Below are 118386 nucleotides of genomic sequence, written 5' to 3'. Positions count from 1 at the left end.
ATGGTTGTTCCAGTGGTCATGTATGGATGTGAGAGTTGGACTGTGAAGAAAGCTGAACGCCAAAGAATTGATGCTTTTGAACTGCGGTGTTGGAGAAGACTCCTTAGAGTCCTTTGGACTGCAAGGAGATCCAACCAGTCCATTCTAAAGGAGATCAGCCCTGCGATTTCTTTGGAAGGAATGATGCTAAAGCTGAAACTCCAGTACTTTGGCCACCTCATGCAAAGAGCTGAGGCATTGGAAAAGACTCTGATGCTGGGAGGGATTGAGGGCAGGAGGAAAAGGGGGTGACAGAGATGAGATGGCTGGATGGGATCACCATCTCTATGGATGAGAGTTTAAGCGAACTCTGGGAGTTGGTGATGGACAGGGAGGCCTGGCATGCTTTGATTCATGGGGTCGCAAACAGTCAGACATGACTCAGCGACTCAAGTGAACTGAACTGAACTGAATCTTCAGTAACAAGGTCAGCTTGTTCCCATTTTCTTGAGATCAGTTCTCAGAACCGGGGCAGCTGTTGTCATGGCTACACTCTGGTCATCGGTTAGTTAACTTCTTCCAGCTGGTGGAAATGTCCATATCTACATGCTCTCAGAATAATGTCTGTAGCCCTTGAGAAGGAACTAAAGGTCTTTGACTATGCTTATCACTATATTATTATTATTATGAGTTCTCCTTTGACTGTTTTCCTTTGTTTCTGCATGCTTTCACTTCTTGGATTAAATTTAGTTTTTAGATAAGCTTTTACCACAGACAGAAGGCAGGCAGAGGACATGGGCTCAACGACCGGCCCCATTTCCATGTTAAGTACATTCACATTTCGTGCAACCCCAGGATTTTTTTCTCTGGCAAAACAGAAACTCTGTACACATTCAACAACAATTCCCCCTTTCTCCTTCCCCATTTCCTGGCAACAGCATTCTACTTTCTCCCTATGTGTCTGACCACTCTGACCACTTCATTTCAGTGGAACCATCCAATGTCTGTCCTCTCTTGTCAGCCTTATTCTACTTCGTATAATGTCCACTAGGTGTATCTATGTTGTAGTATGTATTCTATTCTATTCTATTCTTTTTAAATGCTGAATATACCGTGTTATTGGTACCTACCACATCGGCTTAACCATGCTTTGGTCAATAGGCACTTGGGTTGCTTTCATGTCTTAGTTACTGTGAATAATGGTGCTATGAACATGAGTGTACACATGTCTCTTCCCGTGTGATTTCAACTCTTCTGGGTTTATCCTCAGAGGCAGAATTGCAGGATCATATATTTCTAAGATAATTTATATTCTGTGATGCAGAAAATGTTCATATACTGAGATATGGGGAAGTCAGTTTGGCTTATCTGTGATTCAGCCTGAACTTTGTGTAAACAAAGACAGCCTGTCAGACCCTCAAAGCACATCTACTTTAACCTTGAGGTGAAGAAAACTGTTTCAAAATATTAAAAGCAGAAAGGGGAAAAGAACAAATAACGCACAAGGGGATTCCCATAAGAATAACAGCTGATCTTTCAATAGAAACTCTTCAGGCCAGAAGGGAATGACAGGACATACTTAAACTTATGAAAGAGCAAAACCTACAACCCAGATGACTGTACCCAGCAAGAATCTCATTCAAATATGAAGGAGAAATCAAAAGCGTTACAGACAAGCAAAAGCTGAGAAATTCAGCACCACCAAACCTGCTTTTCAACAAATGCTAAAGGATCTTCTCTAGACAGGAAACACAGAAATGGTTCATAAACTTGAACTCAAAACAACAAAGTAAATGGCAACAGATTCATACTTATCAATAATTACCTTTAATATAAATGGGTTGAATGACCCAGCCAAAAGACAAAGACTGGCTGAATGGATACAAAAACAAGATCCCTATACATGCTGTATACAAGAGACCCACCTCAAAACAAGGGACACAAACAGACTGAAAATAAAGAGCTGGAAAAAGATATTTCACACAAATGGAGACCAAAAGAGAGCAGGAGTAGTGATACTCATATGAGATAAAATAGACTTTGAAATAAAGGCTGTGAAAGAGTCAAAGAAGGACACTACATAATGATTAAAGGGTCAATCCAAGAAGAAGGTATAACAATTAAAAATGTACATGCACCCAACATAGGAGCACCACAATATGTAAGGCAAATGCTAACAAGTATGAAAGGGGAAATTAACAGTAACACAATAATAGTGGGAGACTTTAATACCCCACTCACACCTATGGATAGATCAATTGAACAGAAAATTTCAAGGAAACACAAGCTTTAAATGACACAATGGACCAGTTAGACCTAATTGCTGTCTATAGGACATTTTACCCCAACAATGAATTTCACTCTTTTCTCAAGTGCATATAGTACCTTCCCAAGGATAGATCACATCCTGGGCCATATATCTAGTCTTGGTAAATTCAAAAAAATTGAAATCATTCCAAGCATTTTTTCTGATCACAATGCAGTAGGACTACAGGAAAAAAAATTGTTAATAATACAAACATATGGAGGCTAAACAACACACTTCTGAAAAACCAACAAATCACAGAAGAAATAAAAAAAAGAGACCAAAATATGCATAGGAACCAATGATAATGAAAACACAACAACCCAAAACCTGTGGGACTCAGTGCTAAGGAGAACATTCATGACAATACAAGCTTACCTCAAGAAACAAGAGAAAACCCAAATAAATAACCTAGCTCTACACCTCAAGTAACTAGAAAAGGAAGGAATGAAGAACCCCAGGGTTAGTAGAAGGAAAGAAATCAGAAAAAGTAGGGCAGAAAGAATGAAAAAGAAACAAAGGAGATCATAGCCAAAATCAACAAAGCTAAAAGATGGTTCTTTGAGAAGATAAATAAAATAGACAAATCATTAGCCAGATTCATCAAGAAACAAAGGGAGAAGAATCAAATCAACACAATTAGAAATGAAAATGGAAAAATCACAGCAGACAACACAGAAATACAAAGGATCATAAGAGACTACTATCAGCAACTATATGCCAATAAAATGGACAGCTTGGAAGAAATGGGAAAATTCTTAAAAAAGTATAACCCTCCAAAACTGAACCAGGAAGAAATAGAAAATCTTAACAGACCCATCACAAGCACAGGAAACTGTAATCAGATATCTTCCAGCACACAAAAGCCCAGGACCAGACGGCTTCACAGCTGAATTCTACCAAAAATTTAAAGAAGAGCTAACCCCTATCCTACTCAAACTCTTCCAGAAAATTACAGGAAAGTAAACTTCCAAAGTCATTCAATGAGGCCACCATCACCCTAATATCAAAACCAGACAAAGATGCCACAAAAAAAGAAAACTACAGGCCAATATCACTGATCAACATAGATGCAAAAATCCTTAACAAAATTCAGCAAACAGAATCCAACAACATATTGAAAAGATTATACATCATGACCAAGTGGGCTTTATCCCAAGGTTGCAAGGATTCTTTAATATCCACAAATCAATCAATGTGATACACCATGTTAATAAATTAGAAGATAAAAACCATATGATTATCTCAATAGATGTAGAGAAAGCCCTTGATACATTTCAACATCCATTTCTGATAAAAATCCTCCAGAAAGCAGGAGTAGAAGGAACATACCTCAACATAATAAAAGCTATATATTATAAAGCCACAGCAAACATTATCCTCAATGGGGAAAAAATTGAAAGCATTTCTCCTAAAGTCAGGAACAAGACAAGTGCCCACTCTCACCACTACTATTCAACATAGTTTTGGAAGTTTTAGCCACAACAACCAGAGAAGAAAAAGAAATAAAAGGAATCCAAATTGGTAAAGGAGAAGTAAAACTCTCACTGTTTGCAGATGACATGATCCTCTACATAGAAAACCCTAAAGACTCCACCAGAAAATTACTAGAGCTAATCAATGACTATAGTAAAGTTGCAGGATATAAAATTAACACACAGAAATCCCTTGCATTTCTATATACTAACAATGAGAAAACAGAAAGAGAAATTAAGGAAAAAATTCCATTCACCATTGCAACAAAAAGAATAAAATACTTAGGAATAAGTCTACCTATAGAAACAAAAGACCTATATATAGCAAACTATAAAACACTGATGAAAAAAATCAAAGATGACACAAATAGATGGAGAAATATACCATGTTCATGGATTGGAAGAATCAATATACTGAAAATGAGTATACTATCCAAAGCAATCTATACATTCAATGCAATCCTTATCAAGCTACCAATGGTATTTTTCAGAGACCTAGAACAAATGATTTCACAATTTGTATAGAAATACAAAAAACCTCGAATAGCCAAAGCAATCTTAAGAAAGAAGAATGGAACTGGAGGAATCAACCTGCTTGACTCCAGACTATACTACAAAGCTACAGTCATCAAGACAGTATGGTACTGGCACAAAGACAGAAATATAGATTAGTGGAACAAAATGGAAAGCCCAGAGATAAATCCACGACCTATGGACACCTTATTTTTAACAAAGAAGGCAAGAATATACAATGGAGAAAAGACGATCTCTTTAACAACTGGTGCTGGGAAAACTGGTCGACTACTTGGTAAAGAATGAAACTAGAGCACTTTCTAAGACCATACACAAAAATAAACTCAAAATGGATTAAAGATCTAAATGTAAGACTGAAACTATAAAACTCAGAGAGGAAAACATAGGCAAAACACTTTCTGACATAAATCACAGGAGGATCCTCTATGACTCACCTCCTGGAGTAATGGAAATAAAAGCAAAGATAAACACATGGGACCTAATTAAACTGAAAAGCTTTTGCACAGTGAAGGAAACCATAAGCAAGGTGAAAAAAACAGCCTTCAGAATGGGAGAAAAGAGTAGCAAACAAAGCAACTGACAAAGAATTAATCTCAAAAATGTACAAGCAGCTCCTGCAGCTCAATTCCAGAAAAATAAACGACACAATCAAAAAGTGGGCCAAAGAACAAAACAGACATTTCTCCAAAGAAGACATACTGATGGCTAACACAAGAAAAGATGCTCAAGACCACTAATTATCAGAGAAATTCAAATCAAAACCACAATGAGGTACCATCTCACGCTGGTCAGAATGTCTGCTATCCAAAAGTCTACAAACAGTAAATGCTAGAGAGGGTGCAGAGAAAAGGGAAGCCTCTTACACTGTTTGTGGGAATGCAAACTCGTACAGCCATTATGGAGAACAGTGTGGAGATTCCTTAAAACACTGAAAATAAAACTGCAATATGACCCAGCAATCCCACTGCTGGGCATACACACAGAGGAAACCAGAATTGAAAGAGACATGTGTACCCCGATGTTCATTGCAGCACTGTTTATAATAGCCAAGGCATACAAGCAACCTAGGTGTCCATCAGCAGATGAATGGATAAGAAAGCTGTGGTACATATACACAATGGAATATTACTCAGCCATTAAAAGAATGCATTTGAATCAGTGCTAATGAGGTGGATGAAACTGGAGCCTATTATACAGAGTGAAGTAAGCCAGAAAGAAAAATACCAATACAGTATACTAACGCATATATATGGAATTTAGGAAGATGGTAACGATGACCCTAAATGAGAAACAGCAAAAGAGACACAGATGTAAAGAACAGTCGTTTAGATTCTGTGGGAGAAGGTGAGGGTGGGATAATTTGACAGGATAGCATTGAAATGTGTATATTATCATATATGAAGCCTATCGCCGGTCCAGGTTTGATGAATGAGACAGGGTGCTCAGGGCTCATGCACTGGGATGACCCTGGGGGATGGGATAGGGAGGGAGGTGGGAGGAGGGGTTCTGGATGGGGAATACATTTGCGATTGTGACTGATTTATGTCAATGTTTGGCAAAAACCACTACAATATTGTAAAGTAAATAGCCTCCAATTAAAATAATTAAACTAATTTAAAAAAAAAGAAAATCTGTTTTGAAGATAAGGATGAGCAACTGTCTTCTCACAGGTCCATGCCCTGGAAGGTAAAGTTCCCTTCCTAGACACCAGGGTCCTGTCGTCTCACTGTCTGTGTACTAGTTTGTCTCTTGAAACCTTGAAGGTGTGCACCCTGTCATGCGTGATGTTTACTCTTTGGTCAGACAAGGTATGAGACTGTATTGAAAAAGGTGCTTCAGGAAAGCAATTCCTCAGAGTTATCTGAGCATCTGTCTCTAGAGTATAATCCTCAATTTGGCTCAAACAAAATGCTTCCCTATTCCCATTATAGATTGTTTATTGATTATTTCTTTGGCTGCTTAAGTTTTTGATCACCAAGGACCCTGCGAAGTATGGGCTGTGAAACTGGGGGCCCCACTCAGACCCTGCTCCCTCCCAGTCCTCTTACACTTCTCAACTCCCCACAGTCCGCACATGACCTGAGACACTCCAGTGTGGGTGCACCCCAAGCCCAGCTGGACCCCAGCCAGGAGACGGGGAATTTAACATCTGATGCTAATTCAAGCAGCACAGCATTGAATAAGCATCGCAATTGCGTCCAGCCTTGCACAAAGGGGTGGAAGAGGGTAAATGGGAAAGTGTCCTCCTTGTCTTCTTCTTCAAGGAGTTCTGTTTGCTGAGCACACAAGCAAGGAGGGAAATAGGATGTAAGAGGTAAGGAGTGCTAGTCTTCAGAAAGGACAACCATGGAGCGGGAAGTGGAGTGGTGAAGGCAGTTGGGTGGGGTACTGGTGAAGGGTTGACTAGATTCTGAAATCTGTCAAGTAACTCCTAAGATAAGACTCTGGACACAGACCATCAAAAGAGAACTTAAATGTAGTAGTTGACTCTTACATCAACTTCTTTTTTTTTTTTAATTGAAGTATAGTTGACTCATAATACTGTAAAAAAATTTTTTTTCCAAAATCCAACTACACAGGGTGGAATAAAGTGGTTTAAGGTTTTCCAGTGGTCACGTATGGATGTGAGAGTTGGACTGTGAAGAAGGCTGAGCGCTGAAGAATTGATGCTTTTGAACTGTGGTGCTGGAGAAGACTCTTGAGAGTCCCTTGGACTGCAAGGAGATCCAACCCGTTTATTCTGAAGGAGATCAACCCTGGGATTTCTTTGGAAGGAATGATGCTAAAGCTGAAACTCCAGTAGTTTGGCCACCTCATGTGAAGTGTTGACTCATTGGAAAAGACTCTGAAGCTGGGAGGGATTGGGGGCAGGAGGAGAAGGGGACGACAGAGGATGAGATGGCTGGATGTCATCACTGACTTGACGGACGTGAGTCTGAGTGAACTCTGGGAGTTGGTGATGGACAAGGAGGCCTGGCGTGCTGCGATTCATGGGGTCATAAAGAGTTGGACACTACTGAGAGACTGAACTGAACTGAACTGAACTGAACTGAAAGTGTTGAGAGTTTAGACGCTGTCCAACTGTCACAGCAATTAGCCTCTAGGGGGCATAATGCCTCCAAAGAGAAATTGCAATTCTGCTCACCAGTTTTAAAATACTACAGTTCAGTTGCTCAGCCGTGTTTGACTCTTTACGACCCCAATGGCTCAACATCTCTGAGATATGCCCATATTGGCTCTTCACTTTGGGTCATATTGTTTATTTATTTATCTGTATTTAAATTTATTTATTTTTAATTGGAAGATAATTGCTTTACAATATTATGTTGGTTTCTGCCATACATCGCTATGAATCAGCCATAGGTACATATATGTCCCCTCCCTCTTGGGCCACCTCTCCCACCTCCCACCCCATCCACCCCTCTAAGTTGTCACAGAGCACTGGGTCTGAGCTCCCTGGGTTATAGAGCAACTTCCCATTAGCTATCTGTTTTACACCTGGTAATGGAAATGTTTCAATGCTCTTCTCCCTATTCGTCCCACCCTCTCCTTCCCCCACTGTGCCCACAAGTCTGTTCTCTATGTCTGCGTCTCTACTGCTACCCTACAGATAGGTTCATCAGTACCACCATCTTTCTAGATTCCATACATATGTGTTAATATATAATATCTATTCTCTTTCTGACTTACTTCACTCTGTATTAAAAGCTCTAGGTCCATCCACCTCATTAGAACTGAGTCAAATGCATTCCTTTTTATAGCTGTGGGTCATATTTAATCAATATAAAAAGTGGACCATTTTTCTGCCCTGGAGAATTGTCAACATTCTGGTTTTTGTTGATTGTGTTTTCACTCGAAATGTCAATCTATCCCTTATGTTCATGATGAGATGTGGTTGATCTAGAGGCTTGAGGACTTTCTGATTCAGCTTTTCATCAGGACTGTATTCCGGGCGGTGTTCTGTGTTGCCTGTTACAGCACACTGGGTAGCATGGGATATCTGGTTGTCCCCCAGCGGTAAGGGAAAAATAGCAATCAGGTGATGTCAGCCTCCTCCATCAGAGTTTCATCTGACAAAATCAGTCACATTAATTGTGTCCTAAATCTGATTTCATTAGAACTTGCAAGACAGTGACTTTGCCTAATTCTGTTCATCCTCCTCCATCTATTTTTAAATTAATTTAATAACTTCGGTTTGTTTTAATGACAATACTTTGGCCACCTGATGCGAAGAGCTGACTCATTTGAAAAGACCCTGATGCTGGGAAAGATTGAAGGCAGGAGGGGAAAGGGATAACAAAGGATGAGATGGTTGGATGGCATCACCAACTCGATGGATATGAGTTTGAGTAAACTCTGGGAGTTGGTGATGGACAGGGAGGCCTGGCATGCTGCAGTCCATGGGGTTGCAAAGAGTCGGACACGACTGAGCAACGGAACTGAAATGAATAACTTTGCTACTCAATATCTTGACCTCCAGCTCTCCTTCACTGCACTTCAGTTGCTCGTTCCCACAAACAGTCCTCCACTTCATTATTACCAACATCTTCAATGTCTATAATCTCAATTTCAAGCATTCTATTTGCAACACCACCTTTTTATTTTGACTTCCCCGTTTCTCATCCCATCTTTTAGTTCCACTCAACTGTAACCATTTATCAATCGACCACTACTTCCCATCCCCTTCACCCGCCTCTGGCAATGCAGGAGGTTTGGTGTTGTTGTTTTCAATTAAGAACTTTTCCTCACCAGCTCTACTGTGTAACTCTTAGGGTCTGTGACAGAAGAGTAAAGTGCTTATTACACAGTGTGATTCTATATCTCAGTGAAGCTGGAGGAAAAGATGAAAATGACCGATTGTCTTTCTCACTGTAAAATAACCCACTTTATCTGTTATTTCGCTCTTTTTCTTAAAATCTACTTTGTCTGATATTAATACTGCTATGCTAGCTTTCTATGTTACTGTTTGCATGATGTATCTGTCCCTTTCCTTCTACTTCCAACCTATCTCTTTTCTCATGTTTAAATTGCAGCTCTTTTTTCTAAAGAAATATTTGAGTTGCCAGATAACAGGAACATGAATTTGTAATTACAAATCCTCCCACAAAGCAAAGCTCAGGCTCAGATGACTTCTCTGCTTAAATTCTATCAAATAGTTAAAGAAAAAGTAATATGGACACTTTATAAGCCCTGTCAGAAAAAAAAAGGAGTATGAGAACATGTTTAAAGTCATGAGTTGTTCAATAAAGCAGATTCGATTTTCAATTTTTAAAAAAAAGTGAAATTCTTTCTTTTAAATTCTTTTTAAATCTCTTTTTCTTGTTTTTTGGCCACATTGCACAGTTTTTAGAATCTTAATTCCCCGAGTGGGGACTGAACCCTGGCCATGGCAGTGAAAGTGCCGAGTCCTAACTCCTGGACCTCCAGGGATACCGTAAGTGTAACGCCTTTTCTTTTGTTTTTAATATATATGTTTTTTTATGTGGACCATTTTTAAAGTTTTTATTGCTTCCAGTTTATGTTCTGGTTTTTTGGCTATGAGGCATGTGGGATCTTATTTCCACAACCAGGGATCAAACAGGCACCCCCTGCATAGGAAGGCCAGGTCTTAACCACTGGACGGCCAGGAAAGCCCCCTAAAGTGCAACTCTTGTCAAAATATGGGCTTCCCTAGTAGCTCAGTTGGTAAAGAATCTGCCTGCAATGCAGGAGACCCCAGTTCGATACCTGGCTCAGGAAGATTCGCTGGAGAAGGGACAGGCTACCCACTCTAGTGTCTTGGGCTTCCCTGGTAGCTCAACTGGTAAAGAATCCACCTGCAATGTGGGAGACCTGGGCTCAATCCCTGGACTGGGAAGATCCCCTGGAGAAGGGAAAGGCTGACCACTCCAGTATTCTGGCCTGGAGAGTTTCATGGACTGTATAGTCCATAGGGTCACAAAGAGTCGGAAACAACTGAGCAACTTTCACTTTCTTGTCACAATACATGGTTACCTGTGTTTCCTTCCCATGTGACAGCTTATGTGTTTTCACTGGAAACAGGCACAAGGAGGCATTGCTTATGTTCAAGTTAATATTTTATTTCTTCCTCTGTTTCCTGGTTACATTTTTGTACATTTTTCATGAAAATTCACTTTTCTGGATGTGTATTATGCTTTTAAATGTTTCCGTCAGCATTTACAGCATTAAAGTCACTTCGTCCACTAGCAATAAATACGCAGCCGTAAATGCATTCCGCCTTCACAGTCCATAGAGGCTCACAGTGCCCCTCGAACCAGCAGATCTTCCAGTGCATGGAGGGATTCCACACAGCATCCATGTCCTGTAGTTAAGACAATTCATCACTAGGGATGTTTCTGTTAAGTCTGAGAAGTGGAGGCTGCTGGCTGTTGATCATTGTTCTCCTCCAGGCTGTGTCGGATCCCATATCCAAAGTATATGGCAAATCCTAGGAGGGAAATGAGACAATGAGAAGGGAAAGTAGGTGCTCTCCTCATTTACAAATACCCAATAGGGCTCCTATCATGGTGTCTGACACAGTTTAGGAGAGAGGTAGTAGGAAGAATATTGGGTTCCATCACTCAAGAAGCCTCTGTAGCCCAGAAAACCACTCACCAATCGCCATCCAGATGCCAAATTGGGTCCAGGTCCGAGTGGTCATCTGTATCATTAAGTAAATATTCACAGAGGTGCTCATCAGGAAGAGGGCAGGCACAGCAGGGACCTGTGAGCAAAGTCAGTTCATTCCTGAACACACCCCAGATGTCTGAAAGGGGGACTCTACCCCATGTGGGCAGGAAGACTCCAGTTCTACTCAGACTGTGTGCTCAGTGCTTAGTGAGACTGAGTTTGTAAACCACTGAGTGTGGATCAGGGAAGAGTTCATTGGTTTCAGCAAATCCCCCCATTGCCTGTACAACAAATGATGTTTAGACCTAAAGCACGCAGACCTCCTTCACTTGAGGTGGACACTTTGGGCACATGAGGTCACCTACCCTGAATGGAAGAGTACTGGGGTTCTGGGGCTGCCTCCAGATGATGACTGTGACCCCAGTGATGAGCAGCAGCAGCAGCACAGCCACTGTTGTGAGCACAGGGTCTCCAGAGAACACCTGGCTGGACCACCAGTACAGGATCAGGCTCAGGATAATCAGCAGAAGCACTGCAAGGGTCAAGGTGGAGAACAGGCTGGCCCCAGAAGACAAAGATGTCAGGACCTCGGGTCACATCCCTCCCCAGGCTGCCCACATCAGGAGGGGCCATCATATCTCCAAGACTCCTCAACTGACAAAATACACACTCCAGTACCATCCTGTCAATTTCAGAATATGACCAAGGAGAAATCCCACTGCTCACCAAGCAGGGAGGCACATCCATAGACAATCCGGCCAGATTTACAGGTGGGGGTGGTCCTGGGAGAGAACCACAGACTCTTTAGAATGCCTGAGATTCCTGCTTCAGGTTCAGATTCCAAAGGACCTCCTTCAGCTTCAGGGTTTGTCTCAGTTTCCTCCTCTGTTTTCTCCTGGCTTCCATTCTGGGCTGGTTGATACCTGAATTAGAAATATTAAAGCAATAGTAGTTAGTAACAGACCCTACTGCTGATCCAACATCAGTCTGTCTAACGCCTCTCTTTCCCCAATCAATGGTAGCAGGACATTAAGGAGGCAGCATGAAGGTGGAAGATGATTCCCTCCCCATCAACCCTTACAAGTCAAAGACCTTCCCCCCAGTCCAGGTGTCGTGGGGTCTCACCTGAGGACAAGGACAGAAAATGTCACCAGGGAGTAAGCGAGAAGGGGCTGAAATGACATGAGGTCCACCAGGTCAGTGAAGTCGAAGAGTAACGCCATGACCGCTGGGATGAGGGGGCAAGGACAGTGGGATAAGAGTGAGAAACCACTGGAAATATGCAAGTTAAGACGCATGATTTTAAAAGGGTGAGTTTTGTCTATTCACCTGCAAGAGTTCCAGGAACCAAGACAGCCATGATGGGGTTTCCTGTGGGTGCAACGGTGTGGACAATGATGCGGGCATCGGTGCGGGCATCAGTGCGGGCATCAGTGCGGGCATCAGTGCGGGCATCGGTGGGGGCAGGGATCCAGGCAAGTCCCTGGAAAAGGAGCCCATCCTCTGCCATTGCATAGGTCAACTGAGCCATGATAAACATGATGCTCAGAAGGCTGGAAGGGAAAATGGGAATGTGTGAGAAGGGGCAGAAGCAGGAGAGACCGGGGCTTTTGCTCCCTGGTCTACCTGGGGAAGATGTCTTTCTGTCTCATCTCTCAGTCCCGAGGGCTGGGGATACCCAAGCGTCTGACAGTAGATGAAGAGAAAACCATGAGACTGACCTGTATAAAAGAATGCAGAGGGTGCCAACAGCCACGACATATTTGGCAGGCTCCCACCCGACATAGACGAAAGCCTGCGGCAAGGGGCTCTCGAGCTGAATCAGGTAGTAGGGCACCATGAGGGTGAGGGCCGCCGAGACACCAAAGCACACCACAAAGCAGATGAAGAAGGAGATGACGACAGCCAAGGGCATGGACCACTGAGGACGGCTGGCTTTGCTCCCTGCAGGAGAAGTATTGGGTCAGTAAACACACCGGGGTGAAATCACCAAACTCACTTTACTCTTCAGCCTTCAAAAGCAGCCTGACCTTCTACTCACCCCCGTGCCCAAGGGCAGCCCATTCTGTTCCCAAACCCCGATGGGACACATGATGCCCATGTTACCTGCACTGACAATGCCAGCAAAACCAACAAATGCGTAGAAACATGTAGCTGCTCCCTGGAGAATTGCATCAAAAGCAAAAGGCACAAACCCTCCAGAACCCAGAAGGCCCAAGCTATGGTGAGAGGAGGAAAGAGGAGGAACGTGAGTGAGGCGTGTTCGGCCACCTCTACTGGGCTCCTCCCTTAGTACCACAGGTCCTGGGCTCCAGGGACCCCCATGCTTGGACCATCACCCCAGGTCTCATTAGTTCCCACCATGTTCCCAACTCTGCACACCATACACACACGCATTACTACAACCAAGGGTACCCTCCTAACCTGTAGGCGTCACCAGATCCAGCTGCAGCCAATTGGCAGCCCTGTTCTGTGAGCTTCCAGTTGTGCAAGTCTCCCTTAATGAAGCCAGAGATGATGAAGCTGAGAACCAAAATGTTCAAGCCTGTGAACACTTTGTAAATCAGGGTTGACTCATAAACTCTCAGAGCCAGGAGTCCTGTGGGAAAAATGGAAAATGAGACAACAAAATAACTAAATCCAGGACTCCCCTGGTGGTCCATTGGTTAAGACTCTGGGCTTCCACTACAGGGAGCATAGGTTCAATCCCTGGTCTGGGAAGTTCCCCATGCATTGCAGTGAGGCTAGAGAAATAAGTAACTAAATGCAGAGAGACAGAAAGCAGACTAGTGGCTGCCCAGGACTGGTGGTTGGTGGTTGTGGACAGACGGCAGTGACTGCTCAGTGGGTACAGGGTTTCCTTTTGCTGTGATGAAAATGTTTGGTACTGGATGGGGTGGTGGTTTCACATCACTGCGAATGTACTAAGTGCCGCTGAATTGGACACCTGCAGATGGATATTTTCTTACTGTGACCATCATCTCACAATATCCATGTCTATCAGATCATCTTAAACTTTTACAATGCTGTATGTCAGCTATTGTTGCGGTTCAGTTGCTCAGTCATGTCTGATTCTTTGCGACCCCATGGACTGCAGCACGCCAGTCCCACAGTTTGCTCAAACTATCTCCCACAGTTTGCTCAAACTCATGTCCATTGAGTTGGTGATGCCATCCAGCCATCTCATCCTCTGTCGTCCCCTTCCCCTCCTGCCCTCAGTCTTTCTCAACATCAGGGTCTTTTCCAATGAGTCAGTTTTTCTCATCAGGTGGCCAAAGTATTGTAGCTTCTGTTTCAGCATCAGTTCTTTCAATGAATATTCAGAAATGATTTCCTTTATGATAGACTGATTGGATCTCCTTGCAGCCCAAGAGATTCTCAAGAATCTTCTCCAGCACTACAATCAAAAGCCTCAGTTCTTTGGTACTTGGCCTTCTTTATGATCCAACTCACATCTGTACAAGACTACTGGAAAAACCAGAGCTTTGACTAGACAGACTTTTGTCAGCAGTGATGCCTCTGCTTTTTAATATACTTTCTAGGTTTGTCATAGCTTTCCTTCCAAGGAGCAAGTGCCTTTTAATTTCATGGCTGCAGTCCCATCTGCAGTGATTTGGTAGCCCAAGAAAATAAAGCCTCTCACTGTTTCCATTTTTTTCCCCATCTATTTGCCATGAAGTGAATTATATCTTCCCTTGTAGCTCAGTCAGTAAAGAATCTGCCTGCAGTGCAGGAGACCCGGGTTTGATCCCTGGGTTGGGAAGATCCCCTGGCGAAGGAAATGGCAACCCACTCCAGTATCCTTGCCTGGAAAATCTCACGGACAGGGGAGCCTGATGGGCTGCAGTCCATGGGAAAGAGGTGGGCACGACTGAGCGACTAACACTTACTTAAAGCTGGGAAAAACAATAAAATGGTTAAATTTACATGAATTTCCTCTCAGTTAAACACACACACACACACACACACAGAGCTTTGATCTCAGTATAGAGGAAGAAACTTGTTGTTCTAGGTAAATGATTCCCAGCTGGGGTGATTTTGTGCTCCAAGGGACACTGGCCCTGCCTGTTGACATCCCATTGTCACACTTTGGGGGTTGGGTGTCACTGGTACCTAGTACATAAAGATCATAGATGCTACTCAACATCCAAGAAAGACTTTTTTGGGGGGTACCCCACTTGACATGTGGGATCTTAGTTCTCTGACCAAGGATTGAGCCCAAAACTTCATCAGTGAAAGCATAGTGTCCTAACCAATTGGACAACCAGGGAATTCCCCCAACAACAATTTTTTTAAAAAACAGAAAATGCACAGGACAGCACCCCCCCACCTAAGAATGATCCAACCTAAATTACCAATTGTCCAAGGGTAGGAAAAAATGCTCTCTGTCTTGCCTTCCTCTCTTTCTTATTCCAAACCATTTTCCCAGTCCTAATTCCCCACCCTCTGCCTTCGAGCCTTCCCCAGGCCAGCCCCCCCTCCATACCTGCTCTTCCCTTTCTGTCTCTGGTCTCCTCTCACCTGTGAGCAGCAGCACCAGGCCCAGGGCAAGAAAGTCTGGAAACGAGGCCAGGAAGGAGGGCATTGGCAGAGAGAAAGTTCCCCCTAATGCCTCAGAGATGTGGTTCCCAATCAGGCTGTCAAAGGTGGAGCTCCAGGCCCGGGCTATACAGGCAGTGGCTGCAGCAACAGAAGGAGGAAAGTTTACAAGCAGACAGAACTTGAACCCCTATTATGCGCCGTGTGAGATATTTGGGGCAGGAGGTGAGCAAAAAACACCTGATCTCAAAGAGTTTCTCGTGGGGCGGACAGGGGAGACCCAGGTGATTCACAAAAAGGCCAACTATTTGATATGCTAGGAGATAGAAGTGATGGAAAACAAAGAAACACAGGTAAATGCGAGTAGGAGGGACTGGATCAGAGTTGAATTGTTAAGTTGAGGCGTAAGGGAAAATCCAGGAAGGTAACAGCTGAGCAAAGACTTCACTGTGGTCAGGGGATGAGCCTAGGGGCTTGCCGCCCTCTCACCCGCTCCCTCCAGTTCCCTTTCCTCTGGTTTCTCAGTCCATCACTTAAGGAAAGCAGGATAGACCTGCGTGCAATGAGGTTGTGCAGTTTTCCCGCCACCGTTCCCCTTCTCCCAACAATGCCCTGAAGGTGGATAACAGGGTTCTGATGAACGAGTGAAGCCCCCACTCATCTCTCCTACTTTCTGCATCTTAAGGCCCGCTTCTCCCCGCTCCCCGTCGTCTCACCGATAATTAAATACAGTAAGAGGTTCCAGCCGCTGATGAAGGCGTACAGTTGTCCCATTGTGACATAGATGATGAAATACACAGTACCAGGTCTTTCTACTCCAGCTGCCAACTCAACATAGCAGAGCCCAGACAACACAGTAGTCAGGCCGGCCACCAGTAAGAAAAGGATGATTGCTGGTCCAGCTACGTATTTGGCCACTCCCCCAATCAGGATGTATATGCCAGCTCCCAACATGTTGTCCAAACCTATCACCACCAGGTCCAGGGTGTTCGGAGGACGGGTCTCAGAACTCTCAGGTTCCTCCCGGAACTGTGGCTTCCTGCGGACCAGCTTCTGACCAAACTGGTGTAGATACTGACCCAGCATCGTAGACATAGTTGAGGGGGCTACGGTCTGCTGAGAAAGCAAGACACGAAGTTATCAAGAAGGTCCATCTGCCCTTGACCCTGGAAGCTCAATTCCGCAGAGGAATGGAGTGATGGGGAGCAGGTGGTAAAATGACACATTTGGCAAGTTCTCTTTGTGTGAACTTGGTTTCTTCAAACATAAAGAATATGTTTAATGTTTCAAGATTACTCGAAGATTTGCTTGAAGAGAAGTGAGGGGTGAGAGAATATGTCTTCCCAAATGTGCCACTTTGGCTCAGGGATTCTTTATGAGCTAAAGGTAATTAAGACCCAGAAGGCTTGGAGAAAGCTTCCTGTCACTCCCTTGTCTGCGTGTGTCAGTTGCTCAGTCACGTCTTTGCAACCCCTCTGACTCCTCTGTCCATGGGGTTCTCCAGGCAAGAATACTGGAGTGGGTTGCCATGCCCTCCTCCAGGGGATCGTCCTAACCCAGGGATTGAACCCAGATCTCCTGCATTGCAGGCAGATTCTTTACCATCTGAGCCACCCTTAAGCCACTCGCCAATATACAAATATTGTATGATTCCACTTCCATGAAGTATTGAGAGGAGTCAGAGCCACAGAGACAGAAAGTAGAATGGTGGTTTGCCAGGGGCTGGGGTTAAGGGGGAAATGGGGAAGTATTGTCAAATGGGGCACAGTTTCCATTTTACAAGATACAAAAGAGCTCTTCAGATTGGCTGGACAGCATTGTAAATATACTTAACATTACTGAACCGTGCACTAAAAATGATGTAGATGGGAATTCTCTGGCAGTCCAGTGGCTTGGAGTGAGAACTTTCACTGCCCTGGACCTGCATTTGATCTCTGGTGGGGAAACCAAGATCCTGTGAACCATATGGGTGTTGGGGCTGAATTTTTGAAAGAACGGTTATGATGGTAAATATTATGTTATGTATATTTTACTACCTTTTTGCTGTTGTTGTTGCCAATGATAAATAATAGAGACCAGCTTCAAAGTGTTGCTGGGTGTAACAAACCCTACAGTGATTTAATATAAATCAACATAGCATTAACTTGAGCAAACTCAGGTGATGGTGAAGGACAGGGAAGCCTGGTGTGCCACAGTCCATAGGGTCACGAAGAGACGGACATGACTGAGTGACTGAGCAACAACCTACCATCATCCCCTACAGACACCAGCATCTGCTGACATGCAAGTCCTTCACAGTTCCCTCGTATCAGCAGATAAGGAGATCATAGATTCAAAAGGTGGATGATATACAAGAGACTGAAGTGGGTGGTCCACATATTATAGGCCCTGTATAAGAACAATCTTCACTATTGTTTGAGCACAATTACCACACCCACCCAAAAAAAAGAGTGATAAATAGCCTGCCTGCCAATGTAGGAGACGTAGGAGATGCTGGTTTGATCCCTGGGTTGGGAAGATCCCCTGGAGGAGGAAATGGCAACCTACTCCAGTATTCTTGCCTGGAGAATCCCATGGACAGAGGAGCCTGGCGGGCTACAGTCCATAGGGTCGCAAAGAGTCAGACAGGCTGAAGTGACTTAGCACACACGCAAGAACCTCCAGGCACTGATCCAACCTCCCTTCCCGCTGCCCCCCACCCCACCACTGATTCTCACACAAAACACAAGAGCTCCCAGCTCCTGTTTTCATCTGTAAAATGGGTCTCTCTACCCTCAGGCTGGAGCCGGGCTGACCCCGCACACTCTGGGGTTGCAGAAGTCTCTTTAGGAGGATGTGAACTCAGCGCCGAGTCTCCCACAGAAGAGGGTGACCCAAGACTTACTGGATCCTTGGAGCAGAGCCTGGAGCACTGGGTCAGTCACGGAGGCTGAGGGTAATCGTGTGGGGCTGGAGCTGAGACATCTCCAAGAACCGAAGCAGGAAGTCCTGAGCACAGCAGACAGCCCTCACCCCTGGGTCGATGGGGTGGAGATGGGGCTGGGCGGGCGGGGACCATCTGCTGTGTTGCTATCAGCCCTGACTCCTCTGTAGTTACCCTCGGAGGAGGTTCTGAGAGGGTTTTCTTTTTTTTTTAGTAGTTAAGATGATTTTTTATTAATTAGGTTATTGATTGGTGTGCTTGGTCTTTGTGGCTGTGCGCAGGGCTTTCTCTAGTTGCAGCGAGTGGGGGCTACTCTGTGGCGGTGCAGGACCTTCTCATGGCTGCGACTTCTCTTGTTGCGGAGCACCGGCTCTGGGGCGGGCGGGCTGCACTAGCTGTGCCTTGTGGCCTCAGTAGTCCTGGCTCTAAGAACGGGCTCAGGAATGCAGGGCACAGGTTTAGTTGCTCCACACCATGTTGAATCTTCCTGGATCAGGGACCAAACCTGAGTCTGTTGCATTGACGAGCAGATTCTCTACCACCAGGGAAGGCCCTGAGCTGTTTTCTTTGTTGTAGTAAAGTACACACAACAAAATTTACCATTTAATTCATGTTAAGTGTGCAGTTCAATCATGTTTTGTGTGTGTGTGTGCTAAGTCACTTGAGTCGTGTCTGACTCTTTGCAACCCCGCAAGGCTCCTCTGCCCGTGGGAGTCTCCAGGCAAGAATACTGGAGTGGGTTGCCATTTCCTCCTCAAGGGGATCTTCCCAACCCAGGGATTGAATCCAGGTCTCCTACATGTCTTGCATGGGCACCCGGATTCTTTACCACTAGTGCCACTTGGAAAGCCCCTCAGTCATGTCAGGTATATTCATATTTTGTGCAACCAAATTCCAGAACATTTTTCATCTGGCAACGCTGACTCTCTGTTCCTATTAAACAATAATTCCTTCTTTTTCCTTTTCCGGTTCCTGGTAATCACCATTCTACTTTCTGTCTCTGTGAATCTGATGACTCTGGAGACTTCACTTAAACGGAATCACACAATAGTTCTCAAGTCTAGTCACGCTTATTTTACTGCGTATGATATCTGCAAGCTGCATCCATCATGTGTTAGAATTCCCTTCCTTTCTAGTGCTGAGTAATACTCTATTATTGGTACATATCACATTGGCTTTTCCATTCTTTGGTCAGTGGGCACTTGGGTTGCCTTCATGTTTTAATTATTGTGAAAAATGCTGCTGTGATCATGGGTGTACTCTCAGTTCTTTTTGGTATATCCTCAGAGGTAGAATTGCTAGAGCAGAAAGTTCTAAGATTTTTATCTGCTTGTGATGGAGAAAATGTTCACATATTGAGGTATGGGAAAGTCATTTTGCTTATACATGGTTCATCTTGAACTGTGTGTGAACTAAACCAGCCTGTCTAACCCCCACAGCTCATCTGCTTTAACCATTGAGGTAAAAAGCATCTGGTTTGAAGATAAGAATGAGCATCTCCATTCTCATGGAGTCCATGTTAACAGTCCCTCCAAGATAAGGTTCCCTTCCCGGACACCAGGGCCCTGCTGTCTCACTGTCTACATACTAAGTCTGTTTCTTTTTGAAACTTGAAGGAATACACCCTGTCGTGTGTAATGTATGTTCTCTGTTGGATGGGGCATAAGACTGTGCCGGAAACCATGCTTCAGTGGGACAGTTCTGAGAATTCCCTGGCAGTACTCTGGGTGTTCACTGCAGTGGGCATGGGTTCGATCCCTGGTTTGAACTAAGGACCCTGAACACTCCCCTCCTCCCACATGCCATGCAGCAGGGCCAAAAAAGAGAAGAAAACCGGATCAGTTCTTCAGAGTTACTTAAGAGGCTGCCTCCTAGGCTATAGCGCTCAGCTTGGCTCAAGTAAAACTCTTTTATTCCTTTTAGATTGTTAATTGAGTCTTTCCATGGACACTTGAACTCATTTGATCATAAAGGACCATGAGACATGTGAGCTATAAGACTTGGGACCCGACTTACAACCCTGCTCCCTCCCAGTCCTCTTGCTGGACTCCCCACTGTCTGCACATGACCTGAGACACTCCAGTGCGGGGGGGACACACAAGCCCAGCTGGACCCCAACCAGGAGAAGGGGAACTTAAGGACTCTGATGTTAATTCAAGTAACAAACATGGAACCAGCATCTCACGTGCACCCAGCCTTGCACAAAGGATGGAAGAGGGTAAAGGGGGTGTGACTTGGTCTGCTTCTTCAGGGAGCTCTGTTTGCTGGGAGAGCTGAGCACAGAGACGGAGAAGGAAAACGATGCAAGAGATCAGGAGCCCTGCTCCTCCTGGAAGGAAAACCCGAGAGTGAGAGGGGAATGTTGCAGCTTTGGAGGATGCTAGTGAAGTGTTGACTAGATTCTGACCCGAGTCAAGTGACCCATGTGCGAAAACCCTGGACACAAAGCAGCGAAAGGAGACCAAAATGCAGCACTTGATGGACTCTCACATCTGCTTCTTTTTTTAACATTGAAGTATAGTTGATATACAATATTGTATGTTAAAAAAAAAAAAAAAAACAGCCACACAAGATGAAAGTGGCTTAACCTATTTCAGAGAGTTTTAGTTGGTTGAGTGAGGATGCACTTGAACCCCCAAAGCTGGTTTAAAAAAAAAATCTAGTGTTAGTCGTTCAGTCGTGTCTGACTCTTTGTGAGTCCACGGACTATGGCCCGCCAGGGTCCTCTGTCCATGGGATTCTCCAGGCAAGAATACCAGAGTGGGTTGCCATTTCCTTCTCCAGGGGATCTTCCCAAACCCTGTGTTTGAACCAGGGTCTCCTGCATTGCAGGCGGAGTCTTGACCGTCTGAGCCACTTCTGTGTTTCTTGTTGGCTGGGCAGGGTCTTCGTGCTGCGGTAGCTTTCTCCATCTGCAGTGATGGGGCGGCTGCTCTCTAGCCACGGTGCTCAGGCTTCTCTTGCTGGGGAGTGCGGATCCTAGGGTCACAGGCTTCAGCTGTGGCACAGGGGCTCTAGAGCACAGGCTCAGTAGTCAGGAGGATTACTTTAAAAGAAGACCTTGGAGATGCAAGGGAGGCAGAAAGAAGCCTTCTCGGAGCCTCCCTTATCAGACTCAAAGCAGAAAGTTCTGGTAAGTACAGCTGCCAGAAAGTCCCTCTCTGAGGAGAGGGTGTGCCCAACGGCTCCCAAGAGCCCAATGGTGAGTAAAACTAGGACAATAATTGTGGAGACAGTGGGGGAAGGAGAGGGTGGGAGGCATTGAGAGAGTAGCATGGAGACATACACGTGACCATGTGTAAAGCAGATGGCCAGTGGAAACTTGCCATATGACACAGGGAGCTCAGACCTGATGCTCTGTGACACCTAGAGGGGTGGGATAGGGTGGGAGGTGGGAGGGAGGTTCAAGAGGGAGGGGACACAGGTCTACCCAGGGCTGATTCATGAAGATATATGGCAGAAACCAATACAAAGTTGTAAGGCAATTATCCTCCAATTAAAAACAGAGACATTTACTTTTTTTTTTTTTTTTAAATTTTGCTCTCTGGGAGTTTTCTAGCCTGAAGAAGCTGGAAAGACCACTCACACCTGCAGAGACAAATATTATTACAAAGCGTCTCATCTGTGATTTCTTGATTTATTTGTCTTTCCCAGAGAAACGCATTTGTTCTTCCCATAAAAGCCTTTTCTCCCTACACCCCTCTACTGAGTTAGGTACAGAAGCCTGTAGCTTTAATCATTTAGCAAGTCATACTTTTGTTGTCTCCTGTATATAATCCTTCCTCCTGGTAATTTGTTTTTTCTGTCTTTTTTGCAGACCTCGGCCAAAAAACCTAAGAGGATAAAGGGGGGAAGTGTTTCTGTTCCAAGAGCAGCAAAGTTTAACTGTTTCCACAATATGATGTTGCTGCTGCATAAAATGTGTGGCCAGGTAAAGGAAGCAGTGGACGGCGTTCAGGCATTTAACGTTGCCATAGAGACGACTATGTGCCAGGAACTAAAATAGGCATCAGAGACTTAGAAGGAAAGAGCACCACTCCCCACTTTAACAACAAGGGGCATTGGAGACAGTTTATCTGGAATCTATTTTACACACCTTTTTTTTTTTTTAAATTTTTAATTGGAGGATAATTGCTTTACAATGGCTTATTGGTTTCCGCCATACATCGCCATGAATCAGCCATAGGTACACGTATGTCCCCTCCCTCTTGGGCCTCCTCTCCTACCTCCCACCCCATCCACCCCTCTAGGTTGTCACAGAGCACTGGGTCTGAGCTCCCTGGGTTGTAGAGCAACTTCCCATTAGTGATCTGTTTTACACCTGGTAATGGAAATGTTCCCATGCTCCTCTCTCAGTTTGTCCCACCCTCTCCTTCCCCCACTGTGCCCACAAGTCTCTTCTCTATGTCTGCATCTCTATTGCTGCCCTACAGATAGGTTCATCAGTACCACCATCTTTCTAGATTCCATGCATATGCGTTAATGTAGAATATTTGTTCTTTTTTCAACTTACTTCACTCTGTATTAAAGGTTCTACATCCATCCACCTCATTAGAACTGAGTCAAATGCGTTCCTGTTTATGGCTGTGGGTCATACCATTTAACTGGTATAAATACTGGACCATTCTTCTGCCCTGGGGAATTGTCAACATTCTGGTTTTGGCTGATTGTGTTTTCTGTGGAAATGTGAATCTATCCCTTATATTCATGATGAGCTGTAGTTGATCTAGAGGCTTGATGACTTTCTGGTTCAGCTTTTCATCAGGACTGTGCTCCAGGCGGTGTTCTGTGTTGCCTGTTACAGCACACTGGGTAACATGGGATACCTGATTGTCCCCCAGCGGTAAGGGAAGAACAGCAATCAGGTGATGTCAGCCTCTTCCATCGGAGTTTCACCCAACAGTTTCACTCTCCATTGTTTCCCAGCCTGTATTTCAGTAGACCTGGCAAGATGGTGGACATGCAGAATTTTCCTGTTCATCTTCTATTTTTAAGTTCATTTAGCAACTTTGCGGCTCAGTGTCTTGACCTCCATCCCCCCTTCTCTCCACTGCAGCTGCTCATCCCCACAAACAGTCCTCTACTTCATGATTACCAATGTCTTCCATGTCCATAATCTCAGTTTCAAGCATTATTTTCTTCAGAAACACCTTTTTGTTTTTACTTCTCTAGTTTCACTTCCTATCTTTTAGTTCCACCCAGCCATAACCATTCATCAACCAACCATTACTTCCCACCCTCTTTCCTCACTTCTGGCAATGCAGGGTTTTTATTTTTCCAACTAAAGAACTTTCCTCATCACCTCTATTATGTAATTGTAAGAGTCTGTGACAGAAAAGTAAAGTGCTTATTACAGTGTGATATATGTCTCAGTAAAGCTGGAGGGAAAGATGAAAATGACCATTTCTCTTCCTCAGTAAAATAATCCATTTTATCTGTTATTATTCTCTTTTTCTTAAATTCTCCTTCATCTGATATTAATATGGCTATGCATCTTTCTTGTGTTACTGTTTGCACAGTGTATCTCTTCCTTTCCTTCTGCTTCCAACCCGTCTGCTTTCTCACATTTAAAATGCAATTCTTTTTTAAGATTTGCATTTATGTTTTTTTTTCTTACTTTTTGGCCACACTGCACAGTTTACAGGATCTTAGTTCCCCAACCAAGGAATGAACCCTGGCCATCCATGGCCGTGAAAGTGCTGCGTCCTAAATCCTGGACCTCCAGGGAATTCCCTAAAGTGCAACTCTTTTTTTTTTTTTTTTTTAAAGATTTTAAAAATATTTGTAAAGTCTTTATTGCTTCTGCTTTATGTTTTGGTTTTTTGGCCGTGAGGCATATGGGATCCTAGTCCCATGACCAGGGATTGAACCTGCACCCCCTGCATTAAAAGGCAAGTCTTAATCACTGGACTGCCAGGGAAACCCCCTGAAGTACAACTCTTTTCACAATATATGGTTACCTGTGTTTCCTTCCCACGTGACAAGCTATGTGTTTTCACTGGAAACAGGCACAAGAAGGAACTGCTTATGTTCAAGTTAACATTTTATTTCTTCCTCTGGTTTCTGGTTACATTTTTCTACATTTTTCATGAAAATCCTCTTTTCTGGATGTGTATTATGCTTTCAAATGTTTCCTTCAGCATTTGCAGCATTAAAGTCACTTTGTCCACTAGCAATAAATACACGGCTGTAAATGCGTTCTGCCTTCACAGTCCATAGAGGCTCACAATGCCCTTCGAACCAACAGATCCTCCAGGGCATGGAGGGATTCCACACAGCATCTCTCTCCTGTGGTTAAGATGACTCAGCACCAGCGATGTTTTTGTCCAGCATTTGGGAAGTGGAGGCTGGTGTGTTGCTCAGTGTTCTCCTGCATGTTGTATCGGATCCCATGTACCAAGTATATGGTAAATCCTAGTAGGGAAATGAGACAGCGAGAAGTAAAAGCAGGCGCTCTCCTCACTTATAAATACCCAATAGGCCTCCTATTATGGCAGCTGCCACAGTTTAGGGGAGAGGTGGTAGGAAGAGGACTGGGTTCAGTCACCCAAGAGGCCTCTTAACTCCAGAAAGTCACTTACCAATCCCCATCCAGATGCCAAATAGGACCCAGGTCCAAGTGCTCATGCACACCATCAGGTAAACGTTCACAAAGATGCTCACCAGTGGGAGGAAAGGCAGAGTAGGGACCTGTGGGCAGAGTCAGGTCATCCCTGAACACACCCTAGACATCTGAAAGGGAGACCCTATCCCATGTGGGAGGGACAAGTTCAGAGCAGTTCAGGCTGTGTGTTCAGTGCCTACTTAGATCGTGTATGTAAAGCACTGAGTGTGGATCAGGGAAGGGTCCATAGGTTTCAGCAACTCCCCTTCCTCCCTGCTCCAGCAAAGGAAGCTTAGACCTAAAGCACGCAGACCTCCTTCACTCAAGGAGGACACTTTAGGGCATGAGGTCACCTACCTTGAAGTGAAGAGCAGTGGGGTCCTGGGGCTGCCTCGAGATGATGGCCGTGACCCCAGTGATGAGCAGCAGCAGCAGCACTGCCACTGTTGTGAGCACGGGGTCTCCAGAGAACACCTGGCTGGGCCTCTGGGCCAGGATCAGGCTCAGGATGGTCAGCAGGAGAACTGCAAGGGTCAAGGTGGAGGAGAACAGGCTGGACCCAGAAGCCAAAGATGTCAGGACCTCGGGTCACACCCCTCCCCAGGCTGCCCACATTAGGAAGGGCCATCATATCTCCAAGACACCTCAACTGACAAATATACACTCCTACCCATCCTGGAAATTTCAGAATACCACCAAAGAGAAGTCCCACTGCTCACCAAGCAGGAAGGCACATCCATAGACAATCTGGCCAGATTTCCAGGTGGGGATGGTGCTGGGAAGGAACCACAGACTCTTTAGAATACTTAAGGTGCTGGCTTCAAGTACAGAGTCCAAAGACCTTTCTTTGACTACAAGCTCCATCTCAGTTTCTTCCTCTGTTTTTTGGTTCTTGCTTTAATTCTGGTCTGAGTGATACCTGAATTAGAGGTATGATGGCAACATGAACAGCAATCCCTTCTCACCCAACATCACACAGCCGAATCCATCTCTTTTTTCACAAAAGCAGAGGAGAATATCTAGAAGGCAGCATGAAGGCAGAGAGGATTAGCCCCCATCAACCCCCACAAGTCAAAGACCCCCAGTCAGGGTGGAGTGGAGTCTCCCCTGAGCACAAGGACAGAAAAATCGACCACCAAGTTAGCAAACGGGACCGAAGTGACATGAGATCCATCAAATCACTGAAATGGAAGAGTAGCACCAAGACCCCTAGAGGGAGGACATGAACAAGGTGGGGGGATGGAGTGAGAAGCAGCTGGAAACATGCAAGCCAAGGAACATAATCCAAAGGGAGTGGTTTTGTTTATCTACCTGCAAGGTTTCCAGAAATCATGATGACCCTGATGTGGGTACATGTACAGGCGTTGACTTGGGCAAGAAATCGGAAAAGGAGCCCGTCCTCTGCCATTGTATAGATCAACCAAGACATGGCGAATCAGTGTTCAGGAGTCTGGAAAAGAAAACAGAGAGGGGTGAGAATGTGCAGAAGGAGGAGAGACCATGGCATCGGCTCCCTCGTCTACATGGGGTAAGGTGTCTTTCTCTCTTGTCTCTCAATCCCAAGGGCTGGGATACCCGAGCATCTGACAGTCAATGAGGAGAAAACCAAGACACTGACCTGGATGAAAGAGCACAGAGGATGCCAACAGCCACGACATATCTGGCAGGGCCCCACCCAACATGGAGAAAAGCCTGTAGAATGGGGCTGTCAGGGTGAATTTGGTAGTAGGGCACCATGAGGGTGAGAGCTGCTGAGACACCAAAATACACCACAAAGCAGATCAAGACTGAGACCACGATGCTGATGGGGATGGACTGCTGAGGATTTGGGGCTTTTTCCCCTGCAGGATTAGAGGAAATACTGGGTCAGGAAACACATCAGAGTGAAAGCACAAAATCCCCTTTCCTGTTGACTTCCAAAAGAAACCCCTATGGACATGTCAGCCCAATCCGTGCTCACACCCTGGATGGGAAACACAGTGACCGTGTTACCTTAGTGACAATGGAATAAAAACCAATAAACATGTAGAAACATAAAGCTGCTCCTCGGAGAATCCCATCAAAGCCAAAAGGCACAAACCCTCCAGAACCCAGAGGGTCGAAGCTATCATGAGAGAAGAAGCAAGAAAGAACGTGGGTAAGGTGTGTTCAGCCAGGTATACTGGACTCCTCCCTTACTATGACAAGTCCTGGGCCCCAAGAGCCCTTCCTCCTGGATACATTAGGCCAGGTCTCTGTAGGTTAGTTTCTCAGTTGTGTCCAACTTCAAACTCATGGACTGTAGCCCAACAGGCTTCTCTTTGCATGGGATATTCCAGGCAAGAATACTAGAGTGGGGAGCCATTCCCTTCTCCAGGGGATCAGGAAGACCCAGGAATTGAACCTTGGTTTCCTGCATTGCTGGAGAAGGCAATGGCATCCCACTCCAATACTCTTGCCTGGAAAATCACATGGATGGAGGAGCCTGGTGGGCTGCAGTCCATGGGATCGCTAAGAGTCGGACACAACTGAGCAACTTCACTTTCACTTTTCACTTCCATGCATTGGAGAAGGAAATGGCAACCCACTCCAGTGTTCTTGCCTGGAGAATATCAGGGACGGGGACCCTGGTGGGCTGCCGTCTAGGGGGTTGCACAGAGTCAGACACGACTGAAGCAACTTAGCAGCAGCAGCAGCTCCTGCATTGCAGGTGGATTCTTTACTGTCTGAGCCACCAGAGAAGCCCGAGATCTCTTCAACCCCCAGATTCCCAGCTTCAGCATCTGGAAGTTCTCGTTTCAGGTACCTTTGAAGCCTAGCTTGGAGAATTTAGAGCGTTACTTTGCTAGCGTGTGTATGAGTGTAATTATGCGGTAGCTTGAACATTCCTTGGAAATGCCTTTCTTTGATATTGGAATGAAAATTTATCTTTTCCTATCCTGTGGTCATTGCTGAGTTTTCCAAATTTGCTGGCATACTAAGTGCAGCACTTTCACAGTCGTGAATAAGACTATCCCCAAAAAAAGGAAATGCAAAAAGGCAAAATTGTTGTCTGAGGAGGCCTTAGAAATAACTTAGAAAAGGAGAAAAGGAAAGATAATATCCATCTGAATGCAGAGTTCCAAAGAATAGCAAGGAGCGATTAGAAAGCCTTCCTAAGTGATCAATGCAAAGAAATAGAGGAAAACAATAGAATGGGAAAGACTAGAGATCTCTCCAAGAAAACTAGAGATACCAAGGGAACATTTCATGCAAAAATGGGTGGGCACAATAAAGGACAGAAACAGTATGGACCTAACAGAAGCAGAAGATATTACGAAGAGGTGACAAAAATACACAGAAGAACTGTACAAAAAAGATCATAATGACCCAGATAACCACGACGGTGTGATCACTCACCTAGAGCCAGACATCCTGGAAGTGAAGTGAAGTGGGCCTTAGGAGTCATCACTACGAACAAAGCTGGTAGAGGTGATGGAATTCCAGCTGAGCTATTTCTCCTTCACCAATTCTGGGAAATTACCCTTCTCCTCTCTGTGTTGATGAATCTGACCACTCCAGATACTCCATTTAAATGGGATCACAGAATATTTGTCCTTTCCTGTCAGGTTTATTTCACTTAGAAGAATGAGTTCATGAGGTTCCTTCATGTTGCAGTATGTGTTAGGATCCCCTTCCTTTGTAATGATGAAGAATACTCTATTATTTGTGCTTGCCACGTCAGTTCATCTATTTCTCAGTCAGTGGGCACATGGATTGCTCTCGTGCTTTAGTTATTGCAAATAACTCTGCTGTGAACATGGGTGTACAAATATCTCTTCCAGAGTGTGTTTTCAGTTCTTCTGGGTATATCATCAAAAGTAGAATTGCTGCATCATGGGGTTCTAAGATTTTTATCTGTTGGTGATGGATGGAGAAAATGTTCAAATATTGAGGGGAGGTCAATTTGGCTTATCCATGGTTCAGCCTGAACTTTGTGTGAAGCAAGACTGCATTGTCCAACCCTCACAGCTCACTACTTTAACCCCTGGGGTAAAGAACATCTATTTTGAGGATAAGGATGATTAAATCCCTTCTCAAGGGCTTCCCAGGTGGCTCACTGGTAAAGAATCTGCCTGCCAAGCAGAAGACACCAGTTTGATCCCTGGGATGGGAAGATTCCCTGGAAGAGAAAAAGGCAACCCACTCCAGTATTCTTGCCTGGAAAATCCCATGGACAAGGGAGCCTGGCAGGCTACAGTCCATGGGGTCACAAAGGGTGAGACCTGACTTTGTAAACACACACATCACTAAGACAGGCTTACTGACTGATTCTGAAAGAATTGAGAGAACCCTGACTTTTTCAATTCTCAGAATAAGGAAATCTCTCAGGGGGTTTCCGACTAAGTGGACATGAGTTTGAACAAACTCCAGGAGATAGTGAAGGACAGGGAAGCCTGACATGCTGCAGTCCATGAGGTTGCAAAGAGGCTGACATGACTTGGCAATTGAACATCAACAACACAACACAATTTTACAGGAATTTGGTACCTAGTTTTTTCCACATTGTCCAATCTCTCTGTGCCTTAATAAAGTCTACCCAACCAGACCCACTGAACAAATGACAAAAGTCATAAAGGTATAAATGCTTTAAAATATGCAACAGCCCAAGCTCCAGCATTAGGCCATCCTAACTATAAATAACCACTTTCACTCTTTGCTCCTAAAGATAGAAGATTCACCTTGAGCATATTAACTCAGAGACATGGTGACCCATATGGACCCATTGGCTATTCTGCACCCGGAGTTAGATTTCTAACCAAATGCAGATTCAGCCACTTGCTGCTCAACAGACAATAAACCATGGGGCAAGCTTTCATTAAGCAGAAAGATGCTTTATTCAGAGAAGCCAGTGATCTGAGGAAAGATGGACTTGTATCCATGACAGTTCTGCTCAGCCATGACCATCTTAAAGGGAAACAATCTCAGTTAATCGTTAAGGCAGGAAGTTACTGTCATTTTTCCATTGCTGCAAGCCTGCTGACTTCCTATTTTCTCCAGGACACTGTCTTGCTCAAGTGACCTACCTGCAACCAGAGATTCTCTTGCCCATGTGGTCCACCTGCATTTTAATAAGGGGAAGCTACGGGAGGAAAGCCAGTCATTTTAAACCAAATTTTTTTGGCTACACCATTGGGCATGCAGGGTTTTGTTCCCCAACCAGGGGTCGAGCCCATGCCCGCTGCACTGCGAGCGTGGAGTCTTAGCCACTGGACTGCTAGGGAAGTCCCTGGAGTATAACTCTTCACATAATTTGTCCTCACCTGAGTTTCCTTCCAATCGGGCAGTCTCTGTGTTCTTGTTAGAAATAAGTACAAGAAGGTGCTTCTAATGTGCCCATAATAATTTATTTCTTCCTCTCATTGCTGCTTACATTGTGGTACTTTGTGAAAATTCATCTTGCTGCACACTTCTGAAGCATGCGCTTATAAGTATGTATAGTATGCTTTTAAAAGTTTACCGAAAATTGCACAACAGTCCAGTCACTTTCTCCACAAGCAAGAAATACAGGGCTTTAGATGCCTCCACCTTCACACTCCATCGAGGCTCACAGTGTCCCTTGCACCAGCAGATCCGCCAGGGCATGGAGGTATCCATGCAGCATCTACGTCCTGTGGTTAAGATGACTCAGCACCAGGGATGTTTTTGTCAAGAGTCTGGGAGGTGGAGGCTGGTGGCTGGTGGCTGTTGATGATTGTTCCCTGCCAGGCTGTGTCGGATCCCATATCCAAAGTATATGAGAAACCCTAGAAGGGAGATGAGACGATGAGAAGGAAACGTAGGTGCTCTCCTCACTTCCAAATGCCCAGTAGACCTTCTATGGCATCTGATACAGTGTGGGGAGAAATAGTAGGAAGATGTTGGGTGCTGTCATTCGAGAAACCTCTTTATCCCAGAAAGCAACTTACCAATGGCATTCCAGACGCCAAACAGGGCCCAGGTCCCAGAGGTCGTCTGCATCATCAGGTAAACGTTCACGAAGATGCTGACCAGTGGGAGGACAGGCAGAGCAGGGACCTGTGGGCAGAGGCAGCTCATCCCTGAACACAGCCCAGATGTCTGAAAGGGGACCCTACCCCACGTGAGTGGGAGGATCCTGTCCTCCTCGGGCTGTGCATTCAGTGCCTACTGAGATTATGTATGCAAAGCCCTGAGGGTGGATCAGGGAAGAGTCCATTGGTTTCAGTAGCTTCCCTCATTCTCTGTCCAGGAAAGGATATTTTGCTCTCAAAGGACACAGACTTCATTCACACCAGGTAGACACTTTGGACACATCAGCTCACTTACCCTGAATGGAAGAGGAGAGGGGTCCTGGGGCTGCCTCCAGATGATGGCCATGACCCCAGTGATGAGCAGCAGCAGCAGCACAGCCACTGTTGTGAGCACGGGGTCTCCAGAGAACACCTGGCTGGGCCACTGGGCCAGGATCAGGCTCAGGATAATCAGCAGGAGAACTGCAAGTGTCAAAGAGGAGGAGAACAGGCTGGACCCAGAAGACAAAGACATCAGGACCTCTGGTCACGTCCCTCCCTGAAACCACCAGTATCAGGAAGGGCCATCATATCTGCAAGACTCCTCCACTGACAAAATACACACTCTCACTCCATCCTGTCAGTTTCAAAATATGACCAAAGAGACATCCTAGTGCTCACCAAGCAGGAAGGCACATCCATAGACAATCTGGGCAGATTTCTGGGTGGGGATGCTGCTGATAGGCAACCACAGAACCTTGAGAGTCTTTGAGCTTCCTGCTTCAGGTTCAGAGTCCAAAGGATTTTCCTTGACTAGAGGCTTCATCTGAATTTTGTCATCTGTTTTATCATTCTTGCTTAAATTCCAGGCTGGCTGGTACCTGAATTAGAGATATTATAGGAATATTAACAGCAGTCCCTACTCATTCAAAAACAGATATCCTAATGCACCACTTTCCTGCCTTAAGCAGAGCAGGACTTTAGAAGGCTGAAGGAGGTGGCAGATGGGGGGTGGGGGGGGGTTAGGCAAAGATGGCAGAGGAATAGGATGGGGAGACCACTTTCTCCACCACAAATCCATCGAAAGAACATTTGAACGCTGAGAAAACTCCACAAAACAAATTCTGAATGTTGGCAGAGGACATCAGCCACCCAGAAAAGCAGCCCATTGTCTTCAAAAGGAGGTAGGACAAAATATAAAAGATAAAAAGAGAGACAAAATAGTTAGGGACAGAGATCCATCCCGGGAAAGGGAAAGTGAAAGTGAAGTCACTCAGTCCTATCCGACTCTTTGCAACCCGTGGACTGTAGCCCACTAAGCTCCTCCATCCATGGGATTCTCCAGGCAAGAATACTGGAGTGGGTTGCCGTTTCCTTATCCAGGCACAGAGATCCTTCCCGGGAAGGGATTCTTAAAAGAGAAGTTTCCAAACACCAGGAAACCCTCTCACCGGTGGGTCTGTGGGGAGTTTTGGAATCTCAGAGGGCAACAAAACCAGGAGGAAAAATAAATAAAACCCAAGTTACATCCCTAACAGCTACTCCCAGCTGAGAAGTATCCCAAATGCTTTCCTCTGCCACCAGCAAGCAGGGGCTGAATGTGGAGGAGCAGGCTGCATTGCTTAAGGTAAGGACTGGGCCTGAAGCTTTAGGGCAATCTGAGGGAGCTAACGTGAGACAGAAACCTAAACGGTGGGATAGCTAGAGAGAGAGAGGGAAATAAAGAGAGAGAGAGAGGGAAATAAAGAGAGAGAGAGAGAGAACTATTCTGCGAAAAGCCCAAACCTAAGGCACTGCCGGCCTGCTCACAGAACAAAGGACTGAGCAAATACCAGAGGAGAGCGAGCTGGCTGCGGACCGGCCATCTCCAGCTGGAGGCTGGTGGAGGGCAGCCAGAGCTGGAAAGGGGCAATCTCGGCCCCAGAGAGGGCATCCCCTACCAAGCTGCAAACAGGCTTCCAGTTTCTAACCAAGACTTCCTGAGATTGTCGGAGGTTAACATCCCCCGGCAGGGTCGCAGCCAGAGATCAGCTCCTCAGAAAAGACACACCACACACCGGAGACAGGCATGCCCCAGAAACCAAGCGGCTGCGACCAGGGAAGTGATAAGTCGCACCACACCTTAGGAGAGTGCGCTCGCCAAGCACCTGGTCTCCTGAGCTGCTCGGATCAAGGAAGGGCACAAAACACAGGCCCAACCAAGTCTGTGCTTTTGTGGAGTACCCAAGAACCTGAACATGAGCAGCTTAGACCTGGGAAGTGCATGGAACCCAGGGCCCGCTCCCTGCAGGGCAACCTGAAGCCCGAGCAGTGTAGACTGGGAAAGCACACACGCCGTGAGCAGGGGCAAACCCTGTGTGGCTGAGACACTGTGAGCACTCCCCACACACGCCTGTGATATTTGTTTGCAGTGTTCTCCCTCCCCACAGCACCACTGAACAAGTGAGCCTAAACAAGAGACCACCTTCGCCCCCTTGTGTCAGGTCGGAAATTAGACACTGAAGAGACCTGCAAACAGAAGAAGCCAAATAAACACAGGGAACCGTTTTGGAAGTGACAGGTGCAACAGATTAAAATCCCTGTCGTTAACACCGACTACATTGGAAGGGGCCTATAGATCTTGAGAAATATAAGCTGGAACAAGGAACTATCTGAAACTGAACTGACCCCACACTGCCCACAACAGCTCCAGAGAAACTCCTAGATATATTTTTACTATCATTTTTTTAATTAATTTTTTTCCTTTTTTTAAAATTCCTCTATTACTCCTTTAATTTTCATTTTCATAAAGTACTATTACATTGCAAAAAAGACCCTATTTTTAAAGCAAACTTCATATATATTTCTTATACATTTTGTGATTTTTTAAAATGATATTGTATTTTTGAGAGTCTAACCTCGACTCTAGATTTTTTTTTATCTTTGCTTTACGGTATTTGTTATCAATTTTGTCCATTTAAGAATCCAATCTTCAGTACCCATTTTTACTTAGGAGTGTGATTACTGGCTTGATTACTCTCTCCCCCTTTTGACTCTCTTTTTTCTCCCCCAGGTCACCTCTATCTCCTCTCTCCCCCTTCTCTTCTCAACCCAACTCTGTAAATCTCTGTGTGTGTTCCAGGCTGTTGAGAACACTTAGGGAACAGAATACAGCCTAGATCTATCTCTCTCCTTTTGATTCTACCCCTTTCTCCTCCTGCTCACCTCTATTTCCTTCCTTCCTCTCCTCTTCTCTATGTAACTCCATGAACCTCTCTGAGGGTTCCAGACTGTGAAGAGCACATAGGGAATTGTTTACTGGATAGCTTGCTCTCTCCCCTTTTGATTCCCCCTCTTCTCCTCCTGGTCACCTCTATCTCCCTCCTCCCTCTTCTCTTCTCCATGTAACTCTGTGAACCTCTCTGGGTGTCCCTCACTGTGGAGAATGTTTTCACCATTAACCTAGAAGTTTTATCATCAGTGCTGTATGGATGGAGAAGTCTTGAGGCTATTGTAAGAAGAAGACTGAAAACCAGAGGTGGGAGACTTAAGCCCAAAACCTGAGAACACCAGAGAACTCCTGACTCCAGGGAACATTCATTGATAAGAGATCATCCAAAGGCCTCCATACCTACACTGAAACCAAGCACCACCCACGAGCCAATAAGTTCCAGAACAAGACATACCACGTATATTCTCCAGCAACGTGGGAACATAGCCCTGAGCTTCAGTATACAGGCTGCCCAAAGTCACACCAAACTCACAGACATCTCAAAACTCACTACTGGACACTTCATTACACTCCAGAGAGAAGAAATCCAACTCCATCCACCAGAACACTGACACAACTTCCCTAACCAGGAAACCTTGACAAGCTGCTCGTCCAACCCCACCCACAGGGAGGAACCTCCACAATAAAGAGGAACCACAAACTGCCAGAATACAGAAAGGCCACCCCAAACACAGCAACCTAAATAAGATGAAAAGGCAGAGAAATACTCAGCAGGTAAAGGAACATGATAAAAGACAACCAAACCAAAAAAAAAAAAAAAAAGAGGAGATAGGGAGTCTACCTGAAAAAGAATTCAGAAAAGTGATAGTAAAAATGAACCAAAATCTTGAAAACAAAATGGAGTTACAGATAAACAGCCTGGAGACAAGGATTGAGAAGATGCAAGAGATGTTTAACAAGGACCTAGAAGAAATGAAAAAGAGTCAATCAATTACAAATAATGCAATAAATGAGATCAAAAACACTCTGGAGGGAACCAACAGTAGTCTAATGGGGGCAGAAGATAGGATAAGTGAGGTAGAAGAAGATAGAATGGTAGAAATAAATGAAGCACAGAGGGAAAAAACAATTAAAAGAAATGAGGACAACCTCAGGGACCTCTGGGACAATGTGAAACTCTCCAACATTCGAATCATAGGAGTCCCAGAAGTGGAAGGCAAAAAGAAAGGCCATGAGAAAATACTTAAAGAGATAATAGTTGAAAACCTCCCTAAAATGGAGAAATAGTGACCCAACTCCAAAAAACCCAGAGAGTCCCAAACAGGATAAACCCAAAGCAAAACACCCCAAGATACATATTAATCAAATTAACAGAGATCAAACACAAAAAATAAATATTAAAAGCAGCAAGGGAAAAACAACAAATAACACACAAGGGGATTCTCATAAGAATAACAGCTGATCTTTCAATAGAAACTCTTCAGGCCAGAGAGGAATGGCCTGAAGGACATACTTAAACTGATGAAAGAGAAAAACCTACAACCCAGATGACTGTACCCAGCAAGGATCTCATTCAAATATGAAGGAGAAATCAAAAGCTTTACAAACAAGCAAAAGCTGAGAAATTCAGCACCACCAAACCAGCTCTTCAACAAATTCTAAAGGATCTTCTCTAGGCAGGAAACACAGAAACGGTTTATAGACTCAAACCCAGATGACAAAGTAAATGGCAACAGGATCATACTTCTCAATAATTACCTTAAATGTAAATGGGTTGAATGTCCAAACCAAAAGACAAAGACTGGCTGAATGGATACATAAAGAAGACACCTATATATGCTATCTACAATGTCAGTCCAGTTCAGTCGCTCAGTCGTGTCTGACTCTTTGCGACCCCATGAATCGCAGCACGCCAGGCCTCCCTGTCGACCCACCTAAAAACAAGGGACACATACAGACTGAAAGTGAAGAGCTGGAAAAAGATATTTCATGTAAATGGAAAACAAAACAAACAAACAAAAAAAAGCAGGAGCAGCAATATTCATATCAGATAAAACAGACTTCAAAACAAGGGCTGTGAAAAGAGACAAAGAAGGACACTACATAATGATCAAAGGGTCAATCCAAGAAGAAGATGTAACAATTATAAATATGTATGGATCCAACACAGGAGCACCACAATATGTAAGGCAAATGCTAACAAGTATGAAAGGGGAAATTAACAGTAACACAATAATAGTGGGAGACCTTAATACCCCACTCACATCTATGGATAGATCAACTAAACAGAAAATTAACAAGGAAACACAAACTTTAAATGACACAATGGACTAGTTAGGCCTAATTGATATCTATAGGACATTTCACCCCCAAACAAGGAATTTCACCCTTTTCTCAAGTGCACATGGAACCTTCTTGAGGATAGATCACATCCTGGGCCATAAATCTAGCCTTGGTAAATTCAAAAAAACTGAAATCATTGTAAGCATCTTTTCTGACCACAATGCAGTAAGATTAGATGTCAAATACAGGAAAAAAAAAAATTTTTTTTAATTCCAACATATAGAGGCTAAACAATTCGCTTCTGAATAACCAACAAATCATAGAAAAAATAAAAAAAGGAATAAAAATATGCATAGAAATGAATGAAAATGAAAACACAACAACCCCAAACCTATGGGACACTGTAAAAGCAGTGCTAAGGGGAGGGTTCATAGCAATACACGCTCACCTCAAGACACAAGAAAAAAGTCAAATAAATAACCTAACTCTCCACCTAAAACAACTAGAAAAGGAAGAAATGAAGAACTCCAGGGTTAGTAGAAGGAAAGGAATCATAAAAATTAGGGAAGAAAGAAATGAAAAAGAAACAAAAGAGACGATAGCAAAAATCAACAAAGATAAAAGCTGCTTCTTTGAGAAGATAAATAACATTGACAAAACATTAGCCAGACTCATCAAAAAACAAAGGGAGAAGAATCAAATCAACACAATTAGAAATGAAAATGGAGAAATCACAGCAGACAACACAGAAATACAAAAGATAATAAGAGACTACTATCAGCAACTATATGCCAATAAAATGGACAGCTTGGAAGAAATGGGAAAATTCTTAGAAAAGTACAACTTTCCAAAACTGAACCAGGAAGAAATAGAAAGTCTTAACAGACCCATCACAAGCACAGAAATCAAAACTGTAATCAGATATCTTCCAGCACACAAAAGCCCAGGACCAGACAGCTTCACAGCTGAATTTGACCAAAAATTTAAAGAGCTAACACCTATCCTACTCAAACTCTCCCAGAAAAGTGCACAGGAAGGTCAACTGCCAAAGTCATTCTATGAGGCCACCAACACCCTAATATCAAAACCTGACAAAGATGCCACAAAAAAAGACAAAACTACAGGCCAATATCACTGATGAACATAGATGCAAAAATCCTTAACAAAATGCTAGCAAACAGGATCCAACAACACATTAAAAAGATCACACATCATGACCAAGTGGGCTTTATCCCAGGGATGCAAGGATTCTTTAATAACCACAAATTAATCAATGTAATACACCACATTAACAAATTGAAAGATAAAAACATATGATTCTCTCCATAGAAGCAGAGAAAGCCTTTGACAAAATTCAACATCCATTTATGATAAAAACTCTCCAGAAAATAGGCATAGAAGGAACATACCTCAACATAATAAAAGCTATATGTGACAAACCCACAGCAAACCTTATCCTCAATGGGGAAAAATTGAAAGCATTTCCCCTAAAGTCAGAAACAAGGCAAGGGTGCCCAGTCTCACCACTACTATTCAACATAGTTTTGGAAGTTTTGGTCACGGCAATCAGAGCAGAAAAAGAAATAAAAGGAATCCAGATTGGAAAACAAGAAGTAAAACTCTCATTGCTTGCAAATGACATGATCCTCTACATAGAAAACCCTAAAGACTCCACCAGAAAATTGCTAGAGCTAATCAATGAATATAGTAAAGTTACAGGATAAAAAATCAACACACAAAAATCCTTGCATTCCTATACACTAACAATGAGAAAACAGAAAAAGAAATTAAGGAAACAATTCCATTCACCATTGCAACAAAAAGAATAAAACATTTAGGAATATATCTACCTAAAAATAAAAAAAAGACCTATACATAGAAAAGTATAAAATAGTGATGAAACAAATCAAAGAGGACACAAATAGATGGAGAAATATACCATGTTCATGGATTGAAAGAATCAATATAGTGAAAATGAGTATACTACCCAAAGCAGTCTACACATTCAATGCAATCCCTATCAAGCTACCAACAGTATTTTTCACAGAACTAGAAAAAATAATTTCACAATTTTTATGGAAATACAAAAAACCTTGAAAAGCCAAAGCAATCCTCAGAAAGAAGAATGGAACTGGAGAAATCAACTTGCCTGACTTCAGGCTCTACTACAAAGCTACAGTCATCAAGGCAGTATGGTACTGGCACAAAGAAATATAGATCAATGGAACAAAATAGAAAGCTGAGAGATAAATCCACACACCTATGGACACCTTATCTTTGACAAAAGAGGCAAGAATATACAATGGAGAAAAGACAATCTTTTTAACAAGTGGTTCTGGGAAAACTGGTCAACTACTTGTAAAAGAATGAAACTAGAACGCTTTCTAACACCATGCACAAAAATAAACTCAAAATGGATTAAAGATCTAAATGTAAGACCAGAAACTATAAAACTCCTAGAGGAAAACATAGGCAAAACACTCTCTGACATAAACACAGCAGGATCCTCTATGACCCACCTCCCAGAGTAATGGAAATAAAAGCAAAGATAAACAAATGGGACCTAATCAAACTGAAAAGCTTTTCACAACAAAGGAAACCATGAGCAATCTGAAAAGACAGCCTTCAGAATGGGGGAAAAGAATAGCGAACAAAACAACTGACAAAGAATTAACCTTAAAAATATACAAGCAGCTCCTGCAGCTCAGTTCCAGAAAAATAAACGACCCAATCAAAAAGTGGGCCAAAGAATTAAGCAGTCATTTCTCCAAAGACATAGAGGTGGCTAACACAAGAAAAGATGCTCAAGATGACTCATTATCAGAGAAATTCAAATCAAAACCACAATGAGGTACCATCTCACACCAGTCTGAATGGCTGCTATCCAAAAATCTACAAACAATAAATGCTGGAGAGGGTGTGGATAAAAGGGAATCCTCTTACATTGTTTGTGGGAATGCAAATTAGTGCAGCCACTATGGAGAACGGTGTGGAGATCCTTTAAAACACTGGAAATAGAACTGCCATATGACCCAGCAATCCCACTGCTGGACATACACACCAAGGAAACCAGAATTGAAAGAGACACCTGTACCCCAATGTTCATCAGCACTGTTTATAATAGCCAGGACATGGAAGCAACCTAGATGTCCAACAGCAGACAAATGGATAAGAAAGCTGTGGTACATATACACAATGGAATATTACTCAGCCGTTAAAAAGAATACATTTGAATCAGTTCTAATGAGGTGGATGAAGGTGGAGCCTATTATACAGAGTGAAGTAAGCCAGAAAAAAAAACACCAATACAGTATACTAATGCATATATATGGAATTTAGAAACATGGTAACGATTACCCTATACGCAAGACAGCAAAAGAGACACAGATATATAGAACAGTCTTTTGGACTCTGTGGGAGAAGGCGAGGGTGGGATGATCTGAGAGAATAGCATTGAAACATGTATATTATAATATGTGAAACAGATCCCCAGTCCAGGTTTGATGCATGAGACACTGTGCTCAGGGCTGGTGCACTGGGATGACCCAGAGGGATGGGATGCAGAGGGAGGTGGGAGGGGGGTTCAGGATGGGGAACACGTGTAAACCTATGGCTGATGTATGTCAATGTATGGCAAAAAACACTCCAGTATTGTAAAGTTATTAGCCTCCAATTAAAAAAAAAAAACAAAACCTGAAGAGGACGAACGGCCATTTAGTCTTTAGGAATGTAAGAGCCCCAGTCATGGTGCAGTGGAGTCTCACCTGAGGACAAGGACAAAAAACGCCACCAAGGAGTAAACCAGCAGGTGTCCAATCGACATGAGGTCCACCAGATTACTGAACTCAAAGAGCAACGCCATGATCCCTAGGATGAGGGCACGAATGAGGTGGGGGACAGCAGTGAGAAACCACTGGACATATCCAGATAAGGAAAGGGATAAAAGGAGGAGTGGGTTCTGAGGCTCACCTGCGAGAATTCCAGAGGACACGGTGGCCATGATGGGGGTCTTCGTGCGGGCATGGATCCGAGAAAGTCCTCGGAAAAGGAGCCCGTCCTCTGCCATTTCCTGGATCACCTGAGGCACGGGGAACAAGGAGCTCTGCAGTCTGGAAGGGACGGTGGGGATGTTAAGCAGGAGAGACCAGGGCTCTGGCTCCCTAGTCTACCTGGTAAGGGGTCTTCCCCTCTTGTCTCTCAATCCCAAGGGCTGAAACACCTGAGCATCTGACAGTTCATGGAGAGAAGGCCTTGACACTGACCTGTATAAAAGAAAACAGAGGATGCCAACAGCCACGACATATCTGGCAGGGCCCCACCCAACATGGACGAAAGCCTGTGGAAAGGGGCTGTCAGGCTGAATCTGGTAGTAGGGCACCATGAGGGTGAGAGTCGCTGAGACACCAAAATACGCCAAAAAGCAGATGAAGACCGTGCTCATGATGCTGATGGGGATGGAGCGATGAGGATTTGGGGCTTCTTCCCCTGCAGGGTTGGTAAACACCTCGGATTAGGAAAACACTGATGGCACAGCACAAAATCCACTTTCCTCTAAACTTTCAAAAGCTTTTAAAAATCTTCTATCAACGCCTATGCCCAAGGGCAGCCCAATCCCCTGATGGGACACACAAAACACTGTTACCTTTAGTGACAATGTCATCAAAACCCACAAACGAGTAGAAACATAGAGCTGCTCCATGGAGAATTCCATCATAGTAGAAGGGCACAAACCCTCCAGAACCCAGAGGGCCCAAGCTACAGTGAGAGAAGAAGCAAGAAAGACCATGAGGGAGGTGCGTTCAGTCATCTCTGCCGGACTTCACAGTTAATACCACAAGCCCTGGGCTCCAGGACCTCATTATCCAGATCCACCAGCCCAGGTCTCTTTAGTCCCTGCCAGATTCCCAGCTCTGCACCAGCCCCAACAAGCATGACAAGGACCAGGAGCACCCTCCTGACCTATAGATGTCACCAGATTCAGATGTGTTCAATGTGTAGTCCTGTTCTGTGAGCTTCCAGTTGTGTAGGTCTCCCTTAATGAAGCCAGAGAGGATGATGAAGCTGAGAACCAAAAGGTTGATGCCTGTGGATATTTTTCCAACCAGGGCTGACTCACGAGCCCCCAGAACCAGTACTCCTGTGGGAAAGATGGAATATGAGACATTCCAAGATAACCAAATCAAATCCACAGACACAGAAAGCAGACTAGTAGTTGCCAGGGGTTAGGGGGCTGGGAGATTAAGATGAACAGTTTGTCTTTGCTCAGTGGGTAGTGGGTTTTCTTTTGCTGTGATGAAAATATTTGAAGCTAGATGCAAGTGATGGTTATATGTCTTGAATGCCATAGTTCAGTTCAGTTCAGTTCAGTTCAGTCACTCAGTCACGTCTGATTCTTTGTGACCCCATGAATTGCAGCACTCCAGGCCTCGCTGTCCATCACCAACTCCCAGAGTTCACTCAGACTCACGTCCATCGAGTCCATGATGCCATACAGCCATCTCATCCTGGGTCGTCCCCTTCTCCTCCTGCCCCCAATCCCTCCCAGCATCAGAGTCTTTTACAATGAGTCAACTCTTCGCATGAGCTGGCCAAAGTACTGGAGTTTCCGCTTTAGCATCATTCCTTCCAAAGAAATCCCAGGGTTGATCTCCTTCAGAATGGACGGGTTGGATCTCCTTGTAGTCCTAGGGACTCTCAAGAGTCTTCTCCAACACTACAGTTCAAAAGCATCAATTCTTCGACGCTCAGCCTTCTTCACAGTCCAACTCTCACATCCATACATGGCCACAGGAAAAACCATAGCCTTGACTAGACAGACCTTAGTTGGCAAAGTAATGTGTCTGCTTTTGAATATACTATCTATATTGGTCATAACTTTTCTTCCAAGGAGTAAACGTCTTTTAATTTCATGGCTGCAGTCACCATCTGCAGTGATTTTGGAGCCCCCAAAAAATAAACTCAGACACTATTTCTACTGTTTCCCCATCTATTTCCCATGAAGTAATGGGACCAGATGCCATGATCTTCGTTTTCTGAATGTTGAGCTTTAAGCCAACTTTTTCACTCTCCTCTTTCACTTTCATCAAGAGGCTTTTTAGTTCCTCTTCACTTTCTGCCATAAGGGTGGTGTCATCTGCATATCTGAGGTTATTGATATTTCTCCCGGCAATCTGGATTCCAGCTTGTGTTTCTTCCAGTCCAGCGTTTCTCATGATGTACTCTGCATATAAGTTAAATAAGCAGGGTGACAATATACAGCCTTGACGTACTCCTTTTCCTATTTGGAACCAGTCTGTTGTTCCATGTCCAGTTCTAACTGTTGCTTCCTGACCTGCATACAGATTTGAATGCCGTAAGTACCACTGAATTGCACACTTTAACATGGTTAGTTTCTTACTGTGGCCATTATATAATATGGGCTCAGTTGCTCTGACCCTTTGAGACTCCATGGACTGTAGCCTGCCAGGCTCCTCTGTCCATGGAATTTTCCAGGCAAGATTACTGGAGTGGGTTGCCATTTCCTACTCCAGTCACATAATATACACAACTATCAAATCATCATGATGTTCACCTTCAGTTTACATAATGTTGTATGTCAATTATATATCAATAAGGCTAAGGAAAAATAATAAAATGGCTAATTTTATACTATGTTAATTTCCTCCCGTTTGAAAAAAGTCTCAGTACAGAGGAAGAAATTTGTCACTCTAACTAAATGATTCTCAGCTGGGGGTGATTTGGGTCCCCAAGGGACGTTTGGTAATGTCTGGAGACATCCCAATTGTCACAATTTGGGAAATATGAGTCACAGGTGTTTAGTGAATGAAGTCCAAAGATGCTACACACCTGACAGTGACTGATGAAGAAAATCCTGCAGTGCCCCCAAAACCAAAGGCTGTTTCTGCCTGGAAGGTCAGTAATGTTGAGGGTGGGAAACAACGGTCTACATCTTGACTTCCTGTCTTTTGTTAAGGGGTGAAGTCGCTCAGTCGTGTCTGACTCTTTGTGATCCCATGGACTGTAGTCTAGCAGTCTCTGTTCATGGGAATTTCCAGGCAAGAGTACTGGAGGGGGTTGCCATTTCTTTCTCAGGGGATCTTCCTGACCCAGGGATTGAACCCAGGTCTCGTGCATTGCAGGCAGACTCTTTACCCTCTGAGCCACCAGGGAAGTCTGTCTTTCATTAACCAGACCCTAATTTCTAGTTCCCACAGTTCTGCCACCTCACGCCTTTCCCACCCTAGTTCCCCTGCCATCCCACATCCCAGTCTTCCCACCCTAACTTGGATCCCTGTCTCACCCGTGAGCAACAGCACCAGGGACAGGGCGACAAAGTCTGGATACTTGGCCAGATAGTAGGGCATATATGGAGAGAAAGTTCCCTCTAAGGCCTGAAAGATGTGGTTCCCAGTCAGGCTGCCGAAGGCGATGCTCCAGGCCCTGGCCACGCTGCCCGAGCCTGAAGCAGAATAAGAAGGAACATTCATTGATAAATATAAATTGGACCCCCCCCTATACACCAAGACCACTTTGTGGATCACAGCATTGTCGTGGTGAAGGGCGAGCATAGCTCAATAAAACTATGAGCCATGCCATGCAAGACCACTCAAGATGGACAGGTCACAGTGAAGAATTCTGACAAAACATGGGCCCTGGAGAAGGAAATGGCAACCCACTCCAGTATTCTTGTTAGGAGGACCCCATGGACAGCATGAAAAGGCAAACAGTTATGATGCCCAAAGAGGAGCCCCCCAGGTCAGACGGTGTCCAACATGGGAAAGATTGAAGATGAAAGGAGAAGGGGGCGGCAGAGGATGAGATGAGTTTGAGCAAACTCCACGACATAGTGGAGGACAGAGGAGCCTGGCGTGCTGTAGCCCATGGGGTTGCAAAGAGTTGGACACAATTTAGTGATGGAACAACAACAAATACACAAAGTCATGTATGTTGGGGAAAAAATACAAAGAAAATACCAAATCTCAGAGAGCTTCTTTTCATGGGGTGGGGAAAATAGACCCAGATAATTCTAAAATAGGTTAACTATTTAATGTCAGTGAGAGATCAAAGTTATGCAAGAAAAGAGAGAAGTGGGAGCAAGTTGTCTGGGTGATGAGGATTAAAATTTTAGTTCAAATGCTAATGGAAACTCTATGAAGGCAACCGCTAAGCAGAGACTTCAGTATGGTGAGGGGATAAGCCTGTGGGCCATGCCTCCTTCTCACCCACTCCCTACAGTGCCCTTTCCTCTGGGTTCTTGGTCCATCATTTAAGGAAAGCAGGGGAGAGCTGAGAAGAATGAAGTTGTGGACTTTTCCCGACATTATTTCCCTCCTTCCCTCATGGAGTGGATGACACAGTTCTCATGCATGACCAAAGACCCCAAACTCCCACTCCTGGTCTCCTGAACTTCAGCCCCACACCTACCCCCCACCCATCCCCTCACCAACGACATAGGACAGGATGAGGTTCCAGGCAGTGACGAAAGCCCATAGTTCTCCCACGCTGATGTAGCTGTAGAGATACGCAGAACCAGTCCACGAGACCCGTGTCCCAAACTCGGCATAGCAGAGCCCAGACAACACAGAAGACACAGCGGCCACCAAGAAGGAGATGACGATCGCTGGTCCAGCGATGAACATGGCCACTTCTCCCACCAGGATGTACACGCCGGCCCCCAGGGTGCTGGCCACACCGAAGGCCACCAGCTTCAGGGTGTTCAGAGGAGCCGTGGGACTCTCAGAATCCTCAGTGGGCTCCAGGAGCCGCCTGCGGACCAGCTTCTGACAAAACTGGTGGAGATCCTGACACCGCATCCTGGATGGAGTTGAGGAGCTGTGATCTGCTGAGGAAAAAAGACACGAAGCCATCAGCAAGGTCCACCCGCCCTTGGCCCTAGGAGTCCAATTCCATGTAGCAGTGGAGCAATGAGGGGCAGGTGGTAAAAGGACACTTGGGACAAGGTCTCCATCTCTGAGCTTTGGTTTCTTCAAACCCAAAGAAATCTTCTCACATACTTCAAAGTTACTGGAAAGGCTTTTTAAAGAGAAGTGAGGTAGAGAGGATTAGGTCTCCCCCAAAATGTGCCACTTGGAATATGGATTGTTGAGTGTGTGTCTGTGCTCACTCCTGCCTGACTCTTTGAGACCCCCTGGACTGCAGCCTGCCAGGCTCCCCTGCTGTGGGATTCTCCAGGCAAGAATGCTGGAGTGGGTCGCCATGATCTCTTCCAGGTGCTCTTCCCAACCCAGGGATCAAATCTGAGTCTCCTATGTCTCCTGCATTGGCAGGTGGACTCTTTACCACTGAGACCCCTGGGAGATCCCTGGATTGTCTTGAGCTGAGGGCAATTAAGACCCGCAGACTCAGGAAAAGCTTTCTGTCTCTCCTTTAACTGCTCAAACGTACATGTACAAGCACAAACGTACATCCATTTATTGTGCCTCAATATGCAGCCTTTAAAAAAAAAATTGAACATTTGTGGCAACCATGTGTTGTCAGATGATGGTTAGCAATTTTTCTTTTTACAAATAAAGTGCCTTAAAATTACAGAATCTGAAGGAGTAAGGAAACCTGGAGCCTGGCAGGCCATTTTCAAAGGGACTGCAAAGAGTCAGACAAGACTGAGCAACTAAACAACAACAGGATTGGCGAAGCTTGGGTTCCCCCTGAGAGTTGGCAGAAGTTAGAAGGGGGTCATTTAGAATGTCAGGAGAGTTAACCTCAGTCCATTTTCCCATTTTGTGGCAACAAAGATCTAATTGTAAGATAGCATTATAATCTAGAGACCCAAGTTTTAGGCCACTTTCCAACCTCCAACTTAAATAAAGGCCAGACATTGTTAAAGCAAACCTGAGTTTTCCCTTTCTTGGCCCATCATGCTTTCAAAGGGAATCCTCCCGGGCTGAGGTTCCCTGGGGTCTCAGAGAGTAAAGAATCTGCTTGTAGTACAGGAAACCCAGGTTCGATTCCCGCGTGGGGAAGATGCCCCAAAGAAGGGAACGGAAGCCCACTCCAGTATTCTTGCCTGGAGAATCCGATGGACAGAGGAGCCTGGCGGGCTACTGTCCTTTGGGTCACAAAGACTTGGACATGACTTCATGACTGAACAACAGTTACAACAAAATGGGAGTGATTTGCTGCTGGTGGTGGTAGGTGCTGAGCCTTGACTCCAGGCGTGGTTCTCTCAAAGTTGATGAGGAAGCTCTGCTTGGATGGTGGTCAGGCTGGGGGTTGTTGTTTAGGCAGAATGAGAGAAACGGGGAGAGGGGCAAGAAAAAGATAACTGGGGCTCCTTCACTGAGTGGACCTAGATCAAGATCTGTAGGTCTTGGAAAGAGAACAAAGCAGAGAGTGAGAGCAAGTTCTCCTGGGGGAGAGAGAGTCAGAAGTCTCCAGCCAGCAGTTTGGGGGAGACCTGCAGTTTACTTTGAAACCCTGGGTTTCAGCCCCAAATGATCTTGGAGAGAGAGAGAGAGACAACTGTGAGCGCTGGCTTAGTTCTCTGCCCAAGAATTGGGCTGCCGTCTATGGGGTCGCATAGAATCAGACATGACTGTAGCGACTAGCAGCAGCAGCAACAGCCTGCATAAAAACCAGGAACCCTAGTAGCCAATCCATCGGGGACTAGAAACTAGAAACAAGGTTCTTCTGGTTCTAGTCCCCAGTTTAAAAAAAAAAGCACTTCTCCAGGAGGCAAAAACTAAAAATATGGTAAAACTGTATTACTGGAATTACTGGAAACACAGCTCAGTCATGAAGGAGCACACAGAGGAACAGTTTGTTTAGCTAAGACAGAAACCAGGCAGGGTTCACACACGTGAGAAAAGCTGTGGGTGTCCTCCCAAAGGAGGAGGAGCCCCATAAAGAGATTGTTAAATCGTCTATGTAGGGCAGTTCTTCGCATCTTTGTTTACCTTGGCCAGTTACCTGATTTCTTTTTCCACCTGACCTGCCCTAGGACCCTCCCTGACAGGTGTGTGCAGTTTTTTCTAGATGGATTCCAGCACACAGGCCTGTGAGGCCTGGACATCACCTATCATGAGATGGTACCCCCTCCTTTTTGCCCCCCAAGGAGACTTTCTGCACACGTGTGGTGCCCCAAAGATAGAAAATATGTGACCTCTTGATCTTTTACACTTATAGGGTTTAGCCCCTTTCTGTCCCTGCCATGATTGTTATAGTAACATGTCCACAGCAAGCAAAGTCCAGCTATTTACCCTGTTCCTGCTGTCTGAGGAGGCCTTACAAATAGCTGTGAAAAGAAGAGAAGCAAAAAGCAAAGGAGAAAAGGAAAGATATAAGCATCTGAATGCAGAGTTCCAAAGAATAGCATGGAGAAATAAGAAAGCCTTCCTCAGTGATCAATGCAAAGAAATAGAGGAAAACAACAGAATGGGAAAGACTAGAGATCTCTTCAAGAAAATTAGAGATACTAAGGGAATAATTCATGCAAAGATGGGCACAATAAAGGACAGAAATGGTATGGACCTAACAGAAGCAGAAGATATTAAGAAGAGGTGGTAAGAATACACAGAAGAACTGTACAAAAAAGATATTCATGACCAAGATAATCACGATGGTGTGATGACTCACCTAGAGCTAGACATCCTGAAATGTGATGTCAGGTGGGCCTTAGAAAGCATCACTACGAACAAAGCTAGTGGAAGTGATGGAATTCCAGTGGACCTATTTCAAATCCTGAAAGATGATGCTGTGAAAGTGCTGCACTCAATATGCCAGCAAATTTGGAAAACTCAACAATGGCCACCGGACTAGAAAAAGTCAGTTTTCATTCCAGTCCCAAAGAAAGGCAACGCCAAAGAATGCTCAAACTACCGCACAATTACACTCATCTCACATGCTAGTAAACTAATGCTCAAAATTCTCCAAGCCAGGCTTCAGCAATACATGAGACGTGAACTTCCAGATGTTCAAGCTGGTTTTAGAAAAGGCAGAGGAACCAGAGATCAAATTGCCAACATCTGCTGGATCATGGAAAAGGCAAGAGAGTTCCAGAAAAACATCTATTTCTGCTTTATTGACTATGCCAAAGCCTTTGACTGTGTGGATCACAATAAACTGTGGAAAACTCTGTAAGACATGAGAATACCAGAACATCTGATTGCCTCTCGAGAAACCTATATGCAGGTCAGGAAGCAACAGTTAGAACTGGACATGGGACAACAGACTGGTTCCAAATAGGAAAAGGAGTACATCAAGGCTGTATATTGTCACCCTGCTTATTTAACTTCTAAGGAGAGTACATCATGAGAAACTCTGGGCTGGAGGAAGCACAGACTGGAATCAAGATTGCCAGGAGAAATATCAATAACCTCAGATGTGCAGATGACACCACCCTTATGGCAGAAGTGCTGCTGCTGCTGCTGCTGCTGCTCCTAAGTAGCTTTAGTCGTGTCTGACTCTGTGCAACCCTACAGACGGCAGCCCACCAGGCTCCCCCATCCCTGAGATTCTCCAGGCAAGAACACTGGAGGGGGTTGCCATTTCCTTCTCCAGTGCATGAAAGTGAAAAGTGAAAGTGAAGTCGCTCAGTCGTGTCCAACTCTTACCAACCCCATGGACTGCAGCCCACCAGGCTCCTCCATCCATGGGATTTTCCAGGCAAGAGTACTGGAGTGGGTTGCCATTGCCTTCTCCAGGCAGAAAGGGAAGAGGAACTAAAAAACCTCTTGATGAAAGTGAAAGAGGATAGTGAAAAAAATTGGCTTAAAGCTCAACATTCAGAAAAAGAAGATCATGGCATCTGGTCCCATCACTTCTTGGCAAATAGATGGGGAAACAGTGGAAACAGTGTCAGACTTTATTTTGGGGGGCTCCAAAATCACTGCAGATGGTGAATGCAGCCATGAAATTAAAAGACACTTACTCCATGGAAGAAAAGTTATGACCATCCTAGATAGTATATTCAAAAGCAGAGACATTACTTTGCCAACAAAGGTCCGTCTAGTCAAGGCTATGGGTTTTCCAGTGGTCATGTATGGATGTGAGAATTGGATGTGAAGAAAGCTGAATACTGAAGAATTGATGCTTTTGAACTGTGGTGTTGGAGAAGACTCTTGAGAGTCCCTTGGACTGCAAGGAGATCCAACCAGTCCATCCTAAAGGAGATAAGCCCTGGATGTTCATTGGAAGGTCTGATGCTGAAGCTGAAACTCCAATACTTTGGCCACCTCATATGAGGAGTTGACTCACTGGAAAAGACCCTGATGCTGGGAGGGATTGGGGGCAGGAGGAGAAGCGGACAACAGAGGATGAGATGGCTGGATGGCATCACCGACTAGATGGACATGAGTTTGGGTAAACTCTGGGAGTTGGTGATGGACAGGGGGGCCTGGCATGCTGCGATTCCTGGGGTCACAGAGTCAGACACGATGAGCAACTGAACTGAACCGAACTGTCATTTCCATCTACAAGTGCAAACAGAAGTCTAGTGTAAATATCTAGCCTAGACCTCACCTGCCTCGTTCCTCAGGAAATGTAAACAGAAGGCTAGTTGTAGCTGTAGTTCTTTCTCATGTTCATCTACCCTCGTGTGTCTTCTTTAAATACTCCAGACAGAGAACCTAGGAGGATAGAGGACAAGAGCAATAGAGTTTAAATGCTCTACAATATGATGAGGGCTTCCCTGGTGGCTCAGACGTAAAGAATCTGCCTGCAATGCAAGAGTTCCCAGTTCGATCTCTGGGTCAGGAAGATCTCTTGGGGAGGGAATGGCAACCCACCCCAGTATTCTCACCTGGGTAATCCCATGCACAGAGGAGCCTCGCAGGATATAGTCCATGGGGTCACAAAAGAGCCAGACACAACTGAGTGACTAAATAACAACATATATATATTCATACATCTGTAGTCATACATGCATACAGTGGAATATTACTTAGCCATGAAAAATGAAACAATGATACTTGCAGCAGTATGGACCTAGAGATTATCATAGTTAGTGAAGAAAGTCAGAAAGAGAAAGACAAATACCATACGATATCACTTATATGTGGAATCTAAAATACAACCCAAATGAACCTGTCTATGAAACAGAAAGAGACTCACAGATGTAGAGACCACACATATAATGGTCAAGGGAGAGGGAGAAGGAAGGATTGGGAATTTGGGATTATCACATGCAAACTATTCTATATAGATAAACAACAAGGTCCTACTGTATAGCACAGGGAACTATAATCAATATCTTGTGATAAACAGTCATTGAAAAGAGTATATCAATATATATGTATATCTGAGTCACTTTGCAGTACAGAAGAAATTATCTCAACACTGTAAATCAACTATACTTTAATAAAATGAAAAGAAAATAGTTCAAATTGAAGAAGCCGATAAGTGAGAGTCTAAATTTAAAAAAATAAGACATCTAAAATAGGCATTAGGGATTTAGTAGTAAGGAGCACTCCCCTCTTTAACAGCAGCAGGACATTTAGAATCCAACCCACATATATTATACTGAAAAAAATTCCACATTGGTTTTTTAAAAATCTGACTTTTTAAACAAGTGTAATATAAAAGGAGAAAACATACAGAGTTTAAAATAATGTAAGGACAGAGACTTAAGCTATGAGAATGGCATGTCTGATATCACCTTGTATAGAATTTTCTTGTTGTTTAGTCACACAGTCATGTCTGCCTCTTTTGTGACCCCATGGACTGTAACATGCCAGGTTCCTCTGTCCATGGGGTTTCCCAGGCAAGAATACTGGAGAGGGTTGCCATTTCCTCCTTTAGGGAATCTTCCTGTCCCAGAAGTCAAACCCACGTCTCCTGCATTGGCAGGCAGATTCTTTACCACTGATGCACCAGGGAAGCCCAGTAGACAACCCCAACTGACAGGCACTCTCTTCCTGTTATGATTCATGAGAGAGCCACTCAGGTCCACCTCTGCTGCTTTCTCCCCACCCTCTCCTCTTTCCAACATAATTTCCCATGTTTTTAATTCATCTCACGGTGACTGCAGTAACTGTCAGAGGTATGCTCACATTCCTGTTCTTTTTCCTTTTTCATTCAACGGTTACCCTGTTTCCAAGTGAGTGTCCTGATCATTATCCCTTCCCTAACTTCCCAGCCCTCTGACCTCTATCTCTCAAATACTAACACCTTTTCATTTTTATGTACTTCCTAAAGTGTCTGAAATTATTACTCAATTCTATATCCATCGCTGAGTTTGGGTGCTTTGTATTTACATTATATGTGAATATTTTACATTGATGTTGAGTTCACTGTGGCCTGTGATTCACAGTTGATAACCTGCCCCTCCCCCGCCCCTACCCCCTGCCCCGGGCTTCAGCATGTTAGACCTCCCATCTGCGCCTCCTCTTTCTGCCTCTTTTCTGTCTCAGATGGAAACACTTCTTCATCACACTCTGTCTTTCTCTTGCTTTCTGCTCCCTCCCCCAGGCACCCTGTTTTTGACATGAATTCATCACTGTGCCTTGGGCCAGTGGGTTTCCTGTCTTGGTTGCATTTGGAAACCAATCCAAATCCCTAAGCCAGGCTAGCCCTGACAGAACAGAAACTAAATCACAGGGGAGTCGAGAAAAAGTCATGTGACCTGGGAAGAGGATGGAAAAATTCCCAATCATGGTATTGTCAAAGATTCTTCCATTATGAGGGGAACATCTCGGGAACACACACACACACCACAAGTTTACTCCATTATCTTGTAAAAGGAAGGAGTCGAGAAATAAATGTAGTTTTATGTGTTTGTTGATATTCTTACTCTTTGGACTTCCCTGGTGGCACTGTGGATGAGAATCCACCAGCCAATGCAGGGTACCTAGATTCGATTCCTGGTCTGGGAAGATCCCACGTACCATGGAGCAAATAAGCCTGTGCTCCACAGCTACTGAGCCTGTGCTCCACAATAAGAGAAGCCACCGTTAGAAGCATGCACACCAAAGCAAAGAGTAGCCCCCTCACCACAACCGGAGAGAAAGCCCACGTGCAGCAACTAAAACCTAGTGTGGCCAACACTTTAACAGCTTTTAAAAAATCAAATGTTTTGTAAAACCTGTCAGTGAAACTATCTTTTCTGTGTTGAGAGGTTTCTTATCACTGATTTAACCTCCTTACTTATTATTCATATTGTTAATTTTACCCTGATTTTGTCTTGATGTGTTGGATGCTTCTAAAAATTTGGTCTGTTTCTTTTAGGTTATCCAATTTGTTGGCATATAGTTTTTCATAGTAGTTTCTTATAAGACTGTGTATATTTAAAGTACCATTTATACTATCTCCTCCTTTCTGATTTTATTTATTTGAGTGTTCTCTTTTTTAATTTTTTTTAAAAATTTGTTTATTTTAATTGAGGCTAATTACTTTACAATATTGTAGTGGTTTTTGCCATACATTGACATGAGTCAGCCACGAGTACATTGCTTTACAATGTTGTGATAGTTTCTGCGATATAATGAAGTGAATAGGCTTTGCTGTTGTTCAGTGGCTCAGTTGTGTCTGACTCTGTGCCACCCCATGAACTGTAGCCTGCCAGGCTCTTCTGTCCATGGGATTCTCCAGGCAAGAATACTGGAGTGGGTTGTTATTTCCTTCTCCAAGCAATCTTCCCAACCCAGGGAAAAAACCGGCATCTCCTGCATTGGCAGGTGGATCCTTTACTGAGCCACAAGGGAAGGAAGCCCAGTGAACAGCTATATGTATACATATGTCCCCTCCCTGCTGGGCCTCCCTCCCACCCCGTCCCCCATCCCAACCCTCTAGGGCATCACAGAGCTGCAAGCTGAGGTGCCTGTGCTTTATGCAGGTTCCTATTAGCTATCTGTTTTGCACATGTAGTGTATACATGTCAATCCTAATCTCCCAGTTTGTTCAACTGTCTCCTTCCCCTACTGGGTCCACATGTCAGTGAGCTATCACCTCACAGAAGTCAGAATGGTCAGCATTGGAAAATCTACAAACAATAAATGCTGGAAGGGATGCAGAGAGAAGGGAAATCTTTTGCACTGTTGGTGGGAAAGTAAACTGACACAGCCACTATGGAGACCAGGATGGACATTCCTTAACAGTCTAGGAATAGAATTACCATATGACCAAGCAGTCCCGCTGCTGGGCATAAACCCTGAGAAAACCAAAGTCAAATCAAACCAAATCAGAAAGATACATGTACATGAATGTTCCTTGCAGCCCTGTTTACAACAGGCAGGACATGGAAGCAACCTGGATGTCTACAGCCAGGTGAATGGATAAAGAAGATGTGGTACATACATATAATGAAACGTCACTCAGCCATAAAAAGCAAAGAATTTCAGTCACTTGTAGTGAGGTAAATGAACCTAGAGTCTGTTATACAGAGTGAAGGAACTCAGAAAGAGAAAAGCAGATATGGTATATCATGCATATGTATGGCATCTAAAAAAATAGGACAGATCAACCTATTTGTAGGGAAGGAATGGAGATGCAGATGTAAGGACAGACTTGTGGACACAGTTGAGGGAGGAGAGGGTAGGACGAACTGAGAAAGGAGCACTGACATTTATACACAATTGTGTGTGAAACAGATAGCTCGTGGAAGCCACTGTAGAACACGGGGAGCTCAGTCTGGAGCTCTGTGGTGACCTAGAGGGATGGGGACATATAGTTATGACTGAGCCTCCTTCTGTAAGGCAGAAACCAGCACAACATTGTAAAGTGATTATTCTCCAACTAAAAAAGTGTAAAAATTAAAAAAATAAAGTATTATTAAATTTGGGTGGGAGAAACAGATGACCTCACAACTGCCTGGAGGCAGAGAGGACTAATCTTCATTCAGAATCAGAAACAAGAGACTGTGTTTTCAATTCTTTGGGACATAAAACGTCTCTGCATTACACTGCTCTGCAAGGCTAGGCTGATCCAGTGAACACGAGTTAAGGTCAGGGGGGTTCTGTCCATTTTACTCTAAGGTCTGAGTTTTTCATTATGATTGAGGGCAAACATTCAAAGAGTCACGAAGCTATGACTAGCATCTTGGCCCCACGAACACCTCTCTGTCCTTGAACAAGTCATATACTTCTCTGGACCTATGTCTCCTTCTTGTTCAAACGCTGCTGATGAACCTTTAAGCCCTGCCATTAGGAACATAAAATAGTGCAGTTCCTATGGATAAAGTATGATGGTTCCTCCAAAAAACCAAAACTGAAATTACCATCATGATTGGGCAATCCCACTTCTGAGTGTACACCCAAAAGAACTGAAAGTGAGGTTACAGGAGATGTTTGCACACCCATGTTTGTAGCAGCATTGTTCACAATAGCTGAAAGATGAAAGCAGCCCAAATGGCCATCCACGAAAAATGGATGAACAGAAAGTGATGTGAGCCTACAGAGGAATATTATTCACGAATAAAAAGACAGGAAATTCTGACCCATGCTACAACAGGGACAATACCCTTGTGGACAAGAGATTTGAGGACAATATGCTAAATGATAAAAAGCCAGTCTCCAAAAGACAAATACTGCGTGGTTCACTTCTATGAAGTACCTGATATAGTCAAATTTACAGAGACAGAAATAGAATGGTGGTTTACTACGGCCTGGGTGAGAGGAAAAATAGGGAGTCATTGGTAAATGAAAATCCAGTTTCAGTTTTACAAGACGAAAAGAGTTCTGCAAATTGGTGTCACAGCTGTGTAAATTTACCCAATATTGCTGACCAGTTCATTCAAAAATAGTGAGGATGGCAAATTTATGTGTATTTTACCACAATTAAAAAAAAATGATGCCAGTGATAAACAGGAGAGCCAGCTTCACAGAGTTGCTGAGTGTACAAAACTCCAAGGTAACTTAACATGGAACACCAGCGAGTCGTCCTCAGCAGAATGCTCAGCTCCTAGATGAGGCATCAGCAGACATGGAGGGCAGAAAGAGACAGGAGACTGAAGGCAGTGGTACCCAAATCACAAACTCTATGTGAGGGTCATCTGAGTGTTGAGTGAGCACCAGTCTAAAACCGGTCGAAGAGCCTTTGGACATAGATCCAATCTCTCCCAGCCCCTCCTCTTCTCACACAAACACAACAGCTCCCAGCTCCTCCTACTTTCATCTGGAAAACGGGTCTCTCCACCCTCAGGCTGGAGCCAGGCTGACCCCTGCACTCTGGGATTGCAGAGGTCTCTTTGGGAGGATGTGAACTCAGCACCCAGTCTCCTACAGGAGAGGTTGACCCGAGACTTACTGGATCCTTGGAGCAGAGCCTGGAGCACTGGGTCAGTCAGGGAGGCTGAGGGTAAGTCGTGCAGGGCAGGAGCTGATCTTTGTCCAAAAACCAAAGAGGGAAGTCCCTGAGCAGAGAAGACAACTGTTAACCCCTGGGTAGTTGGGGTGGGGAGGAGGCTGGCAGGACCGGAAGCTTATGCAAAGTTCCTGTCAGCCCTTAACACTTCTGTGGTTACTGTCAGGGGATTTTAAAAGATGTTTTTTAACTGTGGTAACGTACAAATGACATCTCCCTCATAGCCCAGTCGGTAAAGAATCTGCCTGCATGTAGGAGACCAGGTTCAATTCCTGGGTTAGGAAGATCCTCTGCTGAAGGGATAGGCTACCTACTCCAGTATTCTTACCTGGAGAATCCCATACACAGAGGAGCCTGGCAAGCTAAAGTGCATGGGATCGCAAGAGTCAGACATGACTTAGTGAATAAACGACCACCAATGTACAAATAACAGGAAATTGACCATTTTAACCCTCTTTAAGTAATCAGTTCAGTCATGTCATAACCAAAAGCAGAGTTCTGCTGCCGGCTACTCAAAAGCCATTAAGAATACTGGAGGGTGGAATACAGGTTGGTGGAAGGAAAGTCTGCTTTATTTTGGATGCCAGCAATGGGTGGGAGGGGGGTTATACTACTGCCAAAGGTCAACTCCCCTGCCCACCCCAACAAGCAGACAGTAACAGCTTCAGTGGGTTTCCTTGGTAGCTCAACTGGTGCAGGAAATACCACTTCAACTTCTGGACCAGGTAGATTGCCTGGAGAAGGAATAGGCTACCCACTCCAGTATCCTTGGGTTTCCCTGGTGGCTCAAACAGTGAAGAATCTGCCTGGAGTGCAGAAGCCCTGGGTTCAAACCCCAGGTTGGGAGATTTCCTGGAGGAGGGCATGGCAATGCCCTCCAGTATTCTTGCCTGGAGAATCCCATGGACAGAGGAGCCTGGTGGGCTACAGTCCATAGGTTCGAAAAGAGTCAGACATGACTGAGCACAGCACAAGAGCTTTTATAGACTCAGAGAGGGCGATACATTCAGAAACAGCACAGTTCACTCTGACAGTTATCCTGAAACTGGTCATCAGTGAGCTGACCAGCATTGTCTGGATTGTTTTAGGTACAGTTAATCTTTAGTAACAAGGTCAGCTTGTCCCCATTTCGTTGAGGGCAGTTCTCAGAATTGGGGCAGCTGTTGTCATGGCTACACTCTGGTCATCAGTTAGTTAACTTCTTCCAGCTGATGGAAATGTCTGTATCTGCATGCTCTCAGAATATCGTCTGTAGCTCTTGAGAAGGAACTAAAGGTCCTTGACTATGCTAGGTCACCATATTATTATTATTATTTGTTCTCCTTTGACTGTGTTTCCTTTGTTTCTGCATGCTCTCACTTCTTGGATTAAATTTATTCTTTGGCTAAGCATTTACCACACACAGAAGGAGGGGAGAGGACATGGGGGTCAACAACCTGTCCCATTTCCATGTTAAGTTCATTCACATTTTGTGCGACCAAACCTCAGGACTTTTTTTCCTCTGGCAAAACAGAAACTCTGTACACATTCAACAACAATTCCCCCTTTCTCCTTTCCTGGCAACACCATTCTACTTTCTCCCTGTGAATCTGACCACTCTGACCACTTCATTTCAGTGGAACCATCCAATATTTGTCCTCTCTGGTCAGCCTTATTTTACTCTGTATAATGTCCACTAGGTGTATCCATGTTGTAGCATGTATTCTATTCTATTCTCTTTAAATGCTGAATATACTGTGTATTGGTACCTACCGCATTGGCTTAACCATGCTTTGGTCAATAGGCACTTGGGTTGCTTTCATGTCTTAGTTACTGTGAAAAATGGTGCTGTGAACATGAGTGTACACATGTCTCTTCCAAAGTGTGATTTCAACTCTTCTGGGTTTATCCTCAGAGGTAGAATTTCTTTCTAAGATATTTTATATTCTGTGATGGAGAAAATGTTCACATACTGAGATATGGGGAAGTCAGTTTGGCTTATCTGTGGTTCAGCCTGAACTTTGTGTAAACAAACACAGCCTGTCAGACCCTCAAAGCACATCTACTTTAACCTTGAGGTATAGAAAACTGTTTTGAAATATTAAAAGCAGAAAGAGAAAAACAACAAATAACACACAAGGGGATTCCCATAAGGATAACAGCTGATCTTTCAATAGAAACTCTTCAGGCCAGAAGGGAATGGCAGGACATACTTAAACTGATGAAAGAGAAAAACATACAACCCAGATGACATACATACCCAGCAAGAATCTCATTCAAATATGAAGGAGAAATCAAAAGCTTTACAGACAAGCAAAAGCTGAGAAATTCAGCACCACCAAACCAGCTCTTCAACAAATGCTAAAGGATCTTCTCTGGACAGGAAACACAAAAAGGGTGTATAAACTCAAACCTAAAACAACAAAGTAAATGGCAATAGGATCATACTTATCAATAATTATTACCTTAAATGTAAATGGGTTGAATGCCCCAACCAAAAGACAAACACTGGCTGAATGGATAAAAAAACAAGACCCCTATATGTGCTGTCTAAAGAGACCCACCTCAAAACAAGGGACGCATACAGACTGAAAGTGAATGACTGGAAAAAGATATTTCACACAAATGGAGACCAGAAAAAAAGCAGGAGTAGCAATACTCATATCAGATAAAATAGCCTTTAAAACAAAGGCTGTGAAAAGAGACAAAGAAGGACACTACATAATGATCAAAGGGTCAATCCAAGAAGAAGATGTAACAATTAAAAATGTACATGCACCTAACATAGGAGCACCGCAATATGTAAGGCAAATGCTAACAAGTATGAAAGGGTAAATTAACAGTAACACAATAATAGTGGGAGACTTTAATAACCCACTCACACCTATGGATAGATCAATTGAACAGAAAATTAGCAAGGAAACACAAACTTTAAATGAATGGACCAATTAGACCTAATTTATATCTATAGGACATTTCACCACAAAACAATGAATTTCACCCTTTTCTCAAGTGCACACGGAACCTTCTCAAGGATAGATCACATCCTGAGCCATAAATCTAGCCTTGGTAAATTCAAAAAAAAATGAAATCATTCCAACCATTTTTTCTGATCACAATGCAGCAGGACTACAGGAAAAAAAAAAAAAAAACTGTTAAAAATACAAACATATGGAGGCTAAATAACACGCTTCTGAAGAACCAACAAATCATAGAAGAAATCAAAAAAGAGACCAAAATATGCATAGAAATGAATGATAATGAAAACACAACAACCCAAAACCTATGGGACTCAGTGCTAAGGAGAACGTTCATAACAATACAAGCTTACTTCAAGAAACAAGAGAAAACCCAAATAAATAACCTAGTTCTAAGGCAATGGCACCCTACTCCAGTACTCTTGCCTGGAAAATCGCATGGACAGAGGAGCCTGGTAGGCTGCAGTCCATGAGGTCGCTAAGAGTTGGACACGACTGAAGCAACTTAGCAGCAGCACACCTCAAGTAACTAGAAAAGGAAGGAATGAAGAACCCCAAGGTTAGGAGAAGGACAGAAATCATAAAAATTAAGGCAGAAAGAAATGAAAAAGAAACAAAGGAGATCATAGCCAAAATCAACAAAGCTAAAAGCTGGTTCTTTGAGGAGATAAATAAAATAGACAAACCATTAACCAGACTCATCAAGAAAGAAAGGGAGAAGAATCAAATCAACACAATTAGAAATGAAAATGGAGAAATCACAGAAGACAACACAGAAATACAAAGGATCATAAGAGACTACTATCTGCAACTATATGCCAATAAAATGGACAGCTTGGAAGAAATGGGAAAATTCTTAGAAAAGTATAACCCTCCAAAACTGAACCAGGAAGAAATAGAAAGTCTTAACAGACCCATCACAAGCACAGAAATCAAAACTGTAATCCGAAATCATCCAGCACACAAAAGCCCAGGACCAGACAGCTTCACAGCTGAATTCTACCAAAAATTTAAAGAAGAGCTAATCCCTATCCTACTCAAACTCTTCCAGAAAATTGCAGGAAGGTAAACTTCCAAAGTCATTCTATGAGGCCACCATCACCCTAATATCAAAATGAGACAAAGATGCCACAAAGAAAGAAAACTACAGGCCAATATCGCTGAAGAACATAGATGCAAAAATCCTTAACAAAATTCAGCAAACATAGTCCAACAACATATTGAAAAGATCATACATCATGACCAAGTGGGCTTTATCCCAAGGATGCAAGGATTCTTTAATACCCACAAATCAATCAATGTGATACACCATGTTAATAAATTAGAAGATAAAAACCATATGATTATCTCAATAGATGTAGAGAAAGCCTTTGATAAATTTCAACATCCATTTCTGATAAAAATCCTCCAGAAAGCAGGAGTAGAAGGAACATACCTCAACATAATAAAAGCCATATATTGCAAACCCACAGCAAATATTATCCTTAATGGGGAAAAATTGAAAGCATTTCAATTCCTAAAGTCAGGAACAAGACAAGTGCCCACTCTCACCACTACTATTCAACATAATTTTGGAAGTTTTAGCCCCAGCAATCAGAGAAGAAAAAGATGTAAAAGGAATCCAGATTGGAAAAGAAGAAGTAAAACTCTCACTGTTTGCAGATGACATGATCCTCTACCTAGAAAACCCTAAAGACTCTACCAGAAAATTTCTAGAGCTAATCAATGACTATCGTAAAGTTTCAGGATATAAAATTAACACACAGAAATTCCTTGCATTCCTATACACAAACAATGAGAAAACAGAAAGAGAAATTAAGGAAACAATCCATTCACCATTGCAATGAAAAGAATAAAATACTTAGAAATCAATTCTGTTCAGTTCAGTTTAATTCAATCAGTCGTGTCTGACTATTTGCGACCCCATGAATCACAGCACGCCAGGCCTCCCTGTCCATCACCAACTCCCGGAGTTCACTCAGACTCACATCCATCAAGTCAGTGATGCCATCCAGCCATCTTATCCTCTGTCGCCCCCTTCTCCTCTTGACCCCAATCCCTCCCAGCATCAGAGTGATTCCAGTGACTTTTCCAATGAGTCAACTCTTCGCATGAGGTGGCCAAAGTACTGGAGTTTCAGCTTTAGCATCGTTCCCTCCAAACAAATCCCAGGGCTCCCCTCCTTCAGAATGGACTGGTTGGATCTCCTTGCATAAGTCTACCTATGGAAAGAAAAGACCTATATATAGAAAACTATAAAGCACTGATGAAAGAAATCAAAGATGACACAAATAGATGGAGAAATATACCATCTTCATGGATTGAAAGAATAAATATACTGAAAATGAGTATACTGCCCAAAGCAATCTACACATTCAATGTAATCCCTATCAAGCTACCAATGGTGTTTTTCAGAGACCTAGAATTTGTATGGAAAAACAAGAAACCTCAAATAGCCAAAACAATCTTAAGAAAGAAGAATGGAACTGGAGGAATCAACTCGCCTGACTTCAGACTATACTACAAAGCTACAGTCATCAAGACTGTATGGTACTGGCACAAAGACAGAAATATAGATCAATGGAACAAAATGGAAAGCCCAGAAATAAATCCATGCACCTCTGGACACCTTATCTTTAACAAAGGAGGCAAGAATATACAATGTAGAAAAGATGATCTCTTTAACAAGTGGTCCTGGGAAAACTGATCAACCACCTGTAAAAGAATGAAACTAGAACACTTTCTAACACCATACACAAAAATAAACTCAAAATGGATTAAAGATCTAAATGTAAGACCAGAAACTATAAAACTCCTAGAGGAAAACATAGGCAAAACACACTCTGACATAAATCACAGCAGGAGCCTCTAAGACTAACTTCCCAAAGTAATGGAAATAAAATCAAAAATAAACAAATGGACCTAACAAAACTGAAAAGCTTTTGCACAATGAAGGAAACCATAAGCAAGGTGAAAAGACAGCCTTCGGAATGGGAGAAAAGAATAGCAAACAAAGCAACTGACAAAGAATTAATCTCAAAAATATACAAGCAGCTCCTGCAGCTCAATTCCAGAAAAATAAGTCACCCAATCAAAAAGTGGGCCAAAGAACTAAACAGACATTTCTCCAAAGAAGACATACTGATGGCTAACAAACACAAGAAAAGATGCTCAAGATGACTCATTATCAGAGAAATTCAAATCAAAACCACAATGAGGTACCATCTCACGCTGGTCAGAATGTCTGCTATCCAAAAGTCTACAAACAGTAAATGCTGGAGAGGGTGTGGAGAAGAGGGAACCTTCTTTCACTGTTTGTGGGAATGCAAACTAGTACAGCCACTATGGAGAACAGTGTGGAGATTCCTTAAAACACTGGGAATAAAACTGCAATACTAACCAGCAATCCCACTGCTGGGCATACACACAGAGGAAACCAGAATTGAGAGACACATGTACCCCAAAGTTCATTGCAGCACTGTTTACAATAGCCAGGACATGGAAGCAACCTAGATGTCCATCAGCAGATGAATGGATAAGAAAGCTGTGGTACATATACACGATGGAATATTACTCGGCCACTAAAAAAATGCATTTGAATCAGTTCTAATGAGGTGGATGAAACTGGAGTCTACTATACAGAGTGAAGTAAGTCAGAAAGAAAAACACCAATACAGTATACTAACACATACATATGGAATTTAGGAAGATGGTAACGATGACCCTCTATGAGAAACAGCAAATGAGACACAGATGTAAAGAACAGTCGTTTAGATTCTGTGGGAGATGGTGAGGGTGGGATGATTTGAGAGGATAGCATTGAAATGTGTATCTTATCATATATGAAGCCTATTGCCAGTCCAGGTTTGATGAATGAGACAGGGTGCTCAGGGCTCATGCACTGGGATGACCCTGGGGGATGGGATGGGGAGGGAGGTGGGAGGGGGGTTCTGGATGGGGAATACATTTGCAATCGTGACTGATTCATGTCAATGTTTGGCAAAAACCACTACAATATTGTAAAGTAACTAGCATCCAATTAAAATAATTAAACTAATTTAAAAAAAAAAGAAAATCTGTTTTGAAGATAAGGATGAGCAATTGTCTTCTCACAGGTCCATGCCCTGGAAGGTAAAGTTCCCTTCCTAGACACCAGGGTCCTGTCGTCTCACTGTCTGTGTACTAGTTTGTCTCTTGAAACCTTGAAGGAGTGCACCCTGTAATGCGTGATGTTTGCTCTTTGGTCAGACAAGGTATAAGACTGTATTGAAAGAGGTGCTTCAGGAAAGCAGTTCCTGAGAGTTATCTGAGCATCTGTCTCTAGAGTATAATCCTCAGTTTGGCTCAAACAAAATGCTTCCCTATTCCCATTATAGACTGTTTATTGATTATTTTTTGGCTGCTTGAATTTGTGATCACCAAGGACCCTGCGAAGTATGGGCTGTGAAACTGGGGGCCCCACTCAGACCCTGCTCCCTCCCAGTCCTCTTACACTTCTCAACTCCCCACAGTCTGCACATGACCTGAGACACTCCAGTGTGGGTGCACCCCAAGCCCAGCTGGACCCCAACCAGAAGGAGGGGAATTTAACATCTGATGCTAATTCAAGCAGCACAGCATTGAATAAGCATCGCAATTGCGTCCAGCCTTGCACAAAGGGGTGGAAGAGGATAAATGGGAAGGTGTCCTCCTTGTCTTCTTCTTCAAGGAGTTCTGTTTGCTGAGCACACAAGCAAGGAGGGAAATGGGATGTAAGAGGTAAGGAGCGCCAGTCTTCAGAAAGGAAAACCAGGGAGTGGGAAGTGGAGTGGTGAAGGGAGTGGTGTGGGCTATTCGTGAAGGGTTGACTAGATTCTGAAATCTATCAAGTAACCCCTAAGATAAGACTCTGGACACAAACCATCAAAACAGGACTTAAATGTAGTAGTTGACTCTTACATTAACTTCTTTTTTTTTAATTGAAGTATAGTTGACTCATAGTACTGTAAAAAATTTTTTTCAAAAATCCAATTACACAGGGTGCAATAAAGTGGTTTAAGGTGTTAAGAGTTTAGACACTGTCCAAATGTCACAGCAATTAGCCTCTAGGGGGCACAATGCCTCTGAGGAGAAATTGCAATTCTGCTCACCAGTTGTGAAATACTACAATTCAGTTGCGCATTCGTGTCTCTTTACAACCCCATGGTTTGCAGCATGCTAGGCTTCCCTGTCCATCACCAATCCCCGGAACTTGCTCAAACTTATGTTCATCAAGTCAGTGATGCCATCCAACCATCTCATCCTCTGTCGTCCCCTTCTCCTCCTACCTTCCATCTTTCCCAGCATCAGGGTCTTTTCCAATGAGTCAGTTCTTTGCATCAGGTAGCCACAGTATTGTAGCTTTAGCATCAGTCCTTCCAGTGAATATTTAGTACTTATTTCCTTTAGGATGGACTGGTGTGATCTCCTTGCAGTTCAAGGGACTATCAAGGGTTACAACAGTTCAAAATGGTGAAAACAGTGAAATATTTAGGTCATTTCATATCTAAGGAACATTGTTGATTGATTCTGAAACAATTAAGGGAACCCTGACTTTCTCAGTTCCTAATAATCCAGGGGATTTTTACATCAAACTAGACATTGAGAGAATTAAGTGCCTAGATGTTCCTGCATTGCCCACCTTGTCTATGCATTGCTAACTTCTACCCAACCAGACCCAACTGAATGAATGTCAGAAGGAGAAAAGGCTGTCAATGCTTTAACATCTGCATTTACCCAGGCTCCAGCATTAGACCATCCTACCTATAAATTTCCATGTTTCATCATTGTGCATGAAGATAGAGGATTCATCCTGGGCATATAAACTCGAAGGCCTGTTGATTGCATTGAGCCATTCACTACTCTAGCCCAGCAGTTAGTTTTGTAACCTATCGCTGGTTTGGCCACTTGCTTCTTGACCAACGATAACTCAAGGAACAACAGACTGGTTCCAAATAGGAAAAGGAGTATGTCAAGGCTGTATATTGTCACCTGCCTTATTTAACTTATATGCAGAGTACATCATGAGAAACACTGGGCTGGAAGAAGCACAAGCTGGAATCAAGATTGCTGGGAGAAATATCAATAACCTCAGATAAGCAGATGGCACCACCCTTATGGCAGAAAGTGAAGAGGAACTAAAAAGCCTCTTGATGAAAGTGAAAGTGGAGAGTGAAAAAGTTGGCTTAAAGGTCAATATTCAGAAAATGAAGATCATGGCATCCAGTCCCATCACTTCATGGGAAATAGATGGGGAAACAGTGGAAACAGTGTCAGACTTTATTTTTTGGGGCTCCAAAATCACTGCAGATGGTGATTGCAGCCATGAAATTAAAAGACGTTTACTCCTTGGAAGGAAAGTTATGAGCAACCTAGATAGCATATTAAAAAGCAGAGACATTAATTACTTTGCCAACAAAGGTCCATCTAGTCAAGGCTATGGTTTTTCCTGTGGTCATGTATGAATGTGAGAGTTGGACTGTGAAGAAAGCTGAGTGCTGAAGAATTGATGCTTTTGAACTGTGGTGTTGGAGAAGACTCTTGAGAGTCCCTTGGACTGCACGGAGATCCAACCAGTCAATTCTGAAGGAAATCAGTCCTGGGTGTTCTTTGGAAGGAATGATGCTAAAGCTGAAACTCCAGTACTTTGGCCAGCTCATGCGAAGAGTTGACTCATTGGAAAAGACTCTGATGCTGGGAGGAATTGGGGGCAGGAGGAGAAGGGGACGACGGAGGATGAGATGGCTGGATGGCATCACCGACTCGATGGACTTGAGTTTGAGTGAACTCCAGGAGTTGGTGGTGGACAGGGAGGCATGGCATGCTGTGATTCACGGGGTCGCAATGAGTTGGACATGACTGAGTGACTGAACTGAACTGAACTTCCTTTGGCATGTGGGTTACCCAACCAGGGATGGAACCTGTCTCCTCATCACCCCCTCCCCTTCCCATCCCCACCCACAGTCTCCAGAGAAGTCCCTGGCTGATGAAATTTTCAGTTGAAATGTGAAATCCCTGTGTCTGCTATGAGCCCGTAGTTGATCTGAAGACATGATTGATTCTGATTCAGATTTTCTTCAGGACTACTTTATGGGCAGTGTTGTGTATTGCCTCTTATAGCACATTGCGTATAATGTGAGATCTGGTTATCCCACGTCAATAAGGAAGAATGATAATCAGGTGCTGTCAACCTGTTCTATCAAAGTTTTAAAATTAAAGGTTCCATCTCCATTAATTGCATCCTAAGCCTGTAATTTCATTAGCACTTGAAAGGCAGTGATTCTCCAAATTCTATTCATCCTCCTCCATTTATTCTTAGATTCATCTAATAACTTGTATTTGGTTTCTTGACATCCATCCTCCCTTCACTCTACTTCAGTTGTTCATTCCCACAAACAATCCTCTATTTCATTCTTACCAGCTTCTTGATCGTCCATAATCTCAATTTTGAGCATTCTGTTCTGTAGCAACATCTTTTTTGTCTTGTCTCTCCAAGATAACTTCTTACCTTTTAGTTACACTTTGGTTGCACTCTTTTTTTCCATTACACTAAAATTTACTAACTTTTTCTTACACTAAAAAATTATCTTTTAGTTATACTTTTAACTTCTTACATTTTAGTTACTCCCATCAGTAACCATTTATCAATCAGCAATTACCTATGATTCCATTTCCCTACCTCTGGCAATGCAAGAATTTTGGGTTGTTTTTTGTTTTTTTTTAATTAAGAACTTTTCTTCATCAGCTCAACTGTGTTACTCTAAGAGTCTGAGATAGAAAGCTAACAAAAAACAATCATTTACACAATGTTACACTGTCTCAGTAAAGCTGAGAGAAAAGAGAAACATAATAATTTTTCATTTTATGGTAAAATAATCCACTTTATCTGTATTATTTCTCTTTCTCAGAGTCTACTTGGATAGTGATACAGCTACCCTGACTTCCTTGTGTGACTATTTGCACATTTACTTCCAGTCTGTTTGTGTCCTAATGTTTAAAGTGTAAGTCTTAACAAAATACATAGTTACCTATGTTTCCTTCCTAAATGGCAGTCTCTGTGTTCCTGCTGGAAAGAGGCACAAGAAGTTGTTTCTCCCATGTCCGGTTAATATTTTATTTCTTCCTCTGGTTACTGGCTACACTGTAGTAATTTTGTTGTGAAAATTCATTTTGCTGCACACTTAGGAAGCATGCACTTTTAAGTATGTCTATTATGCTTTTTTAAAAGTTTGCTTTAAAAACATACAACATCCACTGGCAATAAATACAGAGCTGTAAATGTATCCCACGTTCACACTCCACAGAGGCTCAAAGTGCCCCTTAAACCAGAAGATACCGCCAGGGTTTGGAGGGATTCCACACAGCATCAATTTTCTTGGGTTAGGCAGGTTCAGCACTGGGGACGTTTTAATCCGGAGACTGGGTGGTGGAGGCTGATGGCTGTTGATGTTTGTTCCCTGCCAGGCTGTGTCGGATCTCATATCCTATGTATATGACAGATCCTAGTAGGAAAATGAGACAATGAGAAGGAAAAGTAAGCGCTCTCTTCAGCTACAAATGCCCAGTAGGCTTCCTGTTATGGCATCTGACAGTTTTGGGGAGGGCTTCTAGGAAGAGGATTGGATTCGGTCACTCAAGAGGACTCTTCACCCTAAAAGCCTCTTACCAATCGCCATCCAGATGCCAAATAAGATCCAGGTCCCAGAAGTTATCTGCATCATCAAGTAAATGTTCACAAAGATGCTCACCAGTGGGAGGACAGGCAGAGCAGGGACCTGTGGGCAGAATCAGTTCATCCCCGAACACAGCCCAGATGTCTGAAAGGGAGAACCTGCCCCATGGTTGTGGGAAGATTCCAGGCTTATTCAGGCTGTGTGTTCAGTGCCTGCCCAGATTGGGTCTGTAAAGCAGTGAGTGTGGATCCAGGAAGAGTTCATTGGTTTTAGCAACTCTCTTTACTTCCAGGTCTAACAAAAAAGTTTAAAGGTCAATCACCCAGGCTTCATTCACTCAAGGTGGACACTTTGGACACAAAAGGTCACCTACCCTGAATGTAAGATAGGTGGGGTTCTGGGGCTGCCTCCAGATGATGACTGTGACCCCAGTGATGAGCAGCAGCAGCAGCACAGCCACTGTTGTGAGCCCGGGGTCTCCAGAGAACACACGTCTGGGCCACTGGGCCAAGATCAGGCTCAGGATGCTCAGCAAGAGAACTGCAGGGGTCAAGGAGGAGGAGAACAGGCTGGACCCAGAAGACAAAGATGTCTGGACCTCGGGTCACACCCCACCCCAGGCTGCCCACCTCAGGAAGGGCCATCATACCTCCAAGACCCCTTAACTTCCAAAGACACAGAATCCCAACCTATCTTGTCAATTTCACAATATGACGAAAGAGAAACCCCACTGCTCACCAAGCAGAGAGGCACATCCATAGACAATCTGCCCAGATGTCTGGTTGGGGGTGGTGCTGGTAGGGAACCACAGACTCTTTAGAATCCTTAAGGGTCCTGCTTCAGGTACAGGTTCTGAAAGACTTGCTTCATGGTCAGAAATCTCATTTCCCTCTTCAGTTTTCTCCCTCTTGCTTAAAATCTGGTCTGGTTGGTACCTGAAGGAGAGATATCAGGGCAGTATTCACAGCAGCCCCTACCCTAACATCCGACAGTATAACCTACCTCTTTTTTGCCTTAAGTCTAGTGAGATATATAGAAGGCAGAAGAGGATCACTCCCCATTAACCCCAAGAGTCCAAGGCTCTCAGCCAAGGTTAGTGGGTCTCACCTGAGGACAAGTACGGAAACAGCCACAAGAGTGTAAGCAGGCAGGATCCCGGCTGACATGAGTTTCACCAGATCAAGGATCCTGAGGAGTGTTGCCGTGAGCCCTAAAATGAGGGTTGGGGGAGGGAGTGAAAAGTCCCTGGAAACATTCATGTTAAAGAAATTGGTCAAAGGAAGAATGATCCACTGATAGATGAATGGATAAAGAACCTGTGGAATATACATATACAATGGAATACTATTCAGTCATAAAAAGGAACACATTTGAGTCAGTTCTAATGAGGAGGATGAACCTAGAGCCTATTATTCAGAGCGAAGTAAGTCAGAAAGAGAAGAACAAACATCATATATTAATGCATATATATGGAGTCTAGAAAGATGGTACTGATGAACCTATTCACAGGGCAGCCATGGAGATGCAGACATGGAAAACAGACTGACGGACAAGGGCAGGAGAGAAGAAGGAGAGGGTGAAATTAATGGAGGGTAGCATGGAAGCGTATACACTAATGTATGCAAATTTGACAGCCAATGGAAATTTTCTGTATGACTCAGGGAGCTCAAAATGGGACTCTGAAATAACCTAGAGGGGTGAGAGATGGGAGGGAGACTCAGGAGGGAAGGTTCATAGGTATGCTTCTGGCTGGTTCATGTTGATGTATGACATGTATCAAACCAATTTTGTAAAGCAATCATCAATCATTAAAAATAAATACATAGAATTATTTTTTTAAAAAGTAAAGGAAAGGCTTCCTTTATTCACCTGTAAGAGTTCCAGAAGCCAAGATGGCCATGATGGGGGTGCCAGTACGGGTGTGGATCTGGGCAAGAGCTCGGAAAAGGAGCCCATCAGCTGCCATTGCACAGGTCAATTGAAACATGGAGAGCATGGCACATAGGAAGCTGGAAGATAAAATGGAAAACGTGAGAGGGTGTGCAGAAGCAGGAGAGACCAGGGCACCCTCAGTTCCTGCCTACATTCGTCAGGTCTACATGGTTCCTAGTCTGCATGGTTCCTGTCTACATGGTTCCTGTCTACATGGTTCCTAGTCTACATGGTTCCTAGTCTACATGGTTCCCGTCTACATGGTTCCCGTCTACATGGTTCCTAGTCTACATGGTTCCTAGTCTACATGGTTCCCGTCTACATGGTTCCCGTCTACATGGTTCCTAGTCTACATGGTTCCCGTCTACATGGTTCCCGTCTACATGGTTCCTAGTCTACATGGTTCCCGTCTACATGGTTCCTAGTCTACATGGTTCCCGTCTACATGGTTCCCGTCTACATGGTTCCTAGTCTACATGGTTCCCGTCTACATGGTTCCCGTCTACATGGTTCCCGTCTACATGGTTCCCGTCTACATGGTTCCTAGTCTACATGGTTCCCGTCTACATGGTTCCTAGTCTACATGGTTCCCGTCTACATGGTTCCCGTCTACATGGTTCCTAGTCTACATGGTTCCCGTCTACATGGTTCCCGTCTACATGGTTCCTAGTCTACATGGTTCCCGTCTACATGGTTCCCGTCTACATGGTTCCCGTCTACATGGTTCCTGCTCCACATGGTTCCTGGTCTACATGGTTCCTGGTCTACATGGTTCCTGTCTACATGGTTCCTAGTCTACATGGTTCCTGGTCTACATGATTCCTAGTCTACATGGTTCCCGTCTACATGGTTCCTAGTCTACATGGTTCCCGTCTACATGGTTCCTAGTCTGCATGGTTCCTGTCTACATGGTTCCTGTCTACATGGTTCCTAGTCTACATGGTTCCCATCTACATGGTTCCCGTCTACATGGTTCCTAGTCTACATGGTTCCCGTCTACATGGTTCCTAGTCTACATGGTTCCCGTCTACATGGTTCCCGTCTACATGGTTCCTAGTCTACATGGTTCCCGTCTACATGGTTCCCGTCTACATGGTTCCTGTCTACATGGTTCCTAGTCTACATGGTTCCCGTCTACATGGTTCCTGTCTACATGGTTCCCATCTACATGGTTCCCGTCTACATGGTTCCTGCTCCACATGGTTCCTGGTCTACGTGGTTCCTGGTCTACATGGTTCCTGTCTACATGGTTCCTAGTCTACATGGTTCCTGGTCTACATGATTCCTAGTCTACATGGTTCCCGTCTACATGGTTCCTAGTCTACATGGTTCCTGGTCTACATGGTTCCTGGTCTACATGGTTCCTAGTCTACATGGTTCCTAGTCTACATGGTTCCCGTCTACATGGTTCCCGTCTACATGGTTCCTAGTCTACATGGTTCCCGTCTACATGGTTCCCGTCTACATGGTTCCTAGTCTACATGGTTCCCGTCTACATGGTTCCCGTCTACATGGTTCCCGTCTACATGGTTCCTAGTCTACATGGTTCCCGTCTACATGGTTCCTGTCTACATGGTTCCCGTCTACATGGTTCCCGTCTACATGGTTCCTGCTCCACATGGTTCCTGGTCTACATGGTTCCTGGTCTACATGGTTCCTGTCTACATGGTTCCTAGTCTACATGGTTCCTAGTCTACATGGTTCCTGGTCTACATGATTCCTAGTCTACATGGTTCCCGTCTACATGGTTCCTAGTCTACATGGTTCCTGGTCTACATGGTTCCTAGTCTACATGGTTCCTGTCTACATGGTTCCTAGTCTAAATGGTTCCTGGTCTACATGGTACCCTTCATCTTGTCTCTCAATCCCAAGCGCTGGGGTACCTGAGCATCTGACCGTAGACGGGGAGAAAGCCAGGACACTGACCTGTATAAAAGAGTACACAGTAAGACAAGAGCCACGACATATCCAGCCGGGCCCCATCCGACCTGGAGGAAGGCCTGCGGCAAGGGGCTATAAGGGTAAATCCGGTAGTAGGGCACCATGAGGGTGAGCGCCGCGGAGACTCCAGAGTATGCCAGAAAGCCGATGAAGATGGAGACCAGCAAGCTCAAGGAGATGGAACGCTGAGGATTTGGGGCTTCCTTCCCTGCAGGACAGGAGGGAGTACTGGGTCAGGAAAGATACTGGAATGAAAGCAGAAAATCCCCTTTCCTCTTGCAAGTCCAAAAGCAGGCTTTTGTTGTTCATGTATGACTCTTTGCAGCCTCATGGACTGCTGCGTGCCAGGCTTCCCTGTCCTTCACTAGCTCCCTGAGTTTCCTCAAACTCATGTCCATTGAGTCGGTGAAGTCATCCAACCATCTCATCCTCTGTGGTCCCCTCCTTCTATACCCTCAATCTTTCCCAGCGTCAGGGTCTTACCTTCTACCAACCCCTGCCCAGGGGCAGCCCAACCAGCGCCCACACCCCTGATGGGACACACAATGACCATGTTACCTGCAGTGACCATGCCATGAACACCAAAATAGGAGGTGAAAAGTATAGCTGCTCCTTGGACAATCCCTTCAAAGCCAAAGGGCACAAACCCTCCAGAACCCAGAGGTCCCACCCTATGGTGAGAAAAGGAAAGAGGAAGAACATGGGTGAGGTGTGTTCAGCCCTCTCTACTGGGCTCCTCCCTTCATATCACAGGTCCTGGGCTCCAGGACCCCCATCACCTGGATCCACCAGCCCCCATCTTTAGTCCCCACCATGTTCCCAGCTCTGCACCAACACCATCCATGTATTACCAAGAGGACCCTCCTGGCCTAAAGGTGCTGCTCGACCCAGATGTATTCGACTTGTAGTCCTGTTCTGTGAGCTGCCAGTTGTGCAGGTCTCCCTTAATGAAGCCAGAGAGGATCATGAAGATTGGAACAAAAAGGTTCAAGCCTGTGGACACTTTGATAATCAGGGTTGTCACACGAGCTCCCAGAACCAGTAGTCCTGTGGGAAAGATGGAATATGAGACATCCAAGGTAATCAAACCCATAGACACAGAAAGCAGGCCAGCGGTTGCCAGGGCTTGAGGGTGGTGGGAGTGGGGTGAATGGGTGGATAGTGACCATTCGGTGGGTACAGGGTTTCCTTTTAGGGAGATGAACATGTTTGGAACTAGATAGAGATGATGGTTGCCACACTGTGAAGGTACTAAGTCTCTCTGGACTCTACACTTTAAGGGCCTTCCCTGGTGACTCAGCAGTAAAGAATCTGCCCGCAATACAGGAGAAGAAGAGACAGGTTCAATCCCTGGATCGGGAAGATCCGCTGGAGGAGGGCATGACAACCCACTCCAGTATTCTTGCCTGGAGAAACCCATGGACAGAGGAACCTGATGGGCTACAGTCCATGGGGTCACCAGGAGTTGCACATAACTGAAATGACTGAGTGCCCACACAGACACAAGCACTTTAAGATGGCTAATTTCTTCCTGTGCCAGTCATCTCACAACACACGTCTGTCAAATCATCGCTCTGTACACATACATTGCACATATACAATGTTGTAGGTCAATTATATCTCAATAAAACTGGGAACGACAATAAATCAGTTTTATGCTATGAGAATAGCCTCTCAATTTTAAAAAAAAATCTGGTCTCAACACAGAGGAAGAAATTTGTCATTCTTGGTAAATGATTCTGAGCTGGGGTGATTTTGTCACTCAAGGGATGTTTGACAATGTCTGGAGACATTCTGATGATCGCAGTTTAGCACCAGTATCTAGTGAGTAAGGCTGGGGATGAAACTCAACATTTGACTATGATTTATTAAAAAAAATAAACAAAAAACAAAACCCTACAGTATGACGTTCAGGACAGCCCTCAACACCAAAAGATGAAGCATCACCAAGTGTGAAGGGTGCCAGGGTGGGAAAGCAATGGTCTATGTGCCTTGCCGCCCTTACTCATAACCCTCATCCTTCTTTCCAGTCCTAATTCTACCTTCTGCCACCCCACAACATTCCAACACCAGTTCCCCCTCCAAACCCCACTCTTCCCATCTTATGTCTGACCCCTTCTCACCAGTCATCAGCAGCACCAGGCCCAGGGCAATGAAGTCTGGATATGGGGCCAGGAAAGAGGGCATGTGTGGAGAGAAAGTTCTGTCTAACGCCTTAGAGACGTGGTTGCCTATGAGGCTGTCAAAGGCATAACTCCAAGCCCTGGTCACTCAGGAAGCGGCTGCGGTGGCAGAAGAAGGGACATTAATGGACAATAATTAACCCCCTACAATACACCCTGGGATGTATTTAGGGGGAAAACAGACAAAATACTCACTCTCAAATAGTTTCTTTTCATGGGATTGGGGAGAGAAGAATAGATGATTCAAAAAATAGGTCAACTATTTAATGTTAGGAAGAGATCAAAGTTATGCAAGAAAAGAACACTTTTCTTGGAAGTGGGACCAGGAGGGCTGAGAGATGAGGACTGAAATTTTAAATCAAGTGGTAAAGGAAAATCCCATGAAGGCAACAGCTGAGCAGAGACTTCCATACGGTGAGGGGAGGAGACTGTGGGAACTGCCTCCCTCTCACCCACCCCTGACAGTGCCCTTTCCTCTGGGTTCTCGGCCCATGTTTAAAGACAACAGCCTAGCTCAGTACAGTGAAGCTGTGGGGCTTTCTGGAACTTCCTTCTACAAGCTCCATAACAAAGTGTTTATGAATGAGTGAAGACTCCATTTACCCTCCTAGTTTCCGGATCTTGAGCCCCACATCATGCCCCTCCCCATCATCTCACCAGCCACTAAATACAGTAAGACGTTCCAGCCAATGATGAAGGCACACAGGTTTCCCATGGCGACAATACTGTAAAGATAGGCAGAACCGGACCGTGGTACATAGGACCAAAATTCGGCATAGCAGAGTCCAGACAACACCGAAGACAGGGCGACCACCAAAAAGCAGATGACGATCGCTGGTCCAGCGATGAGCAGGGTTATGACACCAATCAGGACGTACACGCCAGCCCCCAGAGTTCTGCACACACCCAAGGTCACCAGGTCAAGGGTGCTCAGAGGATCTCTGCGACTCTCAGACTCCTCCTGGGGCTCCAGTGGCCACTTGCGGACCAGCCCCTGACGAAACTGGCGAACATACTGACGCAGCATCCTAGATGGAGTTGAGGAGGTTACGATCTGCTGAGAAAACAACATACAAAGCCGTCAAGAATGTCCATCCACCCTTGGCCCTGGGAGTCCAGTTCTACGGAGCAATGGAGTGACGAGGGGCAGGTGGCATAAGGACAGAATGGGCAAGTTCTCATCTCTGTGCTTTGGTTTTCCAAACATAAATCAGGCATTTAATATGTTTCAAAGTTACTGGAAGGGTTGCTTGAATAGAACTGAGGGGGAGTGGTTTTTTTAATCTCCCCTAAATGTGCTCTTTTGGCGTGTGGACTGTTTTGAGCTAAAGATGATTAAGACCCAGCAGACTCAGGAGAAGCTCCTTGCCTCTCCTTTAACTGCTCAAAATAATGTAGATTATACTGCCTATGCCAGGAAGAGAGCTATCACCAGAGAGAACTTCTAATTTCAGGAAAACATACCCGCCTGGAGGAGCAAACATTTGTTCATCAGGCACTTGCTCTTCCCATCCTCCTGTGGGTTGTCTTCCTCCTCCTTGAAGCCCCAGATCCCTACCCGCTTCTTCTTAGCCCAGGGGAGCATATAAGCCTTAAATGCCTGAGTGCATTTGAGCCTCAGAATTTTTTAAGGGATTCCTGTAAATGTATTAATCTGTCTTATGTCAATTTAGTTATTTACACCAGCCAAGAAACCTAGAAAGAAAAGTTTTCCACCCCTACAGAAGCAAAAGCCTCTAACACAGTGCCAGGTACACAGTAGATGCTTAATTGGTATGAGTTCAATGGACAGAGTGGGCTCCTCTGGTGGCTCAGATGGTCAAGAATCTGCCTGCAGTGCAGGAGACCCGGGTTCAATCCCTGGGTTGGGAAGATCCCCTGGAGGAGGGAATGGAAACCCACTTCAGTATTCTTACTTGGAGAATCCCATTGACAGAGGAGCCTGGAGAGGTACTGTCCATGGGGTCACAAAGAGTTGGACACGACTGAGTGATTAACACACACATGCACACACAGAGAATTGGACAGGGGAGACTGGAGGGCTACAGTCCATGGGGTGGCAGAGTCGGACATGACTGAAGTGATTTAGCATGCACAACGCACCAGTGGATAAGAACGCTTGTTTCTGAATTGAAATCAACCAGATCAGCTGGTTCAAATCCAGCTCTGCTCTGTATTAGCTTGTCTGACTTTGCACAAGCTTTGCACCACTCATTATCCTCTTTTCTTCTACAGAACTGGGGAAAATTTATTATTCTAATTTTTCCCTCCCTTCCTTTATAAGTGTGCCATGACTCTCTGAGTAATCAGAGATCTCAGACTCCATACATTGCTTTGTCAAGGATGCTGAGGCCTGGTAGCTTTATACCTCACTGCCTGCAGTGTGAAAAGAAATTAGAACTCTGAGTCTGGGCAGAAGGAGACGGAATTTGTAGGAGGTGTAGCCCAGCTCAGTTAGAGCATCAAACCACAATGGCCTCCTGTCTTGCTGAACCTGCTCACAGCACCGGCTGTCTCACTGTGTCTCACCGTGCACACTCTGCTGAACCCAGGGTAAGCAAGGCAGGAGCGGGAAAACTGGAAGGAGACTCAAGGAGCCAGAGGAACTGCAGACGTGTTTATTGTCTCCTGGCTGATGCAGCAGCCGTAACATCATGTAACGCAGCCCTAATGTGGACATAACGCAGCCATAACACAACCCCACCTCCAGGGCTTTCCAGGGGGAGCTTATATATATACTTACAGAACAAAAGCCACTGGTGGCCAATCGAGTACCTTGTGACAGGCACGTGCAGTGCTATAAGTAATCTCTCCTGTTACATAATCATTATTTACAAAACGTGGGGCAAGGACGAGAGGGTTTGGGGTGAGAGAGACTGACTGTGCCATCTTGGCTAATTTGCTCTTTCCCTACAACTCCCAAGTGCCTAGAGGGAAGAGGGGACTAGCCTTCATTCTGAATCAGAAATGACAGGACTCTTTTGCTGCTCCTTTGGGGCTTGAAATGTCTCCTCACTACACTGCTCTGCAGGACTAGGCTGACACAGTGACCACCAGTTATTGTGAGGGGGGTCTCTGCCTAATGATATTCAAAAGTCCAATGTAACATGTTGGTTGAGAGCAAGTATTCAAAAATCCAGGAAACTGTGATTAGAACCTTGGCTTCTCCACTACCACTGTACCTCTGAACAAGTCGTTTACTTCTCTGGACCTCTGTTTTCTTCTTTGTCAAATGCTACTAGTGAACCCTTGGGAACTCTTAGCAGGAATACAAAATGGTGCAGTTGCTATGGATAAAGTATGATCGTTCCTCAAAACACTGACGATGGATTTACCATGTGATCCAGTAATTCCACATCTGGGTGTACATCCCCCAAAAATGGAAAATAGAGTCTCAAAAAGATATTTGCACACTCATGTTTACAGCAGCATTATTCACAGTAGATAAAAGTTGGAAGCAACCCAAATGTTCATCCATGAAGGAATGGATAAACAATTGTGGTCTATGCATACAGTGGAATATTATTCAGCCTTTAAAAGGCAGGAATTCCTGACTCATGCAACAACATGGAGGACCCTTGAGGACATTATGCTAAGAGACATAAGCCACTCACCAATATACAAATAATGTGTGATTTCGCTTCTGTGAAATCAAAGGAGGAGTTAAAGCCATGGAGACAAATGCAGAATGTGGTTGGCCGGGGCCTGAGGGGAAGGCAAATTAGGAAGTTATTGTTAAATGAAGGCACAGTTTTAAAATGTTTTCGAGATTGGCTGCATAAAAATGCAGATATACTTAACATTATTCAACTCCATACGTATTAAGTTGGTCAAATGTACATTATATGTATTTTACCATCCTTTTAAAAAGTTGCTGCCCATGATAAATAACAGCCAGCTTCACCCAGTTACTGGGTGCAGCAAACCCCAAAATGACTGAATATGCCACCATGCCTTCATCTCCACATTTACCAAAATCTGTGGATGTTCAAGTTCCTTACAGTTGCCCCAAAGTCAACAGAACAAAAACCCCTAGATTCAAAGGGCCAGCAGTATGCAGGAGACTGAAATCAGTGGTCCGCATCATAAGCCCTATACAAGGGTTGTGGTTGTGTCGTGTGCCTAGTCGCTCAGTCATATCCGACTCGTTGAGTAATTAATCTTGAATATTGTTTGAACATGAGTAAAAATTGTCTTAGAGCCTCAGAGCACTGATCCATCTCCCCTAACTTTCCTTACACACACATACACACATGCACACACACACACACAGTGCAGACACTTTCATCTAGAAAATGGGTCTCTCCACCCTCAGGGTGAACCCAGGCTGACGCCCTGCACCCTGGGGTTGCAGAGGTCTCTTTGGCAGGATGTGAACTCAGCGCCCAGTCTCCTGCAGGAGAGGGTGACCCGAGACTTACTGGATCCTTGGAGCAGAGCCTGGAGCACTGGGTCAGTCAGGGAGGCTGAGGTTAAGCCGTGCGGGGCTGGAGCTGAGACATCTCCAAGAACCGAAGCGGGGAGTCCTGAGCACAGAAGACGGTCCTCACCCCTGGGTTGTTGGGGTGGAGATGGGGCTGGGCGGGCAGGGAGCATCTGCAGTGTTGCTATCAGCCCTGACTTCTCTGTGGTTACCCTCAGGGGGAGTTTCTCTGTGTGTGTGTGGTAAAATACCCGTAACATAAAACTGATCATTATAGCCATCTTTAGGTTTCCAGTTCAGCCGTGTTACATACTTTCAAATTTTGTGCATCCAGACTCCAGGACTTTTTTCATCTGGCAAAACTTCAACTCTGTACCCATCAACAGTTCCCCCTTCTCCTTTCCCAGTTCCTGACATTCACCATTCTACTTTCTTTCTCTATCAGTCTGACCACCCTAGGCACCTCATTTAAGTGGAATGATGTAACACGTGTCCTTTCCCATCAGGTTTATATCACTTAGTAGAATATCCAGTAGGTTATTCCCGGTCATAGCATGTGTTAGAATTCCCTTTCTTTTTAACACTGAAGAATAATCTCTTATGGGTATATACCACATTTGGCTTATCCATTTCTTGGTCAATGGGCATTTGGCTTGCTTTCATGTTTTAGTTATTGTGAATAGTGCTGCAACAGAAGCTTACACATGTCTCTTCCAGGGTATGCTCTCAGTTCTTTGGGGTCTATTCTCAGAGGTAGAATTGCTGGATCACAAAGTTCTAAGATTTTTATCTGCTTGTGATGGAGAAGATGAAAACATATTGAGGAATGGGGAAGTCATTCTGGCTTATCCATGGCTAAGCCTGAACTGTGTGTGAACTAAGACAGCCTGTCTGACCATCATAGTGCATCTGCTTTAAGTATTGAGGTAAAGAACGTCTGTTTTGAAGATAAGAATGAGCAACTCCCTTCTCATGGCGTCCATGTTAACACTCCCTGTGAGATAAGGTTCCCTTCCCGGACATCAGGGAACTGCTGTCTCACTGTCTCTGTAACAAGTCTCTCTCTTTTGAAACCTTGAAGAAATGCACCCCCATCGTGTTGTGAGTTCTTTGTTTGGATGAGGTGTAAGATGATGCTGGACACTACCCTTCAGCAGAGCAGTTTCTCAGAGCTATAGGGACACCGTCTTGTTTGCTATAGTCCTCAGTTTGGCTCAAAAAAAAAAAAAACCTCTTTCCTATTCTTATTACAGATTGTTTATTGCTTATGTCTGTGGACACGAATTCATTTGATCATCAAGGATCCCGAGAAGTAGGGGCTGTTAACTCGGAGACCACACTCAACCCTCCTCCTTCCCATTCCTCTTACACTACTCAACCTCTCACATTCTGGACATGACCTGAGAGACTCCAGTGTGGGGGAACTCCCAGGTCCAACTGTATGCCAACCAGAAGATGGGGGCTTAAAACCTCTGCTGTTAATTCAAGCAACAAAAGCATTTAACGAGCATCACACCTGCATCCAGCCTTGCACAAAGGGATGGGAGAGGATAAAGGGAAAGGTGTCCTCCTCATCCACTTCTTCAAGGAGTTCTGTTTGCTGGGAGAGCTGAGCACCGTGGCAGGGAAAAGAAATAATGTAAGAGGTCACGAGCTTTCCTTTTGAGGAAGGAAAATGCCAGAGCAGGAAGTGGAGTGTTAAGGGGACAGAGGTACTCATGAAGGGTTGACTAGATTCTGATCTGCATCAAAGGACTCTCATGCTAAAGCACGGGGCATGTATGTGTGTGTTCAGTCATGTCTGAGTCTTTGCGACTACATGGACTGTAGCCCACCAGGCTCCTCTGTCCATGGGACTTTTCAGCTAAGAACACTGGAGTGGGTTGCCATTTTTTACTCCAGGGTATCTTCCCAACCCAGGGATCAAGTCCATATCTCTTGCATCTCCTGAATCGGCAGGTGGCTTCTTAGCCACTTGAACCACCTGGAAAGCCAAAACATGGGCACAGACCATCAAAACAGAATTAAATGTAGTGATTGTCTCTTACAAAAACATTTTTTTTAATTGAGTTATAGTTGACTTACAATACTGTAAATTTTCTTAAAGCCAACAACACAAGGTGGAATGAAGTAGCTTAAGCTGTTGTGGAGAGTTTAGACATTATCCATTACAACAATTAGCCTCTAAGAGACATAATGCCTCCACAGACAAACTTCAGTTCTGCTCATCAGTTTTGAAATATTTAGGTCATTTCATATCTAAGGAAAAATGTTGATTGATTCTGAAAGAATTAAGGGAACCCTGGCTTTCTCAGTTCCCAATCACTCGGGGGATTTCTAAGTCTAACCAGCTACGGAGAAAATGAGTACCCAGATGTCCCTGTGTTGTCCAACCTCTCTGCTGCTGGTGGTGCTAAGTCACTTCAGTCACGTCTGACTCTGTGTGACCCCATAGACGTCAGCCCACCAGGCTCCTCCATCCTTGGGATTCTCCAGGCAAGAACACTGGAGTGGGTTGCCATTTCCTTCTCCAATGAATAAAAGTGAAAAGTGAAAATGAAGTCACTCAGTCGTGTCTGACTCTTAGCGACCACATGGACTGCAGCCTACCAGGCTGCTCCGTACATGGGGTTTTCCAGACAAGAGTACTGGAGTGAGTTGCCATTGCCTTCTCCACCAACATTTCTATGAGCTATTAAATTCTACCCAACCAGACCCTACTGAATGAATGACAGAAGGAGAAAAAGCTATCAATGCTTTAATATCTGCAGTAGCCCAGGCTCCAGCAGTAGGCCACCCTAACTACAAATTGCCATGTTTAATCATTGTGCATAAAGATAGAATACTTGCCCTAGGTGTATTAACTCAGAAACATGGTGACCAGCATTGACTCATTGGCTATTCTAGCCCAGCAGTTAGATTTGTAACCAGTCACTGGTTCAGCCGCTCGTCACCCAACAGACAATAAAGCAAGGAACAAGCTTCCACAGAGAGGAATGATGCTTTATTCAGAAAAGCCAGCTATCTCAGGAGAAGGTGGACTTGTGTCCATGCCAGTTCTGCTCAGCCATGACAATCTTCATGTCCGACTCTTTGTGACTCCATGGACTATAGAGTCCATGGAATTCTCCAGGCCAGAATACTGGAGTGGGTAGCCTTTCCCTTCTCCAGGGGATCTTCCCAACCCAGGGATCAAACCCAGGTCTCCCACATTGCAGGTGGATTCTTTACCAGCTGAACCACAAAGGAATCTTTAAAGGGAAGATGATAATGCCTCAGTTAATCCTTTAGGCAGGAGGTCAGATTACCTGTCATTTCTCCATTGCTGCAAATCTGCTGACTTCTCCCCATCTTCCCTGGGACACTATCTTACTCGGGAGATCCACCTGCAACTAGAGGTTCTCTTGCCCTTATGGTCCACCCGCAAATTTACTAAGGGGAACCTAGGGATAGAGAGTCAGTCATTCTTTAACTACTAAATTCTTCATTCTTACTCCTTATAAGCCAGGAATCAGCAGGTTAGGTGAGGTGTTGTGCATAATTAGAAAAGCAGAAAGTTAAATGTTGCCTCATGATCTCATCCTTATGATTAAGGTCTAAGGAAAATAGGGACGAGCAAACAGAAATGGGCAAAGGAGTGGCTTACAGTAGGTATATTGGCATTTTTTTAGACAGCATTCTAAGCACACTGACTAGACTGCAGTGTAATATAAGCATAACCTTTATGTGCACTGGGAAACCAAAAAAAAAAAAATTTGATTTTCTTTTATGTCAACTCTGTAGAACCAAATCAGTAATATCTCCAAGGCTTCCCTGGTACCGCAGATGGTAAAGAATCCACTTGCAATGCAGGAGACCAGGTTCTATCTCTGGGTCAAGAAGATCCCCTGGAGGAGGGCATGGCAACCCACTCAAGTATTCTTGCCTGCAGAATCCCATGAACAAAGGAGCCTGGAGGGCTACAGTCCATGGGACCGCAAAGAGTCGGACACAGCTGAGAGACTAACACTTTCACATACGAACTCTCCACTTTGGGTCATATCATTTAATTGTTACAGAAAGGGCATCATTTTGTTTCCTGGAGAATTATCCACATTCTGGTTTGGCTGATTTTGGGGGTGGAAGGGTGGGGGGGGGCCTCGCTGTGAGGCATGTGTGTTCCCCAACCAAGGATTCAACCTCTGCTCCCTTGCAATGAGGAAGTCCCTGGGTGACTAAGTTTTCAGCTGAAATGTGAATCTATCCCTAATGTTTTCTCTGAGCTCCTAGGTGATCTAGAGTGCAGGCACTCAATGCTTAGTCACTCAGTTGTGTCCAACTCTTTGCAACCCCATGGCCTATAGCCCACCAGGCTCCTCTGTCCATGAGATTCTCCAGGCAAGAATACTGGAGTGGGTTGCCAAGCCCTCCTCCAGGAGATCTTCCTGATACAGTAATCAAAACTGGGTCTCTTGCATTGCAGGCAGATTCTTGACCATTGGGCCACCTGGAAAGCAATTGATGTAGAGACTTGATTAATTCTGAGTCAACTTTCCATCAGGACTATTGTATGGGCAGTGTTCTGGATTGCCTATCACAGTACTTTGGGTATCACGTGATATCTGCCTTTCCCGCGATCAGTAAGGGATCAACAACAATCAGGTGATGTCAACTTTTCCATCAAAGTTTCACCTGACAGTCTCATTCTCCATTCATTGCTTCCTAAGTCAGTAATTTCAATAGAACTTGCAAGGTAGTGACTTTCCTAATTCTATTCCTTTTCCTCCATCTTTGTTTAAATTCAGCTAGTAACTTGTACTTGGTTTCTTGACCTCCATATCTCCTTTACTCCACCTCAGTTGTTCCCACAATCCTCTGCCCCATTATTACCAACTTCTTGCATGTCCGTAATCTCAAATTCAAGCATTCTGTTCTGCAGCAGCAACTTTCTGTCCCCTCTTTCGAGGTTTTAGTTCAACCCTACTAGAACCATTTATCAACCAACCATTACATATGACCACTTCCCCCCACTTCTGACAATGCAGGAAGTTTTCTTTTCCAATTAAGACGTTTTCTTCATCAGCACTACTGTGTGACTCGAGGACTCTGGGATAGAAAAGTAAAGAAAACCAACCATTTACACTATGTTACACTTTGTCTCAACAAAGCTTGGAGAAAATATAAAAATGATCACTTCTCTTTATCATTATGAAATGATCAACTTTATCTATTGCTATTCTTTTGATCAAAATCTAATTTGTCTGATAGCAATATAGCTCCCCTAGTTTCTATTGTTAGTATTTGCACAAAATATCTGTTCCCTTTCTTTTACTTCTAGCCTATTCATGGGCTAATATTTACGTGTAACTCTTTTAAAAAATAGTATTTGTTTCTTTATTTGGCTGTGCTGGGTCTTAGTTGTGGCCTGTGGAATCTTAGTTCCCAGGAGGCTGGGAGAGAAAGTGGAGACACGTGTGAGGACGTGGAGGAGCAGGGGAGACCAGCGCATGCGCTCCCTAGTCTACATGGAGCAAGATGTCTTTCCCTCTTGTCTCTCAGTCCCACGGGCTGGGGTGCATGAGCATCTGACAGTAGATGGGGAGAAACCCGGACACTGACCTGGACGTAAGAGCACAGAGGACGCCAACAGCCACCACATATCTGGCAGGGCCCCAGCCAACATGGAGAAAAGCCTCGGGCAAGGGGCTGTGGTGATGAATCTGGTAGTAGGGCACCATGAGGGTGAGCGCCGCTGAGACAGCAAAATATGCCAAAAAGCACATGAGGAGTGAGATCAGGGAGATGGACCGCTGAGGCTTTAGGTCTCTTCTGCCTGCAAAAGGGGTGGAAGCAGCAGGTCAGGAAAACGCCATGGGGTGAAAGCACAGAATTGCCTAAAGCAGGCTAACCTTCTCCCAACCTCTGTGCCCAAACTCTGTGCTCAAACTCTGTCCAAACCCTCCATGGGGTGAAAGCACAGAATTGCCTAAAGCAGGCTAACCTTCTCCCAACCTCTGTGCCCAAACTCTGTGCTCAAACTCTGTCCAAACCCCCCATGGGGTGAAAGCACAGAATTGCCTAAAGCAGGCTAACCTTCTCCCAACCTCTGTGCCCAAACTCTGTGCTCAAACTCTGTCCAAACCCCCCATGGGACACACGGTGACCACATTACCTCTAGCGGCAATGGCAGCAAAACCAACAAATGCGTAGAAGCACGTAGCTGCTCCTCGGAGAAGCCCCTCAAAGTCAAAAGGCACAAACCCTCCAGCACCTGGAGGGCCCAAGCTGTGGTGGGAGGAGCAAGAAAAAACGTGGGTGATGTGGGTTCAGCCATCACTTCTGGACTCTTCCCTCAATACCACAAACTCTGGAAACCCACCATCTGGATCCACCAGCCTGGGTCTCTTTAGTCCCCACCAAATTCTCAGCTCTGACTCCCCTACACACACACACACACACACACACACACACACACACACACACACACACACAGACATTAATATGACCAAGGGTACGCTCCTAACCTATTTGAGAATACAGCTGCAGCCAATGTGTAGTCCTGTTCTGTGAGCTTCCAGTTGTGCAGGTCTCCCTTAATGAAGCCAGAGACGATGATGAAGCTGAGAACCAAAAGGTTGATGACTGTGAACACTCTGTAAACCCAGGCTGACTCAGGAACTCCCAGAGCGAGTAGTACTGCAGGAGAGATGGAATACGAGACACGCACAGTAACTAAGTCCATAGAGACAGACAGCAGCCTGGGGGCTGGGGGCTGTCGGGGTGGGGTGAATGGACCGTGATGCTCAGGGATACAGGGTGCCCTTCAAGGAAGATGAACATGTTTGAAACTCGATGCAGGTGATGGCTGGACAACATTGTGAATGTACTAGCACCCCTGAATTGTACCCATAAGATAGTTAATTTCCTTTCTTATAATTAGAAAATTTTTTCATTTTATTTGAATTTGACTGGGTGAGTCTTCGCTGTGGCCTAACAGAGTCTTTAGGTGTGGCATGCGAACTCTTAGTTGCATCAGCGGGATCGTAGTTCCCTGACCAGGGGTGGAACCTTGGTCCCCTGCATGGGGAGCAAGGAGTCTTGGCCACTGGACCACCAGGAAGGTCCTAATAGTTCATTTCTTATTGTGGCGGTCATCTCACATGGGCAGGTCTATCAGGTCATCACTGTGGGATTTCCCTGGTGGTCCGGTGGTTGGGAGTCTGCTGGCCAGTGCAGGGGACAAGAGTTCCATCCCTGGTCCAGGGACATTCCACGTGCCAAAGAAAACTAAGCCCAGGTGCTGTAACTCCACAACCCGAGCTCTAGAGCCCGTGCTCTGCAACATTAGAAGCCCCACAAAAAGAAGCCTGTGATTCACAACAAAGAATAACCCATACTCTCTGCAACTAGAGAAAACCTGTGAGCAGCAACAAGGATCTAGTATAGCCAGAAAAAAAAAAAAATCACATTTCACACCTCAAACTTACTGTGCTGTGTATCAGTTATATCTCAGGAAAGCTGGGGAAAATAGCAAAATGATAAATTTATGCTTTGTGAATTTCCTCTGGGAAAAAAAAATTTCTTTGGTCTCAGTACCAAGACTAAAATATGTCAGTCTAAGTAAATGATTTTCACCTGGGATTAAATTTTATTCCCCAAACATTTGGCATGGTCTGGAGACATTCCAATTGTCAGAATTTGGGGAGCGGTTTCACTGGTATCTAGTAAGCAAAGGTCGGGGATGTCACTCAGCATCCAACAATGATTTTTTAAAACATCCTGAAATCACAGAACAGCACCCCCACCAAGGAATGAACCGGCTCAAATTGTCGAGAGGGCCAAGAGTGGGAAACGACCCCCCAGATCTTGCTTTCCTGCCTCTCATAGCACAGACAGCCCTTCCAGTCCTAATCCCCACCCCCAAGTCTTTCCCAACCTCAGCTCCTCTCCACGCCCTACTCAGTCCATCTTTAAAAAAAAAAAAAATGTTTTATTTAGTTAGTAATTTGGCTGAGTTGGGTCTTAGCTGTGGGATCTTTTGTTGTGACCCAAACAGCAAAGTTTGGGAATCAGTGGATAAAGAATCCGCCGGCAGTGCAGGAAACACAGGAGACATGGGTTCACTTCCCAGGTCAGGAAGATCCTCTGGAGAAGGAAATGGCAACCCACTCCAGCGTTCCTGCCTGGAGAGCCCCACGGACAAAGGAGCCTATTGGGCTATAGCCCAAAGGGTCGGACATGACTGAGCAACCACACACACACACACACACACACACACACACACACACACACAGATTCTCCCGTTGTAGTGTGCAGGCTAAGGACTTGGGCTTAGTTGTTCTGCGGCACATGGGGTCTTAGCACCCTGACCAGGGATCGAACCTGTGTCCCCACATTGCTAGGCAGATTCTTAACCACTGGACCACCAGAGGAGTCCCCGCATCCCATCTCATATCTGACCCCTGACTCACCCGCAAGCAGCAGCACCAGGCCCAGTGCGAAAAAGTCTGCATACGTGGCCAGTAAGTAGGAAACATGCAGAGGGACAGTTCCCTCCAATGCCTGAGAGACGCGGTCCCCAGTGAGGCTGTCAAAGGCGTACCTCCAGGCGCGGGCTGTACACGCAGTGGCTGCAGCAGCAGAAGAATGAACATTCACAAACAGAATTGAACACCTAGTATGCGCCAACGGACGTATTTTGGAGGAAAAAATAGACAAAACATATAAGCTCAAAGATTTTTTTCATGGGGTATCGAGAGCAGACTGGGATAATTCACAAAATAGGTCCACTATTTAATATATTAGGAGGAGATCAGTGTTTCACAAAGAAAGAAAACAGGGAAGTTGGACCAGGAGGGCTAAAAGAGAAAGGATGAAATTTTAAATCAAGTGGCAACCCTCCCCAAAAAGAAATCACTGAGGCAGCAGCTGAGCAAAGACTCCGATATAATGAGGTGATGAGCCTGTGGGACACACCTCCCTCCAACCCATGCCCAGTTTCCTTTCCTTCTCATTCTTAATCCAATTATTTAAGGAAAGCAGGAGAGAGCTGACTAGAATGAAGTTGTGGGGTTTTCCAGCCATGGTTACCCATTTCCCCCCACAAGTCAGGTAACAAAGTGCCCATGAATGAGACCACAATCCCATCTCCCAGTTTCCTGACCTTAGCCCCCACACCTTTCCCCCACACCTGTCGCCTGGTCCCATCACCTCACCAATTAAAAATAACAGTATGATGTTCCAGCCAACGACAAAGGCCCAGAGCTGTCCCATCGTGACGGAGCTGCAGACATACGCAGAAGAGGAGCGTGGTACCCGTGCATCACACTCCACATGGCAGAGCCTCGACAGCAGAGAAGACAGGCCAGCCACCAAGAAGCAGATGACAATCGCTGGTTCAGCTACGTACTTGGCCACTGCACCAAGCATGATGTACAGGCCGGCTCCCAGGTTCCTGCCCACACCCAAGAACACCAGCTCTGTGGCACTCAGATGAATCTTGAGACCGTCAGACTCCTTTATGGTGTCTGCCCCTCGCCTGCGGACCAGCCTCTGACCAAACTGATGAACATACTGATGCACCATCCTAGACATAGTTGAGGAGGCTACAATCTGCTGAGAAAACAAGACACAGAGTCATCAAGACTGCTTATCCGTCCTTGACCCTAGGAGTTAAAATCCATGACGTATTGGAGTGATGAGAGACAGCTGGTAAAAAGACACATTGGGTAAGTGCTCCATCTCTGAGCTTTGAATTCTTCAAACATAAAGAAACCTCTTAATGTGTTTCAAAATTACTAGAAGGATTGTTTAAAGAGAAGTGATGGGGAGCAGAATGCTGCTGCTGCTGCTGCTAAGTCACTTCAGTCGTGTCTGACTCTGTGCAGCCCATCCGGCTCCCCCGTCCCTGGGATTCTCCAGGCAAGAACACTGGAGTGAGTTGCCATTTCCTTCTCCAGTGCATGAAAGTGATAAGTGAAAATGAAGTTGCTCAGTCGTGTCCGACTCTTAGCAACCCCATGAACTGCAGCCTACCAGGCTCCTCCATCCATGGGATTTTCCAGGCAAGAGTACTGGAGTGGGGTGCCATTGCCTTCTCCAGGGGAGCAGAATACATCTTCTCAAATGTACCCCTTTGATGGGTTGACTGTTTTGAGCCGAAGGCAGTGAAGACCCAGGAGACTCAGGAGAAGCTCCTCGCCTCTCCCTTAACTTCTCAAAATAAGGTAATCAGCTAGTGAAGAATCCGCCTGCAATGTGAGAGACCTGGGTTTGATCCCTGGGTTGGGAAGATCCCCTGGAGAAGGGAAAGGCTACCAACTCCAGTATTCCTGCCTGGAGAATTCCATGGACTGTATAGTCCATGGGGTCGCAAAGAGTCAGACACGACTTAGCGACTTTCACAAGGGACCTACACCAGGAAGAGAGCTATCACCAAAGACAACTGTTTCTTTCTAAAAGGATTGCCTGCCTGGAGTGGCAGACATTTGTATACCAAGCACTTGGGCTCTTTTGTTGCTGTCATTCAGCCGCTCAGTCATGTCCGACTCTCTGTGACCCCATGAACTGCAGCACACCAGGCTCCTCTGCCCTTCACTATCACCCGGAGTTTGCTCAAATTCACATTCATTGAGTCAAAGCTGCCATCCAGCCGTCTCATCCTCTGTCATCCCCTTGTCCTCCTGCCCTCAATCTTTCCCAGCATCAGAGTCTTTTCCAATGAGTCAGTTCTTCGCATCAGGTGGCCAAAGTATTGGAGCTTCAGCTTCATCACCAGTCCTTCCAACGAATATTCAGGGTGGATTTCTTTTAGGATTGACTGGTTTGATCTCCCTGCCATCCAAGGGACTCACAAGGGTCTTCCAAGCATTTTTTCTTCCCATCTTCCTGTGGGTTCTCTTCCTCCCATTTGAAGCCCCAGATCCCTACTCCTTTCCCCTTAGCTCAGGAGAAGATATGAGCCTCAATTGTTTGAATGTCTTGAGTCTCAGAATTTCTATGGGGCTCCCCTATGAAGCAAATGGAATCTCCTAATCTGTCTTTTTTTTTCTTTTCTTTTTTTTTTTGGCTGCACTGGGTCTTAGTTGCAGCACACAAGATCTTTCGTTGAGGTAGGTGGACTCAGTTGCAGCATATAGGGTCTAGTTTCCCAACCAGGGATCGAACCCAGGCTCCCTGCAATGTGGGCACAGAGTCTTAGCCACTGGACCACCAGGGAAGTGCCTGTTTGCCTGCCTTATGTCAGTTTAATTATTAAAGCAGCCAAAGAGCTTAGAAAAGGAAATTTCTGTCCCTACAGAAGCAAAACCTTTCGGCACAGTGCCTGATTCAAAGTATCTGCTTAATGGGCACGATCTGAGTGGATAAGAATGACGATTTCTTGGTTTTAACAAAATCAACCAGTTCTGCCATTTCAAATCCAGCTCTGCTATTTTTCAGCTAGCTGCTATTGCATGTGCTATATACCAACTTTGTCCTGCTTTTCTCTCTACCACTGGGAAAACTGTCCTTATGATCATTATTTCCTTGTGTCTTAGATAGGGATGAAGTGACTACGGGGCTTGGTGATCAGAAATCACAGACGCTACCTGTTTCCATGACGAAGATCGTAAAACCTGGTAGCTTCCTGTTCTGTTGCCTGAAGAGTGACATGGAATAGGGTCTCTGCTTTGGGGGAGAAGGAGATGGAATTTGTAGGGAGGGACAGACTCAAGCCCAGCTCAGTCAAAGCATCACAGCAGAGTGGCCTCCCAACTAACTGCCTGGAGGGACGAGGGACTAACCTTTACTCTGAATCAGGAATGACAGGACTGTTTCCGGCTGCTTTGGGGCATGAAATGTCCCTTCACTACACTGCTCTGCAGGGCTAGGCTGACCCAGTGACCACAAGTCACCATCAGGGGGCTTCCACCCCTGATACTCTGAAGTCCAAGTTTAACATTTTGATTCAGAGCAAGCATTCAAAGAGCCAGGACATTCTGATTAGAATCTTGGCTCCTCGAACACTACTGTGCCTTTGAACAAGCCATACACTTCTCTGGACCTGTGCAGAGAAGGTCTTCTTGCTCAAATGCTGCTGACAAACCCCTGTGCACCGTGAGTAGGAATGTAAAAAAAACTAAAAATGGAATTACCACATGATCCAGCAATTCCACTGCTGGCTGTACACCCAAAAGAACTGAAAATAGGATCTCAAAGAGACACTTGTACACCTATATTCATAGCAGCATTAATCACAATAGCTGAAAGTTAGAAGCAACCCAGATGTCCATCCTCAAAGAAATGGATAAACTTGATGAGGTCTATACATGCACTGAAATATTATTCAGCCTTGAAAACACTGACATTTCTGATACACGCTACAACATGGAGGAAACTTGAAAACATTATGCCAAGTGACATAATACAAATATTGTATGATTCTAGTTCTATGAAGTACTGAAAGCAGTCAACATCATAGAGGCAGAAAGTAGAATGGTGGGAACTTGCCTGGTGGTCCAGTGGTTAAGATGGCCTTGCAGTGTAGAGGAGACTGGTCAATTCCCGGTCTGGGGACTAAGACCCCCACATGCTGTGGGGCAGCTGAACCTGCAGACCACAACTACTGAGGCCCGTGTGCTCTGGAGCCCTCAAGACACGACTACAGAGTCCTTGCGTCACGATGAAAGATCCCGCATGAGGCAACTAAGACCAGGAGCAGCCATGTAAACACATCAACAAAAAAGAGAGTAGAATGGTGGTTCAGTAGAGGGAATAAATAGAAGTCATTATAAAATAAATAAATAGGAGTTATTATAAAATGGAGACACAGTTCCAGTTTTACAAGATGAAAAGAGTTCTGGAGATCAGAACTCTTACAATGTACATAACACCTAACATTACTGAACTGTACACTTAAAAATGGTCAAAATGGTAAATTCCCTGTTATGTGTATTTTGCCACCATTTAAAAAATTGCCACTAATGCTGAATAATAGAGTCAGCTTCACAGAGTTGCTGGGTGTAGCAAACCCAAAAGTAATATAGTATAAATCACCATACAGTTGCCCCTCACGAATACCCAACTCCACGAAGCTCAAGTTCCTTACAGTTGCCCCTGTATCTTCAGATGAGGCACCCACAGACACGGAGGGCAGACGGTATGTAGAAGACTGAAATTGGGGGTCCACCCATCCATTCACTGTATGAGGGTAATTATTAATATGGTTTGTACATAAGTCAAAAAAATAGGCTTAGATCATCAGGACACAGGTCCAATTATCCTCCATGCCCCCCACACACCTTTTTTTCACACACACTCCCAGCTCCCAGCTCTTGCTTTCATTGGAAAACGGGTCAGTCAGGGCCAGGCTGACCGCCCCCCAACCCTACATTCTGGGGTTGCAGGGGTCTCTTTGGGAGGATGTGAACTCAGCGCCCAGTCTCTCACAGAAGAGGGTGACCCCAGACTTACTGGATCCTCGGAGCAGAGCCTGGAGCACTGGTCAGTCACGGAGGCTGAGGTTAAGCCGTGCAGGGCTGGAGCTGAGACATCTCCAAGAACCAAAGCGGGGAGTCCTGAGCACAGAAGACAGTCCTCACCCCTGGGTTGTTGGGGTGGACATGGAGCTGGGCAGGCAGGGAGCATCTGCTGTGTTGCTATCAGCCCTGACTCCTCTGTGGTTACCCTTGGGGGAGGTTCTGAGAGGTTTATTTTATTGTGGTAAAACACACATAACATAAAATTGACCATTTTAACCATCTTTAAGTGTCTGAGCCAACCATATTAACTACACTCACCTTTAGTGCAACCAAACTCCAGGACTTTGTTTCATCTGGCAAAACTTAACCTCTGTATCCAGTAAGCAAAAATTCCCGTTTTCTCCTTCGGTTCCTTGCAATCACCCTTCTACTTTCTGTCTCTGTGAATCTGACTACACCAGGCACTTCATTCCGTGGAGTCCTGCGGTATTTGTCCTTTCCTGTCAGGCTCATTTCACTTAGAAGAATGTCCACAGTTCCCTTCCTTTCTAACGCTGAATAAACAGCACACACCATGTTCCTTGTACAGACTGCATTATCCATTTCTTGGTCAGCGGGCACTTGGGTTGCTTTCGTGTTCTAGTTATTGTGAATAATGCTTCTGTGAACATGAATGTACACATGTCACATGTGTGGTTTCAATTCTTCTGGGTACATCCTCAGAGGTAGAATTGCTGGGTCATATGGTTCTAAGATTTTTATCTGCTTGTGATGGAGAAGATGTTCACATATTGAGGTATGGGGAAGTCATTTTGGCTTATCCGTGGTTCAGCCTGAACTCTGTGTGAATTAAAACAGCCTGTCAGACCCTCACAGCACATCTGCTTTAACCACTGAGGTAAAGAACGTGTGTTTTGAAGATAAATATGAGTAACTCCTTTCTCACAGCATCCATGTTAACACTCCCTGGAAGATAAGGTTCCCTCCCCAGACACCAGGAAGCTTCAGTCTCGGTATGAACTAGGTCTGTCTCTTTTGAAATCTTGACAGAATACACTCTGTCATGTTGATGTATGTCCTTTGCTTGGATGAGGTAGAAGACTGCGCTGGACCCCACGCTTCAGCAGAGCATTTCCTCAGAGCTTTAGGGACACTGTCTCCCTTGAGGGCCACAGTTTGCCTCAAAGAAAACTCTTTCCTATTTCAGTTATGTACTTTTCATTGATCATTTCTGTGGACACTTGAACTCATTTGATCAAGGACCGTGAGAAATACGAGCTATAAGACTTGAGATCCCACTCAACCCTGCTCCCTCCCAGTCCTCTTACACGACTTGACCCCCCACAGTCTGCACCTGACCTGAGACACCCCATTGTGGGGACCTTCAAGCTCAGCTGTGCCCCAACCAGGAGAAGGCAGCTTAACATCTCTAATGTGAATTCAAACAATGCAAGCCTGGAACAAGCACCGTGCCTGCATCCTGCCTTGCACAAAGGGATGAAAGAGGATATGACTTGGTCCACTTCTTCAAGGAGCTGTTTTCTGGGAGAGCTGAGTATACACACACACACACACACACACACACACACACACACACACACACACATAGGTGACGCTAGTGGTAAAGAACGTGCCTGCCAAACTACCAGGGCAGGAGATGTAAGAGACAGCGTTCTATCCTTGGGTAAGGAAGATCCCCTGGAGAAGGGGATAGCAACCCACTCCAGTATTCTTGCTTGGAAAATCCCATGGACAGAGGAAGCTGGCTGGCTATAGTCCATGGGGCACGCAGAGTTGGACACGACTGAAGTGACTTAGCGCGCACACACACGCACACACACATGCATATATTTGTGTGTGTGTGTGTGTGTGTGTGTGTACATAGCTGTTGCCAGCCAAAATCTTGGCTTTCTCTGCCTACTGAAGCTGAAAAAAAATATATGGAGACAGACTTTGGAGGTAATAGAAAGGTGGCTTTAATTCTCAATTGGCAGAGAAGGAAATAAAGCAGGTTCATGCCTCAAGAACTGTGCCTCCCCTCCTAACCCCTAGAAGTATAGGGGTTTTTATAAGATGAAGGCTCGCAGTCAGGAGTCAGTGAAGAGGAATCAAGATGGTAGGATCTTGTCTTCTTCCTCTTGCATCCTTTCAAAAACCATCACAGGCTGGCGTCAGTAACCCAGTAATTGAGTCTGGCAGTTCAGTGGGTCTGCGGCCTTCTTTCTGAAACGTAGCAAGGTGAAAAGAGTGTCATAAGGGTAAGCAAAGGGTAATAAGTGTGAAGTGCAGAATCAGGGGCCAGAAAAGCAAAGCCAGTTACAGACATGCAGAGTTAGGAGCAGTTAAAGTTAAAGAAAAAAAAAAAAAAAGGAATGTTTAGGCCTGCTCACTGTTTTCTTTTTTCTTCTTTTTCTCAGGAAAGGGAAAGAGAAAAACGCACTCCGCTTTTTCCTTTTCACTGCCACATACCCAGCAATGGACTTGCTACATCATAGCGTAGTTCTATTTTTAGTTTTAAGAGACACCACCATACAGTTTTTTCTACAGTGGCTGCATCAACTTACACCCCTGCCTACAGTGTACATGGGTCCCATTTTGTCCAAATCCTAGCCAACCTTTGTCATTTCTGTCCTTTTTGATGACAGCCGTTCTGACAGGTGCAAGATGGCGTCTCTCGCGGTTTTGATTTGCATTTTCTTGATGATTAGCGCTGTTGAGCATCCTGTCATGTGTCTGTTGGCCGCAGCATTTCCTCTTTGAAAAATATCTATTCAGTGCTGCTCATGTTTTAGTTGGGTTGTTTGTTTGTTTCTTTGATGTTGAGTTGTATGAGCTGTTTATATATGTTGAACATTAATGTATCATTTGCAGATTTATCTTCTCCCATTCAGCAGAAGAACTGACTCACTGAAAGAGACCCTGATGCTGGGAAAGATCGAAGGTGCGAAGAGAAGGGGACAACAGAGGGTGAGCTGGTTGGATGGCATCACCGACTCGATGGACAAGTTTGAGCAAGTTCCAGGAGCTGGTGATGGACTGGGAGGGCTGACGTGCTGCAGTCCATGGGGTCGCAGAGTCAGACATGACTGAGCGACTGGACTGAACTGAAGTGTTAATTGCTCTGAGTCATGTCCGATTCTGCAATCCCATGGACAGTAGCCCACCAGGCTCCTCTATGCGTGGAATTCTCCGGGCAAGAATACTGAAGTGGGTTGCCATGTCTTCCTCCAGGGGATCTTCCTGACGCAGGGATCAAACCCAGATCTCCCATATTGCAGGCAGATTATGGTTTCGACCAAATAAGAGGCCAGTAGTGCATGTAAGTGCTTCCCAGGTGGCACTAGTGGTAAAGAACATGCCTGCCAGTGCAGGAGACAGAAGAGCTCTGGGTTCCATCCCTAAGTTGGGAAGATCCCCTGGAGGAAGACAGGGAACCCACCTCAGCATTCTTGCCTGGAGAATTCCATGGACACAGTCCACGGGGTCACAAAGAGTTGGAGACGACAGAACGGCTAACACTTTCACTTTCTTTCTGGGGGACAAAGATACCATATGCCGTGGAGCAACTGGACGGGAGAGCCACAACTACTGAGTCCACGTGCCACAGACGCACTCCATGCACTGAAAGGAGAGATCCTACGTGACGAATGAAGATCCTGCGCACTGCAGCTGGGACCCAAAGCAGCCAAATGAAAAATGAAAAAAAAAAAAAAAAACCACAATAGCACAGCCCTGTGGTGTGGAAGGGCCAGGATTCTGCCCTGCCCATTTGAGATATATACAATGATACTTTTGAGCTATGTTGCAGCTATCGAATGCCCCACCCAGGTGAAACAAGTTAACTGTACACTTCCCATGAACACATAGACCCCAGACCAGGTGGAATCAGAAGGTTGATGATGCTCATTCCCAGTGACCTCACACCCACCCATCAGAAGAATGTCTATTAGCTCATCATGTTCTCCTCTTTGAACAATTATTATAAACCTCCTCCTACCCCTTCCGTGTCAGGACACATGGTTTTGAGGGCATTCGCCTGCTTTTGCCCCCTTGGCTCTGTCTCCACCATTCAGTTTGGTACTTGGTTACAAAGGTTGGATTTAGGCTACCCGATCACATTGTATAGCTACCCAGGGCAATCTAATAACTTGTACCGTTTCTTGACCTCCTTCACTCCACTCCCATTGTTCCAACCAACAATCCTATACTTCATCATTACCAGCTTTCAGAATGTCCACACTCTAAATTTCAACATTCTGTTCTGCAGCAACAACTTTTTATCTTGTCTGTTTACTTTCACTTCCTGTCCTAGAGTCCCATGCAACTATAACCATTTATCAACCACCCATCACCTAAACCCCTTTCCCCCACTTCTAGCAATACAGTTTCATTTTTCAATTGAGAAGTTTTCTGGATCAACTCTACTGTGCGACTCTGAGTTTACAATAGAAAAGTAAAGAAAAACAATCATTTACACAATGTTACACTATGTCTCAATGAAGTGGGGGAAGAGATTTTTTCTGTAATGATCATTTTGTTGATATGAATGATCTACTTTATCTGTTGTTAATCTCTTTTTCAAGAGTCTACATTGTCTGATAGGAAAATAACTACCCTAGCTTTCTGCTGTTACTGTTTACAGTGTGTCTGTTGCCTTCCTTTTCCTTCCAATCTGTTTGCCCTAATATTGCAAGTGTAACTCTTGACACAACATATAGTACCTGAGTTTCCTTCCCATGAGGCAGTCTCTGGTGCTTTTCCTGCAAAGAGCCGCAAGCAGGATCCTCTTACCTGCCGGTTAATATTTTGTTTCTTCCTCTGGATGTTGATTATATCATGGTACTTTCTTTATGAAAGTTCATCTTGCTACACATTTGTGAAGACTGAACTTTTCATTATGCATATTATGCTATTAAAAGTTTATTTAAAAAACATACATATACAACACCAGTGTGATTTTGTCCACTGCCAGTAAGTATAGAGCTTTAAATGCATACACCATCACAGTCTGTCAGGGAACGTTTAATTTTAAGGATTCCTATATGTTGTTTTCTGTTTCTCAAGGGCCTTCTGTTCCCTATCAGTTCCTGGAAAACACAAACGAGCAGAGCTGCACCAAGTTCTCAGGACTGAGGTCATGAGGTGGAACGCATACATGGATTCCTTTCAGTAACCTTTTTACTTTTCTGTAAAACTACTTAGTCACCTTCCTATTTCCAATACGTGGGTTGTCTTCTGGCCCTGTGACGATTGCTGTTCCCCTAGTTACTGTTGTTATGGACCTATGACTATTGTTATTCTCTTAGTTACTGTTAAGCATCTGGTTTTGGTGTTTTTTACTCAACTTTATTTTTCTGCCTAAAGCTTCCTTGTATAACAATATATAAGCACACGCTGTCATGAATAAAGTACCCTTGTTCCACTAGACACTTGGGTCCCCCACGTTCTTCTTTTCTTCGCCTTCTTTTTGTCGACTCCTGTCCCCCGGTTCCAGTCTGTCAAGAAGACCATAACAACAGTCCACAGACTCAAATGTCCCTTGAACCAGAAGATAACTGCAGTGCCTAGAGGGATTCCACACAGCATCAATGTCCTGTGGTTACAGAATGCTTTTGTAAAACACCAGGGATGTTTTTGTCAAGTCTGAGAAGTGGAGGCTGGTGGCTGTGGCTCATCATTCCCCGCCAGGCTGTGTTGGATCCTGTATCCAAAGTATATGACAAATCCTAGTAGGGAAATGAGACGGTGAGAAGGGAAAGTAGGAGCTCTCATCACTTACAAATATCTAATAGACCTCCTAGTACGGTGTCTGACAAACTTTTGGAGACAAGATAGTAGGAAGAGTATTGGGTTCAGTCACACCTCTTTATCCCGGAAAGTCACTTACCAATTGCATTCCAGATGCCAAATTGGATCCAGGCCCCAGAGGTGATCTGCATCATCAGGGAAACGTTCACAAAGATGCTCACCAGTGGGAGGGCAGGCAGAGCAGGGACCTGTGGGCAGAGTCAGTTTATCCCTGGACACAGTCCAGACGTCTGAAAGGGAGACCCTACCCAACGTGGGTGAGAAGACTCGAGTCCTTTTCAGGCTGTGTGTTCAGTGCCTGCTGAGATTGTGTATGTAAAGCACTCTGTGTGGAACTGGGAAAGGTCCATTAGTTTCAGCAACTTCTCTTCTTCTCTGGACCAGGAGAGGATGTTTAGACCTCAAAGCATGCAGACTTCATTCACTGAAGGTGGACACTTTGGACACATAAGGTCACCTACCTTGAAATAAAGGGGAGAGGGGTCCTGGGGCTGCCTCCAGATGATGACAGTGACCCCAGTGATGATGAGCAGCAGCAGCACAGCCACTGTTGTGAGCACGGGGTCTCCAGAGAACACTTGGCTGGGCCACTGGGCCAGGATCAGGCTCAGGATGCTCAGCAGGAGAACTGCAAGGGTCAAGGAGGAGGAGAACAGGCTGGACCCAGAAGCCAAATGTAACAGCGCCTTGGGTCACACCCCGTTCCAAAGCTCCTCACCCCAGGAAGGGACATTGTATCTCCAAGGCTTTTCAATTTCCAAAATACACATTCCCACCACCTCCTGTCACTTTTAGAAGATGACCAAAGAGAAATCCCACTGCTCACCAAGCAGGAAGACACATCCATAGACAATCTGGCTAGATTTCTGGGTGGGGATGGTGCTGGCAGGGAACCACAGACTCTTTAGGAAGTTTGACATTCCTGCTTCAGGTATAGATCCTGAAGCACTTTCTTCAATTACAGGCCCCCTCTCAGTTTCTTCCTCTGTTTTCTTACTTGTGCTGAATTTCTGATCTGCCTGGTACCTGAATTAGAGGTATTAAAGCAATATTAAGAGTAGCCCCTACTGATCCAACATCACACAATCTATTCCCCATCTGTGCTGCATTAAGCAGAGCAGGATTTGAGAAGGCATCATATGAGATGACTACCTCCCTATAATTCCCACAAGTCTGAGACCCGCAGTCAAAGTGCAGTGGAGTCTCACCTGAGGACAAGCACAGAAAAAGCCACAAAGGTGTAAGCAAGCACGATCCCAATTAACATGAATTCCACAATATCACGGAGCTCGAAGGGTAATGCCATGATTGCTAGAATGAGGGTGGGAGAAGGGAATGAGAAACCACTGGAAAAGTCCAGGTGAGGGGAACTGATTAGAGAAGGAGTGGGTTCTGCTTATTTACCTGCAAGAGTTCCAGAAGCCAGGATGGCCATGATGGGGCTGTGGGTACCAGCATGGATCCAGCCAAGTCCCCGGAAAAGGAGCCTGTCATCTGCCATTGCACAGATCAACCAAGACAAGACAAACATGGCTCCAAGGAGGCTGGATAAGAACATGGGCACATGTGGAGAAGCAGGACAGACCGGCCATCTGCTCCCGAGTCCATGTGAGGTGTCCTTCCCTCTTGTCTCTCAGTCCCAAGGAACAGGATTCCTGAGCATCTGACCGTAGATGGGGAGGAACCCAGGGCACTGACCTGTATAAAAGGGTACATAGGAAGACGACAGCCGTGACCTATCCAGCAGGGGCCCACCCGACATGGACAAAGCCTGTGGCCGAGGATTGTAGTGATGAATCTGGTAGTGGCACACCATGAGGGTGAGCGCCACCAAGACACCCGAGTACGCCAAAAAGCAGATGAAGATGGAGATCACCACGCTCAAGGGGACGGAACGCTGAGGATTTCGAGCTTCTCTCCCTGCAGAATGGGTGGAAGTACTGGGTCAGGAAACACACTGGAGTGAAAGTGCAAAACCCCCTCCCTCACGCACCTCCACAAGCAGGCTCACCTTCTACCCGTCCCTAAGCCCAAGGGGAGCCCAAACCATGCCCAGACCCCCAACGGGACATACAGTGACCTTGTTACCTTTAGTGACAATGACATCAAAACCAAAATATGATCTGAAAACTACAGCTGCTCCATGGAGAATCCCTTCAAAGCCAAAAGGCACAAACCCTCCAGAACCCAGAGGGCCCAAGCTATGGTGAGAGAAGGAACGAGGACGAACATGGGTGAGGTGAGTTCAGCCATCTCTACCGGACTTCTCTGTTAACACCACAAGTCCAAGGCTCCAGGACCACCATCACCTGGATCCATCAGCCTAGGTCTCTCGAGTCCCCACCATGTTGTCAGCCCAGCACACCCTCACCCCTCACACGTGTTACTAAGGGCAAGGATACCCTCCAGTCCTATAGATGTCACTGGGTCCAGATGTGTTTTTGTAGTCCTGTTCTGTGAGCTGCCAGTTGTGCAGGTCTCCCTTAATGAAGCCAGAGATGATCATGAAGATTGGAATCAAAATATTCAAGCTTGTGAACACTTTGATAATCCAGGCTGACACAGGAACTCCAAGAACCAGTACTCCTTGGATAAGATGGAATAGGAAGCATCCAAAATAAATAAATATATAAAGACAGAAAGCAGACTAGTGGTCACCAGGATCTGGGAGTTTTTGGACCGGGATCGAGGTGGCAGATGGACAGTGACTGCTCAGGGGGTACCGGGTTTCCTTTTCAGGTGATGAAAATCTCTGGAACTAGGTGGAGGGCATGATTGTACAACACTGTGAATTTGCTAGATGTCACTGAGTGCACCCTTTATGATGGTTAATTTCTTACTATGGCAATCATCTCACAACAGGGGGGATCTAAAAAAATCATGACATTGTGTACCTTGAATTTAGATAATTGTTTATGTCAAATATATCTCAATAAAGGTGGGAAAGTATTAAAATTGTTAATTTTACACCATGAGAATTTCATCTCCATTGAAAAAACATCTTCGGTCTCAATAGAGAGGAAGGAACTTTTTTGGTCTAAGGAAATGATTCTGAGCAGGCATAATTTTGCCTTCCAAGGGACATTTGGCACTGTCTGGGGACATTCTCAGTATCTCAGTTTGGGGGAATGGGCATCAGGGGTGTCTAGTGGGTAAAGGCCAGGGTTGTTGCTCAAAACTCTATAATGACTTGGAAAAAAAAAAAAAAAAAAAACCACCTTACAATGCACAGGACAACCCCACACCAAAGAACGATCCAGCCCAGAATCTCTACTGCCAAGGGCAGAAAACGACCAGCTATGTCCTCCCTTTCTGTCTCTCATATCCCAGACCCTTCTTCCCGTTCTAAGCCCCCCACCATTCCACCACTCCAAGCCTTCCACCCTACTTCCCCCTCCACACCTCACTCTTCTATCACTGACCCCTTCTCACCAGTAATCAGTAGCAGCAGGCCCAGCGCGACAAAGTCGGGGAACGTGGCGAGGGCAGAGGGCATATACAGAGAGAAGGTTACTTCTAACGCCTGAGAGATGTGGTTCCCAGTGAGGCTGTCGAAGGCGATGCTCCAGGCCTTGGCCACACAGGCAGTGCCTGCAGTGGTAAGAGGAATATTCAGTAACACATACAAACACACATCCTCTGCTATGTGCCTTGGGATGTATTTAAAAAAAATAAAATAAAATAAGCAAAAACCCTAATCTCAAAGTTTCTCTTCATGGGGAGAAGGGAGAGAGGGAAGGGGAAAGCAGATCCAAATGATTCACAAAATACATCAACTGGTTAATACACTGAAGTGAGGTGAAGTGAAGTCGCTCAGTCGTGCCCAACTCTTTGCGACCCCATGGACAGTAGCCTGCACCAAGCTCATCCATCCATGGGATTTTCTAGGCAAGAGTACTGGAGTGGGTTGCCGTTTCCTTCTCCAGGGACTCTTCCTGACCCAGGGATCAAACCCAGGTCTCCCACATTGTAGACAGACGCTTTACCGTCTGAGCCATCAGGAAGTCCCTAATATACTGAGAGGAGATCAATGTTATATAAGAAAAGAACACGGGGAAGTGGGACCAGGAGGGCAGGGAGATGAGGGTGAAATGTAAAATCTAGAGATAATGGAAAATCCCACAAAGACAACAGCTGAGCAGAGACTTCAAGATGGTGAGGGGGTGAGCCTGTGGACCATGTCTCCTTCTCATCTACCCTCTACAGTTCCCTTTCCTCTGAGTTCTTGGTCCATCATTTAAGCAAAACAGGACAGAGCTGAGTAGAAAGAAGTTGAAAAGGGTTTGGCCACTATTACCAGCTTCCAGCTGCAATAGCAAGGGGTTTATGAATGAGTAAGACCCCAATATCACCTCCCTGTTTCTGGATCTTCAGCCCACATCTTCCCTCTACCCATCATCTCACCAACAAATAAGGACAAAATGAGGTTCCAGCCAATGACAAAGGCACACAGTTGTCCCATGATGACATAGCTATGGAGATACACAGAATCAAAGCGTGGTATCCGGGCCCCCAGCTCAGCATAGCAGAGCCCGAACAGTACAGAAGACAGCGAGTCCACCAAGAAGCAGATGACAACTGATGGTCCAGCTATGAGCTTGGCAATGAAGCCAATCAAGACTTACACGCAGGCTCCCAGGCTTCTGCCCACACCCAAGACAACCAGATCTAGGATGTTCAGATGAGCCATGGGACTCTCAGATTCTTCCATGGGCTCCAGCGGCCGCCTGCAGACCAGCTTCTGACCAAACTGGCGAACATGCTGACACAGCATCCTAGACATAGTTGAGGAGATCACGGTCTGCTGAGAAAACAAGACACAGAGCCATCAAGAATGTCCATCCTAAACAAGGTCCTGCTGCGTAACCCAGGAAACTCTATTCAATATCCTGGGATAAACCACAATGGAAAAGAGTATCAAAAGACACCAAAATACATATGTAGAACTGAATCCCTTTGCCGGACAGCCAAAGTTAATCCATTCTAAATCAACTTTACTTCAATAAAATAAATTTTAGAAGAAAGAATGTCCATCTACCCTTGGCCCTGGGAGTCCAATTCCACAAAGCGATGGAGTGTTAGGGAAGTGAGTGACTAGTGAGTCACTCAGTCGTGTCTAACTCTTTGTGACCACATGGGCTGTAGCCCACTAGGGCCAGGCTCCTCTGTCCATGGGATTCTCCAGGCAAGAATACTGGATTGGGTTGCCATTTCCTTCTCCAGGGGATCTTCCTGACCCAGGGATTGAACCCAGGTCTCTTATGTCTCCTGAATTGCAGGCAGATTCTTTACCATCTGAACCACCAGGAGAGTGACGGGGAGCAGGTGGTAAACTTGCCCAGGACACATTGGGCAAGTTCTCCATCTCTGAGCTTTGGTTCCTTAAGCATAAATACATCTTTTAATATGTTTCAAAGTTACTGGGAGGCTGGCTGAAGAGAAGTTGGGGGAGCAGAAAACATCACCCTAAAATGTGTCACTTTGGCTTGTGGGTGGTTTTGAGCTGAACACAATTAAGATGCTGCAGACTCAAAAAAAAAAAAAATCTTTTTTCCTCTCACTTTATGGCTCAAAATCATTTAGATTAGGCAACCTATGCCAGGACCTATTACCAGGGATAACTTTTTAATCTCAGAAAGACTCTCCTGCATGGAGCTGCAAACATTTTTTCCCAAGCATTCGTTCTCCCCATTTTTCTGTAAGTTGTCTTCTTCCCTTTTGAAGCCCCAGATCCCTACTTCCTTCTCCTTAGCTCAGGGAAGTGTATAACCTGATTGTGTTTGTGCCTCAGAATTTTTATGGGCCCACCATATGAAGCAATTTGAATGCGTTAACCCCGATGCTAGGAAAGATGGAGGGCAGGAAGAGAAGGGGGTGACAGAGGATGAGATGGTTGGATGGCACTGTCGACTCGATGGACATGAATTTGAGCAAACTCCAGGATACAGTGCAGCACAGGGAAGCCTGGCAGGCTACAGTCCATGGGGTCTCAAAGAGTCAGACACAGCTTAGTGACTGAACAACAACAACACTTAAAAGGGCTAAGCTGGTAAATTTCATGTAACTTGTATTATGCCGCCATTGTTTAAATTGCTACCAATGGTAAATAACAGAACTGGCTTCACGGAGTTGCTGGGGGTGTGTGTGTTAGTTGTTCAGTCTCATCCGACTCTTTGTGACCCCACGGACTATAGCCTGCCGGGCTCCTCTGTCCACGGGATTCTCCAGGCAAGAATACTGGAACGGGTTGCCATTTCTGTCTCTAGGGAATCTTTGAGACTCGGGGATCAAAACCAGGTCTCCTGCATTGCAAGCAGATTCTTTACCATCTGAGCCACCAGGGCTGGGTGTAGCAAACCCAAAAGTAATTTAATATAAATCAGCAAACTGTCACCCCTCATGAATACCCAAATCCATGGTGCCCAAGTTCCTTGCAGTCACTCCTGTATCTTCAGATGAGGAACCCACAGACACGGAGGACAGAGAGTATAGTGAAGACGGAAATCAGGGGTCCACGTGTCGCATTCACTGTTTAAGGGTAATTATTGCTATTATTTGAATCAAAAATATTCACATATTGCCAGGACACTGGTGCAATCACCCCCCTCCTCCCCCACACACCTTTTTTTCACACACATTCCCAGCTCCTGCTTTCATGTAGAAAATGGGTCTCTCCACCCTCAGGCTGGAGCCAGGCTGATCCCCCAGCACTCTGGGGTTGCAGAGGTCTCTTTGGGAGGACGTGAACTCAGCTCCCTGTCTCCCACAGAAGAGGGTGACCCGAGACTTACTGGATCCTTGGAGCAGAGCCTGGAGCACTGGGTCAGTCACGGAGGCTGAGGGTAAGCCGTGCGGGGCTGGAGCTGAGACATCTCCAAGAACCGAAGCGGGGAGTCCTGAGCACAGAAGACAGTCCTTAACCCTGGGTTGTTGGGGTGGGGATGGGGCTGGGTGGGTGGGGACCATCTGCGGTGTTACTATCAGTCCTGACTCTTCTGCGGTTACCCTCAGGGAATAGTTCCAGGATGATTTTTGTTGCAGTATAATATTCATAAAATAAAATTGACCATTTTAACCATCTTTATGTGTCCAGTTCAATCGCATTCAGTACATTCACATTTTGTCCAACTAAACTCCAGGACTTTTTTCATCTGGCAAAACTTTAACTCTGCACCCATTCATCAACAATTCCCCCTTTCTCCTTCACAGTTCCTGGCAATCACCATTTTGCTCTCTGTCTCTGTGAAACTGACCACTCCATGTCCTTTACTTAAGTGGAATCACAGAATATTAGTCATTTCCTGTCAGGATGATATCACTTAGTAAAATGTCCACCAGATTCCTCTATGTTGTAACATGTGTTGGAATTCCCTTCCCTTTTTAACATTAAAGAATATTCTATCACTACACACTTGGCTTAGCCTTTCTTGGGCAATGGCATTTGGCTTGCTTTCGTACTTTAGTTGCTGTGAATAATACTGCAGTGAACAGGCATTTACAACTATCTCTTCCAGAGTGTGCTTTAAATTCTTTTGGATATATTCTCAGAAGTAGAATTGCTGGATCATACAGTTCTAAGATTTTTATATCCAGTGATGGAGAAAATATTCACATATTGAGGAATGAGGAAGTCATTTTGGCTCATCCATGGTTCAGCCTGATCTGTGTGTGAACTAAGACAGCCTGTCCAACGCTCGCAGCTCATCTGCTTTAACCACTGAGGTAAAGAGAGTCTGTTTTGAAGATAAGGATGAATCACTCCCTTCTCATGGCATCCATGTTAACACTCCCTGAAAGATGAGGCTCCCTTCCCAGACACCAGGGACCTGTTGCCTCGCTGTCTCTGCACTGTCTGTCTCTTTTGAAACCCTGAAGGAATACACCCTGTCATGCTGATGTGTGAGCTTTGTTTGGATGAGGTGTAAGACTGTGCTGGAAACCATGCTTCAATGGAGCAGCTTCCCAGAGCTATAGGGACACTGTCTCCCTTGCTATAGTCCTCAGTTTGGCTCAGATAAAACTCTTTTCTATTCCTATTACGGATAGTTTATTTCTGTGGACACTTGAACTCATTTGATCATCAAGAACCCTGAGAAGTGTGGGCTGTGAGACTCAGGACCCCACTTAACCCTGCTCCCCCCCAGTCCTCTTCTGCGACTCTCCCCACAGTCTGCACGTGACCTGACACACTCCAGTGTGGGGGACCCCAAGCCTAGCTGTGCCTGAATCAAGAGAAGGGGAGTTTAAAATCTCTGAGGTTAATTCTAGCAATGAAAGCATTATAACAAGCATTGCGTATGTGTCCAGCCTTGCCCAAAGGGATGGAAGAGGATGAAGTGGAATGCGACTTAGTCCTCTTCTTCAAGCAGCTCTGTTTGCTGGGAGAGATGGGTATAAAGGCAGAAGAGAAACAGGAGGTAAGGGGTAAGGATGAATACTTCACTGCACTAGGCACAATTATATCCCCCATAAATTTATCCTAAATTATGTGACACATCTATATTTAATAAACAAATAAAGCTTCTTAATTGTCTACTGGAAACCCACATTTACCTTGCCACCCTGCATTTTGTCTGGCTACCCTACACTGATTGCCAAAGAAGTTCGATGATAAGGAGAGCAAAAATTTACTTTGGCTCGGGATTTCACTGGTGGTCCAGTGGTTAAAACTACATGCTTCCACTGCAGGGGCACAAGTTCCATCCCTGGTCAGATACTAAGATCCCACTTATCCCAAGGCCAAAAAGAAAAGTCTTTTACTTTGGCTATATACAGACTTCCTAAATCAATCAGATGCACCTTTATTTCATTGATTTATTTTTTAATGGCAGAACCTTTTTCTTTAGAAATGCTATTTTTTTGTTTCTTTATTTTTGGGTGCACTTGGTCTTTGTTGCAGTGCACGGGCTTCTCACTGTGGTTGGCTTCTCTTGTTGTGGAGCAAGGACTCTGGGCACTCGAGCTTCAGTAGCTGCAACTCTAGAGGACAGGCTCAACAGCTATGGTCCAAGGGCTTAGCTACTCCACGCCATGTGGGATCTTCCCGGACCCGGCATTGAATTCCTGTCTCCTGCATTGGCAGGTGGACTGAGTCATCAGAGAAGCCCCTCCTCCATCTACTTTTAAATTCATCTAATAACTTGCACTCAGTTTCTTGACCTCCATCCCTCCTTCACTCTACTTCAGTTGTTTGACAGTCCTATGTTTCATTTTACCAATGTCTTGAACATCCATAAATCTCAGTTTAAAGCGTCCTGTTCTGCAGCAATAGTTTTTATCCTGTTTTTCTAGTTTCACTTTCTTTTTGTTTTACCCAATTATGATCATTTATCAATCAATCATTACCTATGACCCCTTTTTCCCACCTCTAGCAATGCAGGAATTTTGTTAGTGCTTTCTTATTTTTCAATTAAGAACTCTTCTTCATCAATTCTATTGCATGACTCTAAGAGTCTGCAATAGAAAAGTAAAGAAAAATTATCACAATGTTACACTGTGTCTCAATAAAGCTAGAGGAAAACAAAAAAATAATTATTTCTCTTCATCATGATGAAAGGATCCACTTTATCTTTTATTATTTTCTTTTTTTCAAAGTCTACTTTGACAGTAATATAGCTACCCTACTTTCTTATGTAACTGTTTGCACAAGGTATCTGTTCTTTCCTTTTACTTCCAGCCTATTCATGCAACACTGGGCTGGAAGAATCACAAGCTGGAATCAAGATTGCCGGGAGAAATATCAATAACCTCAGATATGCAGATGACACCACCCTTATGGCAGAAAGTGAAGAGGAACTAAAAAGCATCTTGATGAAAGTGAAAGAGAAGAGTGAAAAGTTGGCTTAAAGCTTATCATTCAGAAAACTAAGATCATGGCATCTGGTCCCATCACTTCATGGGAAATAGATGGGGAAACAGTGGAAACAGTGTCAGACTTTATTTTTGGGGGGGGGGGGGAGGTTCCAAAATCACTGCAGATGGTGATTGCAGCCATGAAATGAAAAGATGCTTACTCCTTGGAAGGAAAGTGATGACCAACCTAGACAGCATATTCAAAAGCAGAGACATTACTTTGCCAACAAAGGTCCGTCTAGTCAAAGCTATGGTTTTTCCAGTGGTCATGTATGGATGTGAGAATTGGACTGTGAAGAAAGCTGAGTGCCGAAGAATTGATGCTTTTGAACTATGGTGCTGGAGAAGACTCTTGAGAGTCCCTTGGACTGCAAGGAGATCCAACCAGTCCATTCTAAAGGAGATCAGTCCTGGGTGTTCATTGGAAGGACTGATGCTGAAGCTGAAACGCCAATACTTTGGCTACCTCATGCAAAGAGTTGACTCATTGGAAAAGACCCTAATGCTGGGAAGAATTGATGGCAGGAGGAGAAGAGGATGACAGAGGATGAGATGGTTGTATGGCATCACCGACTCGATGGACATGAGTTTGGGTGAACTCTGGGAGTTGGTGATGGACAGGGAGGCCTGGCATGTTGTGATTCATGGGGTCGCAAAGAGTCTGACATGACTGAGTGACTGAACTGAACTGAACTAAACTATTTGTACCCTAATATTTAAAGTGTAACACACACAACACATATTAATAGTTATCTGAGTTTCCTTCATATGGGGCAGTCTCCGGGTTCTTGCTGAAAGCAAGCATAAAGAAAATGTGCCATAAGATACGATCAACCTTAAGTGCAGGTTTAATATTTTATTTCATCTTCTAGTTGTTGGTTAGATTGTTGTACTGTCTTTGTGAAAATTCACCATGCTGCACACTTAATGAAGCCTGCACTTTTTGTATGCATATTATGCTCTGAGAAGTTTACCTGAAGTTATACAATATTAAAGATATTTTGTCCTCTGCTGGGCTCTAAATGCATCCCACCTTCACAATCCATAGAGACTCAGAGTGCCCCTTGAACCAGAAGATCCTCCAGTACATGGAGAGATTCCAAACAGCCTTTATGTCCTGTGGTTAAGATGATTCACCGCTAGGAATATTTTCTTTCTTTTTACCATGCTTGCTACTGCTGCTGCCAAGTCGCTCCAGTCATGTCCGACTGTGTGAGACCCCATAGACGGCAGCCCACCAGGCTCCCCCATTCCTGGGATTCTCCAGGCAAGAACTCTGGAGTGGGTTGCCATTTCCTTCTCCAATGCATGAAAGTGAAAAGTGAAAGTGAAGTCACTCTGTCGTGTCCGACTCTTCGAGACCCCATGCACTGCAGCCCACCAGGTTCCCCCATCCATGGGATTTTCCATACAAGAGTACTGGAGTGGGGTGCCATTACCATGCTTGGTCATTTTTATTTTAAAAACAATTTTATTGAAGTATAGTTGATTTATAATGTTGCGCTGGTTTCTGCTGTACAGCAAAGTGAATCAGTTATACATATACATATATCCACATTTTTTTTAAGATTCTTTTCCATTTAATCCATTACAGAGTATGAACAAGAGTTCCTTGTGTTCTACAGTAGTTCTTATTAGTTATCTATTTTTGTATGTATATGTATTACTGTATGTATATGTTCATCCCAATCTCCTAGCTTGTCCTTCCACCCCTTCCACCTCTAGTAACCACGAATTAGTTTTCCACATCTGTGACTCTATTTCTATTTTGTAAATAATTTCATTTGTACCATTTTTTTAGGATCTGCATATAAGCAATATCATATCATATTTGTCTTTCTCTGACTGATTTGCTTCACTCAGTATGACAATCTCTAGGTCTACGCACATTGCTGCCAATGGCGTTATTTCATTGTTTTTAATAGCTGAGTAATATTCAATTGTATACATGTACCACGTCTTCTTTACCCATTCCTCTGCTGATGGACATTTAAGTTGCTTCCACGTCTTGGCTATTGTGAATAAGCACTAGGGATATCGCCATCAAGAGTCTGGGAGATGGAAGCTGGTGGCTGTTGATCACAGTTCTACCCTGAGCTGTATCGGATCCCATATCCAAAGTATATGACAAATCCTAGTAGAGAAATGAGATGATGAGAAGGGAAAGTAGGCACTCTCCTCACTTACTAATGCCCAGTAGACCTCCTGTTATGGCTTCTGACAAAGTTTGGGGCAGACATAGCAGGAAGAGGGTTGGGTTCAGTCACTCAATAGTAGTTTTTATCCCAGAAAACCACTTACCAATGGCATTAGCGATGCCAAATTGGGTCCAGGTCCAAGTGTTTATCTTTGTCATCAAGTAGACATTCATAAAGATGCTCACCAGTGGGAGGACAGGCACAGCAGGGACCTGTGGGCAAAGTCAGTCCACACCTGAACCCACCCTGGATGTCTGAGACATGACCCATACCCAACATGGGTGAGAAGACTCCAGTCTTATTCCAGCTGTGTGTTCATTGCCTACTCAGATTCAGTACCTAAAACACTTAGCATGGATCAGCAAAAGATCCATGTTTTAGAAATTCCCCTTCTTCTCTGGTCCAGAAAAGAATGTTTAGACCACAAAGCATGCAGACTTCATTCACTCAAGGTAGACACTTTGGGCACATAAGGTCACCTTACCCTGAACATAAGAGGACTGGGGTCCTGGGGCTGCCTCCAGATGATGACCGTGACCCCAGTGATGAGCAGCAGCAGCAGCACAGCCACTGTTGTGAGCACGGGGTCTCCAGAGAACACCTGGCTGGGCCACTGGGCCAGGATCAGGCTCAGGATGATTATCAGGAGAACTGCAGGGGTTAAGGTGGAGGAGAACAGTTTCAACTCCAGAAGCCAAATAGATCAAGAGGTTGGATCATATCCCTCCCAAAACTGCCCACCTCAGGAAAAGCCATCATATCTCCAAGATTCCTCAACTGATAAAATATATGTTCCCAACCTATCTTGTCAATTTCAAAATACCACCAAAGTGAGATCCGACTGCTCACCAAGCAGGAAGGCACATCCATAGACAATCTGGCCAGATTTCCGGGTGGAGATGGTGCTGGGAGGGAACCACAGACTCTTTAGAATGTTTGAGGTTCCTGCTTCAGGTTCAGAGTCCAAAGGATTTCCTTCAAGTGTAGGCTCCATCTCAGTTTCTTCCTCTGTTTTCTCATTCTTGACAAAATTTTGACTTGGTTGGTACCTTAATTAAAGGTACAAAGGCAATATTAATAGCAGCTCCTACTCATGGAACATCATGCAGTCTATTAAAATCTTTCTGGACTTCAGCCCAGCAGGACAATTATGAGGCAGGATGAAGGTAGAAGACAATTACCTCCTCATCAATCCCCATGAGTCTAAAACCCTCAGCCAACATATAGTGAATTCTCACCTGAGGATAAGGACAGAAAATGTCCCGAGGGTATAAGCAAGCAGGACCCCAGTTAAGATGAGTTCAATGATATCACGGAGTTCAAAGAGTAATGCCATGACCCCTAGAATGAGGGCACGAACAAGGTGGGGAGGGAGTGAAAACCAGTATAAACATCCAAGGTAAGAAATTTGACTGAAGAAGGAGTGGGCTTTGTTTACTTACCTGCAAGAAGTCCAGAAGCCGCTATGGCCATGACAGGGGTGCCTGTACGGGCGTGGATCTGGGCAAGATGCCGGAAAAGGAGCCTGTCATCCGCCATTTCACGGACCAACTGAGACATGAAAAACATGGCGCCCAGGAGGCTGGAAGGCAAAATGGGAACATGTGTGAGGATGTAGAGAATCAGGACAGAGTGAGGCCTCTCTTCCCTGTCTACATGTCATAATGCATCTTGCTCTCTTGTCTCTCAATGCCAAGGGACAGGATACCTAAGAATCTGACAGTTGTCAGGGGGAAAACCATGGCACTGACCTGTATAAAAGAGCACACAGGAAGACAACAGCCATGACATATCTGGCCGGGTCCCACCCAACGTGGAGAAAAGCCTGTGGGAAAGGGCTGTAGTGATGAATCTGGTAGTAGGGCACCATGAGGGTGAGCGCCGCTAAGAAACCAAAATACATCAAAAAGCAGATGAAGACGGAGATCACTATGCTCAAGGGGATGGAACGCTGAGGATTTCGGGCTTCTTTGCCTGCAGGATGGAAGGAAATACTGGATCAGAAAAACATACTGGAATGAAATCAGAAAATCCTCTTTCCTTTTGCACCTCCAAAATCTAGGTGCAATCTTCTACCAACTCCTATGCCCAGGGGCAACCCAAACTGTGCCCACACCACTGATGGGACACTCCATGACCATGTTACCTTTAGTGAGAATGGCTTCAAAACCAAAATATGCGTAGAAACACAGAGCTGCTCCTTGAAGAATCCCATCAAGGCCAAAGGGCACAAACCCTCCAGAGCCCAGAGGCCCCAAGCTATGGTGAGAGAAGGAATGAGGAAGAAGGGGGGTGAGGTGAGTTCAGCCACCTCTACTGGATCCTCCCTCAAGACCACAAGTCCTGGGTTCCAGGATCCCCGTTATCTGGATCCGCCAGCCCAGCTCTCTTTAGTCCCCATCATGTTCCCAGCTCTACCCACAGCCCTCACTTCCACCCAAGTGCATTTCTATGGCCAAGAGTACCCTCCAGTCCTATAGATGTCACTGGATTCAGATGCGTTTCTGTAGTCCTCTTCTGTGAGCTGCCAGTTGTGCAGGTCTCCCTTAATGAAGCCAGAGATGATCATGAAGATTGGAACAAAAACATTCATGCTTGTGAACACTTTGATAACCAGGGATGACATACGAGCTCCTGGAACCAGTACTCCTGTGGTAAAGATGGAATATGAAGCATCCAGAATAATCAAATGCATAGACACAGAAAGCAGACTAGTAGTTGCCAAGGGACTGGGGGGCAGAGGGTACCAAGGATGCTACTCGATGCCCAACAATGATTTTTCAAAACCTACAATGCACAGGACAGCGCCGCCCTCTGCACCCCTCACCCCCCCGCCAAGAATGATCCAGCCTGAATTGTCAGTGGTGCCAAGGATAGAAGCAGTGTGTGTCATCCTCTCCTGCCACCTTTCCTTCCAGTCCTAACCCCCCACATTCTGCCACCCAAGCCTTTCCCTCCCCAGCTCCTGCTCCACACCCCACTCTTCTCATCCTGTCTCTGTCCCCTTCTTACCAATCATCACCAGCACCAGGGCAAGAGCAACAAAGTCTGGGAACGTGGCCAGGAAAGAGGGCATATACGGAGAGAAGGTCCCCTCTAAAGCCTGAGAGATGTGGTTCCCAATCAGGCTGTCAAAGATGATGCTCCAGACCTTAGCCACACAGGTAGTGGCTGCATGGAGGAAGAAGAAGGAATATTCATTAACAAAATTAAGTACTCCTCTACCTAGTACCATGGGATATCTTAAAAAAAAAAAAAAAAAAAAGGACCAAGTACTAAATCTCAAAGCATATCTCTTCTTGGGGTGAGAAGAGCAGGCCCAGATAATTCACAAAATAGGTCAACTACTCAATATGCTGCTGCTGCTGCTGCTAAGTCACTTCGGTCGTGTCCGACTCTGCGCAACCCCATAGACGGCAGCCGACCAGGCTCCCCGATCCCTGGGATTCTCCAGGCAAGAATACTGGAGTGGGTTGCCATTTCCTTCTCCAATGCAGGAAAGTGAAAAGTGAAAGTGAAGTCGCTCAGTCGTGTCCGACTGTTAGCAACCCCATGGACTACAGCCTACAGGCTCCTCTGTCCAAGGGATTCTCTAGGCAAGAATACTGGAGTCGGGTGCCATTGCCTTCTCCAAAGCATGAAAGTGAAAAGAGAAAGTGAAGTCGCTTGGTCATGTCCAACTCTTCGCGACCCCATGGACTGCAGCCTACCAGGCTCCTCCATCCATGGGATTTTCCAGGCAAGAGTACTGGAATGGAGGAGGAAGTAAATATTATGCGAGGAAAGAACAGAAGGAAATAGGAACAGAGGGACTGCGAGATGAGGGTTGAAAATTCAAACATAGGGGTAAAGGAAAATCCTACAAAGACAACTGACCGAAGATTTCAATCTGTTGAGGGGATGAGCCTGGGGGATATGCCTCTCTCTTATCCAGGGAACTCCCTACATTTCCCTGTCCTCTGGGTTCTGGGTCCATCATTTAAGGCAAATAGGACAGAGCTGAGTAGAATGACATTGTGGGGTTTTCCTGCCATTATTATGCACTTCACCTCTGCAGGTTCAATAACTAAGTTCTCATGAAAGAGCGAAGACCCCAATCCTGTCTCCCAGTTTCCAGATCTTAAGCCCACATTTTCCCACTCCCCATCCTCTTACCAACAAATAAGGACAGAATGAGGTTCCAGCCAGTGATGAAGGCATACAGTTGTCCCATGGTGACGTAGCTGTAGAGATACACAGAACCAGAACGTGCTACCCTGGCCCATAACTCTGCATAGCAGAGCCCACACATCACACAAGACAGGGCGGTCACCAAGAGGGAGATGATGATAGCTGGTCCAGCTATGTATTTGGCCACTGCACCAGCCACGATGTATATGCCAGCTCCCAGGCTTCCGCCCACACCCCAGATGACCAGGTCTAGAATGTTCAAATAAGTTGTGGGACTCTCAGTCTCCTCTACGGGGTCCAACAGCCGCCTTTGGACCAACTTCTGACCCAATCGGTGAACATACTGATACAGCAGCCTCAACATAGCTGAGGAGGCTCAGACCTGGTGAGAAAGAAAGACACAAAGTCACCTAGAATGTCCATGCCTCCCTTGGCCCTGAGAGTCCAGTTCCATGAAGCAACGGAGTGATGAGGGGCAGGTGATGAAAGGACACATGGGGCAAGTTCTGCATCTCTGAGTTTTGGTTTCTTCAAACATAAATAGGACTTTTTACATGTTTTAGTTTTTGGAAAGTTTGCTTGAAGAGAAGTGAGGGGGAGCAAAATCCATTTCCCCAAAATGTGCCACTTTGGCTCATGGATTTTGGGCTAAAGGCAATTTGGACACAGAAGGCTCAGGAGGAGCTCCTTGCCTCTCCCTTAACTGATTGAAATATTAATAATTCAGATGGGGGAGGTCTATGCTAGGAAGAGAGCTATCACCAGATAAGTTTTCATCTCAGAAAGACTTGTCTGCACATTTGTTCAGCAAGCATTTGCTCGTCCCATCTTCCTTGCATTGTCTTCCTTCCCCTCAGAGCCCCAGTTCCCTACCCTCTTCTCCTTAGCTCAGAGTAGCCTCTATGAGCCAGAACTGTCTAACTGTGAAGCCTGAGGGTTTTCATGGGGCTCCCAAACATAACAAACTAAATCTGTTAATCTGTCTCATGTCAATATAGTTATTAGACCAGCCAAAGAATCTAAAAAGTAGAATGGTGGTTTTCCGGGGGCTGTGATGAAGGAGGAATTGGGAGTTATCATTAAATACAGACACAGTTTCAGCCTTACAAGATGAAAAGAGTCCTGGAGATTGGTTGCAGAGCAATGTAAATATACCTAATTTTAATGAACTATACACTTAAAGTACTCTTGCCTGGAAAATCCCATGGGCTGAGGAGCCTGGTAGGCTGCAGTTCATGGGGTCGCTAAGAGTCGGACATGACTGAGCGACTTCACTTCCACTTTTCACTTTCATGCACTGGAGAAGGAAATGGCAACCCACTCCAGTGTTTTTGCCTGGAGAATCCCAAGGACGGGGGAGCCTGGTGGGCTGCTGTCTATGGGGTCGCACAGAGTCGGACACGACTGAAGTGACTCAGCATAGCATAGCATACACTTAAAGATGGTTAAGATGGTCAGTTCTGTTATGTGTATTTTGCCAGTATTTCTAAAATTGCTCCCAATGATAAATAATAGAGCTGACTTCACAGTTGCTGGATATAGAAAACTCAAAAGCGATTTAATATAAACCACCAAACAGGCTTCCCTCATGAATACGGAAATCCACAGATGCTCAAATTCCTTATAGTTGCCCCCTGATCTACAGATGAGGAACCCACAGATATGGAGGGCAGACAGTGTAGTGAAGACTGAAATCAGTGGTCCGCATGTCACATCCACTATATAAGAGTAACTATTGGTTGTGTGTGTTAGTTGCTCAGTCGAGTTTGATTCTCTGCAACCCCATGTACTGTAGCCCTCCAAGCTCCGGTATCCATGGAATTCTCCAGGCAAGAATACTGGAGTGAGTTGCCATTCCCTTCTCCAGGGTATCTTCCCAAACCGGGGATCAAACCCAGGGCTCCCACATTGCAGGCAGTTTCTTTACCATCTGAGCTATCAGGGAAGTCCAATTATTGGTTGTACATGAGTCAAAAATAGTCCTATATCGTCAGGACATTGATCCAATCACCCCTCTCCCGCACACACCTCTTCTCACACACACTCATATATCCCAGCTCCTGTTTTCATCTAGAAAATGGGTCTCTCCACCCTCAAGTTGGAGCCGGGCTGACCCCCCACACTCTGGGATTGCAGAGGTCTCTTTGGGAGGACGTGAACTCAGCGCCCAGTCTCCTACAGGAGAGGGTGACCCAAGACTTACTGGATCCTTGGAGCAGAGCCTGCAGTACTGGGTCAGTCAAGGAGGCTGAGGGTAAGCCGTGCGGGGCTGGAGCTGAGATATCTCCAAGGACCGAAGCAGGGAGTCCTGAGCACAGAAGACAGTCCTCACCCCTGGGTTGTTGGGGTGGAGATGGGGCTGGGAGGGCAGGGAGCATCTGCAGTGTTGCTATCAGCCCTGACTCTTCTGTGGTTACCCTCCGGGAATGGTTCCAAGATGATTTTTGTTGCAGTATAATATTCATAAAATAAAATTTACTATTTTAACCATCTTTAAGTGTCCAGTTCAATTGCGTTAAGTACATTAACATTTTGTCCAACTAAATTCCAGGACTTTTTCTCATCTGGCAAAACTTAAACTCTGCACCCATTCATCAACAATTCCCCCTTTCTCCTTTCCCAGTTCCTGGCAATCACCCTTCTGCTCTCTGTCTCTGTGAAACTGACCACTCCAGGGGAATCAAAGAATATTTACTTCAGTGGAATCATAGAATATTTGTTAGTGTTTCCTCTCAGGCTTATATCACTTAGTAAAATCTCCACAAGGTTCCTCCATGTTGTAGCACATGTTAGAATTCCCTTCCTTTGTAATGATAAATAATACTCTATTATTGGTGCATATCACATTTGACTTACCCTTTCCTGGTCAATGGGCATTTGGTATGCTTTCATGCTTTAGTTACTGTGAATAATGCTGCAGTGAACAGGCGTTTACAACTATCTCTTCCAGAGTGTGCTTTTAATTCTTTTGGATATATTCTCAGAAGTAGAATTGCTGGATCATAGGGTTCTAAGATTTTTATATATACATGATGGAGAAAATGTTCACATATTGAGGAATGAGGAAGTCATTTTGGCTCATCCATGGTTCAGCCTGAACTGTGTGTGAACTAAGATAGCTTGTCCAACCCTCACAGCTCATCTGCTTTAACCACTGAGGTAAACAGCATCTGTTTTGAAGATAAGGATGACTAACTCCCTTCTCATGGCATCCATGTTAACACTCCCTGAAAGATAAGGCTCCCTTCCCAGACACCAGGGACCTGTTGCCTCGCTGTCTCTGCACCAAGTCTGTCTCTTTTGAAACCCTGAAGGAATACACCCTGTCATGTTGATGTGTGGGCTTTGTTTGGATGAGGTGTAAGACTGTGCTGGAAACCATGCTTCAATGGAGCAGCTTCCCAGAGCTATAGGGACACTGTCTCCCTTGCTATAGTCCTCAGTTTGGCTCAGATAAAACTCTTCTCTATTCCTATTACGGATAGTTTATTTCTGTGGACACTTGAACTCATTTGATCATCAAGGACCCTGAGCAGTGTGGGCTGTGAGACTCAGGACCCCACTTAACCCTGCTTCCCCCCCAGTCCTCTTCTGTGACTCTCCCCACAGTCTGCACGTGACCTGACACACTCCAGTGTGGGGGACCCCAAGCCTAGCTGTGCCTGAATCAAGAGAAGAGGAGTTTAAAATCTCTGATGTTAATTCTAGCAACAAAAGCATTTATTTTCATCACTTCTGCTACAGCAACAAAAGCAGCTAACAAGCATCATGCTTGTGTCCAGCCTTGCACAAAGGGAAGGAAGAGGATGAAGTGGAATGCGACTTAGTCCTCTTCTTCAAGCAGCTCTGTTTGCTGGGACAGATGAGTACGGAGGCAGAAGAGAAAGAGGAGGTAAGGGGTAAGGATGACGACTTCACTACGCTAGGCACAACCATGTCCCCAGCAAATGTATCCTGAATTACATGACACGTGGACATTTAATAAATGAAGCTTATTCATTGTCTTTTGGAATTTCAAATTTACCTTGCCCCCCTGCATTTTACTTGGATACCCTAAACTGGTTGCCACAGTAGATCAATGATAAGGGGAGCAAAAATTTACTTTGGCTCAGGACCTCCCTGGCAGTCCTGTGGTTAAAACTGTATGCTTCCACTGCAGGAGGCATGGGTTAAATATATATATATATAAATTTTAACTCTATACAGATGTCCTAAACCAATCAGATGCAATTTTCTTTTTTATTTATTTTTTAACAGTAGAATCTTCTTTTTAAAATTTTTATGTATTTATTTATTTTTGAGGGCAGTGGGGTCTTGTTGCTGCACACGGGCTTTCTCTAGTTGCGACAAGCGAGGGCTAAGTCCTGTCCAACGCTTTGCACCCCCATGGACTGTAGCCCACCAGGGCTTCTGTCCATGGGATTTCCAGACAAGAATACTGGAACGAGTTGCCATTTCCTCCTCCAGGGGATCTTCCCAACTCAGGGAAGGAGCCCAGGTCTTCTGCATTGGCAGGCAGGTTCTTTACCACTGAGTCACCAGGAAAGCCCTTTTGGGAGGGGGGTTGTGACTATAGGGACACAAGGTGCTGTTCCTACTCTGCATCTCGATCTGGGGGCTGGTTGCAACTGTATGCTCTATTTGAGAAAACGCAGCAATGCAAAAAAAAAAAAACGGTAATGAGACATGCACTTCTGAAACAGTATATGACATTACCGTTCATAAACATAAGCAAACAGGTAAATAAACAGCTGTGAAATGCAAAACCCGTCCTCTATATTATTTTTTCTGATTCCAATCTATATGAACTCACTCAGTAGACAATAAAAGCCCTTCAAGTAACAGGTCTCACCCCTCAATGGATTAACAAAGTAATCAGTAAATAACAGGTTTGGGGACGTCCCTAGTGGTCCAGTGGCTAAGACCCCTGCCCCCAATGCAGGGTGTCTGGGTTCAATCCCCAGATAGGGAACTAGACTTCACAGGCCTGCAGCAACAGACACGGCAGTCAAATAACTAAGTAAGTAACAGGGTTTGTGGGAGGCAAGAGGAAAAATTTCTTATAGTTA

At 44.8% G+C, this 118386-nt stretch overlaps 4 protein-coding genes and 2 pseudogenes across 4 annotated transcripts; all 6 read right to left on the bottom strand.

Annotated features, from left to right (window-relative positions):
- Nucleotides 1-10652: 10652 nt before the first annotated feature.
- On the bottom strand, nucleotides 10653-16548 carry LOC138096303 (cationic amino acid transporter 3-like). The gene is made up of 12 exons (XM_068992437.1): nucleotides 16179-16548; nucleotides 15445-15603; nucleotides 13348-13522; nucleotides 13030-13142; nucleotides 12645-12867; nucleotides 12373-12476; nucleotides 12253-12294; nucleotides 12049-12151; nucleotides 11650-11846; nucleotides 11289-11455; nucleotides 10909-11017; nucleotides 10653-10741 (listed from the first exon to the last, which is right to left on the bottom strand). The coding sequence occupies exons 1-12, from the start codon at nucleotides 16546-16548 to the stop codon at nucleotides 10653-10655; spliced, it is 1851 nt and encodes a 616-aa protein (XP_068848538.1).
- Nucleotides 16549-30606: 14058 nt separating this feature from the next.
- LOC138095888 (cationic amino acid transporter 3-like) lies at nucleotides 30607-45286 on the bottom strand. Its single transcript, XM_068991831.1, has 11 exons — nucleotides 44917-45286; nucleotides 43774-43932; nucleotides 41433-41610; nucleotides 41116-41228; nucleotides 40736-40958; nucleotides 40443-40582; nucleotides 40238-40340; nucleotides 31661-31860; nucleotides 31296-31462; nucleotides 30917-31025; nucleotides 30607-30754 (listed from the first exon to the last, which is right to left on the bottom strand). The coding sequence occupies exons 1-11, from the start codon at nucleotides 45284-45286 to the stop codon at nucleotides 30657-30659; spliced, it is 1860 nt and encodes a 619-aa protein (XP_068847932.1). The 3' UTR covers nucleotides 30607-30656.
- Nucleotides 45287-67105: 21819 nt separating this feature from the next.
- LOC138096934 (cationic amino acid transporter 3-like) lies at nucleotides 67106-87414 on the bottom strand. The gene is made up of 11 exons (XM_068993167.1): nucleotides 87045-87414; nucleotides 86301-86459; nucleotides 84345-84525; nucleotides 84002-84114; nucleotides 83449-83662; nucleotides 69241-69380; nucleotides 68479-68581; nucleotides 68110-68306; nucleotides 67745-67911; nucleotides 67365-67473; nucleotides 67106-67200 (listed from the first exon to the last, which is right to left on the bottom strand). Exons 1-11 carry the CDS (start codon nucleotides 87412-87414, stop codon nucleotides 67106-67108), a joined length of 1848 nt encoding a protein of 615 aa, XP_068849268.1.
- On the bottom strand, nucleotides 71165-74454 carry LOC138096124 (cationic amino acid transporter 3-like; annotated as a pseudogene).
- A 9512-nt stretch (nucleotides 87415-96926) lies between the features above and the next one.
- Nucleotides 96927-101871, bottom strand: LOC138096481 (cationic amino acid transporter 3-like; annotated as a pseudogene).
- A 7090-nt stretch (nucleotides 101872-108961) lies between these two features.
- On the bottom strand, nucleotides 108962-113681 carry LOC138096933 (cationic amino acid transporter 3-like). The gene is given in 11 exon segments (XM_068993166.1): nucleotides 108962-109083; nucleotides 109251-109359; nucleotides 109632-109798; nucleotides 109997-110196; nucleotides 110386-110488; nucleotides 110590-110729; nucleotides 110899-111121; nucleotides 111294-111406; nucleotides 111613-111796; nucleotides 112160-112318; nucleotides 113303-113681. Coding segments are annotated over 11 exon segments (1899 nt in total).
- Between the last annotated feature and the right edge of the window lie 4705 nt (nucleotides 113682-118386).

The sequence above is a fragment of the Capricornis sumatraensis genome, chromosome 20, assembly GCF_032405125.1.
Source record: "Capricornis sumatraensis isolate serow.1 chromosome 20, serow.2, whole genome shotgun sequence".
NCBI classification, from domain to species: domain Eukaryota; kingdom Metazoa; phylum Chordata; class Mammalia; order Artiodactyla; family Bovidae; genus Capricornis; species Capricornis sumatraensis.
Note: the sequence above shows the minus strand (reverse complement) of the source record. Positions and strands in the feature narration are given on the sequence as shown.

Bases quoted from the DNA above. Each gene is read 5' to 3' on its own strand.
- LOC138096303 (XM_068992437.1), bottom strand. From the start codon at position 16,548: ATGCTGGGTCAGTATCTACACCAGTTTGGTCAGAAGCTGGTCCGCAGG. The intron at 13,523-15,444 runs GTGAGAGGAGAC...TTTTTCCCACAG, and splicing joins CCTGGTGCTGCTGCTCACAG to GACTCCTGGCTCTGAGAGTT. The intron at 11,847-12,048 runs GTGAGACCCCAC...TTTCTAATTCAG, and splicing joins TTTTCTGTCCTTGTCCTCAG to GTATCAACCAGCCCAGAATG.
- LOC138095888 (XM_068991831.1), bottom strand. From the start codon at position 45,286: ATGCGGTGTCAGGATCTCCACCAGTTTTGTCAGAAGCTGGTCCGCAGG. The intron at 41,611-43,773 runs GTGAGACAGGGA...TCTTTCCCACAG, and splicing joins CCTGGTGCTGTTGCTCACGG to GAGTACTGGTTCTGGGGGCT. The intron at 31,026-31,295 runs GTAAGTGAGCTG...CTCTGCCCACAG, and splicing joins CCTCTCCTCTTCCATTCAGG to GTCCCTGCTCTGCCTGTCCT.
- LOC138096934 (XM_068993167.1), bottom strand. From the start codon at position 87,414: ATGGTGCATCAGTATGTTCATCAGTTTGGTCAGAGGCTGGTCCGCAGG. The intron at 86,460-87,044 runs GTGAGGTGATGG...CTGCTGCTGCAG, and splicing joins CATACTGTTATTTTTAATTG to CCACTGCGTGTACAGCCCGC. The intron at 67,474-67,744 runs GTAGGTGACCTT...TTCTGCCCACAG, and splicing joins CCACCTATCTTACATTCAGG to GTCCCTGCTCTGCCTGTCCT.